Source organism: Cherax quadricarinatus, chromosome 29 (genome assembly GCF_038502225.1).
Source record: "Cherax quadricarinatus isolate ZL_2023a chromosome 29, ASM3850222v1, whole genome shotgun sequence".
NCBI classification, from domain to species: Eukaryota; Metazoa; Arthropoda; class Malacostraca; order Decapoda; family Parastacidae; genus Cherax; species Cherax quadricarinatus.
Window position 1 is genome coordinate 7250171 of NC_091320.1, and position 144179 is coordinate 7394349.

Genomic DNA, 144179 nt, shown 5'->3' on the forward strand with positions numbered 1-144179 from the left:
GTGTGATAGAGAGAGAGATATATAGAGAGAGAGTGTGTGTGTGATAGAGAAAGAGAAGTTCACAACAAGGACCTTCAGAACCTTGTTTTTAATTTTCTTGATACTCGGGCGGAAATTTCCTGGAAGGAAGGAGCGCTGGTGCGACCAGTCAGCAGTCACCATAATTCTGAAAATCTCAGAACAGGTGAAGACATAAAGACCTCCACACATTCCAGTCAGCTCCGGAATGCTCATAAACTTTGGCTAATCTTCTTAATGACCATTCAATAGACTTTTACTATGCTTTAAAACGTAAAGATATTAAATGATTTCCAGTTTTTTAATTCTTTTTTAAAAAATGAATTCATAGTCTTTTACTACGTTTTAATATATATTTATGTTCGTTTTAGTTTGTAAAACGCTTTAATTCAAGTTTTCTACCATTTTTCACGTATTTGAAATCGTTTTACTGTGCTTTTAAAAGTATACTAATGGTTATTGATTAGCAATAATGTTCTGATTTACTGCTGCCAGAAATACTGACTCATATGTTTCACTAACAATGCCAACACGAGTCTGAATGTAGATTTTAAAATTGTGATGTAAATTGAGTTTGAAGAAAAAAAACGTGTTAAATATTTTTTTTTATCCTAGTTGGATTGATGGGAACTTATTTCTGTCTCACTAACATGTAAGATGGCAGGTAAATCTTTCGAACTTCTATTAACATTGGGTATAAATTTATTTTTAATTTCCAGTATTTTCTGATAGTTCTAATGCCTGAAAACTTCCCATTCATGTATGGTAGAGTTATTATTGAAAGAATTAAGAGTAAGACAGAGAATAGGATAGCAGATGAAAAAGGAGGCTTTAGGAAAGGTAGGGGGTGTGTGGACGAGGTGTTTACAGTGAAACATATAAGTGAACAGTATTTAGATAAGGCTAAAGAGGTCTTTGTGGCATTTATGGATTTGGAAAAGGCGTATGACAGGGTGGATAGGGAGGCAATGTGGCAGATGTTGCAAGTGTATGGTGTAGGAGGTAGGTTACTGAAAGCAGTGAAGAGTTTTTACGAGGATAGTGAGGCTCAAGTTAGAGTATGTAGGAAAGAGGGAAATTATTTCCCAGTAAAAGTAGGCCTTAGACAAGGATGTGTGATGTCACCGTGGTTGTTTAATATATTTATAGATGGGGTTGTAAGAGAAGTAAATGCGAGGGTCTTGACAAGAGGCGTGGAGTTAAAAGATAAAGAATCACACACAAAGTGGGAGTTGTCACAGCTGCTCTTTGCTGATGACACTGTGCTCTTGGGAGATTCTGAAGAGAAGTTGCAGAGATTGGTGGATGAATTTGGTAGGGTGTGCAAAAGAAGAAAATTAAAGGTGAATACAGGAAAGAGTAAGGTTATGAGGATAACAAAAAGATTAGGTGATGAAAGATTGAATATCAGATTGGAGGGAGAGTGTATGGAGGAGGTGAATGTATTCAGATATTTGGGAGTGGACGTGTCAGCGGATGGGTCTATGAAAGATGAGGTGAATCATAGAATTGATGAGGGAAAAAGAGTGAGTGGTGCACTTAGGAGTCTGTGGAGACAAAGAACTTTGTCCTTGGAGGCAAAGAGGGGAATGTATGAGAGTATAGTTTTACCAACGCTCTTATATGGGTGTGAAGCATGGGTGATGAATGTTGCAGCGAGGAGAAGGCTGGAGGCAGTGGAGATGTCATGTCTGAGAGCAATGTGTGGTGTGAATATAATGCAGAGAATTCGTAGTTTGGAAGTTAGGAGGAGGTGCGGGATTACCAAAACTGTTGTCCAGAGGGCTGAGGAAGGGTTGTTGAGGTGGTTCGGACATGTAGAGAGAATGGAGCGAAACAGAATGACTTCAAGAGTGTATCAGTCTGTAGTGGAAGGAAGGCGGGGTAGGGGTCGGCCTAGGAAAGGTTGGAGAGAGGGGGTAAAGGAGGTTTTGTGTGCGAGGGGCTTGGACTTCCAGCAGGTATGCGTGAGCGTGTTTGATAGGAGTGAATGGAGACAAATGGTTTTTAATACTTGACGTGCTGTTGGAGTGTGAGCAAAGTAACATTTATGAAGGGGTTCAGGGAAACCGGCAGGCCGGACTTGAGTCCTGGATATGGGAAGTACAGTGCCTGCACTCTGAAGGAGGGGTGTTAATGTTGCAGTTTAAAAACTGTAGTGTAAAGCACCCTTCTGGCAAGACAGTGATGGAGTGAATGATGGTGAAAGTTTTTCTTTTTCGGGCCACCCTGCCTTGGTGGGAATCGGCCAGTGTGATAAAAAAAAAAAAAAATATTAATCACTTACGCAGTAGGAGAAACGTTTCAGAAAAGGTACATAGTTATTGCACATGTGTCTTACTTATCAACCTGAATATGTCCTTGATACACAAATAACCCGTACACGGAAGAGAGGAGCTTACGACGACTTTGTAAATGGTTCAAGTCGGACCGAAACGTGGTTGTAAGCTCCTCTCTTCTACGAGCGGGTTATTTCTGTATTGTTCCAGTCACGGTATTGTGCCCTTTTTGTTATGTATGTCTTTCATGTTCATTCTGAAAACTTGGCAAGGTAATTTGAGGTAACAAGGAATCTGGACTGAAACTTCCGAGTTCTGTTGCAGTATTATGTAATAGTATTATGCAGGATACTGGAATGTTGTATATAATGTAAGGGGTTTGTAAAAATGTTCCTTGAAAATAGTGTCAGCGCTTAAGTGGACGCTAATTGAACAGCTAGTGGGACGTAAATTAGATGTGAACGTTGGGTGAGACTAGTGTCTGATAGCAGCTGGAAAGGTGAGATGGAGCTACCGTGGAGTTAAGCACATGGGACTATTTGGTTATAATTCTCAGGCCATAGGTTGGTTTTCGGTTTATATTTTTGCCCCCATGGGCCGTGGTATGGGCCTGGCTCTGTTATTTGAGTGGAGACGGTGTGTTCAGGTAAGACTCTGAAATAACAGCACATGTAACAAGAGGCTAGGAGAAGGTGTTATGACGATCCACTGGTATCTAGCCTAATGGTTATTTTTTTCTGTTATATCCATAATTTACTACTAGAGGTGTACTAGTGTAAGATGTGAAATGTGGTGAAAGAAGATTTTGTCTTGTATATATTGTTACTGATAATATATATTTTTATGAAGATGAGTTTACATGACCTTGCAGGTACTCAACCCTAAAGTATTGAATACTCGTTTAATATTTTGTGTAGTTTACGAAGTTTAAAGTGGCTTATTTTTATGTAACTTTACATGTTCCCCAGGACAAGATATTTTTACCCCCTCTCCTCCATGTCGATTTCCTAACAAATGTTTGTCGATAACGTTGAAGGAGAAGCTGGAAATTTGTGTATTAAATGTAATATAGGTAAACCCGAAGATCTAGTACACAAATTACGTTATTTAAAAAAATTAATGAATTAGTAAATCATAAAAAAAGTATTTGTTTCACTTAGAAGTTAAATATTAAAAAGCTTAATTTCCAAATGTCTGTATTTCAATATGAAAATATTACGGTTATTTTAATGTTATTAATTTATTTTCTAGCTGTAAACCTAAGAAAAAAAAACATTGTGAATACCCGCTAAATTTAAGTTTAATTTGTATACAAAAAATATTTTGTTAGCCTATTGTTGTCATATTAACTTGTTAGTTTTTACATATTACGATTTTTAAATAATCTGCAGCTTCTGTTTTCTGCTCGTGACACAATTAAATGCACTGATGGTGGCTTATTTGCTATATGTTATTTTTTTTTTTATTATTAAATTTCCGAGTCAAGAAACTATAACATTTATGTTTCGTGATCAGCAATTTAAATTTTATTTTTATGCATTTTATTATTTTTATAACCTGACCTTCAGTAGGTCGTGTAGCAACCTGACCTTCAGTAGGTCGTGTAGCAACCTGACCTTCAGTAGGTCGTGGAGCAACCTGACCTTCAGTAGGTCGTGGAGCAACCTGACCTTCAGTAGGTCGTGGAGCAACCTGACCTTCAGTAGGTCGTGTAGCAACCTGACCTTCAGTAGGTCGTGGAGCAACCTGACCTTCAGTAGGTCGTGGAGCAACCTGACCTTCAGTAGGTCGTGTAGCAACCTGACCTTCAGTAGGTCGTGGAGCAACCTGACCTTCAGTAGGTCGTGGAGCAACCTGACCTTCAGTAGGTCGTGTAGCAACCTGACCTTCAGTAGGTCGTGTAGCAACCTGACCTTCAGTAGGTCGTGTAGCAACCTGACCTTCAGTAGGTCGTGTAGCAACCTGACCTTCAGTACGTCGTGTAGCAACCTGACCTTCAGTAGAGCAACCTGTCAGTAGGTCGTGTAGCAACCTGACCTTCAGTAGGTCGTGGAGCAACCTGACCTTCAGTAGGTCGTGTAGCAACCTGACCTTCAGTAGGTTGTGTAGCAACCTGACCTTCAGTAGGTCGTGGAGCAACCTGACCTTCAGTAGGTCGTGGAGCAACCTGACCTTCAGTAGGTCGTGTAGCAACCTGACCTTCAGTAGGTCGTGGAGCAAAATGACCTTCAGTAGGTCGTGTAGCAACCTGACCTTCAGTAGGTCGTGTAGCAACCTGACCTTCAGTAGCAACCTGTCAGTAGGTCGTGAGAGCAACCTGACCCTCAGACGGTCGTGGAGCAACCTGACCGTCAGTAGGTCGTGGATCAACCTGACCTTCAGTAGGTCGTGTAGCAACCTGACCTTCAGTAGGCCGTGGAGCAACCTGACCTTCAGTAGCTCGTGGAGCAACCTGACCTTCAGTAGGTCGTGTAGCAACCTCACCTTCAGTACGTCTTGTAGCAACCTGACCTTCAGTGTGAGCAACCTGACCTTCAGTAGGTCGTAGAGCAACCTGACCTTCAGTAGGTCGTGTAGCAACCTGACCTTAAGTAGGTCGTGGAGCAACCTGACCTTCAGTAGGTGGTGGAGCAACCTGACCTTCAGTAGGTCGTAGTGGAGCAACCTGACCTTCACTAGGTCGTGTAGCAACCTGACCTTCAGTAGGTCGTGGAGCAACCTGACCTTCAGTAGGTCGTGGAGCAACCTGACCTTCAGTAGGTCGTGTAGCAACCTGACCTTCAGTAGGTCGTGGAGCAACCTGACCTTCAGTAGGTCGTGTAGCAACCTGACCTTCAGTAGGTCGTGGAGCAACCTGACCTTCAGTAGGTCGTGGAGCAACCTGACCTTCAGTAGGTCGTGTAGCAACCTGACCTTCAGTAGGTCGTGTAGCAACCTGACCTTCAGTAGGTCGTGTAGCAACCTGACCTTCAGTAGGTCGTGTAGCAACCTGACCTTCAGTAGGTCGTGTAGCAACCTGACCTTCAGTAGGTCGTGTAGCAACCTGACCTTCAGTAGGTCGTGTAGCAACCTGACCTTCAGTAGGTCGTGTAGCAACCTGACCTTCAGTAGGACCTTCGTGGAGCAACCTGACCTTCAGTAGGTCGTGGAGCAACCTGACCTTCAGTAGGTCGTGGAGCAACCTGACCTTCAGTAGGTCGTGGAGCAACCTGACCTTCAGTAGGCCGTGGAGCAACCTGACCTTCAGTAGGTCGTGGAGCAACCTGACCTTCAGTAGGTCGTGGAGCAACCTGACCTTCAGTAGGTCGTGGAGCAACCTGACCTTCAGTAGGTCGTGTAGCAACCTGACCTTCAGTAGGTCGTGGAGCAACCTGACCTTCAGTAGGTCGTGTAGCAACCTGACCTTCAGTAGGTCGTGTAGCAACCTGACCTTCAGTAGGTCGTGGAGCAACCTGACCTTCAGTAGGTCGTGTAGCAACCTGACCTTCAGTAGGTCGTGTAGCAACCTGACCTTCAGTAGGTCGTGTAGCAACCTGACCTTCAGTAGGTCGTGGAGCAACCTGACCTTCAGTAGGTCGTGTAGCAACCTGACCTTCAGTAGGTCGTGTAGCAACCTGACCTTCAGTAGGTCGTGGAGCAACCTGACCTTCAGTAGGTCGTGTAGCAACCTGACCTTCAGTAGGTCGTGGAGCAACCTGACCTTCAGTAGGTCGTGGAGCAACCTGACCTTCAGTAGGTCGTGTAGCAACCTGACCTTCAGTAGGTCGTGTAGCAACCTGACCTTCAGTAGGTCGTGGAGCAACCTGACCTTCAGTAGGTCGTGGAGCAACCTGACATTCAGTAGGTCGTGTAGCAACCTGACCTTCAGTAGGTCGTGTAGCAACCTGACCTTCAGTAGGTCGTGTAGCAACCTGACCTTCAGTAGGTCGTGGAGCAACCTGACCTTCAGTAGGTTGTGGAGCAACATGACCTTCAGTAGGTCGTGTAGCAACATGACCTTCAGTAGGTCGTGTAGCAACCTGACCTTCATTAGGTCGCGTAGCAACCGGACCTTCAGTACGTCGTGTAGCAACCTGACCTTCATTAGGCCGTGTAGCAACCTGACCTTCAGTAGGTCGTGTAGCAACCTGACCTTCAGTAGGTCGTGTAGCAACCTGACCTTCAGTAGGTCGTGTAGCAACCTGACCTTCATTAGGTCGTGGAGCAACCTGACCTTCAGTAGGTCGTGGAGCAACCTGACCTTCATTAGATCGTGGAGCAACATTACTTTCAGTAGGTCGTGGAGGAACCTGACCTTCAGTAGGTCGTGTAGCAACCTGACCTTCAGTAGGTCGTGGAGCAACCTGACCTTCAGTAGGCCGTGTACGCCGTGGGTGTAGCAACCTGACCTTCAGTAGGTCGTGTAGCAACCTGACCTTCAGTAGGTCGTGGAGCAACCTGACCTTCAGTAGGTCGTGGAGCAACCTGACCTTCAGTAGGTCGTGTAGCAACCTGACCTTCAGTAGGTCGTGTAGCAACCTGACCTTCAGTAGGTCGTGTAGCAACCTGACCTTCAGTAGGCCGTGGAGCAACCGGACCTTCAGTAGGTCGTGCAACCTGACCTTCAGTAGCAACCTGACCTTCACTAGGTCGTGTAGCAACCTGACCTTCAGTAGGTCGTGGAGCAACCTGACCTTCAGTAGGTCGTGTAGCAACCTGACCTTCAGTAGGTCGTGTAGCAACCTGACCTTCAGTAGGTCGTGGAGCAACCTGACCTTCAGTAGGTCGTGTAGCAACCTGACCTTCAGTAGGTCGTGTAGCAACCTGACCTTCAGTAGGTCGTGTAGCAACCTGACCTTCAGTAGGTCGTGTAGCAACCTGACCTTCAGTAGGTCGTGTAGCAACCTGACCTTCAGTAGGTCGTGACCTTCAGTAGCAACCTGACCTTCAGTAGGTCGTGGAGCTACCTGACCTTCAGTAGGTCGTGGAGCAACCTGACCTTCAGTAGGTCGTGTAGCAACCTGACCTTCAGTAGGTCGTGGAGCAACCTGACCTTCAGTAGGTCGTGTAGCAACCTGACCTTCAGTAGGTCGTGGAGCAACCTGACCTTCAGTAGGTCGTGGAGCAACCTGACCTTCAGTAGGTCGTGGAGCAACCTGACCTTCAGTAGGTCGTGTAGCAACCTGACCTTCAGTAGGTCGTGTAGCAACCTGACCTTCAGTAGGTCGTGGAGCAACCTGACCTTCAGTAGGTCGTGTAGCAACCTGACCTTCAGTAGGTCGTGGAGCAACCTGACCTTCAGTAGGTCGTGGAGAAACCTGACCTTCAGTAGGTCGTGTAGCAACCTGACCTCGTGGAGCAACGTGACCTTCACTAGGACGTGTAGCAACCTGACCTTCAGTAGGTCGTGTAGCAACCTGACCTTCAGTAGGTCGTGTAGCAACCTGACCTTCAGTAGGTCGTGTAGCAACCTGACCTTCAGTAGGTCGTGTAGCAACCTGACCTTCAGTAGGTCGTGTAGCAACCTGACCTTCAGTAGGTCGTGGAGCAACCTGACCTTCAGTAGGTTGTGGAGCAACCTGACCTTCAGTAGGCAACCTGACCTTCGTGGAGCAACCTGACCTTCAGTAGGTTGTGGAGCAACCTGACCTTCAGTAGGTCGTGGAGCAACCTGACCTTCAGTAGGTCGTGTAGCAACCTGACCTTCAGTAGGTCGTGTAGCAACCTGACCTTCAGTAGGTCGTGTAGCAACCTGACCTTCAGTAGGTCGTGGAGCAACCTGACCTTCAGTAGGTCGTGTAGCAACCTGACCTTCAGTAGGTCGTGGAGCAACCTGACCTTCAGTAGGTCGTGGAGCAACCTGACATTCAGTAGGTCGTGTAGCAACCTGACCTTCAGTAGGTCGTGTAGCAACCTGACCTTCAGTACGTCGTGTAGCAACGTGACCTTCATTAGGCCTTTGAGCAACCTGACCTTCAGTACGTCGTTTAGCAACCTGACCTTCATTAGGCCTTTGAGCAACCTGACCTTCAGTAGGTCGTGTAGCAACCTGACCTTCATTAGGCCTTTGAGCAACCTGACCTTCAGTAGGTCGTGGAGCAACCTGACATTCAGTAGGTCGTGTAGCAACCTGACCTTCAGTAGGTCGTGTAGCAACCTGACCTTCAGTACGTCGTGTAGCAACCTGACCTTCATTAGGCCTTTGAGCAACCTGACCTTCAGTACGTCGTGTAGCAACCTGACCTTCATTAGGCCTTTGAGCAACCTGACCTTCAGTAGGTCGTGTAGCAACCTGACCTTCATTAGGCCTTTGAGCAACCTGACCTTCAGTAGGTCGTGTAGCAACCTGACCTTCAGTAGGTCGTGTAGCAACCTCACCCTCAGTAGGTCGTGTAGCAACCTCACCTTCAGTAGGTCGTGTAGCAACCTGACCCTCATTAGGTCGTGGAGCAACCTGACCTTCATTAGATCGTGGAGCAACATGAACTTCAGTAGGGCGTGGAGCAACCTGACCTTCAGTAGGTCGAGTAGCAACCTGACCTTCAGTAAGCCGTGTAGCAACCTGACCTTCAGTAGGTCGTGTAGCAACCTGACCTTCAGTAGGCCGTGTAGCAACCTGACCTTCAGTAGGTCGTGTAGCAACCTGACCTTCAGTAGGTCGTGTAGCAACCTGACCTTCAGTAGGTCGTGTAGCAACCTGACCTTCAGTACGTCGTGTAGCAACCTGACCTTCAGTAGGTCGTGTAGCAACCTGACCTTCAGTAGGTCGTGGAGCAACCTGACCTTCAGTAGGTCGTGGAGCAACCTGACCTTCAGTAGGTCGTGGAGCAACCTGACCTTCAGTAGGTCGTGGAGCAACCTGACCTTCAGTAGGTCGTGGAGCAACCTGACCTTCAGTAGGTCGTGGAGCAACCTGACCTTCAGTAGGTCGTGGAGCAACCTGACCTTCAGTAGGTCGTGGAGCAACCTGACCTTCAGTAGGCCGTGTAGCAACCTCACCTTCAGTAGGTCTAGCAACCTGACCTTCAGTAGGTCGTGGAGCAACCTGACCTTCAGTAGGTCGTGTAGCAACCTGACCTTCAGTACGTCGTGTAGCAACCTGACCTTCAGTAGGTCGTGTAGCAACCTGACCTTCAGTACGTCGTGTAGCAACCTGACCTTCAGTAGGTCTTGGAGCAACCTGACCTTCAGTAGGTCGTGGAGCAACCTGACCTTCAGTAAGTCGTGTAGCAACCTGACCTTCAGTAGGTTGTGTAGCAACCTGACCTTCAGTAGGTCGTGGAGCAACCTGACCTTCAGTAGGTCGTGTAGCAACATGACCTTTAGTAGGTTGTGTAGCAACCTGACCTTCAGTAGGCCGTGGAGCAACCTGACCTTCAGTAGGTTTTGTCGCAACCTGATCTTCAGTAGGTCGTGGAGCAACCTGACCTTCAGTAGGTCGTGGAGCAACCTGACCTTCAGTAGGTCGTGGAGCAACCTGACCTTCAGTAGGCCGTGGAGCAACCTGACCTTCAGTAGGCCGTGGAGCAACCTGACCTTCAATAGGTCGTGTAGCAACCTGACCTTCAGTAGGTCGTGGAGCAACCTGACCTTCAGTAGGTCGTGTAGCAACCTGACCTTCAGTAGGTCGTGGAGCAACCTGACCTTCAGTAGGTCGTGGAGCAACCTGACCTTCAGTAGGTCGTGTAGCAACCTGACCTTCAGTAGGTCGTGTAGCAACCTGACCTTCAGTAGGTCGTGTAGCAACCTGACCTTCAGTAGGTCGTGGAGCAACCTGACCTTCAGTAGGTCGTGGAGCAACCTGACCTTCAGTAGGTCGTGGAGCAACCTGACCTTCAGTAGGCCGTGGAGCAACCTGACCTTCAGTAGGTCGTGTAGCAACCTGACCTTCAGTAGGTCGTGGAGCAACCTGACCTTCAGTAGGTCGTGTAGCAACCTGACCTTCAGTAGGTCGTGTAGCAACCTGACCTTCAGTACGTCGTGTAGCAACCTGACCTTCAGTAGGTCGTGTAGCAACCTGACCTTCAGTAGGTCGTGGAGCAACCTGACCTTCAGTAGGTCGTGTAGCAACCTGACCTTCAGTAGGTCGTGTAGCAACCTGACCTTCAGTAGGTCGTGGAGCAACCTGACCTTCAGTAGGTCGTGTAGCAACCTGACCTTCAGTAGGTCGTGTAGCAGCCTGACCTTCAGTAGGTCGTGTAGCAACCTGACCTTCAGTAGGTCGTGGAGCAACCTGACCTTCAGTAGGTTGTGGAGCAACATGACCTTCAATAGGTCGTGTAGCAACATGACCTTCAGTAGGTCGTGTAGCAACCTGACCTTCATTAGGTCGTGTAGCAACCTGACCTTCAGTACGTCGTGTAGCAACCTGACCTTCATTAGGCCTTTGAGCAACCTGACCTTCAGTAGGTCGTGTAGCAACCTGACCTTCAGTATGTCGTGTAGCAACCTGACCTTCAGTAGGTCGTGTAGCAACCTGACCTTCATTAGGTCGTGGAGCAACCTGACCTTCAGTAGGTCGTGGAGCAACCTGACCTTCATTAGATCGTGGAGCAACATGACTTTCAGTAGGTCGTGGAGCAACCTGACCTTCAGTAGGTCGTGTAGCAACCTGACCTTCAGTAGGTCGTGGAGCAACCTGACCTTCAGTAGGCCGTGGAGCAACCTGACCTTCAGTAGGTCGTGTAGCAACCTGACCTTCAGTAGGTCGTGTAGCAACCTGACCTTCAGTAGGTCGTGGAGCAACCTGACCTTCAGTAGGTCGTGTAGCAACCTGACCTTCAGTAGGTCGTGTAGCAACCTGACCTTCAGTAGGTCGTGTAGCAACCTGACCTTCAGTAGGTCGTGGAGCAACCTGACCTTCAGTAGGTCGTGGAGCAACCTGACCTTCAGTAGGTCGTGTAGCAACCTGACCTTCAGTAGGTCGTGTAGCAACCTGACCTTCAGTAGGTCGTGGAGCAACCTGACCTTCAGTAGTTCGTGGAGCAACCTGACCTTCAGTAGGTCGTGTAGCAACCTGACATTCAGTAGGTCGTGGAGCAACCTGACTTTCAGTAGGTCGTGGAGCAACCTGACATTCAGTAGGTCGTGTAGCAACCTGACCTTCAGTAGGTCGTGTAGCAACCTGACCTTCAGTAGGTCGTGGAGCAACCTGACCTTCAGTAGGTCGTGGAGCAACCTGACATTCAGTAGGTCGTGTAGCAACCTGACCTTCAGTAGGTCGTGTAGCAACCTGACCTTCAGTAGGTCGTGTAGCAACCTGACCTTCAGTAGGTCGTGGAGCAACCTGACCTTCAGTAGGTTGTGGAGCAACATGACCTTCAGTAGGTCGTGTAGCAACATGACCTTCAGTAGGTCGTGTAGCAACCTCACCTTCATTAGGTCGTGTAGCAACCTGACCTTCAGTACGTCGTGTAGCAACCTGACCTTCATTAGGCCGTGTAGCAACCTGACCTTCAGTAGGTCGTGTAGCAACCTGACCTTCAGTAGGTCGTGTAGCAACCTCACCTTCAGTAGGTCGTGTAGCAACCTCACCTTCAGTAGGTCCTGTAGCAACCTGACCCTCATTAGGTCGTGGAGCAACCTTCAGTAGGTCGTGGAGCAACCTGACCTTCATTAGATCGTGGAGCAACATGAACTTCAGTAGGGCGTGGAGCAACCTGACCTTCAGTAGGTCGTGTAGCAACCTGACCTTCAGTAGGTCGTGGAGCAACCTGACCTTCAGTAGGTCGTGTAGCAACCTGACCTTCAGTAGGTCGTGTAGCAACCTGACCTTCAGTAGGCCGTGTAGCAACCTGACCTTCAGTAGGCCGTGGAGCAACCTGACCTTCAGTAGGTCGTGTAGCAACCTGACCTTCAGTAGGTCGTGTAGCAACCTGACCTTCAGTAGGTCGTGTAGCAACCTGACCTTCAGTAAGCCGTGGAGCAACCTGACCTTCAGTAGGTTGTGGAGCAACCTGACCTTCAGTAGGCCGTGGAGCAACCTGACCTTCAGTAGCTCGTGGAGCAACCTGACCTTCAGTAGGTCGTGGAGCAACCTGACTTTCATTAGGTCTTGGAGCAACCTGACCTTCAGTAGGTCGTGTAGCAACCTCACCTTCAGTAGGTCCTGACCTTCATTAGGCCCTGTAGCAACCTGACCTTCAGTAGGTCGTGTAGCAACCTGACCTTCAGTAGGTCGTGTAGCAACCTGACCTTCAGTAGGTCGTGTAGCAACCTGACCTTCAGTAGGTCGTGTAGCAACCTGACCTTCAGTAGGTCGTGGAGCAACCTGACCTTCAGTAGGTCGTGTAGCAACCTGACCTTCAGTAGGTCGTGTAGCAACCTGACCTTCAGTAGGTCGTGTAGCAACCTGACCTTCAGTAGGTCGTTGAGCAACCTGACCTTCACTAGGTCGTGTAGCAACCTGACCTTCAGTAGGTCGTGGAGCAACCTGACCTTCAGTAGGTCGTGTAGCAACCTGACCTTCAGTAGGTCGTGTAGCAACCTGACCTTCAGTAGGTCGTGGAGCAACCTGACCTTCAGTAGGTCGTGGAGCAACCTGATCTTCAGTAGGTCGTGTAGCAACATGACTTTCAGTAGGTCGTGGAGCAACCTGACTTTCAGTAGGTCGTGTAGCAACCTGACCTTCAGTAGGTCGTGTAGCAACCTGACCTTCAGTAGGTCGTGGAGCAACCTGACCTTCAGTAGGTCGTGTAGCAACCTGACCTTCAGTAGGTCGTGTAGCAACCTGACCTTCAGTAGGTCGTGGAGCAACCTGACCTTCAGTAGGTCGTGGAGCAACCTGACCTTCAGTAGGTCGTGGAGCAACCTGACCTTCAGTAGGTCGTGTAGCAACCTGACCTTCAGTAGGTCGTGTAGCAACCTGACCTTCAGTAGGTCGTGTAGCAACCTGACCTTCAGTAGGCCGTGGAGCAACCTGACCTTCAGTAGGTCGTGTAGCAACCTGACCTTCAGTAGGTCGTGTAGCAACCTGACCTTCAGTAGGTCGTGTAGCAACCTGACCTTCAGTAGGCCGTGGAGCAACCTGACCTTCAGTAGGTCGTGGAGCAACCTGACCTTCAGTAGGTCGTGGAGCAACCTGACCTTCAGTAGGTCGTGGAGCAACCTGACCTTCAGTAGGTCGTGGAGCAACCTGACCTTCAGTAGGTCGTGGAGCAACCTGACCTTCAGTAGGTCGTGTAGCAACCTGACCTTCAGTAGGTCGTGTAGCAACCTGACCTTCAGTAGGTCGTGTAGCAACCTGACCTTCAGTAGCTCGTGGAGCAACCTGACCTTCAGTAGGTCGTGGAGCAACCTGACTTTCATTAGGTCTTGGAGCAACCTGACCTTCAGTAGGTCGTGTAGCAACCTCACCTTCAGTAGGTCGTGTAGCAACCTGACCTTCAGTAGGTCGTGTAGCAACCTGACCTTCAGTAGGTCGTGGAGCAACCTGACCTTCAGTAGGTCGTTTAGCAACCTGACCTTCGTAGGACCTTCAGTAGGTGAGCAACTTGACCTTCAGTAGGTCGTGTAGCAACCTGACCTTCAGTAGGTCGTGGAGCAACCTGACCTTCAGTAGGTCGTGGAGCAACCTGACATTCAGTAGGTCGTGTAGCAACCTGACCTTCAGTAGGTCGTGTAGCAACCTGACCTTCAGTACGTCGTGTAGCAACCTGACCTTCATTAGGCCTTTGAGCAACCTGACCTTCAGTACGTCGTGTAGCAACCTGACCTTCATTAGGCCTTTGAGCAACCTGACCTTCAGTAGGTCGTGTAGCAACAAGACCTACAGTAGGCCTGGGAGCAACCTGACCTTCAGTAGGTCGTGTAGCAACCTGACCTTCAGTAGGTCGTGTAGCAACCTGACCTTCAGTAGGTCGTGTAGCAACCTGACCTTCAGTAGGTCGTGTAGCAACCTGACCTTCAGTAGGTCGTGTAGCAACCTGACCTTCAGTATGTCGTGGAGCAACCTGACCTTCATTAGGTCTTGGAGCAACCTGACCTTCAGTAGGTCGTGGAGCAACCTGACCTTCAGTAGGTCGTGTAGCAACCTGATCTTCAGTAGGTCGTGTAGCAACCTGACCTTCAGTAGGCCGTGGAGCAACCTGACCTTCAGTAGGTCGTGTAGCAACCTGACCTTCAGTAGGTCGTGTAGCAACCTGACCTTCAGTAGGTCGTGTAGCAACCTGACCTTCAGTAGGCCGTGGAGCAACCTGACCTTCAGTAGGTCGTGTAGCAACCTGACCTTCAGTAGGTCGTGTAGCAACCTGACCTTCAGTAGGTCGTGTAGCAACCTGACCTTCAGTAGGTCGTGTAGCAACCTGACCTTCAGTAGGTCGTGTAGCAACCTGACCTTCAGTAGGTCGTGGAGCAACCTGACCTTCAGTAGGTCGTGTAGCAACCTGACCTTCAGTAGGTCGTGGAGCAACCTGACCTTCAGTAGGTCGTGGAGCAACCTGACCTTCAGTAGGTCGTGTAGCAACCTGACCTTCAGTAGGTCGTGGAGCAACCTGACCTTCAGTAGGTCGTGGAGCAACCTGACCTTCAGTAGGTCGTGTAGCAACCTGACCTTCAGTAGGTCGTGTAGCAACCTGACCTTCAGTAGGTCGTGGAGCAACCTGACCTTCAGTAGGTCGTGTAGCAACCTGACCTTCAGTAGGTCGTGTAGCAACCTGACCTTCAGTAGGTCGTGTAGCAACCTGACCTTCAGTAGGTCGTGGAGCAACCTGACCTTCAGTAGGTCGTGTAGCAACCTGACCTTCAGTAGGTCGTGTAGCAACCTGACCTTCAGTAGGTCGTGGAGCAACCTGACCTTCAGTAGGTCGTGGAGCAAGCAACCTGACCTTAAGTAGGTCGTGTAGCAACCTGACCTTCAGTCGGTCGTGTAGCAACCTGACCTTAAGTAGGTCGTGTAGCAACCTGACCTTCAGTAGGTCGTGTAGCAACCTGACCTTCAGTACGTCGTGTAGCAACCTGACCTTCAGTAGGTCGTGTAGCAACCTGACCTTCAGTAGGTCGTGTAGCAACCTGACCTTCAGTAGGTCGTGGAGCAACCTGACCTTCAGTAGGTCGTGGAGCAACCTGACCTTCAGTAGGTCGTGGAGCAACCTGACCTTCAGTAGGTCGTGGAGCAACCTGACCTTCAGTAGGTCGTGTAGCAACCTGACCTTCAGTACGTCGTGTAGCAACCTGACCTTCAGTAGGCCGTGTAGCAACCTGACCTTCAGTAGGTCGTGTAGCAACCTGACCTTCAGTAGGTCGTGTAGCAACCTGACCTTCAGTAGGTCGTGTAGCAACCTGACCTTCAGTAGGTCGTGGAGCAACCTGACCTTCAGTAGGTCGTGGAGCAACCTGACCTTCAGTAGGTCGTGGAGCAACCTGACCTTCAGTAGGTCGTGGAGCAACCTGACCTTCAGTAGGTCGTGTAGCAACCTGACCTTCAGTAGGTCGTGGAGCAACCTGACCTTCAGTAGGTCGTGTAGCAACCTGACCTTCAGTAGGTCGTGTAGCAACCTGACCTTCAGTAGGTCGTGTAGCAACCTGACCTTCAGTAGGTCGTGTAGCAACCTGACCTTCAGTAGGTCGTGTAGCAACCTGACCTTCAGTAGGTCGTGGAGCAACCTGACCTTCAGTAGGTCGTGTAGCAACCTGACCTTCAGTAGGTCGCCGTAGCAACCTGACCTTCAGTAGGTCGTGTAGCAACCTGACCTTCAGCAACCTGACCTTAGGTCGTCGGAGCAACCTGACCTTCAGTAGGTCGTATAGCAACCTGACCTTCAGTAGGTCGTGTAGCAACCTGACCTTCAGTAGGTCGTGTAGCAACCTGACCTTCAGTAGGTCGTGTAGCAACCTGACCTTCAGTAGGTCGTGTAGCAACCTGACCTTCAGTAGGTCGTGGAGCAACCTGACCTTCAGTAGGTCGTGTAGCAACCTGACCTTCAGTAGGTCGTGAGCAACCTGACCTTCAGTAGGTCGTGTAGCAACCTGACCTTCCGTGGAGCAACCTGACCTTCAGTAGGTCGTGTAGCAACCTGACCTTCAGTAGGTCGTGTAGCAACCTGACCTTCAGTAGGTCGTGTAGCAACCTGATTTTCAGTAGGTCGGGGAGCAACCTGACCTTCAGTAGGTCGTGTAGCAACCTGACCTTCAGTAGGACCTTCGTGTAGCAACCTGACCTTCAGTAGGTCGTGTAGCAACCTGACCTTCAGGTCGTGTAGCAACCTGACCTTCAGTAGGTCATGGAGCAACCTGACCTTCAGTAGGTCGTGTAGCAACCTGACCTTCAGTAGGTCGTGTAGCATCCTGACCTTCAGTAGGTCGTGTAGCAACCTGACCTTCAGTAGAGCAACCTGACCTTCAGTAGGTGTGGAGCAACCTGACCTTCAGTAGGTCGTGTAGCAACCTGACCTTCAGTAGGTCGTGGAGCAACCTGACCTTCAGTAGGTCGTGTAGCAACCTGACCTTCAGTAGGTCGTGTAGCAACCTGACCTTCAGTAGGTCGTGTAGCAACCTGACCTTCAGTAGGTCGTGTAGCAACCTGACCTTCAGTAGGTCGTGGAGCAACCTGACCTTCAGTAGGTCGTGTAGCAACCTGACCTTCAGTAGGTCGTGGAGCAACCTGACCTTCAGTAGGTCGTGTAGCAACCTGACCTTCAGTAGGTCGTGTAGCAACCTGACCTTCAGTAGGTCGTGTAGCAACCTGACCTTCAGTAGGTCGTGTAGCAACCTGACCTTCAGTAGGTCGTGGAGCAACCTGACCTTCAGTAGGTCGTGGAGCAACCTGACCTTCAGTAGGTCGTGTAGCAACCTGACCTTCAGTAGGTCGTGTAGCAACCTGACCTTCAGTAGGTCGTGTAGCAACCTGACCTTCAGTAGGTCGTGTAGCAACCTGACCTTCAGTAGGTCGTGGAGCAACCTGACCTTCAGTAGGTCGTGTAGCAACCTGACCTTCAGTAGGTCGTGTAGCAACCTGACCTTCAGTAGGTCGTGGAGCAACCTGACCTTCAGTAGGTCGTGTAGCAACCTGACCTTCAGTAGGTCGTGTAGCAACCTGACCTTCAGTAGGTCGTGGAGCAACCTGACCTTCAGTAGGTCGTGGAGCAACCTGACCTTCAGTAGGTCGTGTAGCAACCTGACCTTCAGTAGGTCGTGTAGCAACCTGACCTTCAGTAGGTCGTGTAGCAACCTGGCATTCAGTAGGTCGTGTAGCAACCTGACCTTTAGTAGGTCGTGTAGCAACCTGACCTTAAGTAGTAGCAACCTGACCTTCAGTAGGTCGTGTAGCAACCTGACCTTCAGTAGGTCGTGTAGCAGCCTGACCTTCAGTAGGTCGTGTAGCAACCTGACCTTCAGTAGGTCGAGGAGCAACCTGACCTTCAGTAGGTCGTGGAGCAACCTGACCTTCAGTAGGCCGTGGAGCAACCTGACCTTCAGTAGGTCGTGTAGCAACCTGACCTTCAGTAGGTCGTGTAGCAACCTGACCTTCAGTAGGCCGTGTAGCAACCTGACCTTCAGTAGGTTGTGTAGCAACCTGACCTTCAGTAGGTCGTGGAGCAACCTGACCTTCAGTAGGTCGTGGAGCAACCTGACCTTCAGTAGGCCGTGTAGCAACCTGACCTTCAGTAGGTCGTGTAGCAACCTGACCTTCAGTAGGTCGTGTAGCAACCTGACCTTCAGTAGGTCGTGTAGCAACCTGACCTTCAGTAGGTCGTGTAGCAACCTGACCTTCAGTAGGTCGTGTAGCAACCTGACCTTCAGTAGGTCGTGTAGCAACCTGACCTTAAGTAGGTCGTGTAGCAACCTGACCTTAAGTAGGTCGTGTAGCAACCTGACCTTAAGTAGGTCGTGTAGCAACCTGACCTTAAGTAGGTCGTGTAGCAACCTGACCTTAAGTAGGTCGTGTAGCAACCTGACCTTCAGTACGTCGTGTAGCAACCTGACCTTAAGTAGGTCGTGTAGCAACCTCACCTTCAACATTTGTCTTCCACTAAACTTTCGAAGTCATATTTATCTGGTATCCATTATGTTGCTCTTTCTTTATTTAATCAATTGCCTGTTTTTGTTCCTCTTGATATCCTTCCATGACCTTATATGTGTTTATCATAATTATTCCTTTTCCTCTTATCAGCCAGCGTACGTATCGTATTATAAATCTTAATTTTTTTCCTTAAGTTTGGTTGGTATATTGTAATTCTCTTTGTTTATTAAGCAAAATTTAGTTTTTAATTATGTTGTCTACATAGTTATTGCATATACCAATTTTTGGCTAACATATGCTGCTAGCAATTGCTTATGAAATTTTCCATCAGTAAATTTGATGGGAACTCATATTCTCTTCTTCCGTGATTTTCCCGTTCTTTTCCGCTCCTTACATATTTTTTTGTCTCTTCAGCGATTATGACCTTTTTTTTTTTACAAAATTAAATTATTTATTTTGGCTTGCTCCTGTCTACTATTTTAGTTTCTTCCTCTTTCCTTTCATTTGTAAATTCATATCTACTCAGCATGAATCTCTCATAAGCTTGTTGGATGGCAGCTTCCTATGTTGATTCCTCAGTAATTTCTTTTTATACGACTCCAGCACCTTCCATTAAACCATTTATTTCATCTGTTATGCATTCTGGAAATAAACTGTTCCGTTTCATATATACTACATATCTCTGTCTTGAATTTTTTTTTATATCTGTCTTTTGCAGTAGTTTCCACAAATTTTCTCCTGAAAACTTTCTTAAATCATTGTTTTCCATTTATATAATCTGGGAGAAATTAGAAACTTAATGGAATTTATATATACACACACACGCACACTATATATATATATATAAATATATAAATATATATACATATAAATATATAAATATATATACATATAAATATATAAATATATATACATATAAATTTTTTTATTTTATTATCACACCGGCCGATTCCCACCAAGGCAGGGTGGCCTGAAAAAGAAAAACTTTCACCATCATTCACTCCATCACTGTCTTGCCAGAAGGGTGCTTTACACTACAGTTTTTAAACTGCAACATTAACACCCCTCCTTCAGAGTGCAGGCACTGTACTTCCCATCTCCAGGACTCAAGTCCGGCCTGCCGGTTTCCCTGAATCCCTTCATAAATGTTACTTTGCTCACACTCCAACAGCACGTCAAGTATTAAAAACCATTTGTCTCCATTCACTCCTATCAAACACGCTCACGCATGCCTGCTGGAAGTCCAAGCCCCTCGCACACAAAACCTCCTTTACCCCCTCCCTCCAACCCTTCCTAGGCCGACCCCTACCCCGCCTTCCTTCCACTACAGACTGATACACTCTTGAAGTCATTCTGTTTCGCTCCATTCTCTCTACATGTCCGAACCACCTCAACAACCCTTCCTCAGCCCTCTGGACAACAGTTTTGGTAATCCCGCACCTCCTCCTAACTTCCAAACTACGAATTCTCTGCATTATATTCACACCACACATTGCCCTCAGACATGACATCTCCACTGCCTCCAGCCTTCTCCTCGCTGCAACATTCATCACCCACGCTTCACACCCATATAAGAGCGTTGGTAAAACTATACTCTCATACATTCCCCTCTTTGCCTCCAAGGACAAAGTTCTTTGTCTCCACAGACTCCTAAGTGCACCACTCACTCTTTTTCCCTCATCAATTCTATGATTCACCTCATCTTTCATAGACCCATCCGCTGACACGTCCACTCCCAAATATCTGAATACGTTCACCTCCTCCATACTCTCTCCCTCCAATCTGATATTCAATCTTTCATCACCTAATCTTTTTGTTATCCTCATAACCTTACTCTTTCCTGTATTCACCTTTAATTTTCGTCTTTTGCACACCCTACCAAATTCATCCACCAATCTCTGCAACTTCTCTTCAGAATCTCCCAAGAGCACAGTGTCATCAGCAAAGAGCAGCTGTGACAACTCCCACTTTGTGTGTGATTCTTTATCTTTTAACTCCACGCCTCTTGCCAAGACCCTCGCATTTACTTCTCTTACAACCCCATCTATAAATATATTAAACAACCACGGTGACATCACACATCCTTGTCTAAGGCCTACTTTTACTGGGAAAAAATTTCCCTCTTTCCTACATACTCTAACTTGAGCCTCACTATCCTCGTAAAAACTCTTCACTGCTTTCAGTAACCTACCTCCTACACCATACACTTGCAACATCTGCCACATTGCCCCCCTATCCACCCTGTCATACGCCTTTTCCAAATCCATAAATGCCACAAAGACCTCTTTAGCCTTATCTAAATACTGTTCACTTATATGTTTCACTGTAAACACCTGGTCCACACACCCCCTACCTTTCCTAAAATATATATATATATATATATATATATATATATATATATATATATATATATATATATATATATATATATATATATATATATATATATATATATATATATATATGTCGTGCCGAATAGGCAGATCTTGCGATCTTGGCTTAAATAGCAACGCTCATCTTGCCATATAGGACAAGTGAAAATTTGTGTATGCAATAATTTCGCCAAAATCATTCTTAACCTAACGAATAAAATATTTCACTGTGTTTGTTTAGTATTAAATTATTGTAAACAAATCTAAAATATATTTATTTGGGTTAGGCTAAAATAAATTGCTCTTGCTATAATAAGATTAGGTAAGTTTTTTAAGATTCTTTTGGTGCAAAATTAAAAATTTTTACATTAACATTAATGAAAAAAATATATTTTTAAACGTATAAGAGGAAATTTCAGAAAGGACTTAATTTTAAATGAGTTCTTGCTAAGTGACCAGTTTTACATATTCGGCACGACATATATATATATATATATATATATATATATATATATATATATATATATATATATATATATATATATATATATATATATATATATATATATATATATATATAATGTGAGTAGTCACGAAAGCGCTTGGAATTTCTCTACAGAGTTGTTGTTTTGCATATATATATATATATATATATATATATATATATATATATATATATATATATATATATATATATATATATATATATATATATATATATATATATATACGATATACGTAAGTATATTACAACGTTTCCTCGATTTCGGAAATAGTGTTGGAAGTGCTGATTCGAGCGAATTATATACATAACACTTACTTTAGATGAATGAGACATCTGTACAACACTTGGGTATGTTTATTGTGGAAACGTTTCGCCAGACAGTGGCTTCTCAGTCCGGTACAGAGAAAATGTCGGATGACCAGGAGTTTAAGGTAATCAGTCCCTCAGCGTTGAGTCGATGTGATCACTCAACGGACTGATCAATCCAAGGACTGATCACATCGATTCCATACCCAGGGACTGATTACTTCAAACTCCTTCTGATCTTCCACCAATCTTCTCTGTACTTCACTGAGGAAGACCCTGCTTGTAGAAATGTTTCCACAAAGAAAGGATTCCCAAGTGTTGCACAAGTTTCTCATTCATCAACTCGTCGGTTCTCTGAACCATTTATCTTCAACTCTCTCTTTGTTCCATACTATACTTTAATTCAGCTTCTCTACGGTTTAAAGCATAGTTGTAGCCCCCATGAAAAATTTGTGCGTTATTTTCTGTGGTGTGTGTGCGTATTTGTGTTTCTTAATGCGTATGTTGACGTACCAAGACGTTCCTTCCAGGTAAATTGTGTTCCAGCCGTTACACTGAGTATAGAATATCCCATAATTTCTTCGTTTTGGTGACTGTTTCCTCTTGGTTATTTTCTTCATTGTGGTAGATGCTCTTCTTTCTCTGGTTTAACAGTCTGGAAAGGTTACTGGAAACATTTGTAGGGAGAAAAATTGATGAAACTCTCACTTCTTTGTTCCCTTTCTGTGACTGATGTTCATTTTGCGTGCTCCATTTTTCCATGTATTGGATTGAGTGAACGTTTGCGAGAACGTATGGGCTTGCATTTGCGTGTGTGTGCGTGTGCGTGCTTAACAGTTCCCAGCTACCCTACGCACTTGCTAATAGTCTCTTGCCCTGATAAATTAGTTACCGATTGTCAAGGGCAATTGTCGATAGACACTTGCCCTCTTGTTGGCGCACGCGCGCGGCGTGTGTGTGTGTGTATATTCATCTTTATGTACTCACCTCTATGTAGCTACAGGGGTCGAATCTCAGCTACTAGCAGTGCCTCATCGCTGGTCTCAACTAGGTTCACTCTCTTCTGGCTTTGAGAGTCTTATCGTACCTCATCTTTAACCTTTGTATAGATCCTGTCCCCTAATACTTCATTCTCCAGGTAATTCCACTTCCCCTGACTACTCTAAGGCTGAAGAAATACTTCTTAGCGTTCCTGTGGCTCATCTGGGGTTTCAACTACCAGCTGCGCCCTCGTGTTCCTGTTTCCCATTTTTCAAACAGTCTGGTCCTATTAACCCTATTAATTCCTCTCAATATTTTGTATATAATATCAAACTAGCCCTTTTGTTCGTCATTGTTATCAGGCTGCGTTCCCTTATTAACCTCTCCTCATAGGACATACCTCTTAGCTTCGGGACGAGTCTCGTTGCAAACCTCTGCACTTTGTCCAATTTCTTGATATGCTTAAGTGTGGGTTCTCACTGGTGCTGCATAATCCAATATGCTCCTGACGTACACTGTATACAGTGCCTTGAATGATTCCGTACTTAAATATCTAAAAACTAGTTTTAGATTTGCAATAGGTGCATTTCCTTCTGCAGCCTCAAGCAACGTGGCAGGCTACGAGTTTGTTACATTTTATTCGGCGTATTTCACACTCCCATATAGGCTGCCTCCCAACCAGCGAACAGTCAGTACCTTAGTTCATTGGACCATCACAGACCAGCCCGCCAAAGCTGAAGCAACGTCGTTCGGTTGACTGCGGTGCACTCTCTCTGGCTTCTGCCTCTTCCATCTTTTCTCACCGTATGGTACACTTAATATTCCACCTCTGTGCATAGTGTACATACGTGTACATGTATATATCTGGCAAATTATATCTGGGGAAGGAAATATAAGTCATATATTATTGCTGAGCTTATTTTCACCACTTTGAAACCCATTTCGACCAGGTCAGAGGTCATACTTTATCTGTGTTCGTTATAAGCAATATGCTCAGCACAATACTCATCCCAAGGTCCTTGTAGCCATTGATCCTCGAACCTGTACTCCCTTTACGACCTTCTTTGATCATCCTCAAATTTCATAACTTTACCCATTCCGGGGTTCATCTCCAGTAGCCCCTTGCCAGATTAGACCTGTAACCTGTTCAGATCCATTTGTAGTCTTTCATGATTCACGATTGCTTGTATCCTCATTAGTTTCGTATCATCTGCGAACAGGGATACCTTTAACTTTATCCATTCTGTAATGTCATTCTCATATACATAAACATTAATACAGGCTCTAGCACAGAGCCTTGTGAAACTCCAAACGTCATATACACTAAATTCTGACACCCCTTCTTAGATAATCACTTGTTTCCTGTCATATATGCCTTTATCCATTGTAATGCTCTCCCTGTTTTTCCTGCCTTCTCCTTTAGCTTTCATTCCAGTCGTGCGTGTATACTCACCTAGTTTTACTCACCTAGTTGTGGTTGCAGGGGCCGAGTCACTGCTTCTAGCCTCGCCTCTTCACTGGTTGCTACTAGGCCCACTCTCTTCCTGCTCCACGAGCTTCATCATACCTCTTCTTAAAGCTGTGTAGATCCTTCCTCCACTATATCACTTCCCAGACCCTTCCACTTTCTGACAACTCTGTGACTGAAGAAATACTTCCTAACATCCCTGTGATTCATCTGAGTCTTCAACTTCCAACTGGGACCCCCTTGTTGCTGTGTTCCATCTCTGGAACATTCTCTATCTCTGTCCACCTTTTCAATTCCTCTCAGAATTTTATGTCGTTATCACATCCACCCTATCTCTCTTGTCTTCCAGTGTAGTCATGTCGATTTCCCTTAACCTCTCCTCGTAGGACATAACCCTTAGCTCCGGGACTAGTCTTGTTTCAAACGTTTGCACTTTCTCTAATTTCCACACGTGCTTGGCTAGGTGTGGGTTCCAAACTGGTGCTGCATACTCCAATATAGGCCTGACATACACAGTATACAGGGTCCTGAACGATTCCTTATGGAGATGTCGGAATGCTATTCTTAGGTTTGCTAGGTGCCCTTATGCTGCAGCAGTTATTTGGTTAATGTGTGCCTCCAGAGACGTGCCCGGTGTTACACTCACCCCACAATCCTTTTCCTTGAGTGAGATTTGTAGTTTTGTAGATGAATGGTTCAGAGAACCGACATGTTGATAAATTAGACACATGTGCAACTCTTGGGTATCTTTATTGAGGAAACGTTTCGCCACACAGTGGCTTCATCAGTCCATACATAGGAGATACTAGTAGAAGAGGAGGAGAATGAGGTAATCAGTCCCTCAACCTTGAGTCGATGTGTTCAGTCCATCAATCTTGAGTAGAATGTCCATACATAGTTTCCCCTATGTATGGACTGATGAAGCCACTGTGTGGCGAAACGTTTCCTCAATAAAGATACCCAAGAGTTGCACATGTGTCTAATTTATCATCAGATTTGTAGTCTCTGGGCCCCTAGACTGTTCTCCGTCTATGGTCTTCTTTGCCCTTCCCCAATCTTCATGACTTTGCACTTGATGGGGTTGAACTCCAGAAGCCAGTTTCTGGACGAGGCCTGCAGCCTGTTCAGATCCCTTTGCGGCTCTGCCTGGTCCTCGTCAGGTTGAATTTTTCTCATCAACTTCACATCAACTGCAAACAAGGACACTTCTGAGTCTATTCCTTCTGTCATGTAGTTCATATGTACTAGAAACACCACTGGTCCTAGAACTGACCCCTGTGGAACCCCGCTTGTCATAGGCGCTCATTCTGACACTTCACCTCGTACCATGACTCACTAATGTCTTCCCGACAGGTATTCCCTGATCCACTGCAGTTCCTTTCCTGTTATACCTGCCTGGTCCTCCAGCTAATCTCTTGCGTAGAACTGTGTTAAAAGCCTTCTTACTGTCCAAGAAAATGCAACCTACCCACCCCTCTCTCTCTTGTCTTACTGTTGTCACCCTGTCAAAGAACTCCATTATGTTTGTGACAGGATTTCCCATCCCTGAAATCGTGTTGGTTCTAGTTGATAAGCTTATTCTTTTCTAGGTGTTCCACCACTCTTCTGATAATCTTCTCCATGACTTTGCATACTATACATGTCAGTTACACTGGTCTGTAGTTTAATGCTTCGTGTCTGTCTCTTTTTTTTTTAAATTAAGATTACATTTGCTGTCTTCCATACCTCAGGTAGTCGCCTTGTTTCGATAGATGTGTTGAAGATTGTTGTTAGTGGTACACATAGAGCCTCTGTTCCATCTCTCAGGACCCATGGAGAGATGTTATCTGGCCCCCTCGCCTTTGAGGTATCTAGCTCGCTTAGCAGCCTCGGTGTGTGTGTGTGTGTGTCACCCACGCTTCACACCCATATAAGAGCGTTGGTAAAACTATACTCTCATACATTCCCCTCTTTGCCTCCAAGGACAAAGTTCTTTGTCTCCACAGACTCCTAAGTGCACCACTCACTTATATATATATATATATCTATATCTATATATATATATATATATATATATATATATATATATATATATATATATATATATATATGTCGTGCCGAATATGTAAAATTGGTCAATTAACAAGAACTCATTTAAAATTAAGTCCTTTCTAAAAATTTCTCTTATACGTTTAAAGATATATTTTTTCAATTATGTTAATGTAAAAATTTTTAATTTTGCACCAAAAGAATCTTAGAAAACTTACCTAACCTTATTATAACAAGAACAATTTATTTTAGCCTAACCCAACTTAATATATTTTAGATTTGTTTACAGTAATTTAATACTTAACAAACACAGTGAAATGTATTTTTTTCGTTAGGTTCAGAATGATTTTGGCGAAATTATTGCATACACAAATTTTCACTTGTCCTATATGGCAAGATGAGCGTTGCTATTTAAGCCAAGATCGCAAGTTCTGCCTATTCGGCACGACATTATATATATATATATATATATATATATATATATATATATATATATATATATATATATATATATATATATATATATATATATATATATACATATATATATAAGTATTCATATCATTGATTCTGTTATTTTGAATCATAAGCAATATTTCTCACCTGCTTGGAAACATTTCATAGTCAACAATTTATCATTAATAATGTTTCTTACCTGAAACAATAACGATTCAGAGCTGTGCTGCAGACGTGCAGCAGCAGCAGCATTGATATGCAGCAGTAATGTAAACGCTACAATTATTCTGCCACTAATATACATACATAATTGTTATTAATTACAGTTTGTTTACTGATGCGTACAGCTACACCACTTTCCGCCTTTGTTGAGACTCTGACTCACGCGCACACACACACACACACACACACACACACACACACACACACACACACACACACACACACACACACACACACACACACACACACACACACACACACACACACACACACACACACACACGGTAATGATGTATTAAATAATGAGAGGAATTGACGCGGGAGACAGAGCTAGTATCTTATAGAGATGGGTCTCAGCAACAAGGGGACATAACTGGAAGTTAAAAACTCAGATGAGTTATAGGAATGTTAGGAAGTATTTCTTCAGTCATAGAACTGCCAGAAAGTGGACCAATCTGGAGAGTGAAGCAGAGGAGGCAGGATCCATAAGAAGAGATACGATATAGCTCATGTAGCAGGGAGAGAGTGGAACTAGTAGCGTCTAGCGGGGTGGGGCCAGGAGCTGAACTTCGGCCCCTGTAACCACATACAGATAAGTGCATGTAGGTGAGTACTCAAACACACACAAATGCACATACTCACACATTTACAGATACATACACCCCCCGTATCACACACACGCACATGCCCTAAAACGCACACAGACACATGCACAGAAATCTATACTCGACGAGAAGAAAACATTGAGTGATTGTCGGTGAAGAGACGTCAGAATGAGTATTCTGACGTGTGGAGTTTCACAAAGTTCCTTGTTCGCAGATCACGTGAAACAAATGTGGAAAATACAAGCAGACATGAGCCAGGAAAGGCTGCAAATAGATCTTGAGAGGCTGCAGGTCTGGCCTCACGAGTGGCCATTTAAGTTTAGTCCCATGAAATGCAAAGTTATGAAGTTTGCAAAAGGACAAAGAAGACCAAAGTCGGAGTACAGGCTTTGGGGTCAAAGGCTGCAAATCTCACTCAAGGAGAAAGACCTTAGGATAAGTATTGTAACAATTATATTCTCTGAGGCGCACATCAACCAAATAACTGCTGCAGCAAATGCTCGTCCGGACAATATGCGACTTGTTTTTAAACCTCTAAAAAATGAGTTATTTACGACATTATACTCAATGTACGTCAGGCCCATATTGGAGTATGAAGCACCATTATGGAACCTCCACCTTTAAAGATGGAGAAAATGAAAAGATTTTCAATGGGACTAGCCCCTGAGCTAAGGGGGTATGCCATATGAGGCGAGGTTAAGGGCGATCAGCCTGATGACACTGAAGGACAGGACTAGGGATGAAAGGAAAACATACAAAATAATAAGAGGAATTGATAGGGTGGACAGGAATAGATAGTTTGAGAGATGGGAAACAGGAACACGAAGACACAGCTGGAGACTGAAAACACAGATGATTCACAGGGATGTCAGGAAGTATTTCATCAGCCATAGATTATTATTATAATCAAAACTACGGGATAAACCACCAGTTCAATAGCCTTAGAGTAGTCAGGAATGTAACGATCTAAAGAATGAAGTAGTAGAGGCAGGATCTATACATAGCTTTAAGAAAAGGTACGACAAGTTGAGTATATATAGGTGAACACACACACACAAACTGGAACCATCTGGAGAGTGATATAGTGGAGGCAGGATCCATACATAGCTTTAAGAAGAGATAAGATAATCCTCATGGATTATTATTATAATCATGGGGGGGGGCGCTAAACCCTTAGGATTATACACCGCCTGTGGGGGGATGGAAGGCATTCAGGCTCAATTCAAGGAAATGGAGCACAGATCCAGTTCCCTAGATCAAGAGCCACTCACCAGCGTAAAGGAACCTCCCTTGAGGGGATAAAGTCATGGAGTTGGGGGAGAGAGATAGAGTGGACCTAGTAACGACCAGCGAAGAGGAGCCTATACCTGTGACTCGTCCCCTGTAACCAGAAATAGGTAAGTACACCACTGTTACAATATGCGACATTGATTAAATGAAAATATCTCTAGAGAATACTAACCTGTTTCTGGTTTCCTGACAGTTTGTTAGTGAGAATTCTAGTCCAGTCATCGTGCATATTATGTGGCTTATCAGTATCGCATTTAGATCACAACTGGACGAATACAAATCAACCAAGTAAAAATTGAGACCTTTAATAAAAAAAGGTGTCCGGTAACGTTCACAAAGTAAATTGAATAATTGAAGTTATAGTCTCCTATATAATTCCAGCAGCATAGTTTATTATACATATATATCATACTTATTCTGTACTTTACGTAACATTCATATGGTGCTATGGGCACTTTAGATAAGATGCTGCGCACTATATTCTTAATATGTACCATCTGGTATCGTTCTATGAGATGTTCTCTTAAGTGCACAAGTAATATTGGTATATAAGTGTATGCTCGGTTTGTGCTCGACTTAGAATGTGACTGACAAAAACAAATCTTTATATATCCTAGCTTCTGGATCATTGAGACAATCAGACAGCTTGATGGAACAATAGGACGACCAATTCGCTGAACAGCAGTAATGCTCGAAGCAGCAGTAAACAGCATAGCGTCAGGCAAGGAACAATGAGACCAAAACGACCATAACTGGAGACCATCAACAGATACTAAACAAATTGGCATAAAACTCCACTGTTACAGAAACTGAGTTCAAAAATTCTAAATTCCCGACTACGACAGAACATAGATGCCAGAACAAATGTAGATCAAGAGTTGAACTCGGGACCACAAATCTAGTGTCTCACACCTCTGAAAATGTCAAATAAGAATAAATCTAAATAACGCTCTGTGAACAGTTACACAGAGTTAATAGATGTATGTCCTAGCTCACTGATGCATACATACTCTACCAAAAATAGAGCCTAAATCACACAAGCTGAGGAGAAAAGTGTTCTCCCAGAAAGAACAGAGATGTTTCCTCTACGAGGAGCAGCGAGAGAAAGGTGGAGGCAGACCCTGCAGAGACAACGTCAGGTGACTCATACGAGCTTAATAATGTGGCGACAATTGTGAAACATACAGGCAGGTAGTTTGCAGTGTTAGCAGCCAGTCAGAACTCTCCTACAACAAACAAAGTGAGTGGTGTGGTTGCTACATCTTACTACATAATCTAAATGTATAAGTCAAATAACAATATAAAGCAAGAAATTAGATGAAAGGGAATTTTTACATAATATTAATGGTGTCCGTTTTTTCTGAAGACGCTACACCATCAACCCAAACACACACACACACACACACACACACACACACACACACACACACACACACACACACACACACACACACACACACACACACACATTTAGATTGACAGGTGTCTCTGTTTGCAGACAAAGTGAAGCTAATGCGAAGAACTCAAACGGATGAGTATCAGATAGGACTACAAAGGTATCCGGGCAGGCTGCAAACCTAGTCCAGAAAATGACTCCTGGAGATTAAGGTCAAAGAAGACCGCAAACTGCAAACCTCGCTCAAGGAAAAGGATCTTGGGGTCAGTATAATACCGAGCACATTTCCTGAGGTGCAAATCAACCAAATGACTGCTGCAGCATATGGGCACCTGGCAAACCTAAGAATAGTGTTTCGACACCTAAGGAATCAAGACTGTATACTGTGCACGTAAGGCCCGTATTAGAATAGGCAGCACCGGTATGGAACCCACACATGGTCAAACACGTCAAGAAATTAGAGACAGTGCAAAGATTTGGAACAGGACCCGACGACACTGGAGGAAAAGAGGCATACAGGGGACATGATAATGACATATAGAATACTGAGAGGAATTGACAAGGTGGACAGGGACAGGATGTTTCAGAGATGGGACAGAACAACAAGGGGTCAAAACTGGAAGTTGAAGGCTCAGATACGGTAGAGGGATGTCAGGAAGTGTATCTTTACTCACAGAGTTGTCAGGAAGCGGATAAATCTGGAAAGTGATGTAGTGGAGGCAGGAACCGTACACAGTTTTAAGATGAGGTTTGATAACGCACATGGAGCAGGGAGAGAGAGAGAGGACCTAGTAACGATCAGTGAAGAGGCGGGGCCAGGAGCTATGACTCGACCTCTGCAACCACAAAGAGTTGAGTACACACACACACACACACACACACACACACACACACACACACACACACACACACACACACACACACACACACACACACATACACACACACACAATCACAACACAATCTTCAACACATCCCTTGAAACTGGGCAACTACCTGAGAAATGGAAGACAGCTAATGTAGTCCCCATATTTAAGAAAGGAAACAGAAACGAGGCACTAAACTACAGACCTGTGTCTCTGACATGTATTGTGTGCAAAGTCATGGAGAAGATTATCAGGAGGAGAGTGGTCGAACACCTGGAAAGGAACAAGATTATAAATGAAAACCAGCATGGGTTCATGGAAGACAAATCTTGTATCACAAACCTCCTGGAGTTTTATGACAAGGTAACAGAAGTAAGACACGAGAGAGAGGGGTGGGTAGATTGCGTTTTCCTAGACTGCAGGAAGGCCTTTGACACAGTTCCCCACAAGAGATTAGTGCAGAAGCTGGAGGATCAGGCACACGTAAAAGGAAGGGCACTGCAATGGATAAGGGAATACCTGACAGGGAGGCAGCAACGAGTCATGGTACGTGAAGAAGTATCACAGTGGGCGCCTGTTACGAGCGGGGTCCCACAGGGGTCAGTTCTAAGACCAGTGCTATTTTTGATATATGTGAACGACATGATGGAAGGAATAGACTCTGAAGTGTCCCTGTTCGCAGATGACGTGAAGTTGATGAGAAGAATTAAATCGGACGAGGATGAGGCAGGACTGCAAAGAGACCTGGAGAGGCTGGACATGTGGTCCAGTAACTGGCTTCTCGAATTCAATCCAGCCAAATGCAAAGTCATGAAAATTGGGGAGGGGCAAAGAAGACCGCAGACAGAGTATAGGCTAGGTGGACAAAGACTACAGACCTCACTCAGGGAGAAGGACCTTGGGGTGACCATAACACCGAGCACATCACCGGAGGCACACATCAACCAAATAACCGCTGCAGCATACGGGCGCCTGGCAAACCTGAGAATAGCGTTCCGATACCTTAATAAGGAATCGTTCAAGACACTGTACACTGTGTATGTTAGGCCCATACTGGAGTATGCAGCACCAGTCTGGAACCCACACCTGGTCAAGCACGTCAAGAAGTTAGAGAAAGTACAAAGGTTTGCAACAAGGCTAGTCCCAGAGCTCAAGGGAATGTCGTACGAGGAAAGGTTAAGGGAAATCGGACTGACGACACTGGAGGACAGAAGGGTCAGGGGAGACATGATAACGACATACAAGATACTGCGGGGAATAGACAAGGTGGACAGAGATAGGATGTTCTAGAGAGGGGACACAGGGACAAGGGGTCACAACTGGAAGCTGAAGACTCAGACGAGTCACAGGGACGTTAGGAAGTATTTCTTCAGTCATAGAGTTGTCAGCAAGTGGAATAGCCTAGCAAGTGAAGTAGTGGAGGCAGGAACCATACATAGTTTTAAGAAGAGGTATGACAAAGCTCAGGAAGCAGAGAGAGAGAGGATCCAGTAGCGATCAGTGAAGAGGCGGGGCCAGGAGCTGAGTATCGACCCCTGCAACCACAATTAGGTGAGTACAATTAGTTGAGTACACACACACACACACACACACACACACACACACACACACACACACACACACACACACACACACACACACACACACACACACACACACATCTACCGCACATGAATTATATGCTGAACAAGTTCAATAAATTCAGAAAGACAACTGTTACGTAATGTTACTGGGAAGCTTTATTTCGGTAACAATGTTGCCTCGTGAGTTAACTGTTAAGCTGCTGGATGACGAGCATTATGTGTTCTCTAGCTCCTTTGTTATGGGTTTTGAAATCTCAGAATGCTTTGGTAAAATTAACCGAATTTTATATTATACACCTAAGGCAATGCACAGAAAAATAAACAGAAATAAATAACTCAGAGTTCCTCGTCTGATGGTCACCCCGGCACGTCATCCAGGCGGAAAAATAAAGATAAACAAAATCTGTGGGCCTTATCTCCTGTATTTTAACGTTCTTTGTGGTATCCCGTTTTTACCTCTCAAAAAAGTAATGGTTTTAAAATTTTGGGAGGTTTTCACTTAATTAAAATATGCATATGAACTGTTTATTTCGCCATTGGCAATGCTTCATTAAAAAAAATGAGTGGGGTAACATGGGTTTGAAGGCAGCGTTCCTACGAAATACTTATTTACTGTGTGAGGGAGGAGACTGGATTAGCATTCTTGTCAGAAGTAGCTGTATACACACAAAAAAATATGTTGTTTCATATTTCATTTTGTAGCGGTGAGAGGAGAGGGTGCTAGTATATAGGGAAGGTGTGTCCGTATATAGTCTGGTAGAGGGTGCCGGTATAGTATGATGAGGGAGGAAGGAGGTGCCACTGTATAGTCTGGGGAAGACGTACGACTATTTATTTTTGGGGAGAAATGCCGGTATTTTGTCTGGAAACAAAGAGAAAGAATTTAGTGGGAAGAGGGAGGGAGTGAAAGTAATCAGTCTGGAGAGTCTTGTTCTTTGGAGGGAATACAAGCATTTAATCTAATTCTCTTCGAAGTGAGACTCCTTGATACCAGCTTCTAATCCAAGTGGCTGGAGTTGCGTCCCCTTCCTTGTATCAAACCTGAATACCTAGGTTTTCTTCCAAGCTCATCATGACCCTTAGAACTTTTCCATGCATGTAATTATAATATTTTGTATAACTGCTAAATTATTCTAGAATTTAATCTGAGGAAGGAGTGAGTATTTATTCTAGAGAAGCGTTATCATTATTTAATCTGGGAAAGGTGCCAGTATTTAGTCTGGAGAGGGGGTGCCAGTATTTAATATGCGGAGGGGTTGCCAGTATTTAATATGCGGAGGGGTTGCCAGTACTTAATCTGAGGTAGTGCAGGTATTTATTCTGGGTGGGGGATGCTAGTAATTAATCTGGAGAGGGGATGCCAGAAGATAGTCCGGGGAGGGAGTGTCATTATTTTATCTTGTGAAGGGGTGCCAGTATTTAGTCAGGAGAGGTAGTGCCAGAATTTAGACCGGAATGGGGATGATCACGTCCGGTTTTCAAATGCCGAATTTATGCTCGTGTTATGGGTGAAAGTTAGTGAAGAATCTATCCTCTAAGCAGCAGTTGTGTGGTTATTTAGCTGTTAGAAATGCAACAACTGAATTACGGGTTTCATGCTATATAAGGAGTTATCTTTCATATGTAAGTTTCGGAATTATTTCAACTGTTAAAAAATATAAACGAGTTTCGGATTAAATTATCAATTAAAAATTTAACATTTTCTGAGATATATTCTCGCATCTTAACAAAAGATTGAGTGTTGCTCCAGCGTCCAGGGCTCCAGGCTCTCAGATGTTCAAAACAATTATAGAATTGTTTGGTTCACCAGCAAAGAAGAAAGAAACTGAGTATGTTTCACCTTCATCTTTTCCCTCGACCTTTGATTCGCCTCCAGCATCCTCCACATCAACGATGTCTTGACTTCCACTGACCTCTGTGTGACGCTTTATTTATCTCCGCCTCTATTACTGGAGCCTCTGAATAGTCTACAAAAAAAGCTGCGCCATCAAATTACTGCTGCAAGACAGCTGACGAAACTGGAAACAGATTGGTACAGGGGATACCAACATGCTCGATGTTGCGTGGCTGATTAATTAATTTTTTACAGTGCTGGAAGTAATACGTGTAGGGGAAAAATCAGGTTTGAAATGTGAAGTGTTCTACGTCAGTTTAATGAGAAAAAAGAATATTCTCGCAGATGAGCAGGTGCCAATTACAAATGATGAGATTGGATGATAAAACAGACCTAAAACGAGTAAACATCATTTACACAACGGTGTCCACTGTGCTGTGGTTTATTAAGATGAAGCTCAACATCTCTGTTTCAGTCTGGTAAACATCCATGGGTTAAGGTTCCGAAGTCCCTTCATCATGATGTGGACTCAGCCTCTGGAACCTTCAGTCCACTGGCGTCACTTTACAGTAACGACATCCAAGCATTTTCCAAGAAATGCTTGATACAGTTGTTGAGGTCTTCATGACAACTGGGACACAAAAGCTGTAGGTTTGTCTCAGTTGAAAAGTATTCAGTTAACAGTGAATTTATTTCTGCTCGCTATAAACGTAAAGAAAAAAATATGAATACTTCACTTCCTCCAAAAAGTCATTCAGATAAACGTGGTTTTGAAAGGTTGCTTGATGTTGTTTACATTAATCTGAACAATCTTGAAATTTAGGAAGTAGGAAAAAAGAACTTGACAGTGCTGACAACTGATGGTGCAGCTGCTAATATTGGTAGGAATTGTGCATTTTGGGTTAAGTTACAAACGTACTTACAGAGAAATATATTTTGTATATGTATCGTACTTGACAGGGGTCTGTTTTAGCATTGTCTGACGTAGAATTTTCAGTGATGACAATCAAGCACCGGAGATCACATCTCCAAGTTAAAGCTTCATACAACAAAGGTTCGGCAGTTACGAGTATCGAAGTAAATAAAATTGTTGATGAGTTTCCCCATCATTTAGAAGTTGGTTTTGTGTAATTCCTGATTAAGTTTTATGAATCGACATGGAAGAATTTACGATCCATAAAGAAACACTGGAACTATGTATGTACATCTTAGTACAGTACACGAAACGAGAAAGCATCGGCAAGAAGTTTATAAAAAATGCTGAAAGAATGTAATGGCCCAGAATATCTTGCAGCATTGATGCTAGATTTGCTTAGGTTGTTTAAATCCTTGATAAGGTGAGTCAAAAGTCCTGGGCAACTCTTTGTGTTATTGAAGTTGATTAAATAGCTGCTATTGCCTTTTTTCATGGAGTCGGATTCGAACCCAGGTGGAACGGAAGACAAACTTAAGGCATCAGAACAAGTGGTTGATTGAAAGTTCCACAATTTCCGAGCAATCAGAGGGACGCACATTGAGTGCCTCTGATGATACCCTATTCCACATGAAACTGAATGAAATCCTGCATCTGAAGCTACTAACTGTGAAAGATTATTACAATAAAGTTACATGTTATACCTGTTTGAAATCAGGGAGCGTTTTTGTGGGAACCCTGTATATTGTGGCATGCAAAGAGTAAGTTACACTTTATTCGGCGTATGTACTCACTTCCATATAGGCTGCATCCCAACCAGCAAACCGGGTGATAAGGGTTTAACGATCTTTAGGAGCCCCATCGTTAAATCAGTATCTTGGTTCATTAACCAATCACAGACGAGCCCGCCAAGTGCTGAGACGAAGCACGGGTCTCTCTCTCTGGCTTTTGTCTTTGCCTTTTGTCACCGTGTGGTACACTTATATTTCAACTCCTCTACACACACACACACACACACGCACATATATATATATATATATATATATATATATATATATATATATATATATATATATATATATATATATATATATATATATATATATATATATATAATTTCTTTTGCTGTTGTAGTTTTAAACTCTACAAATGTAATGATTTATTTGGAAAAAGTTTGAAGTAATTTCTTTTACATTTTTGCACTGCAAAAAATAATTAACACATGCACAAATAAACATCGGTGTTTTAGAGTCCTCTCATGTGTTTGTGACTAAAATTGTTTTAGTTTGTTACATATAAAACGTCGATCCTTTTGATTACAGAATTTGAATTTTGAAAGAATGAATTGTTCTAAATGAGACGAGATAGGGATAAAAATTCGCTGAAAAAACTCCTACAGGATACGATGTTATTTTCCCTATGGTGCTAAAGTGTTGGTAATAATTTTCTCTATGGTGCTAAAATGTTGGTAATAATTTTCTCTATGGTGCTAAAGTGTTGGTAATAATTTTCTCTATGGTGCTAAAATGTTGGTAATAATTTTCTCTATGGTACTAAAGTGTTGGTAATAATTTTCTCTATGATGCTAAAATGTTGGTAATAATTTTCTCTATGGTGCTAAAGTGTTGGTAATAATTTTCTCTATGGTACTAAAGTGTTGGTAATAATTTTCTCTATGGTGCTAAAATGTTGGTAATAATTTTCTCTATGGTGCTAAAGTGTTGGTAATAATTTTCTCTATGGTACTAAAGTGTTGGTAATAATTTTCTCTATGGTACTAAAGTATTGGTAATAATTTTCTCTATGGTACTAAAGTATTGGTAATAATTTTCTCTATGGTACTAAAGTATTGGTAATAATTTTCTCTATGGTACTAAAGTATTGGTAATAATTTTCTCTATGGTGCTAAAATGTTGGTAATAATTTTCTCTATGGTACTAAAGTGTTGGTAATAATTTTCTCTATGGTACTAAAGTATTGGTAATAATTTTCTCTATGGTACTAAAGTATTGGTAATAATTTTCTCTATGGTACTAAAGTATTGGTAATAATTTTCTCTATGGTGCTAAAGTGTTGGTAATAATTTTCTCTATGGTACTAAAGTGTTGGTAATAATTTTCTCTATGGTGCTAAAGTGTTGGTAATAATTTTCTCTATGGTGCTAAAGTGTTGGTAATAATTTTCTCTATGGTACTAAAGTATTGGTAATAATTTTCTCTATGGTACTAAAGTGTTGGTAATAATTTTCTCTATGGTGCTAAAGTGTTGGTAATAATTTTCTCTATGGTGCTAAAGTGTTGGTAATAATTTTCTCTATGGTGCTAAAGTGTTGGTAATAATTTTCTCTATGGTACTAAAGTGTTGGTAATAATTTTCTCTATGGTACTAAAGTGTTGGTAATAATTTTCTCTATGGTACTAAAGTGTTGGTAATAATTTTCTCTATGGTACTAAAGTGTAAGGACAAATAAAGTCTTGATCAAACAGCTTTCTTAAAGATGTTCATCTTATGCACTTCTTTCATTGTAAATTATGAAAGAAGGGCAAGAAATGAACACATTAAAAGCAGAATGTGACGAAATGCTTTGAAGATGACAAGAGAGACAAACAAAATGGCGCCACATTACAATGAACAAGAATAGTGAAATTCTAAGTAATAAGACTAAAGATAGAAAGTCAATGGCTCAAAATTTTTGAAGAGGAAGTAAATTAAGAATCATACAGAAGCTTCAAGAGCGTGTACGAGGTAAGGCAAATCTCAATATCCAACTAAAAACTACAAAGGGCAAACTGCACAAAAATAGTAGATTTAGATACATCAGAGAAATTATGGAATTAACAAACTGATTTTGATTCAATAAAAGCGAACATCCAAGTTATTATAAATCTGTTTAAACGAAAACAAGGATCTGCAGCTTTTCGTAAACTACTAAAATCCAAAACTGTGCAAACTATCAGACATCTGGAAATCAAGAAATGTGATCCTAGTGCTCATAAAAGGGGATATACAGGTAATACTAAACGCTAGCTAATATCTCGTGCAATATGAAGGAAGAATCTATGAAAAACTAGCAAAAACACAAGTGTAGAGCGTGTTTTATCACAGAGGAACACGGTTCTAAAGTGACACATCTTACAGAAATGTAAGTGACTCAGAGAATAGACAGAAAATAGAAGGAAGGGATGACTGTACATTGTGAGACTGCAACGAGGCCTTCGAGGTATTACGCAAATGAATATTTCATATATCCGAGAAAAAGCACTTTAATATGTTGTACAAGAATGATATACAATACCGACGAGATGAAAATTAGACACATGCAACATCTGGGCATTTTTAATGTAGACGTTACGCCATCCAATGGTTTTTATCAACATAAATTCTAGGACATAATCAGAAGATAGTAGAACTATATACAAAAGATAAAGTAATCAGTCCCTCAGCCTTGGAGTTGGTGTGAAGAATACTAGTCATGAAGAACCTGGAGCACAGGATAGAAGGCTGGCGCTTATATACTGGCGTCTGCTCCCCGTCCTGCTACTCGCCCCTTTCCACCTGATGCTAAGTATATAAGCGCCAGCCTTCTTGCTTTCGCTCCAGATGCTTCACGACTACGGTGCACTTCACATCAACTCCAAGGCTGAGTGACTGATTACCTCATCTTTTGTATATAGTTCTACTGTCTTCCAGTTATTGTCTACAATTTGTATTGATAAAGCCACTGGATGGCGAAACGTCTACAATAAAGATATCCAGATGTTGCATATGTGTGTAATTTTCATCATTTTAATAGGATTGGTAAAGAATGTTCAATTGCATACAAGTAATAAGAAATTAAGTCATAGTGAGAGGAAAACCAAGAGAACGATCGTACGTTACGAGTATCATTTTTCTGATGTGTCAACGACCTTCCAGGTTGCTAGAAATCATACATATCAAATAGAGAGAAAAACCCGTTAAGATGCTCGTCGAATGCTAAACTTGCAAAATTAATGACAATGAGTAACTTAAACAAAGCAACATGCAAGTTACTCTACACAACAACACATATGTATAATACGGTTATAATTATAACGTTAATTTTTAAAAGAGTGGACTGGTAAGCCAGCGGAAGGCCTCGGTCAGATGACCAGAAGCTCCAGCTGTGGGTCATCATATGAGTAAGATCCTCGTCAGGAAACACTTGTCCTGTTTCCTGACGAACCTAACCTAATCTAATCTGACGAACCTAACCTCACCTAACCTAACATGACGAACCTTGCCTAACTTAACCTAACCTAACCTGACGAACCTTACCTAACCTAACCTGACGAACCTTACCTAACCTAACCTGACGAACCTTACCTAACCTAACCTGACGAACTTAACCTGACGAACCTTACCTAACCTAATCTGACGAACCTTACCTAACCTAACCTGACGAACCTTACCTAACCTAACCTGACGAACCTTACCTAGCCTAACCTAACATGACGAACCTAACCTAACCTGACGAACCTTACCTAACCTAACCTAACATGACGAACCTAACCTAACATGACGAACCTTGCCTAACCTAACCTGACGAACCTTACTTAACCTAACCTAACATGACGAACCTAACCTAACCTGACGAACCTTCCCTAACCTAACCTAACATGACGAACCTAACCTAACATGACGAACCTTCCCTAACCTAACCTGACGAACCTTACTTAACCTAACCTAACATGACGAACCAAACCTAACCTTACGAACCTTGCCTAACCTAACGTATTCACAACATTCGTCTGAACAGTACAAGAATATGCAGCCCAAACAATTAAACATGTTCAAAAAAAATTTAAGTTGGATGCTTTGCAACACGAATTGTACCAGATACATAAACAAAACCAACAAACAGAACATGAACCTCAACTCACTACACTTGAAAAGTGTAGAAAAAAAAGGAACATGATCACAATACTCATGATAGTTTGAAAAATAAAATAAGTAAAAAAAAAAAATCTTTCCATCATGAACAAAAAAATATACAGAATTTACACTTGACCCATAAATAAAATATCATTAGGTGGGTGGGAAGGAAAGAAGAGACATAATAACTAAACAAGGCATGAAATCCTACGATAAAATAAGCAATGAAGATTTCCCGAGCCTCCGACAGGGACAACTAAAAGCCACAGTTATAAATTCAGGAAAAACGTAACTGAAAAGACAGGAGAAAATATTTCTAGTGGAATAGAGCGGTAGACTGTTGGAGAGGAATTCAAGAGGCGGCAGTGTGTGCTGCAACCACTCAAAATTTATTTATTTTTCGACAGACAAGAACACCACGAGCATTTCTCTGTTTCTCAAACTATAAAAGTCTCTCTCACGGAAGAAAAATAATTACACACAACCAGTAGAAACTGAAAAAGAGAATTAATAATCTGGAACAGGGAAGACAGCACAAGTGTTGCTCTGTGGTTATAAGCAGGTAATCATACACATAGCTACACTGACTATTATATTGCTGCCTGTAATGACCAACAATCATATTTAAAAATTGGAAAAGTTTTAACAGTAAGGGCGTCACAGCACACATCTCTGCTGCTGCCTCTTCCCCTATAATTTACCTTGTCCATAACTATCGCATTTGCTTTGACTCTTTCGTAAGGTGAAGTTTAAGGTCTTTCGTTAATTCATGGTGTAACTTAACAAATCTCTGAGGACAATTGTGCTGCCAAAGTCTGAACACAGCTCAGACTTCTACAACATAATTGTCTTAAAAGATTTGTTAAGTTATACCATGAATTAAGGAAGATCCTGGACTTCACCTTACGAAACGAACAGTAGTTATGGACAAGGTTGATTATAGGGGAAAAATGAACATATTATTAGAAGACGGGGGTACTTAGGTGCTCTTTAAAAATGTAGCTGTAATGTGAGAGACTAACTGCCTCGCTAGGTGTGGGGGAGGGAGAGTGTTGGAGCGTCATAAGTAAAGTATTGGGGGAGCGTGGAAAGGGAAGAGTGTTAGGGAAGTATTGGAATCGTAAATAAAGTATTGGGGGAGTGTGGGAGTTATGGGGAAGCGTTGGTCAGTGTTGAGGTGATAATTAAAGTGTCAGGGGAGTGTGGTGGTTATGTGAAAGCGTTGGGGAGTGGGGAGGGGAGCGGGGTGGGGAGGGGAGGGGAGGGGAGGGCAAACTGTCGGGGGAGTGAAGGGTCATGGGGAAAACTGGGGGAAATTTGGGGTATTAAGGGAATCATTGAGTGATGGAAGGGAGCTATCAAGAGGGAGTGATGGAGTAGTGGGGTTTTTAAGGCGTTATGGGGAGATCAGTGGGAGAGTAAGGGTGTGTAGGGGTTTCGCTGGGAGCGGGGTGGTTAGCGGGGTGGTTAGCGGGATGGTTAGCGGGGTGGTTAGCGGGATGGTTAGCGGGGTGGTTAGCGGGGTGGTTAGCTGGGTGGTTAGCAGGATGGTTAGCGGGGTGGTTAGCGGGGTGGTTAGCTGGGTGGTTAGCGGGGTGGTTAGCGGGATGGTTAGCGGGATGGTTAGCGGGGTGGTTAGCGGGGTGGTTAGCGGGGTGGTTAGCGGGGTGGTTAGCGGGGTGGTTAGCGGGTTGGTTAGCGGGATGGTTAGCGGGGTGGTTAGCGGGGTGGTTAGCGGGGTGGTTAGCGGGGTAGTTAGCGGGGTGGTTAGCGGGATGGTTAGCGGGATGGTTAGCGGGGTGGTTAGCGGGGTGGTTAGCGGGGTGGTTAGCGGGATGGTTAGCGGGATGGTTAGCGGGGTGGTTAGCGGGGTGGTTAGCGGGGTGGTTAGCGGGGTAGTTAGCGGGGTGGTTAGCGGGATGGTTAGCGGGATGGTTAGCGGGGTGGTTAGCGGGGTGGTTAGCGGGGTGGTTAGCGGGGTGGTTAGCGGGGTGGTTAGCGGGGTGGTTAGCGGGGTGATTAGCGGGGTGGTTAGCGGGGTGGTTAGCGGGGTGGTTAGCGGGGTGGTTAGCGGGTTGTTTAGCGGGTTGGTTAGCGGGGTGGTTAGCGGGGTGGTTAGCGGGGTGGTTAGCGGGGTGGTTAGCGGGGTGGTTAGCGGGGTGGTTAGCGGGGTGGTTAGCGGGGTGATTAGCGGGGGGGTTAGCGGGGTGGTTAGCGGGGTGGTTTGCGGGGTGGTTAGCGGGGTGATTAGCGGGGTGGTTAGCGGGGTGGTTAGCGGGGTGGTTAGCGGGGTGGTTAGCGGGATGGTTAGCGGGGTGGTTAGCGGGGTGGTTAGCGGGGTGGTTAGCGGGGTGGTTAGCGGGATGGTTATCGGGGTGGTTAGCGGGATGGTTAGCGGGATGGTTAGCGGGGTGGTTAGCGGGGTGGTTAGCGGGGTGGTTAGCGGGGTGGTTAGCGGGGTGGAGGGAGGATGTGAGGTAAATGCTGTCCGAGTAATGTAAGTTGGATGTGCAGTGAAAAGTACAAGAGGAATGGTAAAAATTACAAGAGCAGTGAAACGTACAAGAAGAGCAGTGAAAAGTACAAGAACAGTGAAAAGTACAAGAGCAGTGAAAAGTACAAAAAACTTAGTAAAAAGTACATGAGCAGTAAAAAAATAAATAATGAGAATCACAAGAACAGTGAAAAGTACAAAAAGAGTAGTGAAAAGTACAAGAGCAGTGAAAAGTACAAGAGCAGTGAAAAGTACAAAGAGAGAAGAGGAAAAATGGCAGACAAATTTGGAAAGGTTGCATTAATTAGCGGAAAATACTTTGCACCTAATCATGTTTGTTCCAATCGTTCTACAATCATGTTTGTTCCAATCGTTCTTCAGTCCTGTTTGTTCCAATCGTTCTTCAGTCATGTTTGTTCCAATCGTTCTTCAGTCATGTTTGTTCCAATCGTTCTACAATCATGTTTGTTCCAATCGTTCTACAATCATGTTTGTTCCAATCGTTCTTCAGTCATGTTTGTTCCAGTAGTTCTACAATCATGTTTGTTCCAATCGTTCTACAGTCGTGTTTATTCCAATCGTTCTACAGTCGTGTTTGTTCCAATCGTTCTACAATCATGTTTGTCAAATCGTTCTTCAGTCATGTTTGTTCCAATCGTTCTACAATCATGTTTGTTACAATCGTTCTACAGTCGTGTTTGTTCCAATCGTTCTTCAGTCATGTTTGTTCCAATCGTTCTACAGTCATGTTTGTTCCAATCGTTCTACAATCATGTTTGTTACAATCGTTCTACAGTCATGTTTGTTCCAATCGTTCTACAATCATGTTTTTTACAATCGTTCTACAGTCGTGTTTGTTCCAATCGTTCTACAATCATGTTTGTCAAATCGTTCTACAATCATGTTTGTTACAATCGTTCTACAGTCGTGTTTGTTCCAATCGTTCTACGGTCATGTTCGTTCCAATCGTTCTACAATCATGTTTGTCAAATCGTTCTACGGTCATGTTTGTTCCAATCGTTCTACAATCATATTTGTTCCAATCGTTCTACAATCATGTTTGTTCCAATCGTTCTACAATCATGTCTGTTCCAATCGTTCTACAATCATATTTGTTCCAATCGTTCTACAATCAGGTTTGTTCCATTCGCTCTACAATCATGTTTGTATCAATCGTTCTACAATCATGTTTGTCCCAATCGTTCTACAATCATGTTTGTATCACTCGTTCTACAATCATGTTTGCGCTAATCGTTCTACAATCATGTTTGTTCCAATCGTTCTACAGTCATGTTTGCTCCAATCGTTCTACAATCATGTTTGCTCTAATCGTTCTACAATCATGTTTGCTCTAATCGTTCTACAATCATGTTTGTTCCAATCGTTCTACAGTCATGTTTGCTCCAATCGTTCTACAATCATGTTTGCTCCAATCGTTCTTCAATCATGTTTGCTCTAATCGTTCTACAATCATGTTTGCTCTAATCGTTCTACAATCATGTTTGTTCCAATCGTTCTACAGTCATGTTTGCTCCAATCGTTCTACAATCGTGTTTGCTCCAATCGTTCTACAATCATGTTTGCTCTAATCGTTCTATAATCATGTTTGCTCTAATCGTTCTACAATCATGTTTGTTCCAATCGTTCTACAGTCATGTTTGCTCCAATCGTTCTACAATCATGTTTGCTCCAATCGTTCTACAATCATGTTTGCTCTAATCGTTCTACAATCATGTTTGCTCTAATCGTTCTACAATCATGTTTGCTCCAATTGTTCTACAACCAGGCAGGATCAACCCACTATACAATTAGGATCATTCCACCCACCCTACAATGAAGATGATTTAACCCACCATACAATCAAGCTGGTTTAACTCACCCTACAATCAAGCTGTTTTAATGCACCCTACAATCAAGTTGGTTTAACCCACTCTACAATCAAGCTGGTTCAACCCAACCTACAATTAAGGTTATTCAGTCTGTCCTACAATCAAGACTGCCTAACCCTCCCTAGAGTCAAGCTTGTTTAACCCACCTTGCAATGAAGCTGGTTTAACCTAACGTAAAATCAATCTTGATCATTCTACTGTTAAATCAAGCTTCTTCAACCCACCCTGTAATCAGTTTGTTGTAACCCACCCTACGTTCAAGCTTGTTCAATCCACTCTACAATCAAGATTGCTTAATCAATCCTACAATCAATCCTACAATTGATCAGTCTGCTCAACAATCATTTTTTTTCAACCCAGCCTGCAGAAAAGCTTATTATATCATTCTAAAATCAAGCTTTTTATTAATTCTCTATCTACAGTCGTGTGATTAGTTATTCGTCCAAGTTGGACTGAAACGTTGTAACAAGTTTCGGTCAGCTATGTGCAGCTTTTTATGCATTGTTCCAGTCACAGTATTATGTCTAGTTATTTTTTATCTGTTGTCAAGCTTGTTGAATCTGTCCAGCAAGCATGACTGTTAAACCAGTGTTATAATCAAGCTTGTTTACCCCGTCCAACAATCTAGAATGCTGTAGTTGTGGAAGGTGAAGGAAGAAAAGAAATTCGAATCATCATCCACACCCTTCCTCATACATCCACCTCTTCATACACACACCTCTTCACATTCCCACTACTTCAGACACCCACCTCTTTACACACACACACACACACACACACACACACACACCACCACCAGCAAGTGCTGGACACAGTGCACACAACCGAGGAAGAAGTGAAGAGGCTTCTGAGTGAGCTAGATACCTCAAAAGGCAATGGGGCCAGATAACATCTCCCCATGGGTATTGAGAGAGGGAGCAGAGGCGCTATGTGTACCCCTAACAACAATATTCAATACATCTATCGAAACAGGGAGATTGCCTGAGTCATGGAAGACAGCAAATGTAGTCCCGATCTTTAAAAAAGGAGACAGACATGAAGCATTAAACTACAGACCAGTGTCACTGACATGTATAGTATGCAAAATCATGGAGAAGATTATCAGGAAAAGAGTGGTGGAACACCTAGAAAGGAACGATCTCATCAACAGCAGCCAACATGGTTTCAGGGACGGGAAATCCTGTGTCACAAACCTACTGGAGTTCTATGACATGGTGACAGCAGTAAGACAAGAGAGAGAGGGGTGGGTGGATTGCATTTTCTTGGACTGCAAGAAGGCGTTTGACACAGTTCCACACAAGAGATTGGTGCAAAACTGGAGGACCAAGCAGGGATAACAGGGAAGGCACTACAATGGATCAGGGAATACTTGTTAGGAAGACAGCAGCGAGTCATGGTACGTGGCGAGGTGTCAGAGTGGGAACCTGTGACCAGCGGGGTCCCGCAGGGGTCAGTCCTAGGACCAGTGCTGTTTCTGGTATTTGTGAACGACATGACGGAAGGAATAGACTCTGAGGTGTCCCTGTTTGCAGATGACGTGAAGTTGATGAGAAGAATTCACTCGATCGAAGACCAGGCAGAACTACAAAGGGATCTGGACAGGCTGCAGACCTGGTCCAGCAATTGGCTCCTGGAGTTCAATCCCACCAAGTGCAAAGTCATGAAGATTGGGGAAGGGCAAAGAAGGCCGCAGACGGAGTACAGTCTAGGTGGTCAGAGACTACAAACCTCACTCAAGGAAAAAGATCTTGGGGTGAGTATAACACCAGGCACATCTCCTGAAGCGCACATCAACCAAATAACTGCTGCAGCATATGGGCGCCTAGCAAACCTCAGAACAGCATTCCGACATCTTAATAAGGAATCATTCAGGACCCTGTACACCGTGTACGTTAGGCCCATATTGGAGTATGCGGCACCAGTTTGGAACCCACACCTAGCCAAGCACGTGAAGAAACTAGAGAAAGTGCAAAGGTTTGCAACAAGACTAGTCCCAGAGCTAAGAGGTATGTCCTACGAGGAGAGGTTAAGGGAAATCAACCTGACGACACTGGAGGACAGGAGAGATAGGGGGGACATGATAACGACATACAAAATACTGAGAGGAATTGACAAGGTGGACAAAGACAGGATGTTCCAGAGATTGGACACAGTAACAAGGGGACACAGTTGGAAGCTGAAGACACAGATGAATCACAGGGATGTTAGGAAGTATTTCTTCAACCACAGAGTAGTCAGTAAGTGGAATAGTTTGGGAAGCGATGTAGTGGAGGCAGGATCCATACATAGCTTTAAGCAGAGGTATGATAAAGCTCACGGCTCAGGGAGAGTGACCTAGTAGCGATCAGTGAAGAGGCGGGGCCAGGAGCTCGGACTCGACCCCCGAAACCTCAACTAGGTGAGTACAACTAGGTGAGTACACACACACACATACACACACACATACACACACACACACACACACACACACACACACATACACACACATACATACATAAACACATACACAAACACACACACACACACACACACACACACACACACACACACACACACACATATACACACACACACCACACACACACACACCACACACACACACACACACCACACACACACACACACACACACCACACATACCCCACACACCCACACACCACACACACACACACCACACACACACACCACACACACACACACACACCACATACCCCACACACACACACACCACACACACCACACACACACACCACACACACACACACACACACCACATACCCCACACACACCACACACACACACACCACACACACACACCACACACACGCACCACACACACACCACACACGCACACACCACACACACACACGCACACACACAGGCACATACACACGCATATACACACACGCACCCCCACACACCCTCCACCACTTGACACAAACACTTGACACAAACACGTACCCCCCCTCCCCTAACCACCCCTCCCCCTTCCCTAACCACCTCACCTTAACCACCTACACCTCCCCCAAACCACCTAACCCCTCCCCACACCGTCTAACCCCCCCAACTACCTCCCTCCCTCCAATAACCATCCTCCCCCTCCCCCATAACCATCCATCCCCTCTCTCCCCCAAACCATCTAACCCCCTCCCCCACAACCATCCATCCCCTCTCCTAACCATCTATTCCCCTCCCCCTAACCAGGATGAGGACAAGGGGCTCCAAGGACGAATCTGGGAGGGAGGAATGGGAGGTAGAGCTCAAAAAAAGGGAGGAAGACTGGGGAAGGAGACTAGATGAGCTGGAAAGGAAGATGGAAGAGAGGTTAGCAGCAGAATGCAGAAGGTGGAAGCAACAGGCCACAGCAGCAGAAATCAAGAGAGAGAGATTAGAAGAGGAGCTGAGACATCTGAAACAGCACAGAGACAAAGATATTACAGAAGTAGCATCGGCAATGGCTACATCAAACACAGACAACAGGTCTGAAGGAAGCATGGAAACTAAACTGTATGCAGAGGTCCTGTCAAACCCACATGGGGCCAAAACAAAAACAGGGAGCACACTAGGACAGAATGAGAGGTTGGAAGACATTGAAGGAACTAGGACATGTGCAAGGACCTTACCAGATACCTGTGGGGGCCAGGAGCAGGTGAGCAGGAAGGATAAACCAAGAAGCATAGGGGCCATAACTAGGGAAGGGACTGAAGGAAGGAACACTCCACGGGAAGGAACTAAAACACATCAGAGGATGCAATGGGAGTCACAGTGGGAGGTGGAAAGGGAAAGATCCGTGTTTGTCTATGGGCTAGACGAAGCTAAAGGGGAAACTTATGATGAAAGAAAGCAGGAGGAGAAAAAAGCGATTGAAGATATCATGAAGGTGATAGGCGAGGGGGACATGACCCAGGTGGCAAATTTTCGGAGAATTGGGTGGTTCACAAAGAAAAGGAATCGGCCTCTCAAAGTAATTTTCAAGGCAGAATCAACCCGAACCATGATCCTGCAGGAGAAAGCACGGCTGAGAGGCAAGCAGGAGTTCCGGAGTGTGTACCTCGATTGAGACAGAACACAGGACGAAAGGAAGACAATGAAAGAGAGAGTTCAAAAACGAAAGGAGAAATGGGAGGAAATGAAAAAGGAGAGCAGAATAATCCAGGATCAAATGGAAGGACAAGCACACCCCCCAGAAACACCTGCAGAAGGACTCCAGCCACGACACCCCCAAGGCAACTGAACAATCCAAACCAACCATCACACACCGATCCCTCTGTTTCCACCCCCCGCACCACAGTTACAGTATTAGAACAGAAGTTGAAGGTTTGGTATACAAATGCAGATGGATTAACGAATAAACATGAGGAATGGCAAGAAAGAATCAATGAGAAGTCCCCAGACATCATAGCAGTTACAGAAAAAAAACTCATGGAGACAATAACAGATGCAATCTTCCCACCAGGATACCAGATCATGAGGAAAGATAGAAGGGGCAGGGGGGGAGGTGGGGTTGCTCTGCTCGTAAAAAACAGATGGAAATTCGAGAAAATGGAAGGAATAGATGAGACGGGAGAAAGAGACTACATAGCAGGTACACTTCAGTCTGGGGAACACAAAGTGGTAATTACAGTGATGTATAATCCACCACAGAACTGCAGGAGGCCAAGAGAGGAATATGAAGAGAGCAACAGAGCAATGGTGGACACACTTGCTGAGGTGGCAAGAAGAGCTCACTCCAGCAGAGGAAAGTTGCTGGTTATGGGGGATTTCAACCACAGGGAGATTGACTGGGAAAACCTGGAGCCACATGGGGGTCCCGAAACATGGAGAGCCAGGATGTTGGACGTGGTGCTGGAAAACCTCATGCACCAACATGTTAAGGACACTACCAGAGTGAGAGGGGAGGATGAACCAGCAAGATTGGACCTTGTTTTCACCCTGGGCAGCTCAGATATTGAGGACATCAAGTATGAGAGTCCCCTAGGAGCTAGCGACCACGTGGTTCTGTGCTTTGAATACATAGTAGAGCTGCAAGTGGAGAGAATAACAGGAGTTGAATGGGAAAAGCCTGACTATAAAAGAGGGGACTACATAGGGTTGAAGAACTTCCTGCGGGAGGTCCAGTGGGACAGAGAACTGGCAGGAAAACCAGTAAATGAAATGATTGAATATGTAACAACAAAATGCAAGGAGGCAGTGGAAAGGTTTATTCCAAAGGGCAACAGTAACAACGGGAAGACCAGAACGATCCCTGGTTTACCCGACGGTGTAAGGAGGCAAAAACAAAGTGCAATAGAGAATGGAAAAAGTACAGAAGGCAGAGAACACACGAAAATAGGGAGATCAGTCGCAGAGCCAGGAATGAGTACGCACAGGTAAGGAGGGAGGCCCAGCGATAGTATGAAAATGACATAGCATCGAGAATCAAGACTGACCCGAAACTGTTGTATAGCCACATCAGGAGGAAGACAACAGTCAAAGACCAGGTGATCAGATTAAGGACAGAAGGTGGAGAACTCACAAGAAATGATCAGGAGGTATGTGAGGAGCTGAACAGGAGATTTAAGGAAGTTTTTACAGTAGAGACAGGAAGGGCTGTGGGAAGACAGCACAGAAGGGAACATCAAGAGGGAATATACCAACAAGTGTTGGATGACATACGAACAACTGAGGAGGAGGTGAAGAAGCTCTTAAGTGACCTTGACACCTCAAAGGCGATGGGACTGGACAACATCTCCCCATGGGTCCTTAGAGAAGGAGCAGAGATGCTGTGCGTGCCTCTAACCACAATCTTCAACACATCCCTTGAAACTGGGCAACTACCTGAGAAATGGAAGACAGCTAATGTAGTCCCCATATTTAAGAAAGGAAACAGAAACGAGGCACTAAACTACAGACCTGTGTGTCTGACATGTATTGTGTGCAAAGTCATGGAGAAGATTATCAGGAGGAGAGTGGTCGAACACCTGGAAAGGAACAAGATTATAAATGAAAACCAGCATGGGTCCATGGAAGGCAAATCTTGTATCACAAACCTCCTGGAGTTTTATGACAAGGTAACAGAAGTAAGACACGAGAGAGAGGGGTGGGTAGATTGCGTTTTCCTAGACTGCAGGAAGGCCTTTGACACAGTTCCCCACAAGAGATTAGTGCAGAAGCTGGAGGATCAGGCGCACGTAAAAGGGAGGGCACTGCAATGGATAAGGGAATACCTGACAGGGAGGCAGCAACGAATCATGGTACGTGAAGAGGTATCACAGTGGGCGCCTGTTACGAGCGGGGTCCCACAGGGGTCAGTTCTAGGACCAGTGCTATTTTTGATATATGTGAACGACATGATGGAAGGAATAGACTCTGAAGTGTCCCTGTTCGCAGATGACGTGAAGTTGATGAGAAGAATTAAATCGGACGAGGATGAGGCAGGACTGCAAAGAGACCTGGACAGGCTGGACATGTGGTCCAGCAACTGGCTTCTCGAATTCAATCCAGCCAAATGCAAAGTCATGAAGATTGGGGAGGGGCAAAGAAGACCGCAGACAGAGTATAGGCTAGGTGGACAAAGACTACAGACCTCACTCAGGGAGAAAGACCTTGGGGTGTCCATAACACCGAGCACATCACCGGAGGCACACATCAACCAAATAACCGCTGCAGCATACGGGCGCCTGGCAAACCTGAGAATAGCGTTCCGATACCTTAATAAGGAATCGTTCAAGACACTGTACACTGTGTATGTTAGGCCCATACTGGAGTATGCAGCACCAGTCTGGAACCCACACCTGGTCAAGCACGTCAAGAAGTTAGAGAAAGTACAAAGGTTTGCAACAAGGCTAGTCCCAGAGCTCAAGGGAATGTCGTACGAGGAAAGGTTAAGGGAAATCGGACTGACGACACTGGAGGACAGAAGGGTCAGGGGAGACATGATAACGACATACAAGATACTGCGGGGACTAGACAAGGTGGACAGAGATAGGATGTTCCAGAGAGGGGACACAGGGACAAGGGGTCACAACTGGAAGCTGAAGACTCAGACGAGTCACAGGGACGTTAGGAAGTATTTCTTCAGTCATAGAGTTGTCAGCAAGTGGAATAGCCTAGCAAGTGAAGTAGTGGAGGCAGGAACCATACATAGTTTTAAGAAGAGGTATGACAAAGCTCAGGAAGCAGAGAGAGAGAGGATCCAGTAGCGATCAGTGAAGAGGCGGGGCCAGGAGCTGAGTCTCGACCCCTGCAACCACAATAGGTGAGTACACACACACACATACACAATACTTCACATATACCCACCTCTTCACATACCAACCTCTTCACATATCCACCTCTTTACATTCTTACTTTTTCATACATGTGCCTCTCCTCATACCTACCTCTTCAAACTTCAACCTCTTCAAACTATATCGTCTTCAAACTTTAACCTCTTCGAACTTCAACCTCTTCACGCATCCACTTTATCCCACTCACTTTTATCTCACCTATCTCCTCGTTTTTACAAGTTTTATTCAATAAACTCACTAATTTTTTTTTTCACTCTTATCCACCGACCTCCGTCTCTCCCGTATACCTGCCTTACCCTCCCTCCTATCTACCAGCCTCCTTCCGTTCCATCCAAGAACCATCTCCTTTCCCACCCCTATCCCTCACACGTATGCCATCATTCCTACATCTCGATGCACCTCTCCTTATTGTATCCCACATCAGTGGTATCTTACTGCATCTTCCTTTGCGTACACGTCGTCACCTACAACTTATTCTTGTATCAGGAGCGATAATCGTGCAAATTGGGAAGTTTTCTCATCATTCTGGGTCACCTCGTTGTTAGAAATCTCACAACCTTATATATAATTTGCTTATTGGTGGTTAAATATACGTTTTAATAGATTTATGTAATATGACACCAAATATAACCTGACCTAACCTAACTAATCTAATATCAAGCAAATGGCATTTCTATGTTTAGAGGTGTGTTAAGAAACTGACGATATGATACCACACCACTGTCTAACCTCATCACTCCAAAAGAACTATCTCCGCTACCTTACCTCATATAGAACCACTGCTTAACTTAACCAGCTTAAATAACTGCTTCCACTGTCTTAACCCATCAGGAACTAATGCCAGACTTCATTACCTCCACCCAATCATCACCAAAGTCTCTACCCATTAGGCATATTGTCTAAACCATCCAACGGTCCCCCCTACTTTAAAACAAATATGACGGCCCTATATATATATATATATATATATATATATATATATATATATATATATATATATATATATATATATATATATATATATATATATATACATATTTATTTATGTCGTGCCGAATAGGCAGAACTTGCGATCTTGGCTTAAATAGCAACGCTCATCTTGCCATATAAAACAAGCGAAAATTTGTGTATGCAATAATTTCGCCAAAATCATTCTGAACCTAACGAAAAAAAAAAAAATTTCACTGCGTTTGTTTAGTATTAAATTACTGTAAACAAATCTAAAATATATTTAGTTGGGTTAGGCTAAAATAAATTGTTCTTGTTATAATAAGGTTAGGTAAGTTTTCTAAGATTCTTTTGGAGCAAAATTAAAAAAATTTACATTAACATTTATGAAAAAAATATATCTTTCAACGTATAAAAGAAAATTTCAGAAAGGACTTAATTTTAAACGAGTTCTTGGTAATTGACCAGTTTTACATATTCGGCACGACATATATATATATATATATATATATATATATATATATATATATATATATATATATATATATATATATATATATATATGGATATATTTATGTCGTGCCGAATATGTAAAACTGGTCAATTACCAAGAACTCATTTAAAATAAAGTCTTTTCTAAAATTTTCTCTTTTACGTTTAAAGATATATTTTTTTCATTAATACTGATGTAAAAAATTATAATTTTGCACCAAAAGAGTCTTAGAAAACTTACCTAACCTTATTAAAACAAGAACAATTTATTTTAGCCTAACCCAACTAAATATATTTTATATAAGTTTACAATAATTTAATAATAAACAAACACAACGAAATATATTTTTCTCGTTAGATTCAGAATGATTTTGGCGAAATTATTGCATACACAAATTTTCGCTTGTCTTATATGGCAAGATGAGCGTTGCTATTTAAGCCAAGATCGCAAGTTCTGCCTATTCGGCACGACATAAATAAATATGTATATATATATATATATATATATATATATATATATATATATATATATATATATATATATATATATATATAATGTATATATATATAATGTATATATATATATATATATATATATATATATATATATATATATATATATATATATATATATATATATATATATATATATATAAAAGATTTTCTGTCATCAATGGTTCCATCTTGAACTTCTTTCATCATTACATCTACTAACTTCTCCTTCTACTAATGCATCTACCCCTTCTAGTCACCTTGTGAAGCTGTTGTTAAAGGTATCTTGAACGCTAATCAAAAGTCATGGTAAATAGATGTGGACTTGATTGGATAATGGATGGTTGGACAGTTCAAGCGACTGAAAGGGAAGCTGTCATTTGCTAGGCGATACACCAACTACATCCTCGTCCCGACGTACCCTACAGCAATATTCTCAACTGTAGTTAGAAAAAACGTTTCTTCAGTGGGGAGAAATTACAAACTACTGCTGTTTAGAGAAGAAAAGTTAATGAAGATATTCACAGTAGACAGAGGCAGTGGCTTCTGCCGTTCACGAGACTGGCTCCTGTGGGGGGATGAAAGCGATGGATTCAAAAAGACGTCGCTTTTTGAGTAGTTAAAAATGTCTGCTCCAGAGTCTCAGGATGGGTGTCTCAGGAAGTTGCAGCCATTCCGCTACAGTGCTTCCTAATGTGTGAGAAACATCCTTGCAAAGAAGAACTGCCAAAAGCTGAATACGGAACTCGAACCCTGAAAGGCAACACACTTAACAGAGGGGTAAAGTTACTAGTGCAATCTTACAAGAAACAGCACATTTACAGAGGGAACAGCACTGCAAATTTAGAGTCAATATATCAACGGTTAAATTGTATATTCTGCGAGAATTAACTCCAAAGTCCTCAAAGGAAACATTAGCAATTTCATCTTATGCATCAGAGAAGTCGAGAACAGAGTCTGTCACGCAAAGTATAGAAGTTCCTACCAGGAAGGCTGTTGTCTGTCATGTCAGAAGTATGTACAGGAATGCCATAAGTATCTGTCGTCTGTTTATGCAGTCTCAATGCGTGTTTCTCTCTAGTGCAACTTCTGCTTGAAAATTATCAACATTTTTCATACTTCAGGTGAGTTTTGATGTCCCCACAAGCTATATCTATAACTTTATATCTGTTTCTATAAAGTTTTCTGAGGACACGGTATTGATCAATTAGTTTAGGGAAGAATTTGTACATTCAAGGCTCTTATTTATGCAGAGGAACACAGCAAAGCCGACATCTTCGTGTTTACTATAAACGAGTCATAACTAAAGGTGAATATGAAGGGCGATGGGATGAAGGGAGTCAAACTTCTGGAAAGCTTGTAATATATTGTGAGCATCCGAAACAGCTACGAATGGCGAGGCAGATATCTATAGTGGACACATAAGTTTGCAAAATAATATCATTTCGCTAAGAATATAACCTGACAGGCAAACACCCTTGCCTGTTTAAAACTGAGGAATCGGTCGGTGTTCTAAGAGCAGTGGCTCCATGCACTGCTTTCAGTTGCACAGTTTCGATCACAGTCAGGAGACGACTAAGGTACACATTTCTGATAATGCCTACCCGAGGTTTGGGACATGGCAGGCGATGCTATTGTAAGAACAGTGGTTGTAAAAAAAATCGTCTGACAAGAAAACAGAAGGGGAACGTCATAAAAAAAGATGTATGGCCAGAATAAAGCGCCCACGCTCCCTGTTCAACCTGCCAACAGGAGCTACGCAGGGGTAAGGCGTAGAAATGAGAATTAAGGAGAAGAGGAAAATGATCCCTGTCATTGAGATCAGGTACCACATACCAGTCAGAGACGAAGAGCCAATGGAGAGATCTATACATGAAGGAGAACGAGTGCGAGAATCAAAATGAGTTGGGGTGCCAGTATATAGAACATGAAGAAGAGAAAAATACCTCTAACTGGTCCCCATGAGAGTCAGTGATACCTTCCCAAGAAGAAATTATGAGCATTAAAAGGAGGGGCAAAGGTAAGGAAGAAATTAGAAAATGGACTGCAGAGATAAGTAATGGGCGAAATTGCACGTGGTCCGAAGTATAATGAAGCGAAGTATAAACGGAAATCCCAGAATAAGGAATATCACTGTGCACAAAAAGTACACTCTCGTTAACTGAGTCATCGGGAACAGGATCAAGTGACTGCAATAAAGTATATTCGGAGATATGAAAGTGAACAGTGAAACGTAATTTAGATTCTAGTAAACAGAAATAATTAGGGAAAAACAGCGAGGTCAACACTTCAAGCTCCCCCAATATCACATGTATCATTTGAAATTCCATTGCAGTAAAGCCATTATCAGAAGAAAAAAATAAGGCGAGGGTATCAGGAAGCGTGTGGTGGCTATGGACTCGGGTGGTCAGTAAAGTCAATGTGTAGTGGTAGTGGAAGGGTAGAAATAAGTGATGTGTAGGTAACCCTTAAAGAAAGATGTTAGTCAGTAAACATGTGAAACGAGTAGCGGAGAGTGAGAATTTGAAGGTAAAGTAGTCGATTGATATTCATCACAGGTTTTATATCCTCAATAAAAAGCGATATGGCTTCTAGAGCTGATGAAAACAAGGAAGTATTAGGAAGCATGAGGCAAGAAGCAGATGGAGCAAAAGGCAGAGAAATATTGCCAGCTGTCAAAATTAGAGGAAAGAGACAGACAGAGGAGAGGAATGTACTGGTAGGGAGAAATCTGGGTAGAGACAGGAAAGTAGTGGTAGTAAGTGGGGGTGGATGGATGCACACAACTGTCACAAACGTAGGAGGCAAGGGCGAAGACACAAAACGTAGGAAGCAAGGGAGAAGACACAGAACATAGGAGGCAAGGGCGAAGACACAGAACGTAGGAGGCAAGGGAGAAGACACAGAACATAGGAGGCAAGGGGGAAGACACAGAATGTAGGAGGCAAGGGGAAAGACACAGAACATAGGAGGCAAGGGGAAAGACACAGAACGTAGGAGGCAAGGGAGAAGACACAGAACATAGGAGGCAAGGGGGAAGACACAGAATGTAGGAGGCAAGGGGAAAGACACAGAACATAGGAGGCAAGGGGGAAGACACAGAACGTAGGAGGCAAGGGAGAAGACACAGAACATAGGAGGCAAGGGGGAAGACACAGAATGTAGGAGGCAAGGGAGAAGACACAGAACATAGGAGGCAAGGGCGAAGACACAGAACGTAGGAGGCAAGGGAGAAGACACAGAACATAGGAGGCAAGGGGGAAGACACAGAATGTAGGAGGCAAGGGGAAAGACACAGAACATAGGAGGCAAGGGGGAAGACACAGAACGTAGGAGGCAAGGGAGAAGACACAGAACATAGGAGGCAAGGGGGAAGACACAGAATGTAGGAGGCAAGGGAGAAGACACAGAACATAGGAGGCAAGGGCGAAGACACAGAACGTAGGAGGCAAGGGAGAAGACACAGAACATAGGAGGCAAGGGGGAAGACACAGAACGTAGGAGGCAAGGGAGAAGACACAGAACATAGGAGGCAAGGGGGAAGACACAGAATGTAGGAGGCAAGGGGAAAGACACAGAACATAGGAGGCAAGGGGGAAGACACAGAGCATAGGAGACAAGGGGGAAGACATAGAACGTAGGAGGCAAGGGGGAAGACACAGAGCGTAGGAGACAAGGGGGAAGACATAGAACGTAGGAGGCAAGGGGAAAACACAGAACGAGGGAAAGGAAGAGCATGATGTTGGAAGGAAGTTTTGAAGATCAGAGGAGTTTTGATTTTTAGTGTTTCAGGGAACAAATGAGGGCCTAGGCATGGAAGGCTGAGTGGAAGGAAAAAATTGAAACAGAAAAAGAATAGAAAGAATGGGAGAAGGCGATAAGGTGAGAACGTCAGAGGAGGACTGAATGAAGGATGAATATAAGAGTGAGATTCATCAGAGACCAGACTGCGCCGAGCCGCTCTGGAGCAGAAGAACTGTGGAAATTTTATGACTCACGAAATCGTAATGACACGATTGCAAACAAACCATACCCCGGCCGGGATTGAACCAGCTGGTCTAGTGGCTAACGCGACGGGCTGGAGTTTTGAGACTTTCTGACCGCGGGTTCAATCCCGGCCGGGGTATGGTTTGTGGAAATTTTCCTTGGAGTTGAGTCAATGCCATAGCATCTGGGAAATTGAAACAGTAACTAGACAATTCTCACAAAGTGGAACAGGACGCCTCTCTATGAGATACACATAAGTTAGATGAATGTGTCCGATGTGAAGATGAGAGAGTGTTGTCTCCCGATCTCGGTATCGATGACAAGTAAGAAGGACAGAAACCCAAACTTGGTTTGACAGAATGTAATTTATTATGAGTCACATCAACCCAACGTTGTTTCCAACGGTTGCGAAGGTGGGTAGGGATTACAGCAGAATAGTCAGAGAATGGAATTCCTCTATATCAAACTGGTAAGTCATGCAGTGCAGATCGCGCAGCAAAGTCTACCTGCTCATTGCCCTGAACATCAAGATGACTAGGGACCCAATAGACAACGATTTCTTCATTTTTGCTAGTAATACGACGTAGTCAAAGATGTATACGAAGAACTAGGGGATGAGGTGAATCAATTTTTTTAATAAAGGAGTCTGAGACGATTACAGATTTTGCAGTAGGCATGGATGCAATACGGATAACTGCAATGATAATGGCATACAATTCAGCTGTAAAAATGCTAGCCGAGTTTAATAAATGACCTCGCACCACACTGCCAGGAAAAAATACTGGAAACCTAACACCATCAGAGGATTTAGAACCATCAGTGTACACTGCAACGGCATGAGAATGAGATCGGAAATGATTAGGAAAAAAAGAGCGAGAAGGAACTGTAGGGATTTGGGCTTTCATACACGGCAATGGGGAAGAATAGCCACTACTGTCGGAACTTCCCATGGAGAAAGTGAAAAGTTAGATGCTAGATGAACATACAAATGGGGCAACTGAGGGGAAGACAAGAACGACTGGAGACGAAGAGAAAAGGGACAGAGTAAACAGCGGCGGTGAACAAATGATGGACTTATGCTAACATTCGTTATTATCCTGTATGTAGAAGGGCCGTGAAGGTCATGAGAGCGGACAAAATAGAGGAGGCAATGAGCATCACGACGATCGTTCAAGGATGGGACATTTGCTTCTTCGAGGCTCTAGACTGGTGAGGAGCGAAAAGCACCTAGACAAACGTAATCCCTGATGATGTATGGGATCGAGTTTAGAAAGAGTTGCAGGAGAGACCGCAGAATATATCTGGTCTCAATAATTTAACTTTGATAAAATTAGAGCTGAATGCAGTCGAAGGAGGGTTCGACGATCAGCCCCCATGAAAGATGAGCGAGGGTTTCAAGGAGGTTCAGCCGGCTATTGCAAGTTGCTTTCAGGGAGGTAATGTGAGGTTTCCAAGACAACCAGCGATCAAACAGTAGGCCGAGAAATCTGACCCTATCACATTCAGGAATTCGTGAGCCATACAGGTACACTGGTGTATCAGGGACGATTGAACGTCTGGTGAAAGTAATTGTTTGTGTTTTAGCACTAGAAAATTTAAACCCATGAGTAGTGACCCAATGGGAAACACTGTTGACAGCATTCTGAAATGAGGCTGTTACTAGGCAACAGTCAGCGCATGCACAAGCTATAGCGAAATCATCAACACAGAGTGATGGCCAAATATAAGATGGGAGAACAGATGTTAGATCATTTATAGCAAGAAGAAAAAGGGTGGTGCTAAGGACACATCCCTGAGGAACACCTTCAGCTTAGACAAAGTGCGGGAAAAGCAAATTATTAACCCGAACAGATTGTCCATTGTCTCGGAGACCTAAGGAGTGAGCCTGGGCCAAGATGTTATACCTCCAAGTAGTGTCATATGTCTTTTCATGATAAAAAAAAAGACTGCTATAAGGGAGTGGTTACTAGCAAAGACATTACGGACATAGGTATCTAAACGGAATAAGGGTTCAGTAGTAGAGCGGCCCTTACGAAAGCCATATTGACGGGGGGAAGAGACTGTTGCGAGTCTCTAAATACCACATCAAACGTCTATTTATCAGACGTTCCATCACCTTGCAAACTGCATTGGTAACAGCAATGGGACGATAGTGTGAGGTTGGCGTCACTAATTTTGGGAAATTGCTCATTCAGAGAAACAACCCCTGCATCATCTTTGTCCAAAGCTTTGACAAAGCATTTTAATGAGGTCTAGCTTGATGTGTAAAGGCAGAAAATGTCCTTTGGACCAATTAATAGCCTGTGTTGAACGCTTTTTACGCTTGCTTCATATGATTCTCGAGTTAACAACGTAAGTGGAATGCAGTTCTGCTTTGTATTTCGACTGTCTCTCAGGCATAGAAAACAGCAGTGCTTTGTAGCTCTACCAAGTATTCCCAGCAACAAACCTACTACTTCTTGGTCACCACGGATTTTCCACCCAAATTTTTCATATTAAATCAGGGTATATTGTCCTCATCGCTCTCGGGCCATGTGAACCTGCTGTGTAGACGCTCCTGAATCAGCTGGTTTTTTGCGCAGTTTTCCTGTTTTTGAGCAATCAAAATGGCGGATCGACATGGTCGCCGTGTGAATACAGTCCTTGTTGAATTGGTTCGTGGCACGCTTACCGGTTCAACTATGCAGGTGTTACTTCCAACGATCATCGGTGAAGTATATGGCATACCGAATGAGGAATTATATGGCATAGCACTCAGCGGAGTTCCTAGAATTTTCATCACGCTTAAGGATGCAGGATACTACTCCAGCATCGTTAACGAATATCATGAGAAGAGGATGGCCGTGAACACTGCAGTGGAGGTATGCCTTCATGATGTTTCAAGCTACGTGACGTGAGGAATGTGCCGTTTGAAGCAACGGAGCATGATGTGGTAATGGTTTTCCGAAATTATGGAAAGATCCACACAACGGAATTGGGAGTGTGGAAAGATGGACCATATGTGGGGTTGCCTGAAGGTTCTTTTACACTGAAGATGACTTTACGGTAGCCGATTCCTTCATATGTACAATTGGACGACTTCAGAACCCAGGTCTTCGTGTATTATGCAGGACAGAGGAAGACTTGCAAATTGTGTGGGTCTTTTGATCACATGGCGGCCCAATGCCACAAAAAGGCAGGACGGAGGGAGCACATATCATCGCCGGCAATTCAACAGCAAGGCACAGCCGTGTCGAAGGCAGGTGCAGTCGCACGACAGGCACCTAACAGTTGGAGTGCGGAGGTCGACAAGGCAGAGGAAATGGACGCATGTGTCACGTTACCTGTTGGTACAGAACCTGTACAAGCGTCGAAGAGAAAGATGACGGGTGTGCAGAGCAACAGAGTGGATTGCTGGAGGAGGTTTTAAACTCCTTTCTAAGTGAGGTGGAGGGCACTCTGGAGGAAACGAGGAAGGGCCGCACGTCGGAGACATCACACGATGCTTTAGTGCCTGGGGAGACCTTGTGCACTAATGGAACGGTGCACACAGTTGTGGCAGAGGTGCACAGAGAGGGAATGGAAGATGAGGAAGTGTGTGGTGAAGGAGATTCTTGCAAGCGAACGGCTGGAACATCGGAGATGGACGACGTCCTAATTCCAGGGCAGAGGTCGGGGAAAAAGTCGTGGAAAAAAGAGATGAGCCACGCGGTGAGTGGGGGGAAAGGTAAGGAGGAGATGAACAGTTCAAAGGACAGTGGGGGGTTGGGGGTTTGGTCAGGCAAGGTGCCAAACGAGGAACTATCCAACAGTCTGGTATTGTGGGACACCTACCAAGGTGGATAGGAAAACCGCCACTATTACAGTAATTTCAAGGTTGTGACGATTAATGTAAATGGTTTGAGGGCTGAAGTGAAAAGAGTGTGGGTGGAATGGTTCTTAAGGAGGTATGACATAGATGTTTGTTTTATACAAGAGCATAATTATAAGGTTGGTTGTAAATTGTTGCTGAAAGGATATCAGTTGTATGTAAGTGGGTCTATGAGATTGAAAGGCGGTGTGGCAGTGGCTGTAAAGGAAAACAGTCCCTTACGTATCCTGCGGAGGGAGGGGGGAGGGTGGTGAGGGTGGACGAGGAGTGGGGAGAGACTAGAGTTTGTTTTATAGGGGTTTATATGCCAGCGGAGGACACTGTTAAAGAGTATTTCGTACGAGAAGTTTTGATGTATCACTTCAGGGGTTTGCCTTTAGTCACTGTCATTTGGGGGGGGGATGTGGAGCCAAGGGGGGCGGGGTGTGTGTTAGGTGTGCTACGCAATGTTTTGCAGGATGTGGGGGGTTAGGGATGATGGGGGGGAGGGTTGAATGGCGAATAGAGTTTACGTTTGTCAGGAGGGGTTATTCCGCACGATTAGATAGGATCTATACAACGGACGCGGTTGGTGAGATGGGAGTGAGAACTCTGGACGTGGGGTTTTCTGACCATAGGGCAGTTAGAACATAAGAACATAAAAAAGGAGGATCACTGCAGCAGGCCTGTTGGCCCATACTCGGCAGGTCCTTTACAATTCATCCCACTAACAAAACATTTGCCCAACCCAATTTTCAATGCTCCCCAAGAAATAAGGTCTGATAACTCTATCCACTCATTTGCAAGTCCCACTCAAATCCAACCCCTCCCATTCATATATTTATCCAACCTAAATTTGAAGCAGATCTGGATTGGGAGGGCATGATTAGGATACAATTAGGTTTTTCGAAGTTGAATGCAAGACTTGTGAAGAGTGAGGAGGTGAGTGTGGAGTGTGGCGAAATTTGTGGGGTACTAGGGATAGGGAGTCGAGTCTTCTGGAATGGTGGGAAGGTAGGGCCAAACCAGGTATAACGAGTTTTTATAAACGGAAGGGATGGGAGGAGGCGAGGTGGAGGTATGGTTTACAAAATTATTTAGAGTATCAGCTAAATGAGTGTTATGAGGAGGGGGAGGGAAGGCAGTACGGAAACATAGTGCAGCTTAGAGATAGGTTGGCAGAGATACATAATGAAAGATTTGATGAGATAAGGGTAAGGGCGGGAATGGAGGCAGTGCTGTGGGGGTATAATCCTTCGGGTAGTGTTTTGCAAAGTTTTAGGACTAGGCAAAAAGAGTCAACTATTTTAAACTTAGAGGTCAGTGAGGAATTGGGAGGATATTATAAGAGGCAAAGGCTAAATACCAGAGAGGGAATGAGTAATTATGCTGATTATTGGTTTCAAAAAAAGTGGAAGAAGGGGAAAGTAGGGAATGATTTTTGGGAAGTGTGGGGGGGGGACATGATTTAAGGACGTGTGGGGAGGAGATGGCTGGGATGGACGGAGTGATTCGTATGGACGAAGTGGAAGAGGCAGTGTTCAACTTAAGTACTGGAAAGGCTCTGGGAATAGATGGGATTTCGAATGATTTTTATAGGGGTCAATGGAATCATATTAAGGACTGTCTAGTAAAAGTAATGAATTGTATGTTAAGGGAGGGAAAGTTAGGAATGACACAGAGGACAGGTGTGGTTGTGTTGGTAAGGAAAAAGCAGGAGGGAAGAACACTGAGTGCGTACAGGGCTATATCGTTAATGTGTACAGACTATAAGATTTTTGCCAAGATACTGGGAAGTAGAATGAAGAAGGTCGTAGGTGGGGTACTACATAAGGGACAGATGGTGATTCCGGGACGAAGCACGAGAAATGGGCATGGGCGCATTAGGGAATTTTTGAAGGGTTGTAATGGAGGTGGAAATATAAACACAAATGCAGTATAATGTGATCCTTTATTGACAACGTTTCACCCACGCAGTGGGCTTTTTCAAGTCACACACGGATCTACCTGGGGTTGGAAGGTACGGGAGTATTTATAGTTCAGAACGTTGAGGTCAGGTGAAGATTGCTGCATCAGATGATCTACCGGGTGGGGTTATAGAGTCTTGGGTAGCTAGGCGGGGATATTGGACAAGTTGTGAGTAGACCTTCTGCAGTGTTCTATATTCTTATGTGAAATAGCGATGAAGAAGTTTCTTGGCGAGTGGTTCAGCTATGTTATAGAAGCCATTGTTCTGGTTGAAATTGTTGGTTATAGAGATAAACGATGATTCCAGGATTCTTCTGTATTGAGTGTTGTCTTCTGTGGCTATAAGTCTTGAGTTTCTGTAGTTAATTAAATGGTTGTGTGAATTGCGATGTTGTACACAGGCATTCCTTGTATCGTCAGTCCTGCTTGCATATTGGTGTTCTGAAATACGTGTTTGGAGGTCTCTTGATGTTTCGCCCACATACAATTTGTTGCAGTCATTATATGTGGGCGAAACATCAAGAGACCTCCAAACACGTATTTCAGAACACCAATATGCAAGCAGGACTGACGATACAAGGAATGCCTGTGTACAACATCGCAATTCACACAACCATTTAATTAACTACAGAAACTCAAGACTTATAGCCACAGAAGACAACACTCAATACAGAAGAATCCTGGAATCATCGTTTATCTCTATAACCAACAATTTCAACCAGAACAATGGCTTCTATAACATAGCTGAACCACTCGCCAAGAAACTTCTTCATCGCTATCCCACATAAGAACATAGAACACTGCAGAAGGTCTACTCACAACTTGTCCAATATCCCCGCCTAGCTACCCAAGACTCTATAACCCCACCCGGTAGATCATCTGATGCAGCAATCTTCACCTGACCTCAACGTTCTGAACTATAAATACTCCCGTACCTTCCAACCCCAGGTAGATCCGTGTGTGACTTGAAAAAGCCCACTGCGTGGGTGAAACGTTGTCAATAAAGGATCACATTATACTGCATTTGTGTTTATATTTCCATTGTGTCGGTATTTTATACCATTTATTTCCATTGTAATGGAGGTGGTATTTTAGGTATTGATTGGGAGAATGCATATGATTGTGTGACTAGGGATTTTTGGGGGGCTAGTTTGAGACGTCTGGGTTTCGGTGACGGAGTAGTAAAGTGGGTTGATATCCTGTATTCTGAGGCGGTGGTAAAGGTGCAAATAAATGGTAGGTTGGGTAGGATTGTGGAAATGGAGAAAGGTCTGAGAAAAGGGTGTCCTTTGTCTCAAATTTTATTGGCTTGCATACAGCACCCGTTTTATGAAATAGTTGAGGGGGGGGGTTAAATGGGGAGGAGGCGGGATTCAATGAGGTGGTAAGATATGCCGATAATACAACTGTACTGATCACTGGTGTGGAAGGATTGAGAACGATAGGAAGGGTATTGGAGATGTTCGGGAGGGCGTCAGGAATGCGTGTAAACAGAGCAAAATCATGCTTACTAGAAATAGGTTCTTGGGTGGGGGTGGATTGGGGTTGGAGTTTGGGTGGGAAGTGGCAGACCAGCTGAAAATTTGTGGAATTATATATATGGCTGATGAGCAGGAGGCTCTACGAGTGAACTCTGAGTTGATGGGAGAAAAGGTAGAACAGGATACGGAGCCTAAGGGCAGGGGATGTTACCTTACTACAAAGGGCGATTGTCATCAATACATTGGTCTATAGTAAAGTGTGGAGTGTTGCTGTAGTGTATCCTTTAGGGGTGCAGGAGGTAAATGAGATACAGAGGCGGGCGTTACGTTATGTTGAGGGTTTTGGGAGGGCGTGGCTCAGTAAAGAGGTGGTAATGTCAAACATACGTAGAGGAGGAGTGGGACTTTTGGCGCTGGAGTCGAGAATAAAGGCACTGTATGTAAAACAGAGGTTTGTGAGGGAGAGGGGGTTGAGAGGGGTAAGAGTTGGAAGGGTGATGGAAGATGCGCGAAGGTGGTGGTGTGGAAAGAGCTTACGTGAATGTGAGAATATACTAAGATTGTTGTTAGTTGTTGGAGAGGCAACAAAACTTAGGGTCGGACGGTTGGTGGAGATGAGTGGGAAAGCGGAAACCATGCAGGGGGTATCGGTGTACCCCTTGTATGACTGGGAAAAAATATGGAATGTTTTCAGAAAGCTTAGGTTGATGCCGAGGGTGAGAGAGTTAGTTTATAGATTTATAATGGGAATTTTAGCTTCAAAGACTGCATTGCGTATAATAGGATTGGTAAGGGAAGCGACCTGTGATCATTGTAATGAACCAGAAACAGCATTTCACGCCGTTTATTTTTGTGAAGAGTTGGGGGGGTTAGGTTGTGGTTGGCAAGAGTTTTCAGATTGTTGGGTGTGAGTACAGTAGAGATTCTGCGAGCCCTAACTTTTGAGATACGAGGAGTCTCTGAGGACGTGAGACGGGCTATTATGTACGTAGTGGCGGATTTCCTGTTTTTTTTCTTGGGGAATGAGGGACACGGGGGAGGGGATTAGAATTAGGGCACTTGCGGCAGGTATATATCGAGCGGTCTGCAGGAATAAACTCATTTATGGGGAACAGTGGAAAGCACTTTTTCCGGAGTCATACCGCAAAATTAGTCAATGGACTCATTATTTTGGCGAACTAATTATATGTAAGGGACTGTTTTCTCTTTAAGAGAGATCACTTTAGTTTTTTTTTGGAGGGGGGAGAGTTGGATGTAAGGTTTTCGAGAGAAATTGTGTGGGTTGGAAGGGCATGTAAAATGTGGTTGTGTTTGTCATGTATGTTGCGAGAAGGTTTGTGAAGCCGTTTTTATATCACTTCACGCTTTGGAATATAATACTCACAAAAGTTGTAGAATAATGATTTCTCCATTTTTCGGTGACCAAATTTTGGAAATATTCCAAATACTTTGGGAGTTATGTGGGAGTAAAGGGCAGATTTTTTTTGCAATATTCCAGGAACTAACAAACTTTATTTTTTGTGAAATAAAGATAAGTTTATTTAGAGAAAAGGACTCAACGATAATTAGTATAAGCATTGTTCTCTCGGCACCAAGTGTCAAAACAACCTTATGTAGTCCCATATAAGAGAAAGTTTGGCCACAAGGGCATTTTCAATAAATCAGTCATTTCTCAGTTATTGTTTGAGGTATATTTTTGATAAATATTTTCTACAATGAGTGAAACGACTTTGTCTTGTGTACCAAAACTGGAGAAAATCGGACAGTAAACAACGGAGTTACAGATTTTGCCCTACTGCCCCCTTAAAGGAGAGTTCATGTAAAGTATCAGGTCTAAAGATGGGTTACAGAAAGTGTTTTGGAATGTAGGATTATACCAACTATATTGAGTTCATGTAGGGTGTACCCACTAGTTATTTTTGCGTACTTCAGAGTATATATTAAGAAAAAGTGTTGGTTTTAAGAAATTTTTTTTTCACATAATGTGTCTCACCTAATTATAATTTCCACAGTGTCATGTGACACTTCGTTACATATCTAGGTCAGTAATGTTCAATCTGGTATTCATACCGTCATGGTTTCGTCCTGTGTAATGTAAGCCTTTAGTGGCATGATTACAGTTGGGCACCTTTGTGTGGTAGAGTTTTAGGGGATGGTCAGGGTAGGTGTTTAAAGGGGAACTTGTATTTGATAATTAAATGTAATACAAGGGGGTTGTGTTCGATGGTTTATAGGAAACTGTGTATTATATGTCTGTAAGGGTTTTTGTCTAAGTGAAATGTTAACTCACGTATTGGAATCCATGTTTGCATGGTATTTATAGCCTTTGAGCGTTGATAGTTGGTATGTTCTTTTGTCGTTTTGTTTTATGTGTTGTAAATTATGTATTTGAAAAGATATGATACAGGTCCGGAATATCCGCTCATTTAGTAGTTATCATGGTGGGGGGAATAGGGGTTTTATGAGTAATTAATGCAGGTCTTTAGAATCTGTTGTTAGTGGTAGGAGGACCTTTTGGGACACAGAGCACTTATCTCCATTTCAGGTATTGTGTTTTATATTTTATTGTTTGGATACCTGTTTGTTAAGGCGGATGTTTTTCTATTTTAATTTTTATATCTTGTGACGTTTTGAATAAAATATAAAAAAGTATAGTGATGTGGCACCAACACTGTTAAAAAGTATTGTAATGATTGAAAGATTTTTACTGATTGACAAACATCGTAAACCTTTTGGACACTAACAGCACAACTCCTTCGTGGGTTGCTGTGACTAAGGTAGGGTAATGCACTTGTGAAAGTGTATATGGATGATGTTAAGGCATTTGTAGGTTAGTATGCAGGTACTAACATGGTTTGGTATGAAGTGTCTTATAATAACATGATACTGCATAAATTTGCTTAATGGTAGTGTTTTCATATCATGTATCTGTATATCGGGGAAAAGTGTTTTGAGTGAGTGTTAACAGAGTGTAGGGGTTTAGTGTTCTTGGGATTGGTGTGGTATAAATTATGTTGCCATTGTAAATTGTGAAAGTTTTGACATTGGTCCTTTTATTGGACAACATTTTTATGCTAGTGTGCATTTATGTATTGTGTAAGTTTTTAAATAAAATATAAAAAAAATATCAGGGCGAGATCTTTATTTTTTTTTCAATGGTGCATGTTTCTTTCAAGTCTCTAGCGAGACCTAAAGGCAGATTTGGTAGATTGTTGCCATTATGAAGACTGCCTTCAGACTTGTTTTGATGGAATCAGTAAACGAACCTTACACTGCAGAATCACTGTTACTCAAAGCATCACAAAAGTAACATACTGATTCTTCTAATTTAAATAAGTTTTTAGGTTTTCTGTCCTTTTTTTTTTTTTTGAGAAAACGTATTCTTTTATCTGGGAGTATTAAATCTCACTGGCGAAATTTTGAACCAAGTAACTCTGACTGTTCCTTGAATACAAACAAATTTTATTTCTTTGCAAGATTACATTGAGATTATGAAATTAAAATGAGTTACAGTGCAAAGAGACACTATCATGCCATGGCATTATGAGCAGACTTAATTTAATGGCGTACAGACTACTTATTACTGAAGAAATTGATCATAGTTTGGTTAAGTTGTACATCTTTTTTATTTATAATAGACAGTAATTTTACTCTAATTGCAATAGTTTCAATAATAAATTTTGAAGTTATATTATGGGAATATAACAGTGTGAGCTGTTGAAAGTAGTTTACATTATGAGAATGCTACAATTGGGTGTAAGACAGTATTGATTTGGGTAGGTATTTATACTACATACTACAATGTATTATTAATAATGTATGAACTTTGGGCGTCTAGTTTTAAGATTTAGGTAATTGGGAGATTTTTTGGTAAAGTTAAATATTGAGCAGTGAGTATTTAGTTTAGGGTAAGTAGGTAGTTTTTTGTGAAGAGCCTTAAATTGGTGTTCACAAGATCGTTAACAAGAACGTTAATGTCACTTTAAGTCGTAAATGTAGTTCCTATTTGTTGACTTCAGCCGATTCAAATTCTGACGAAGTTAGTAGCTCCTTCATCGTCCAAGGAAAATATATCTTTATATAATGGTGGTATTGTAACAGATATATTCCCTCAATGTTCTACCTGTCTGATTGCAGAAGGAATATCAAAATACGTTATTTTTTGATGAAAATCCGAACATTTGTGATCCATGAATAGCAATCCATGGTGTGATCCTTCGGTTTCCATCGGGACTGCAAATGGGATACATGATTTTCTCCCAACAAACCCACTCTTGTAAGGTACTGGAGTAAGTCACGCAACAGTTATCAGGTGCCCAACTTGTTCTAATATCTGATATTGTCATAAAAAAAAGTAGTGAATATCTGCTGCTTTCACAAGAGGAGTGATGTTTCGCCTCTGCTTTGTCAAAATAACACGGCCGCATATTTTAAAAAAAATATTAATATCGTTTAAGCAAGGAAGAGATCACTGTAGACCTATAACTTCTCAGATGAAAGTACTACAGTGTGAAAAAAAAAGAAAACATCCTATACATCAGTGGTAAAACAATCTTATCAATCTATAAATATCAAATAAAACTGTAAATCATCCATAACATGACCAAGCACTTAGTAAACAAAAAATTAGCTGTAGAAATAACGGGTGAGGATGATGCTCTATTTCACATGAACTGTATGTGTGTATTCACCTATATGTACTCACCTATATGTGGTTGCAGGGGTCGAGTCATAGCTCCTGGCCCCGCCTCTTCACTGGTCGATACTAATTCACTCTCTCCCTGCTCCATGATATTTGTCATACCTCTTCTTAAAGCTATTTATGGAACTTGCTTCCACTACTTCACTATCCAGATTATTCCAGTTCCTCACAACTCTAAGACTAAAGAAATACTTCCTAACATCCCTATGACTCATCTGGGTTTTCAGTTTCCAATTGTGTCCCCGTGTTTCTGTATCCCATCTCTGAAACATTCGATCCTTGTCCACGTTGTCAATGCCTCTTAGTATTTTATACGTTGTTATCATGTCCCCTCTATCCCTCCTATCCTCTAGTGCAGTGGTTCCCGAACTTTTTCAGCTTGTTACCCAATTTAACATGCCACATAAAGCATGTTACCCCTTTCACAAAATGTTGTTATTATTGATATATATGTATAAACGTGAACGTATACAGCCTCGCATACTCTGCTAATCCTAGCAAAACCATTGAAAACGTAAGAACCACACATACATTATATATAAAATTAATAATAGCTACAAATTCACAGTAACAGTGGGTAAATACTAACTATATACTGCACAGGGCAGTACACATACATACCAGCTTATGTCTACCTCGGCTGATGCTCACAGATAAACTGACAGTGTGAAATAGAGGCAGCCTCAGGAAGTGAGTGACGTGTACTGGACAGGTCGATCTGGGCTACTGAGTGACTTTTGTCCTGAAGCATACTTGTCAAAATACTTTTGGGTTTCCACACACTTAGCTATATATTTCTTCTTTTTTAATACTGTATATTAGTTTTTGATGTTTATTGTTATTTGGTTTAACTTTATTACTTACTTATAATAGGTTTACTTTACAACTTTATATACTAAGACAAAGTTAACAATAATCCTCATACCGGGTACCGCATTGTTTTCTTGATTTTCAGAATTCATAACTTTTTTTCTGTCACCCCTCCATTACCCCCCAAAAATGGTTAAATTACCCCCAGGGGGTAATTTACCCCCAGTTTGGGAACCACTGCTCTAGTGTCATCAGGTTGAGTTCCCTTAACCTCTCATAAGACATACCCCTCAGTTCCGGGACTAATCATGTTGCAAATTTTTGCACTTTCTCCAATTTGTTGACGTGTTTGACTAAGTGAGGGTTCCATACTGGTGCTGCATATTCCAGTATAGGCCTTACGTACACTGTGTACAATGTCCTGAATGACTCCTTACTCAGATGTCTAAACGCCAATCTCAGGTTTGCCAATCTCCCATATGCTGCAGCAGTTATTTGATTGACGTGTGCCTCAGGGGACATGTTCGTTATGATGCTTACCCCAAGATCCTTTTCTTTAACTGACGTTTGCAGCTGTTGGTTTCCTAACCTTTACTCCGTCTGCGATCTTCTGTGTCCTTCCCCAATCTTCATGACCTTACACTTACTGGGGTTAAACTCCAGGAGCCATTTGTCGGACCATACTTGTAGTTTGTCCAGATCCTCTTGTAATCTTAACTGATCCTCTCCCACTTGTACTCTCCTCATCAGTTTCACATCATCAGCGAACAGTGACACTTCTGAATCTATTCCTTCCACCATGTCATTCACGTATACAAGAAACAGCACCGGGCCTAGGACTGGCCCTTGTGGAACCCCACTCGACAAATTCGCCCACTCCGACACTTCAGCACGTACCAACACACGTTGTTTCCTTCCTGTCAGGTATTCCCTGATCCATTGCAGTACTTTCCCCTTTATTCCTGCCTGCTCCTCTAATTTTTGCACCAGTTTCTTGTGTGGTACTGTGTCAAAAGCCTTCTTGCAATCTAAGAAGATGCAATCTACCCTTCTCTCTCTCTCATGTCTTACTTCTGTTACCTTATCGTAGAACTCAAATAAATTTCTAACACAGGATTTCCCATCTCTGAAGCCGTGCTGACTGTCATGTATGAGCCCAATCTTTTCAATGTGTTCCACTACTTTTCTCTTGATAATCTTTTCCATGACTTTACATACTATACAAGTCAGTGACATTGGTCTGTAGTTTAATGCTACCTGTCTGTCCCCTTTCTTAAAAATTGGAACTACATGTGCTGTCTTCCACGCCTCAGGCAACTGCCCTGTTTCGATAGATTTACTGAGGATTGCTGCTAATGGCACACACAGTTCCTCTGCTCCCTCTCTCAGTATCCATGGAGATATGTTATCTGGGCCCACCGCCTTTGAGGTATCGAGTTCGTCTAGAAGTTTCTTCACCTCTACCTTGGTTATGTGTATTGTGTCCAGCGCCTGCTGGTGCACCCTACCTCCACAGTTTGCTGGAATCATTCCTGACTCTATTGTGAATACTTCTCTAAATCTTTTTAGTTCATCACATACTTCTTGGTCACTCTTCGTCAGCTCCCCTCCTTCTTTCCTCAGCCTGATTACCTGGTCCTTGACTGTTGTTTTTCTCTTAATGTGACTGTATAACAACTTTGGTTCAGATTGGCTTTTGATGCTATGTCGTTCTCGTATTGCCTCTGGGCCTCTCTCCTTATCCCTGCATATTCGTTTCTGGTTCTTCGTGCTCAGCTCCTTGTTTTCTTGAGTCCTTTGCCTTCTATACCTTTTCCATGCTCTTGCACACTTGGCTTTGGCCTCTTTACACCTCCAATTAAACCATGGGCTGACTCTGGTCTTACCATTTTTTCTGTTGCCCTTTGGTATGAACCTTTCCTCTCCCTCCCTGCACTTATTGGTTACTATTTCCATCATTTCATTTACTGTCTTTCCATCTAGTTCTCTTTCCCACTGCACTTCATGCAGGAAACTTCTCATTCCTATGTAGTCCCTTTTTTTGAAGTTTGGTTTCTCTCTTTGTTCTCGTGCTACTGCATTCTCCACTGTTAACTCAACAAGATATTCAAAACTCAGGACATCATGATCACTAGCGCCAAGGGATCTTTCATGGGGGATATCCCTTATGTCTGAACTATTCAAGGTGAATATGAGATCCAGCCTTGCTGCAACATCCTCTCCTCTCTCTCTGGTTGTATCCCTAACATGTTGTTGCATGAAGTTCTCCAATACAGTCTCCAACATCTTAGCCCTCCATGTTTCTGGTCCCCCATGTGGCTCTAGGTTTTCCCAGTCAATCTCTTTATGATTGAAATCCCCCATTATAAGCAATTTTGTCCTACCCATATGAGCCCTCCTGGCCACCAGCTAGTGTATCCACCATTGCCCTATTGCACATATCATACTCTTCTCTTGTTCTCCTGCTGTTAAGTGGTGGGTTATACATCACTGCTATCATCACCTTTGGACCACCAGTCTGAAGTGTTCCTACAATGAAGTCGTCTGTTTCCCTTCTTTACATTCCTCCCATCTCCTCAAAACTCCACTGTTTTTTTTATGAGCAATGCTACTCCTCCCCCTCCTCTGTTCTCTCTGTCTTTCCTCATAATCTGATATCCAGGTGGAAAAATTGCATCTGTTATCATCCCTGTAAGTTTTGTCTCTGTTAGTGCTATAATGTCAGGTGATGCATCAATGATGCATTCTTGCCACTCTTCACTCTTATTTGTTATTCCATCTGCATTGGTGTACCATACCTTTAGCTTCCTTTCCATTACTGTATTTTGGGAGATGGAAGAGGAAGGTGCAGGCTGGGAGCGTGGGAGGCAGGGCACAATATTATGGGAGGCTGCTGTGACTGTGACTGAGTTTTCCTGTCTGTCGTTGCCTGTCCTGTCTCTCTTTCCTTCCACTGGTTCTGTCTTGCTCTCACTTTCAGTTGTTCCCTTTCCTTTCGTGTTCTGTCTCGATTGAGGAACACTTTTTGATAATCTGGAGAGTCCTTTAACAGTGGTTTCTGTTGTAGTATCCTGTTCCGTACCACATCTTTCTTGAATGTCAGTCTGATTGGTCGATTTTTTTTTCCTTCGAATACCCCCCAACTTTGTGAAAATTTTCTGCCTGAGACATGTCCCTCTCTCCTGTTATTGCAATGATCTTCTTAATCTCTGTTTTCTCCCAATGCTTTCTTTCATCATAGGTCTGCCCTTCAGCCTCCTGAAGCCCATGAATAATTATTGATCTCTCCTTCTCCTCTTCCCATTTCTTTTCCCTCTGTATCTCTGGATCTGATTTAAGCATCTCCTTTGCTGTTCCCCTAATCATCTCCCAGACACCATGATGGCCTGATATTACTGCTGCAAAAGACTGCTTAGATCCATCCCCTCCTTCAGCCCCCTCGCTGCCTGCTGACGTTCTCATTTCAGTCATTTTGCTCCTTTCGGACCTCATCTTTAGATCCTGCTTCAGCACATCCATTTCTTTCTCCAATCTCTGTATCTTTGCCTCAGCTACTACAGCTCGCGATTCCCACTTCTTGCTCTCTGCAGATATTTGTTCTAACATGTTATTGCAAAGCTCGTTTAACCTTTTCTCCCATTGTTGTTCCATTTTGTTCTTGAGCCGTTCTACCCATTCTTCCTTTTCCGACCAGTCATCATCGGTTCCCTTGCCTTTACGTCCTCCCTTTTGAGAGCCCATTTTGTTTTTATCCTGTTGGGATGTTCTAGCTGCTTCAGCTTATCGTAAAAATGTGTATGTGTGGAGGGGGGATTTATGAGCTAATGTGTTTGGTTAGGTTAGTGTGTGTGTGTGTGTGTGTGTGTGTGTGTGTGTGTGTGTGTGTGTGTGTGTGTGTGTGTGTGTGTGAGGGGTGTGGATGTGTATGTGGGTGTGTATGTGGGTGTGTATGTGGGTGTGTATGTGGGTGTGTATGTGGGTGTGTATGTGGGTGTGTATGTGGGTGTGTACATGTGTGCGTGTGCACACTAGGCTACGCTACTCTTTTGAAGATTATAAAATTTGTTCACAATCAATTCCTTATTAATATATACTATATAATATTTACTGTGTACACTTGTGTTTGTGTGTGTGTGTGTGTTTACTAGCTTGTCGTTCTTTGAAAAAGAGGGGGGGTCACGTTAACACTGTGTTATTGTTCTTGGTTCACCGGTACTCTTCCGGCCCGGATCTTTGCACACTAGGCTACGTTACATTTTTGAAGGCTATAGGATTGTTTTTTCTCACACAATTCCTTATTAATATATACTAATGTTTATTATAATAATAATAATTACTGTTGAACACATGCGTTTGTATGTACGTACTTGTTTACTAGCTTGTCGCTGTCAGAAAAACGGGGGGGGGGGTCACTAGGCTACACAACTCTTCTGAAGATATTTAGATAATTTACTAAACATTATCAGGGTTACCTCTATCTATCTCCTGGCACCGAAAGTTAGGGAGAGAATGATGGTATAGCATACAACCAGCAGGGCGAGACACTGAGACTTTAGACACTAACCAAAATTAACCACACATAGGCAAGTGATGTCGTCTGCACAACAATGGAGGTTCCTGCTGGTCGGCTGCTATCAACTCCTTCACTTTTGTAACTCCTTCAGGAACTTTATCATGCATTCAAGTTTTTATTTTATTTTTCTTTTAAGACTTGGTATTCACTCTTTTTTCTTTAGTACAGTATTATGGTTATAACTAATCTGATGATATTAACTACATTCACAACACCAACAGCTGGGGATTGACTAATTTTTTTCTTACTTTCAGTATTTACTTAATCACTCGTTTATGACATCACTACACTGCTGTTATAACCAACCAATATATGTATTTGTTAATATTTCAGATCACACCGTTAACCCAATTAACTGTTTGGATATTTTGTGTCAACACTGCAGCCAGCAGCCTGATCAGCTGACTGCTACCCTCCCTCACTCACCATTCATTCAAATTTAAACTGTAAAATTCTTGATCTTATCACATTATTCGCACTCTTGAAAGCTATTACACTCTTGTAGGTATGTTCACTGATTCACTCACGTACGATGACCGCTAATAATATCTTAGGACAGCCACTAGAACGCTAAATCCTGGGAGCACTATTTAGCGATACTGCTTCACGTGTGTGTGTGTGTGTGTGTGTGTGTGTGTGTGTCCGGTTGCTACTGGGCCCTCTCTCTCCCCGCTCCATGAGCTTTATCAAACCTCGTCTTAAAACTGTGTATGGTTCCTGCCTCCACTACGTCATTTTCTAGGCTATTCCACTGCCTTACAACTCTATGACTGAAGAAATACTTCCTAATATCTCTCTGACTCATTTGTGTCTTCAACTTCCAATTGTGGCCTCTTGTTTCTGTGTCCCCTCCCTGGAACATCCTGTCTTTGTCCACCTTGTCTATTCCACGCAGTATTTTGTATGTCGTTATCATGTCTCCCCTGACCCTCCTGTCCTCCAGTGTCGTCAGGCCGATTTCCCTTAATCTTTCTTCATAGGACATTCCCCTTAGCTCTGGAACTAACCTTGTCGCAAACCTTTGTACTTTCTCTAGTTTCTTGACGTGCCTTATCAAGTCCGGGTTCCAAACAGGTGCTGCATACTCCAGTATGGGCCTGACATACACGGTGTACAGTGTCTTGAACAATTCCTTACTAAGGTATCGGAATGCTGTTCTCAGGTTTGCCAGGCGCCCATATGCTGCAGCAGTTATCTGGTTGATGTGTGCTTCCGGAGACATGCTCGGTGTCATACTCACCCCAAGATCTTTCTCCTTGAGTGAGGTTTGCAGTCTTTGGCCACCTAGCCTATACTCTGTCTGTGGTCTTCTGTGCCCTTCCCCTATCTTCATGACTTTGCATTTGGCAGGATTAAATTCGAGAAGCCATTTGCTGGACCAGGTGTCCAGTCTGTCCAGGTCTCTTTGAAGTCCTGCCTGGTCCTCATCAGATTTAATTCTCCTCATTAACTTCACATCATCTGCAAACAGGGACACTTCTGAGTCTAACCCTTCCATCATGTCGTTCACATATACCAAAAATAGCACTGGTCCTAGGACCGACCCCTGTGGGACCCCGCTCGTCACAGGTGCCCACTGTGATACATCATTACGTACCATGACTCGTTGTTGTCTCCCTGTCAGGTATTCTCTGATCCATTGCAGTGCCCTTCCTGTTATATGCGCCTGATGCTCTAGCTTCTGCACTAATCTCTTGTGAGGAACTGTGTCAAAGGCCTTCTTGCAGTCCAAGAAGATGCAATCAACCCACCCCTCTCTCTCGTGTCTTACTTCTGTTATTTTATCATAAAACTCCAGAAGGTTTGTGACACAGGATTTGCCTTCCATGAATCCGTGCTGGTTGGCATTTATACTCTTGTTCCGTTCCAGGTGCTCCACCACTCTCCTCCTGATAATCTTCTCCATAATTTTGCATACTATACACGTCAATGACACAGGTCTATAGTTTAGTGCCTCTTTTCTGTCTCCTTTTTTAAAAATGGGAACTACATTTGTGTGTGTGTGTGTGTGTGTGTGTGTGTGTGTGTGTGTGTGTGTGTGTGTGTGTGTGTGTGTGTGTGTGTGTAAGAAAAACTAAATTCAGGCTTGAATTCAGAGCCACAACATTAGTTAGAAACACGATTTTAAACGTGTACTAAAACCTGTGTTGACCAGTATCATTCAAGGTACGAGACCAACGAGCGTTCTTACCCGAAAGAGATTTGCGAACATTGAGAGAAAATCCATATATGATTTTTATAAATCTTGAATAGGTACGGGAAAATATTTTTGAAATGAGGTAGTGTATGTACAACGGCTAAGGCCTCTAACTCCGTCACATTTTAGTTTTTTTCAGTTGTGGAAAGAACTCTCCTAGCATAAACTAGTAGCTGTTTCTTGCTGATAGATTCTAGAGACAACACTTCACCAGTTGATAAAGACACATACTGGACGCTTTGTTTAAGGTAACGTTACGCCTGCTCAGCAGACTTCTCATTTCTGGTAGAATGTTCCAGGTGGTAAGAAGATATGTAGTAACTGAGTTAGGTGTTAATAGAAAAGTAAAGCAAGAACAGAGGAGCAATGCAATCGATCTACTGGTGGTCGCTGGGTAAAACGCGAGTTCAGTGTCTCACGAAATCGTAATAACACGATTGCAAACAAACCACGGAACGGGCGGGGATTCAACCCATGGCTAGTGAGTACTAAAACTCTAGCACTAGAGTTTTAAGAATCATTTGCCATGAGTTCAGTCCTCGCCCGTTCCGTGGTTTGTTAGTTTAAGTTTTAATAACATACACATAACCCGCACATAGGAGAATGAAACTTATGAGGACGTTTCGGACCGACCATTAACTAATAGTCCAAGCCGGACCGAAACATCGTCCCAAGTATCATCCTCCAATGTTCGTGTTATTGACGCATTGTTCCACTCAAGGTGTTGTGTCTTTTTATTCACTGCAATAACATATTGACTAGTGCGTAGTGAAGTAAGTGGTGCGTGGTTTACGATGGTATACTTTGTTGTCCTACTATTTAGGTTAGGGATTAGACCATTCAGAAGCTTCACTGGTTATGTGTTGGTTGTAGTGGTGAGCTTAATATCATAACCTTTTCATTTATATTTGTATCCATTTATGATCAGTGCTTAGTGTTAGAGTTTCTGTGGTGGACGTAGGAGCTGCCCAGTTTATTGGTGAGGCTGGAGGATTTATGTTCGTTGATAATAGTGCTTAGATTCATAGCACTTTCTCCTATGGTATAAACCTTGGTAATAAATACCGACAAGTTGGTTTAGAAAGACACGTAAGCAAACACTATAACATATTTTATTAGAAAACGGTTCGGTCCTGGGACCGAAAGTGATCAAGGTCCCAGGACCGAAACGTTTTCTAATAAAATATGTTATAGTGTTTGCTTACGTGTCTTTCTAAACCAGTTTCTCCTATGTACAGAGTGTTAAAAGCTTCGCAAGGAATTTCGTAAATACTATCATCCGCTCTCTGGTTATGGGTGCTGCTGCATTTGTGCCTAACAATGTCGTGAATAATGGCGAAGATTGTCGCAATATTTTTGTGATGGAAGCGATTTTTGTTCTTCGTTTACAACTTAAAGTAAAATATGAAGCTTATTGTAGTTTCCTGAAGATATTTATGATTATTTTACACTCTTTCAGAAAACTGGGGCTAAAAATTATATATGAATGAAAGGAGAAACCAAGTATCACGATGTGATCTATAGTGTGTCAGGTCTTTCCTAAAAGTTTGCGGTAAACTTAGAAAGAGCTGTGTACCGAGTTTCTGTGGATGAGGACGTCGGCATTTTTCCGTTTACCTCAATATAGATTCAGTTGTCCCGCAGTTGAAGGTTGTGAAATGCTGCAGGAATGGCTACCTGGATATCGTCCGCATATCATTCAAATTATGTTGCTCATTATCAAGTGGTGGAAGCGATCCATTTCAGCCGCCTCCATTAAGAGGCTTCTAAAAATAGTGGGTAATGGTGAACCCTTAGTCATTTCACATGATTGTGATCTGTGTCATTATTAAAGGTAAAGCAGTTAAACTTGGTACACAGCTCAAATAATTCTGCGAAATCTATGCGTAGAAGAATTTGGAAATCAACAACTATTTCTCGAAACAACACACTTATTCCCTATCAGTAGGCGCCTCAGTGGCGCCTCAGTAGCGCCTCAGTAAATAGGGACTCCACGTCCACACTAGCTAGCCTCATGTCTACAACACTGGTCTGCTGGAGTCCTAAGGTTAAATTACTAGAATCATTTAGATGCAAACTACTAATGGAACCTAGAAGTTTTGATAAGGATATGGCAAGTGTTTATGCTTACTTTTTAGCTGTCTCTCCAGTGACAGAAATAAAAGGCCTTAATGGGATATAAAGCTTGTGTTTTTTCAGGAGATCGACAACAGTAAAGTCTAACAATATTCCAAATCATGCAAGCAAATTTTGCATTAGATGGTATAAGAAATTTTAATATCTTCCCTTTTTTTAACGTTCATGAATCTGCCTGGATTTACACAAGAAGCTTAAAGATAATCTAGTCATTTATTTTTGTAAATTGAGGTATATGTAGTATCTTCATAAAATAGATTTAGTTTTGACAGATGTAATGGTATTTTGATCAGTAGCTAATCGCTTAGGGCGAGTGGATATCTTCGGGAAAACAATGATGTGGTAGGCACGGCTGGGGGAGGGGGTAGTGGGGGTGTCGGCTGGGGGAGGGGTTAGTGGGGGTGTCGGCTGGGGGAGGGGGTAGTGGGGGTGCCGGCTGGGGGAGGCGGTTGTGGGGGGTGACGGATGGGGGAGGTGGTAGTGAGGTTGGCGGCTGGGGGAGGGGTTAATGGAGGTGACGGCTGGGGGAGGGGGTCTACCTGGAGGGCATTCCGGGGATTACGCCCCCGCGGCCCGGTCCACAACCAGGTCTACCGGTGGATCAGGGCCTGATCAACGAGGCTGTTACTGCTGGCCGCACGCAATCCGTCGTACGAACCACAGCCCGGCTGATCCGGCACCGTCTTTAGGTATCTGTCCAGCTCTCTCTTGAAGACAACCAGGGGTCTACCCGTAATGCCCCTTATTGCTGGTGGGAGGCTGTTGAACAGTCTTGGGCCCCGGTCACTTATTGTGTTTTCTCTTAGTGTACCAGTGGTGCCCCTACTTTTCACTGGGGGTATGTTGCATCACCTGCCAAGTCTTTTGCTTACGTATGGAGTGATTGCTGTGTGCATATTAGGGACCAGTCTCTCCAGAATCTTCCAGGTGTAGATTATGATATATCTCTCTCGCCTGCGCTCTAATGAGTACAAGTCAAGTGCTTCCAGGCACTCCCAGTAGTTAAGGTGTTTGATGGAACTTATACGTGCAGTAAAGGTTCTCTGTACATTCTCTAGCTCTGCAATTTCACCTGCCTTGAATGGGGATGTTAATGTACAGCAGTATTCCAGCCTAGAAAGAATAAGTGATTTAAAAAGGATCATCATTGATTTAGCATCTCTTGTCTTGAATGTTCTCATTATCCATCCTATCAGTTTCCTAGCAGATGTGATAGTGGCATTGTTGTGGTCCTTGAAGGTGAGATCTTCGGACATTACCACACCCAGGTCCTTCACATTAATTTTCTGCTCTAGTATGTGATTGGAGTTTGTAGTATACTCAGTTCTAGTTATTATTTCCTCCAGTTTTCCATAACAGAGTAGTTGGAATTTGTCTTCATTGAACATCATATTGTTCTCTGTTGCCCATTGGAAAACTTGGTTTATATCTTCTTGGAGCTTTGCCGTGTCCTCAATGGATGACACTCTCATGTAGATCCTAGTATCGTCTGCAAAAGATGGTACAGTGCTGTGGTTTACATCTCTGTCTATGTCTGATATGAGAATAAGGAACAGGATAGGTGCAAGTACTGTGCCTTGTGGGACAGAGCTCTTCAGTATGGCAGCATCTGATTCAACTCTGTTTACCACTACTCTTTGTGTGCGATTGGTTAGAAAGTTGAAGATCTGCCTACTTTGCCTGTTATCCCTTTAGCACGCATTTTATGTGCTATTACACCATGGTCGCACTTGTCAAAGGCTTTTGCAAAGTCTGTGTATACTACATCCTCATTCTGTTTGTTTTCCAGTGCATCCAGGACCATATCGTAGTGGTCAAGCAGTAGCGAAAGCCAGGAGCGACCCGCCCTGAAACCATGCTGCCCTGGGTTGTGCAATATTTGGGAGTCCAGGTGGTTTGCTATCCTGCTTCTTAGAACTCGTTCAATAGTTCTTAGCTACTGCTTTGTTGCCACCTTTATGGAGTGGGGCCATATCTGTTGTTTTTAGTGACTGGAATCTCGCCTGTGTCTAAGCTCCTTCTCCATAGCATACTTAGAGCCCGTGAGAGGGGTTTCTTGCAGTTTTTAATGAACACCAAGTTCCACGAGTCTGGGCCTGGGGCTGAGTGCATGGGCATGTCGTCGATGGCTTTCTCAAAGTCTAGTGGAGTTAAGGTTATGTCATAAATCTGGCCTACATTGGCAGGGTTTTGAGGCTCATTCATGAAAAAAATTGTTTGGATCGTCTATCTTTAAACTGGTTAGTGGCTCGCTGAACACTGAGTCATACTGCAATTTCAGTATCTCGCTCATTTCTTTGTTGTCGTCAGTGTAGGATCCGTCTTGTCTGAGCAGGGGCCCTATACTAGAAGTGGTTATTGACTTGTTTTTGGCATATGAAAAGAAGTACTTCGAATTTCTTTCAATTTCATTAATCGCTTTTAGCTCCTCTTGTCTCTCCTGGATCCTGTATGAGTCCTTTAACTTCAGCTCAATATTTTCCACTTCTCTGGTTAGCACTTCCTTTCGTGTATCAGATAATCTGGCATTCTTGAGGAGCTCAATGATTCTTTGTCTTCTCCTGTAGAGAGAGCATCTCTCTCTCTCCAGTTTACTTCTTCTTTTCTTTTGTCTTATAGGAATATACCTTGAACATACTTCAGCTACCAAGAGGGTGATCTTTTCGAGGTATTGGTTAGGGTCCATGTAATTTAAGATATCCTCCCATCATGTTTCATTTAGGGCATAGTTTACCTGATCCCAGATAACGTTCTTGTTGTTGAAGTTGAATTTGGTAAAGGTACCCTCATAACTGTATGCATCTTGCCGATCAGGACTCCTGTGCATGCAAGTCTGGACTTCGATTAGATTGTGATCAGAATTTGTTGTTTTTGATATTGTTATATTCCTTACCAGGTCCTCATTATTTGTGAAAACAAGGTCCAGTGTGTTCTCCAGTCTTGTTGGCTCCACTAACTGCTGACTTAGGGTGTGTTTGTCACAGAAATTCAGCAGCTCCTGTGTGACCTTTCATCTGAGCTACCTCCAGGGATTATTTCTCCTACGACATTATTTTCTATATTCTTCCATTTTGTGTCTTAGATTGAAATCACCAAGCAGCAAGATGTTTGGGGATGGGGCTGGAAAGTTATTCAGACAGGAGTAGATTTTCGACGGTTGTTCTTTGAACTGTTGGGAAGTTGCATCCGGTGGCTTGTATACAAGTACAATGACTAAGTTTTGGTTCTCGATTTTTATTGTCAGAACTTCAACTACATCATTTGTGGTGTTCAGTATCTCTGTGCAAATGAATAACTCTTTGACATACAGGCCAACCCCCCCTTGTTGCCTGTTCTTTCTGTCACATCTGAAAAGGTTGTATCCAGGTATCCATATTTCACTGTCGAAGTAATCTTTTGCGTGGGACTCTGTGAAGGCTGCAAACAGTGCATTTGGCTCCCCTAGAAGTCCACTAATGAAAGGTATTTTGTTGTTTGTGGATGGTTTAAGGCCCTGTATATTAGCAAATATAAATGAGGTTGTGTTGCATGCTTGTTGGGGGGATTTTGTTGTTGGCATCAGTAGCTGTGGTGAGCACGGAGGTGCCACTGGCTGTGCCTCCAGTCCAACAAGGCTCCAAGGTGGTGGACTATTTTGGTTATTTCTTTCCATTTTCTTTCTTCGTTTCCTACCACTAAAAAATCACTTGGGGTGTTGTCATAGCTACTATAGTTACTATGATGTGTTGTATGGGGTGTGTGCCACTTGGTCCCTTTTAGATGATATGCAGTGCTACTGGTATTGTAACATTGTTTTTCAAGGACTGAAGACTGACACATCTCAGGGTGGAAGTATTTGCAAGAGGTAGAACGACACACTCCCTTAGACAGGAGGTCACGGCATTTTTTGGGATGCTCAAAGTTGCATGCCCCATTCGTTTTCTCTGATATTCCGTGTTTACAGATGCCCCAAACATAGTATTTGCACCATTTTGTTTTTCGCTGGGTACAATTCGTGTTGGATGTATTCTTAATCTGTGCTGGCTCTAGAGCTGCACTACAGTCCTCCATAGCCAATCCAGAGACACCACCATCTGTTGTCATGGCACCAACATTTTTCCTGGGAGGGGACTCCCCGACTACATCTGTGCTAGAGGCTATGACTGTGATGGCTGCAGAAGAGTCTACCCCAGAGGAGGGCTCCTCTACTACATCTGTACTAAGGGCTATGGCGTTGGTGGCTGTGGAGGAGTCTTTAACTGAATACGGATTTTCACAATGGCTGGGGGCTGGTTTGGGTCAGCCCTAAGGCTCGGGACTGAACTAGCTGTTGTTTTAGTTTCCTGTGTTTTTTCCAGTGCATATCTGCTTGTTTTTGGGTCAGTTGTTGTAGACTGGGCATTCTGTGTGTTAGACTTTACTCCTCTTCTATCTTCCCATGCTCTATATATTCCAGGTAGACTATTCAGTAGTTTCTCATTTTTTTCGTGTTTATTGTTTATTAACCTCCTGAGTACTTTCCTGATATCTGTCCATAGTTCCACATCCCTGTTGCAGATCCAGAAAAACCTATCTAGAGAGATGTCATTTTTTGTTGCAGTGTTTATTCTTGCACAGGTAACATGATGTTTTGAAAAACAAAGGTTGCATGTGATTCTAGATTTTTTCCCAAGAGCCTTTTCACATGTCCCACAGGTATACTGCCATCCTTCCAGTATCCTATATGCTACTGGGTACCACAAGGACCTGATCTTCACTTTACCTTTCAGCTCTGCACTCAGGTGTGGGTGTTATAGGTCAATGCATGGGTATGTGTGATGTAATTAGTATGGAGACTTATTACACATTAAAAAACTTATGTTGTATAACATCATATATCATACATCCTACAGCATCTGATTCCTGTCATGATCACTGCTATTCATCTTATCCTGGGCTTCACTTTACCTTTCAGCTCTGCACTCAGGTGTGGTGTTATGTGGTCAGTGCATGGATATGTGGGATGTAATTAGTATGGAGACTTATTAAAAGAAACTTATGATGTATGACATCATATATTATACATCCCACAGCATCTTATTTCTGTCATGGTCACTGCTGTTTATCTTGTCCTGGGCAGTTATATGTAGTGGTGGTGGCTGGGTTTCGGTGATGAAAGGTAGTTCGGTGGTCAGGGGTATGGGTGCCAGGGGGGTGGGGACCATCCCCGCTGGTTGGGGTGCCGGAGGGGGAGGGTGGCGAGAGGATTTGGTGGTGGTTTATCCTTTTCCACTATCTAATCACTGCATGTTCACTGTTTCCCTGCACATCGATCCACTATCTCTTATTTTATTGCTTCTACTATGGCTTAATACTCATCCAGTTTGTATCCCCACGTCTCCACTTTGCTTGGTTTGGTGATAGGTGGGTCCGTGGTATGGATGCCAGCAGGGGGGGAACCTCCCCCTGGTTGGAGTACGAAGGGGCGGGGAGAAAGGTGGGGGGATCAGTGGGGTGACCGTAAAGTTGCGCAGTTTGTTCCCATATAATTTCACTATAGCTTACACTAGCACTCGGATTTAAAAGGATTTAAAAGGATTACTCTCATCCACAATTCAGTACACTATATCACTGCCTATTCAAATCCTTTTTCCTCGTTATAACACCTGTACGATAGTTTACATTTCTCTGTCGCCTCTGGCAATAATTTTTCCTGGTGGTGGTTGACCCATATATATATTCCATATATTATACACTATGTACTGGGTATTTGACAGATTGCTGTAATCCACAATTTCAGATCACTATATCACTGAACATCAGTACCTCACCATTCACTATATTACTTATATGGTATGAGGAACAATCCTTCAGTATAAAACACTACCCACTGTATGGGGAGGGGGTAGTGGGGGTGACGGCTGGGGGAGTGGGTAGTGGGGGTGACGGCTGGGGGAGGGAGTAGTGGAGGTGACGGCTGGGGGAGGGGGTAGTGGAGGTGACGGCTGGGGGAGTGGGTAGTGGGGGTGACGGCTGGGGGAGGGAGTAGTGGAGGTGACGGCTGGGGGAGGGGGTAGTGGAGGTGACGGCTGGGGGAGGGAGTAGTGGAGGTGACGGCTGGGGGAGGGGGTAGTGGAGGTGACGGCTGGGGGAGGGGGTAGTGGGGGTGACGGCTGGGGGAGTGGGTAGTGGGGGTGACGGCTGGGGGAGTGGGTAGTGGGGGTGACGGCTGGGGGAGGGAGTAGTGGAGGTGACGGCTGGGGGAGTGGGTAGTGGGGGTGACGGCTGGGGGAGGGAGTAGTGGAGGTGACGGCTGGGGGAGTGGGTAGTGGGGGTGACGGCTGGGGGAGGGGGTAGTGACGGCAGGGGGAGGGGGTAGTGGAGGCGACGGCTGGGGGAGGGGGTAGTGGAGGTGACGGCTGGGGGAGGGGGTAGTGGAGGTGACGGCTGGGGGTGGGGGTTGTGGCGGTGACGGCTGGGGGAGGGGGTAGAGGTGACGGCTGGGGGAGTGGGTAGTGGGGGTGACGGCTGGGGGAGGGAGTAGTGGAGGTGACGGCTGGGGGAGGGAGTAGTGGAGGTGACGGCTGGGGGAGGGAGTAGTGGAGGTGACGGCTGGGGGAGGGGGTAGTGGAGGTGACGGCTGGGGGAGGGGGGTAGTGGGGGTGACGGCTGGGGGAGGGGGTAGTGGAGGTGACGGCTGGGGGAGGGGGTAGTGGAGGTGACGGCTGGGGGAGGGGGTAGTGGAGGTGACGGCTGGGGGAGGGGGTAGTGGGGGTGACGGCTGGGGGAGGGGGTAGTGGGGGTGACGGCTGGGGGAGTGGGTAGTGGGGGTGACGGCTGGGGGAGGGAGTAGTGGAGGTGACGGCTGGGGGAGTGGGTAGTGGGGGTGACGGCTGGGGGAGGGAGTAGTGGAGGTGACGGCTGGGGGAGTGGGTAGTGGGGGTGACGGCTGGAGGAGTGTGTAGTGGGGGTGACGGCAGGGGGAGTAGTGGAGGCGACGGCTGGGGGAGGGGGTAGTGGAGGTGACGGCTGGGGGAGGGGGTAGTGGAGGTGACGGCTGGGGGTAGTGGAGGTGACGGCTGGGGGAGGGGGTAGAGGTGACGGCTGGGGGAGTGGGTAGTGGGGGTGACGGCTGGTGGAGGGAGTAGTGGAGGTGACGGCTGGGGGAGTGGGTAGTGGGGGTGACGGCTGGAGGAGTGGGTAGTGGGGGTGACGGCAGGGGGAGGGGGTAGTGGAGGCGACGGCTGGGGGAGGGGGTAGTGGAGGTGACGGCTGGGGGAGGGGGTAGTGGAGGTGACGGCTGGGGGAGGGGGGTCGTGGAGGTGACGGCTGGGGGAGGGGGTAGAGGTGACGGCTGGGGGAGTGGGTAGTGGGGGTGACGGCTGGGGGAGGGAGTAGTGGAGGTGACGGCTGGGGGAGGGAGTAGTGGAGGTGACGGCTGGGGGAGGGAGTAGTGGAGGTGACGGCTGGGGGAGGGAGTAGTGGAGGTGACGGCTGGGGGAGGGGGTAGTGGAGGTGACGGCTGGGGGAGGGGGTAGTGGGGGTGACGGCTGGGGGAGGGGGTAGTGGAGGTGACGGCTGGGGGAGGGGGTAGTGGAGGTGACGGCTGGGGGAGGGGGTAGTGGGGGTGACGAGTCTGTAGGAAATTTTATACCTAGGATGAGTGCTTCGTTTTTTTTTTTTTTTTTTTTTTTGTGAGAGAGGGGACGGCTTTTGATGAGAAATTATTGATGACCTGTGGCCTGCCAGTGCCTTTTCACTGGCTATTCTGGTAGAGGCATGGGAGCTTTAGGTACAAACGGAGTTTCTTACGTACATTGGCTAAAGTGACCCTGGTTGATGAGAAATAGGGTAGTTGATTAGAAATAGGGTAGTTGATGAGAAATAGGGTAGTTGATTTGAAATAGGGTAGTTGATGAGTGGAACAGTCTACCTAGTTGGGTTATTGAGGCTGGGACTTTGGGTAGTTTCAAATTTAGGTTGGATAAGTACATGAGTGGGAGGGGTTGGATTTGAGTGGGACTTGCACATCAGAGCTTATTTCTTGGGTAGCATTGAAAATTGGGTTGGTCAAATGTTTGTTAGTGGGATGAATTGTAAAGGACCTGCCTAGTATGGGCCAGCAGGCCTGCTGCAGTGTTCCTCCTTTCTTATGTTCTTATGGTTCGAATGTGTTCTGTGCTGTGATCCATGACACTTCGTAATAAAGTGCCTGAAACTTTCTTTAAAGCTTTCGTCTAGATTTTCTGCACTCTCTATGGGTAGCTTTAGGTAGATGTCGTTTTGATAAGGACCTGCCTCGTATGGGCCAGTAGGCCTTCTGCAGTGTTCCTACATTCTTATGTTCTTATGTTCTTATATGTGGCAGATTTCGAAGAAATGTCTCTTGGAGGAAGTCAGATTAGCATGTTTGGATCGAGAAACAATCTTTCGCTTTGACAATCATGAAAGAAAACGTGCTAATATACCCAGGATCTTCTCAAGTTTAACAAAATGCGACCAAATGCCCGGAGAAATTACGATCAAAATCGTTCAAGTGTACCATGAGTGTATAACTTGGAAAGTTGACGAACGTCAGTGTAATGAGTTGGTTGAAAGCTATAAATAAAACTTGAGTGAAGGCTACAATATTCTATGGAACTGATAATGATCTGAAGGGGTCGAAACACTGTCAATTCCTTGTGTTTTTGTTGATAGAATTACCGACACTATGTTCAGCAAAAGGACACAAGTGCAACTAATGTGACATTATATTGTGGCAACGTTTCGCTCTCCAGGAACTTTGTCAAGCCGTTACAAACAATACATGGACACAGAGGGGTATGTATAAGCTAAGAGTGAGGTGTAAGGCACAATATCCTTGTAGTAGTAGTAGTAGTTATAATACTACTACATATTGTAATGCTACCACATGTATTACTACGATTAGTACACAAGTTAAAAAGGTTATTAAAGTTTATTGCATGCGTGGCATCAAAATAGGTGAGGCAAATATTTCTGTTAGTGGGTTGGATTTGAGAAGGTCTGTCTCTGTGTTCTTCCTCTTTTATGTTATTATGTAGCATCAGCAGCAACAACTATGTGATGGCAGGATTTATTGTTCTGAGGAGGATTCTTGCTAATACTTTAGTGATGATGAAGCTGCCTTTATTTTGCTTACATGTGATAGAAATGGCGATTAATGAAGATTCGAGGCATTTACGTCTGTGGAAATTAGGTTTTTTGATCACTAGTCGGGCGTTGTTGAATTTCGTGAGGTGACTGGCGGAATTCCGGTGTTGTACACAAGCGTTGTTCAAGTTGTCGTTCCTACATGCATTAATTTGCTAGTTCCTTGCTTTGCCTGTCGAGAAAAATTTTCCAGAATCCTTTAGGCAGGTCTAGCGTCGAAAAATACGGCACTCTCTCCTGATATTCTGAACTAGATGCTTAAGCACAGGTGACAGGAATAGATCCAGGATAGTTTTAACATTAAGTTACCTGTTTTCAATCGTAGAAAGGTAGGTCCTTTCTTGGGCAAAAGACTTTGAGGAGCATTTCGTGGGTAATTTGAATCCTTGTTCGTTGAGTATCTTCACAAGACTTCCTCGTCGAAGACATATTACGAATGCAGTAAATAGTATGCACAGTATGCAGACTGATATGGTGATAGATAAGTGAGGTTAGTTTCATACCTTCACTGTCTAGTGCAGCTGCATATCAAGTTTTGTTGACGACTTAAAGGTCGAGCAGCTTCGTCTGAGTTGTCTGTCAATCCTAGGTCACCTTCCACCAGTACCAATTGTTGGATAATTCAGAAAAGAATTCCTCCAGAAGAACTACACCTACAAGTTGACTACGACTACTTCTTTCACAGAGAAAGGAAAAGGGATGAGATCTACAAGCGAGGTGCTTTGCTTCTGCAGGGACTATGTCCTCTGAACATTCTTGACAGAGAAAGGAAAAGGGATGAGATCTACAAGCGAGGTGCTTTGCTTCTGCAGGGACTATGTCCTCTGAGCATTCTTGACAAGGATACAAAAGTGACCATTGCGTAAAGTGTGCCATGATATGTCTTTGAACACGCTATTGACAGTGCACACGTTGCTGACGAAGAGGACGTGATCTGCTTCAAAATCATTTTTCACTGACATAGTAACGGGTGTGAGTTAACTAAGAAAGAGAGGTCATTCTTAATACAAGATGAAACCGTAATGACAGTAATTGTGACCAGATCCAAATATTTACTAGCAGAGTGGCTTCTGTGTGCAGTGGGATGGAAAGTGTAATGACTCTGACCAGACTGCAATCTAGAGAGTTGGTTTGAGTTGTTGAACTGTTGTTCCAATCGCTCTTGTGGCATGCGCCGAGTATAGCAGTTTTGGGGGCCCACCACTGTATTTATTGTTCATTTCAACCCACCAATCAGGTCCAGTCAGGTTAGAGCGCTCTTCTCTAGCCAAAGGGAGGGAGGGCAGACTTTCGCGAACTCTAGTCTAATCCTCTCGTTGTTTTGAGTAGTTCTTTCTTGTATCATCATTATAATGCTAAATGAATATCATACCGTCGTAAATATTGTAAATACATGGTGAAGGAACACATAAGTAAAGAAATATACCCCTGCTGTGTTTGCCTTGCCCTTGTCTTATACCTTGTTGATCGCCATATTACTGACTCTGTTTATCGCCTAGTTCTACAAGCCTTGAATTGCTACTTGTGCTCATGGAAGTCACACAGTGATGAGAATCCTCCAATATACCCACCACCACTACCACCTCCACCTCAACCACCACCACAACCATCTCACCCACCGTAACCATCATGCCTGCTACCACTACCACCATGCCTGTCACAATCACCAAAATAACCAAAACACCCACCGCCACCACATCACTGATCTCCACAACACCGACCACCACCACACCAACCACAACCTAAAGAGAGAAGTGGAGCGAGTACCTTACTATCATGAGCACAGGTTTAGTCTGGTGGCCTGTGAACCTGTTTGTAACTGTGTTAGCACGATATAACTAGTGTAGGAACGCGCAAAAGACTGCAAAGAGTGCTTAATATATTTCCATCACCAAAAATGAGTAGAATTATGTAGACTATTACAGGGAATATGTACAGTTAGGCAATTTGCAAACAAGAAACATGGTGAGAACCATGTACGACCAGACTTGGAGGTAAGTCATGCTATACTCTTAAATTCCTCGTTTGATGGTCAGAAGGGCATGTCTATATGTAAGGCACTCTACACGTAACAAAAGAGTTCTAACAGCAAGTGCTGGCATCCTTCCAATGGGTAATCACCATGGCAGTACGTAGTGCAAAACACAAAGTGCCACTTTAATGTCAAGCGTGAACCTGAAAGTGAGACAGCAAACAGTAGGGCTAGCTTAGGTCCTACATACTTGTGAATGGGAGCGATGAGTTCCCTCACTAAAAAACTTTAGCGAGGGAACTTTATATATATATATATATATATATATATATATATATATATATATATATATATATATATATATATATATGTATATATATATATATATATATATATATATATATATATATATATATATATATATATATATATATATATATATATATATAGTATATATAATAAAAATATTCAAACAGCTCCGGGGAGAACCTTGAGTTTTCCCTGAGGTACGTTTATTGTCTTCTCTGAGGATGGGGGTCCCCATTCCAGCTATAGAGGTGGCACTTCCCTATATATATATATATATATACAGTCGATCCTCAACTAACGGCGGCATTAAGTAACGGCAATTTCGTCTAACGGCACTTTTTGCCGTAGAAAAAATGCCTTAACCAACGGCGAAAAACTTAACCAACGACGTTCGTCCGGAACCTGTCGATGTGCGCCCTGTCACTCCAAGAGTCAGTCTGCCATTGTTTACAAGCTGTTGCGGTCGGTTTTCACGTGTGCCTCCCATACATTTTGGATTATTCCACTGTTTCTAGTGCTTGTAACCGCTAAATAAGCCACCATGGACCCCATGAAAGCTTCTCGAGCCAGCCCTTTGGTAAAGGATGTGAGAAACACGACAGAATTCAAGAAAAAGTTTGTAGAAAAATACGAAAGTTGTGGTGGTAGAGGGTGGTAGTGATGGTGGAAGAGGGTGGTAGTGGTTGTGATGGTGGTAGAGAGTGGTAGTGATGGTGGAAGAGAGTGGCAGTGATGGTGGTAGAGGGTGGTAGTGGTTGTGATGGTGGTAGAGGGTGGTAGTGATGGTGGTAGAGGGTGGTAGTGGTTGTGATGGTGGTAGAGGGTGGTAATGATGGTGGAAGAGGGTGGTAGTGGTTGTGATGGTGGTAGAGGGTGGTACTGGTTGTGATGGTGGTAGAGGGTGGTACTGGTTGTGACGGTGGTAGAGGGTGGTAGTGATGGTGGTAGAGGGTGGTACTGGTTGTGATGGTGGTAGAGGGTGGTAGTGATGGTGGTAGAGGGTAGTACTGGTTATGATGGTGGTAGAGGGTGGTAGTGGTTGTGATGGTGGTAGAGGGTGGTAGTGATGGTGGTAGAGGGTGGTAGTGATGGTGGTAGAGGGTGGTTCAGTGATTGTGATGGTGGTAGAGGGTGGTAGTGATGGTGGTAGAGGGTGGTAGTGGTTGTGATGGTGGTAGAGAGTGGTAGTGATGGTGGTAGAAGGTGGTAGTGATTGTGATGGTGGTAGAGGGCGGTAGTGATGGTGGTAGAGGGTGGTACTGGTTATGATGGTGGTAGAGGGTGGTAGTAATGGTGGTAGAGGGTGGTACTGGTCGTGTTGGTGGTAGAGGGTGGTAGTGATGGTGGTAGAGGGTGGTAGTGGTTGTGATGGTGGTAGAGGGTGGTACTGGTTGTGATGGTGGTAGAGGGTGGTACTGGTTGTGACGGTGGTAGAGGGTGGTAGTGATGGTGGTAGAGGGTGGTACTGGTTGTGATGGTGGTAGAGGGTGGTAGTGATGGTGGTAGAGGGTAGTACTGGTTATGATGGTGGTAGAGGGTGGTAGTGATGGTGGTAGAGGGTGGTACTGGTCATGATGGTGGTAGAGGGTCGTAGTGGTTGTGATGGTGGTAGAGGGTGGTAGTGATGGTGGTAGAGGGTGGTAGTGATGGTGGTAGAGGGTGGTACTGGTCGTGATGGTGGTAGAGGGTGGTAGTGATGGTGGTAGAGGGTGGTAGGGATGGTGGTAGAGGGTGGTAGTGATGGTGGTAGAGGGTGGTAGTGATGGTGGTAGAGGGTGGTACTGGTCGTGGTAGAGGGTGGTACTGGTCGTGGTGATAGAGGGTGGTAGTGATGGTGGTAGAGGGTGGTAGTGATGGTGGTAGAGGGTGGTAGTGATGGTGGTAGAGGGTGGTAGTGATGGTGGTAGAGGGTGGTAGTGATGGTGGTAGAGGGTGGTACTGATGGTGGTAGAGGGTGGTAGTGATGGTGGTAGAGGGTGGTACTGATGGTGGTAGAGGGTGGTAGAGGGTGGTAGTGATGGTGGTAGTGATGGTGGTAGAGGGTGGTAGTGATGGTGATAGAGGGTGGTACTGGTCGTGGTAGAGGGTGGTACTGGTCGTGATGGTGGCAGAGGGTGGTTGTGATGGTGGTAGAGGGTGGTAGTGATGGTGGTAGAGGGTGGTAGTGATGGTGGTAGAGAATGGTAGTGATGGTGATAGAGGGTGGTACTGGTCGTGGTAGAGGGTGGTACTGGTCGTGATGGTGGCAGAGGGTGGTTGTGATGGTGGTAGAGGGTGGTAGTGATGGTGGTAGAGGGTGGTACTGATGGTGGTAGAGGGTGGTTCAGTGATTCTCAAGCTCGTCCTAGTGGCATTAAAAAACCAAGAAGGGAGGTAACCCCACCAAAGGACTTGGTACCTGAAGTCTTTATGGAAGGGGATTCTCCTTCCAAGCAACAGACAATGCTGAATCTCTCCTGCTGCTGGCACATCACTCATCAACAACTCCACAATAAAGGTAAGTGGCATTTATTTATTGTTTATTTTGCATGTCCCATTCCTTTCTATATAAGGAAATGTATATTTCATGTAAAAAAAAAAAATCAGACTTTGGGATGTTAGTAACGGATTAATTCTGTTTCAATTATTTCTTATGGGGAAAATTAACTCGACCAACGGCAAGCCCTCTGGAACGGGTTAATGCTGTTGGCTGAGGATGCACTATAGGGGCTAGTATATATATATATATGGGATACGGCCGGTTTGTTATATATATATATATATATATATATATATATATATATATATATATATATATATATATATATATATATAAATATATATAAATATATATCAATGAAATCACGAAACAAGTGATTTTAAATCATTTACCAAACTGCGGCAGACCAGGACTCAACCCTACGAACCGTATACCACCTCCTGAGACAGCACAATGTACGCATCGCCTTACCACTTGAGCCAGCGATCCTACAAGAATCACGCATGCAGCTGAGCTACATGTTTTTCTCGTAATCCGAGGACACTCGTGGCAGTGGTATCTCGAGGATTAATTTCAGCCTCCTCCTGTTTGAATACCCACCTCAACAAGCAGTTTATATACAACAAGAAGGCATATAAGGGAAAGACTACACTTCGGTCACGTCGCAACACCCGACTCTGTGAAACACAACTGATTCTCTACCCAAGTATTAAGATTTTTTACATGTCTAGTGTATCATTAAATTCTTCCCAAACTTTATTAATTATAAATGAATCCAATTTATATAAACTAAAAGAAATATTCAAAATATTTTCAAAACTGATTTTTATGAAACATGATTCCATTATATTCGTGTCAACCATGAACTTACCTGATGGTTAAAATATCTTACATGAATAAACAGAGCATTAGAATCTTGTCCACAATTTTTTTTAATTAACACATCGGCCGTTTCCCACCAAGGTAAGGTGGCCCAAAAAAGAAAAATTTCACCATCATTTACTCCATCACTGACTTGTCAAAGGCGAGCTTACACTACAGTTATAAAACTGCAACATTAACACCCTTCTTTCAGAGATCAGGCACTGTACTTCCATTCTCCAGGACTCAAGTCCGGCCTGCCGGTTTCCCTGAATCCATTCATAAATATTATCCTGCTCACACTCCAACAGCACGTCATGTCCTAAAAACTATTTGTCTCCATTCACTTCTAACACTCTCAAGCATGCTTGCTGGAAGTCCAAGCCCCTCGCTGACAGAAAACATTCTTTACCCCCTCCTTCCAACCTTTCTATAGGCCGACCTCTACCCCTGCCTTCCCTCCATTACAGACTTATACGCTCTCGAAGTCATTCTATTTTGTTCCATCTTCTCTCCATGTCCAAACCACCTCAACAACGCCTCCTCAGCTCTCGGATAATAGTTTTGGTAATCCCAAACCTCCTCGTAACTTCCAAACTACGAATTCTCTGCATTATATTTAAACCACACATTACCTTCAGGCACAACATCTCCACTGCCTCCAGCCTTCTCCTTGTTGCAACATTCACTACCCATGCTTCACACCTATATAAGAGCGTTGGTATAACTATACTCTCATACATTCCCCTCTTTGCTATCATGGACAAAGTTCTTTGTCCATGGGATGAACGCATGGATAATGAGCTTCGAAGGTGTCTCCAAACCAAGCCGCCTCTAAGGCAGTTGCCCCTACATGGTCTTCTAAAAAAAAAATAAACTATCTCTGGCCCAGCTGACACGAGATGATTAACATAATCAATTGCACTAACTCCACGAAATTCGAGACAACAGCTACCTTGTACCACTTGATGAATATTTTAAATTGTACATGAACAAAGTCCACATGGGACTGATCCAATTGACTCGTGCTCAATTTAATCCCTACCTGTATTTGTATTTGGTGGACATACAGTGATAAGGTCTAGCACAGCTGCTTCCACAAAGTTGTAATTAGTGAAACCTTCATCACTCAAACCAGCTGTAAATTTGTGTGCTTTGCCATATAATGCTGTGTAACCAGTGTTGCCCAATGCTCGAGTAGCCATCACAAAGCATGAGCCTGATTTTCGAAAGATGTGAAAAACTGCTCAGGCACAGAATCATAACACTGAGGTACTAGCGACACAAATTTCTCAACACAAACTGTCGTCAATAGTACGCCGAAACTGTCTCCTCACCTGCTCTCTATCGGATTCATTACTGGAGATGGCACACTGCTCCCTGGAGCAGTGTACCTTCGTCAAGAGTTTAACCAACTGAAGTGCTAACGAAGCAGACTGACTCCCGAGACAAACTCGATTCACCACCTGTTTTCCCAGGTGGATAGTTGTCCTGTTGTTCTGGAGTTTTTGTTCCCCCCCAACCCCATTATGAATAAGAAATCGAAGTGGGGATCGACTATTAACAATTACCGTAGTTGTAGGATAATTTTGCAATGCCATATTGTTGCAGGTAGTAGGTAGTATAGGTAGTAGGTTGGTAGACAGCACCCACCCAGGGAAGTACTACCGTCCTGCCAGATGACTGTGAAACAGAAACCTGTAACTGTTTTGAATGATGGTAGGATTGCTGGTTTCTTTTTCTGTCTCATAAACACGCTAGATAACAGGGATATCTTGCTACTCCTACTTACACTTTGGTCACACTTCACAGACACGCACATGCATATATATATATACATACATCTAGGTTTTTCTCCTTTTTCTAAATAGCTCTTGTTCTTTATTTCTTCTATTGTCCATGGGGAAGTGGAAAAGAATCTTTCCTCCGTAAACCATGCGTGTCGTATGAGGCGACTAAAATGCTGGGAGCAATGGGCTAGTAACCCCTTCTCCTGTAGACATTTACTAAAAAAGAGAAGAAGAAAAACTTTATAAAACTGGGATGCTTAAATGTGCGTGGATGTAGTGCGGATGACAAGAAACAGATGATTGCTGATGTTATGAATGAAAAGAAGTTGGATGTCCTGGCCCTAAGCGAAACAAAGCTGAAGGGGGTAGGGGAGTTTCGGTGGGGGGAAATAAATGGGATTAAATCTGGAGTATCTGAGAGAGTTAGAGCAAAGGAAGGGGTAGCAGTAATGTTGAAGGATCAGTTATGGAAGGAGAAAAGAGAATATGAATGTGTAAATTCAAGAATTATGTGAATTAAAGTAAAGGTTGGATGCGACAAGTGGGTCATAAAAAGCGTGTATGCACCTGGAGAAGAGAGGAATTTAGAGGAGAGAGAGAGATTTTGGGAGATGTTAAGTGAATGTATAGGAGCCTTTGAACCAAGTGAGAGAGTAATTGTGGTAGGGGACCTGAATGCTGAAGTAGGAGAAACTTTTAGAGAGGGTGTGGTAGGTAAGTTTGGGGTGCCAGGTGTAAATGAAAATGGGAGCCCTTTGATTGAACTTTGTATAGAAAGGGGTTTAGTTATAGGTAATACATATTTTAAGAAAAAGAGGATAAATAAGTATACACGATATGATGTAGGGCGAAATGACAGTAGTTTGTTGGATTATGTATTGGTAGATAAAAGACTGTTGAGTAGACTTCAGGATGTACATGTTTATAGAAGGGCCACAGATATATCAGATCACTTTCTAGTTGTAGCTACACTGAGAGTAAAAGGTAGATGGGATACAAGAAGAATAGAAGCATCAGGGAAGAGAGAGGTGAAGGTTTATAAACTAAAAGAGGAGGCAGTTAGGGTAAGATATAAACAGCTATTGGAGGATAGATGGGCTAATGAGAGCATAGGCAATGGGGTCGAAGAGGTATGGGGTAGGTTTAAAAATGTAGTGTTAGAGTGTTTAGCAGAAGTTTGTGGTTACAGGAAGGTGGGTGCGGGAGGGAAGAGGAGTGATTGGTGGAATGATGATGTAAAGAGAGTAGTAAGGGAGAAAAAGTTAGCATATGAGAAGTTTTTACAAAGTAGAAGTGATGCAAGGAGGGAAGAGTATATGGAGAAAAAGAGAGAGGTTAAGAGAGTGGTGAAGCAATGTAAAAAGAGAGCAAATGAGAGAGTGGGTGAGATGTTATCAACAAATTTTGTTGAAAATAAGAAAAAAGTTTTGGAGTGAGATTAACAAGTTAAGGAAGCCTAGAGAACAAATGGATTTGTCAGTTAAAAGTAGGAGAGGAGAGTTATTAAATGGAGAGTTAGAGGTATTGGGAAGATGGAGGGAATATTTTGAGGAATTGTTAAATGTTGATGAAGATAGGGAAGCTGTGATTTCGTGTATAGGGCAAGGAGGAATAACATCTTGTAGGAGTGAGGAAGAGCCAGTTGTGAGTGTGGGGGAAGTTCGTGAGGCAGTAGGTAAAATGAAAGGGGGTAAGGCAGCCGGGATTGATGGGATAAAGATAGAAATTTTAAAAGCAGGTGGGGATATAGTTTTGGAGTGGTTGGTGCAATTATTTAATAAATGTATGGAAGAGGGTAAGGTACCTAGGGATTGGCAGAGAGCATGCATAGTTCCTTTGTATAAAGGCAAAGGGGACAAAAGAGAGTGCAAAAATTATAGGGGGATAAGTTTGTTGAGTATACCTGGTAAAGTGTATGGTAGAGTTACTATTGAAAGAATTAAGAGTAAGACGGAGAATAGGATAGCAGATGAACAAGGAGGCTTTAAGAAAGGTAGGGGTGTGTGGACCAGGTGTTTACAGGGAAACACTTAAGTGAACAGTATTTAGATAAGGCTAAAGAGGTCTTTCTTGCATTTATGGATTTGGAAAAGGCGTATGACGGGGTGGATAGGGGGGCAATGTGGCAGATGTTGCAGGTGTATGGTGTAGGAGGTAGGTTACTGAAAGCAGTGAAGAGTTTTTACGAGGATAGTGAGGCTCAAGTTAGAGTATGTAGGAAAGAGGGAAATTATTTCCCAGTAAAAGTAGGCCTTAGACAAGGATGTGTGATGTCACCGTGGTTGTTTAATATATTTATAGATGGGGTTGTAAGAGAAGTAAATGCGAGGGTCTTGGCAAGAGGCGTGGAGTTAAAAGATAAAGAATCACACATAAAGTGGGAGTTGTCACAGTTGCTCTTTGCTGATAACACTGTGCTCTTGGGAGATTCTGAAGAGAAGTTGCAGAGATTGGTGGATGAATTTGGTAGGGTATGCAAAAGAAGAAAATTAAAAGTGAATACAGGAAAGAGTAAGGTTATGAGGATAAAAAGATTAGGTGATGAAAGATTGGATATCAGATTGAAGGGAGAGAGTATGGAGGAGGTGAATGTATTCAGATATTTGGGAGTGGACGTGTCAGCGGATGGGTCTATGATAGATGAGGTGAATCATAGAATTGATGAGGGGAAAAGGGTGAGTGGTGCACTTAGGAGTCTGTGGAGACAAAGAACTTTGTCCTTGGAGGCAAAGAGGGGAATGTATGAGAGTATAGTTTTACCAACGCTCTTATATGGGTGTGAAGCATGGGTGATGAATGTTGCAGCGAGGAGAAGGCTGGAGGCAGTGGAGATGTCATGTCTGAGGGCAATGTGTGGTGTGAATATAATGCAGAGAATTCGTAGTTTTGAAGTTAGGAGGAGGTGCGGGATTACCAAAACTGTTGTCCAGAGGGCTGAGGAAGGGTTGTTGAGGTGGTTCGGACATGTAGAGAGAATGGAGCGAAACAGAATGACTTCAAGAGTGTATCAGTCTGTAGTGGAAGGAAGGCGGGGTAGGGGTCGGCCTAGGAAAGGTTGGAGGGAGGGGGTAAAGGAGGTTTTGTGTGCGAGGGGCTTGGACTTCCAGCAGGCATGCGTGAGCGTGTTTGATAGGAGTGAATGGAGACAAATGGTTTTTAATACTTGACGTGCTGTTGGAGTGTGAGCAAAGTAACATTTATGAAGGGGTTCAGGGAAACCGGCAGGCCGGACTTGAGTCCTGGAGATGGGAAGTACAGTGCCTGCACTCTGAAGGAGGGGTGTTAATGTTGCAGTTTAAAAACTGTAGTGTAAAGCACCCTTCTGGCAAGACAGTGATGGAGTGAATGATGGTGAAAGTTTTTCTTTTTCGGGCCACCCTGCCTTGGTGGGAATCGGCCAGTGTGATAATAAAAATAATAAAAAATATTATTGCAGATACATTCACAAAGCTGTGCAACAGTAAGAGTTGATACTTTATGTCAATAGAACGAGCACTTCACCAGCAGGATTGTAAAATAGTATGGACAAGTTTTACAAGGTATACACAATGACTAAATCCTTAACAAGTGTTGGTGGTATAACCCATTAATTAGCATTATAACCAAAACACTAACTTTGCAATATGCTCGGCACAGAAAATGGCTTGTAACAACAGCACTCAACAACTTAGCAGGCTTGCAGCACAACAAAGTAGGCAGACTCGTACAGTCAATGTAATAATTGCTTCAGGACAGGCATCCCTTATTAGGGACACAGGTGTACTCTGACTACTACTACACCACCACCACCACCACCACCACCACCACCACCACCACCACCACTATTATTACACCGACCACCACCAGTAATACTTCTACACAACATGCTCCATTCTCATTATGTATATTACACCCCCCACTACCACTACAAACACTACCCTCACCCCCACTACAACAACCACAAAACCAGCACCACTACTATTACACCTACCATTACCTCACCCATGCTCATACTACCATAATACTAATTACAGCCTTTGTACCGACCACCACATTCCCAGCCACAAGGAATTTAAACTCCACTGTTAATAACACACCACCACCACCACAACCACAATTCATTACACCCACCACCACCACCCACTAAACCGACTTCCACCAATAAGTACACCCAACACTATCACCTATTCACTACACCCACCACCACCACTCACTACACTCACCACCACCACTAACTACACCCACTACACCCACCACCACCACTACTCACTACACCCAATGCCACCACTCACTACACGCACCATCACCACTACTCACTTCACCCACTACCACCACCACGGTTCACTACACTCACTACCACCAATCACTAAACCTACTATCACCACCACTCACTACACCCACCACCACCACTCACTACACCGACCAACTCCACTCAGTCCACCCATCACCCACACCACTCTCTACACCCACCACCACCACCATCTACTACACATATCACCATCACTCAATACACCCTCCACCACCAATCACTACACCCATCACCACCACCACCATTCACTACATCCACCACCACCACTCACTACACCGACCAGCACCATCACCACCACTCACCACTTCCACCACCGCCACTGCTCACTACACCCATCACCACCACTACTCACTACACTCACCACCACCACTCACTACACCCACCAACACCACTCAGTCCACCCACCACAACCACCACTCTCTACACCCACCACCACCACCACCACCATTTACTGCACATATCACCACCACTCACTACACCCATTACCGCCACCCCCACTCACTACACCCACCAGCACCATCACCACCACTCAGCATTCTCACCTCCACCATTCACTACACCCACCATCACCACTCACCACACCCACCATCACTCACCACACCAACCACCGTTCACTACACTCACCACCACCGTTCACTACACTCACCACCACCGTTCACCACACCCACCATCACCACTCACCACACCCACCACCACCACCTTCCTACTTGTAACTGGCGCTACTAACCTCCACCATCGCTACTGGTCTCCTCTCACCACAATCACTACCACCCTCCACAACTATTATCAATATTATCCTCTGCACCCCATCCTCTACCCTCACCGTCACCGCCGCCACCCCCATCACCCTCTCTTTTCATTACCACCAACACTACCCTCTCCATCACTACCACCACCTTCTCTTTCCATCATCCCCACCACCCTCTCTCTCCAATACCACCAACACTACCCTCTCCATCACTACCTCCACCTTCTCTTTCCATCATCCCCACCACCCTCTCTCTCCATCATCACCAACACTACCCTCTCCACCACTACCCCCCGTCCTCTCTTTCCATCACCCCCACCACCCTCTCTCTCCATCACCACCAACACTACCCTCTCCATCACCACCCTTTCAAAATCACTTCCTCTTCCCTCCCTTCTATTATCCTCCACCACATCCATTAATCTTCTTTCGCTTCTACTTTCATTACCACTACCAACACGACCATCATCACCACCACCACCACCACCTCCATCACCACCCCCACCATCACCCCTCCATCATTACAACCATCATCACCACCACTACCATCACTAACACCACAGCCACTACCACCACCACCCCCCACCACCATCTAGATACTAACATCACCGCCAGCCTCCTGACGTCACCATCACGACATCTTCCTGGCACCAACACCATCACCACTAGCATCTTCAGGACACTATCACCACCAGCAGCTTCAAGACACCACTGTCACTACCAGCATCAAGACACCACTATCACCACCAGCATCTCCTATCACACCACTTTCACCACCAGCCAAACGACACCACTGTCATCACATCCCCTCAACGTCACCACCACTCCGACTCATACACAGGACGGATGAGCAGACTAAGACATACAATGACTTGAACAATGGAACAAAGCTCTGGAAATAAGACAGATGCCACAAAGTTGGAAGACAGTGAACTACCTCATAATCTTCAGACAGAGAGACTGCCAGGAACAACTGACCAGTATCCTCTCTTTTGAAGCAACTGGACGTAGCAGTGAAAATGAACTGATTAATTACAGACACCAGCACTGCTTTGAGGATGGAAAGTCTAGTCACCAGATTTTGCTAGAGATCTATGATGGATTATTATCAACACAGATATACTCTTGTGACCTGTACACCTGTTCGTAGAACGATTAACCAATGAATGAGAAATGAGAAAATGTCAGCAGTGAGTAAATACTTATACATTTCCTTTACCAGCATGCAGGTATATGTACAATGTTTATATATTGTGTACATAGTGAGTTTGCGAGCAAGACACACAGAGAGAAGTCTGTGCGACATGACTTGAGGTAAGTCTGCCAATGTTGATCCACGAGTCTCCGACATCGCATCACAACTTGGGCGGGTTTCCTTATGATTGACTGGGTTGAACCCGGCTGTTTATTAAAACAGTGAAGCCCCTGGCTGCTATACCCTTAAACTGTTGGTTCGCTGGTCGGTAGGGCGTGACTATATAGTTTTGTGAAATACACCGAATAAACTGTAATGTATTCTTAGCATACCCCACGGAGTAACATAGATACAACAGGAAAAAGAGAGTGGTGGACTATATTGCCATACTCTGCAAGAACAACCTGACGTTGTCGGGTAATGACAGTCGCGATACTCGCCAGGAAGGTTCAGTCCCAGAAAAGTGGTTTGAAAATCCATTAACACAACTGCATTAAAAACATACTCTACAAAATATGTATTTGTCTTTGTATCACACTAGAAACTGGGCCAGAAACATGTGTAGGAGGTAGCAATAACAGGAAGGAAACTTCCAGTGATGAGTAGTGAACACATTGCGTTATCAGTGAAAGGTTTTATCCTAGGTAAGTGTGGCATGCTAAGAGTACGCTGCATTTTATTTACCATATGTCATGCCCTCCTGACCAGCGAATCATAAGCTGTGAATGTAGTGAGTGAGGGTTCCCCTCATTACGCTAGTACCTTAGTTCAACCCAGCCAATGACAAACATGATTCCCAAGTTGTAAAGTGATGTTGGAAACTTCTGAATCAACCTTGGCAGATTTACCTCCAAGTCTGGTCGAAGGCAGTTCTTATCATTTCTCTTGCTTGCAAATTGGTTTTCTGTACATATTTCTGTAAATACTGTATATATATTTACATGGTGTCTGGTGAAGGAAATACATAGAAGCATTTACTCACTACTGTTGTTTTGCTCGTTCCTCATTTGTGCTTTGGTTATCATACTACAACCAGGTGTGCAGGCCACAAGACTACATCTGTGTTCGTAATAGTAAGGTACTCCGCTTCTCTTTCTCATTCTCGTATCTGACTCAAATCACTCAATAGAACATAAACTGAATGAGAGAGACATGGAAGTGATAATGTCAGATCTCACATTCAAGAAGCACAATGATGTTATTATTGCAGCTACAAGGAAAATTGTACATCGAATAAGTAGATCTTTCAGAACAAGACATGTCAAACCTTTGACGATACTCTTCAGATCACATGATCTATCTCTCTAAGCTGGAAATTTGCTGTTTACTAACAGCAGGAAAATGTACAGATATTCTTTACATCTCGTATAAATTCAGCTGGAAACACTTACAGACCCTAGATCTAGCTTTACTCCTTTGAATGTAGGCGAGAAAGATACATCTTATCTCCCTGACACACCCCACCGTCACCAAACTACATGAGAACCGCCTATTCCCTTGTATCATACACACATAAAAAGCAACCTAGACCTCCCCTCGATATCTGTGATTCCCCACAATTCACACTTACACTCACCCAGTTGTCTATAAACATAAAAATACGTAATACAACTATTACCTAATGAATCTTAACTAGTCATAAGTTTCCCTGTGATACTCCATTATAGGAGCTTCAATAGAAACTATGTATTGTACCAAAAGAAAACTATTCACATTGCTAAATTTACGAACTGTAATGTAGTTACTTAGCCTTAACACCAATATACTCCTTAATCTGTACAAATATAGAGTTGTGAGTTAATCTTAGTCTGCCCGAAATGCCTAGTCATGCTAGGTGTGATAGTGGCCCACTCTGTAATATGTCTGCCCGAAATGCCTAGTCATGCTAGGTGTGATAGTGGCCCACTCTGTAATATGTCTGCCCGAAATGCCTAGTCATGCTAGGTGTGATAGTGGCCCTCTCTGTAATATGCAAACCACACAATATCCTATAATAATATGTAAACCCCACATTGTAAACTTTATAGAGAATAAACTTGATTTGATTCCATATAATCTAGACTAGACACCTTCGCTCTGAAATTATTACTCACGAGCGATCAGTACTCTGAGAGAAAATTCACTGTTTATGGATCAGGACTCCTCAACACCTTCTCTTCGTGCATAAGGGGAATTACCAACACCCCCCTCACAGCTGTCTTCAAGACGGAACTCAACTGATTACATATAACGGCTCCTGACCAACCGGGTTGTGGTGCGTTCTTAGGACTGCGGACGATGGGAAATAACAGCTTGATCAATGAGGTTAGGAACCAGGAGACCTGGTCAGGTACTGAGCCCTGGGAGAGGTGACATATCTATAATCGACTACAGATAAACTTTAGGATTAGCAAATTAAACAGTTAATATTTATGATAAAGGTGAAGAATGAATAATAATATTTATTTTACTGATTCATTTAACAAATGAAATAGTAATTAATAACGAAAATAGTATTTAATCGATTTTAAAATATTTCAATGAAACTAATCTAGAATTTTGAGGAAAATGAACAGTAACTTTGGTGAAAATATCTGGCTTCTTCCCAAGATTTTGCAATAATTCTTTATCAAATTATAGTAGGCAAAGTTTTGCAATCTTCCTTGATTGACCTTGAGAATTTCTGGAGAAAGTTTAAATTCGTTTCAAAGCAGAGAAGTTGCGCTTCACAGATGCAGTTGTTGTGGGAACCATTAAAATTAATTAACCAACGCTACTTACTTCACTCTAAGACTCTTCCAAACTCTTTAATTTTGTAAAGCTCTTTGTGGGATAGTTTCATCTTGGAATTCTTCTGACATGTTTCTAACAAGGTAAATACCTGGATAATTATTAGTCCCTCATGGTACAGTGGTTGACGTATTGGCTTTCCACGAGTTTGAACTTAATCTGTTCTGTAAGTTAGAACGAATTCGATGTTGTGTTGTTATTTATATTTGTTCACTGAAATCACGACTATGAGTTGTTTACATGGCATAAGAATTCCATAATTATAGTATAACTTAAGTAGTTTAATAAAACTGAAGCCTCTGAGAAAGTTTACAGTTAAGCACCAAGTCTTTCTGAATTGATATTATTTTTTCAAACATTGACAGTATCTGCGGACTACAGTTTTAATTCACAGAGATTGATTTAAATATAATCTAGAAATTCCGACTGACCTGTATAGATGCTGTAAAATTTCCTTTTCTAAACCCACAGATTGATAATACCAAACTTGCTCAGCTATTAAAACTTTGGAGTCCAGTCCCTGGACCAATTATGTACTTCTGTAATCTTTTGACTACCGCCCACAGGATGGGTATGGGGTGCATAATAAGTATATTAAACTAACTAACTTCAATACCCACCGTCTCAACTCCAAACTCACGTCTAGACCTTAAAATTGATGTGAACATATAGTTCTTGAATATTGATTAGTAAAAGAATTTCAAGTCAGTATCACTGACAGTATTTAATTTTGGGACTGTTTAATAGTTTTAATTCAAGAAGTTTCTTGTGTATTAGATATAAATAACAGTGGTTCAATTACTTTGTGAAGAGCATAAGTGAAGAACATATGACTTACTTACCAAGGTATTATCTTGGTTATACATCCTAACGCCTGTTGTGTGAGACTTAAGTTCACACCAGGAGGGGAACATAAATTATTGCAGTACACGCGATGGTCAACATCACCGCCTCCAGTATTACCTTCATTATCACCCTTCTTATGACCAGTTTACAATGTATCTGCACCCTTTCATATACATGGTATATTCACTCATTTGTTGGTCCCTAATTTTTGCCGATACCCTCAACGTCGGCCTCGATGACCCACGATCAAATTCTGTCACACTCGCCACTTAATGATCACGTTCCTTATTTTTCGATTACATCAACTTATAATTAGACATATTTCCAGGTGTGCAACACATTTTCCTTATTGGAATATTGATTTCCTCTAAATTACAACAGTTTTTCCTTGACTCTTTACAGTAATTAAGGAAAATATAGGTAACATAGGTTTTCATGAGCCTTAACACTTTTCAAAACAGTCGCACTAAAGATACTCACCTACACAATTTCATATAAACATCATTATTATTCCATTCAATTCCAACACACAAATTACAGGAAAATTATCAAAATTTTCCACAAAGGCATCACTATCGCTGGAATTATAACTTAATATTTTGGTTATTGTAGCGACGTGCACTTGATGGGTCACCATTTTCTATTTGTGTTTCAATTAGTGTTGTTGTATTTTATAATTTGTTAAATTTTGCAATCAGACGTCAGTCTAACATAATCAAACCTGATCTAGCTTAATCTAAATAAAGTATATAGCAAAAATTTCGTAAAATATGTTGTAGGAAATCTGCATTTGCTTTGAACAGAATATTGGGAGTGATTGGAAAAAAAATATAGAAGCAATTGAGTTTCTTAGAAATATACCTTAATGTGCACTCAGTTTAACGGTGAAAAGTCCTCAAGTGTCCCAGATGTGGGGCGAAAAACATGATTTTCCAAGATGGCTGCCATCTAGACTCTCGGCCAAAAATAATTCCTATTTTCTTTGTTACATGGAATATGTCTGTTGATGTTTATATTTAACTTTTTAGACACGATAATTTAACAGAACCTTGAAGAGTACAATAGGACTCACCATTATCAACATCAATATTTTTTGTGTGCAAAGAAAAAATATGTATAAATTGGTTGTGAATTTGGTTTTCATTACTAGATGATTATTTAAAACAACTTGCAATACAGCGTAGAATGAATAGATATTGTCTACCTCTGCCGTAAAAAAATATCTGAAGCTCAGTACAATAGCCAAACGAAAGAAAGATAGTTGAAAGGGCAGATGACAGTAATGGATGCAAACTTATCCTTGTTTTGAGACACCCAACTTCGACGTGAACTATGATTACGCTGTCGGAAGTGTCAGATTCTTCAAAGGAATTCAGTCGAAATGTTCTGTATCGTCGTGATGTTCATTAAGCTGAAATGAAAGAACTGATGGAATCATCTGTGGTATGAGCAAATGTATGGAAAAACCGAATGAAGGTGAAAAATCCTGGTTCAGGATGATGGTGATCTCTAGTTTTTTTTTTAATGACACATCGGCCGTTTCCCACCAAGGCAGGGTGACCCGAAAAAGAAAAAAAACTTTCATCATCATTCACTCCATCACTGTCTTGCCAGAGGCGCACTTACACTACAGTTATAAAACTGCAACATTAACACCCCTCCTTCAGAGTGCAGACACTGTACTTCCCATCTCCAGGACTCAAGTCCGGCCTGCCGGTTTCCGAATCCCTTCATAAATATTACCTTGCTCACACTCCAACAGCACGTCAAGTCCTAAAAACCATTTGTCTCTATTTGCTCCTATCTAGCACGCTCACGCATGCTTCCCTCCACTACAGATTTATACATAATAGTACTTAACTAATGTCAAGCACCATTATGCCAGTCAAGTAGATTTTAATTCAATTAAATGTATCTCTCTCTCTGAAAAAAAAAAAAACAAACAGGGACAGCCCTTTCAGATCAGTCAATAATTAAAAGCAGAATTTATTCCTGAACCTGCGTGATCACATCCCTGTAAAAGTTAAGTCAATTTTTTCTTTCCTGAGTCAGTGACGCTGATGAACTGCTGCTTACAAGTAGAGGGAAAACACCAACAAATAAAGTCAGGCCTCCACTTCTGCAAGAACATGATCACAATAACAGAACATATAAAAAGATACTTTTCGTGCCGTCTTAGACACTTCATAATATTCTAAGATTCTGATCTAACCGAAAGTGATAGGTTCCCGGCGTCTCTCTCATGACTGCTGAATACTCTACTAGAAGTAACTGACCGACGTCGCAATGCACCCCAAACAATTTGTAACATCATTGTTAGGGATTTGATATAACTCTATTATTAAAAGTATTTGAATTAGGAAAAATATAGCTTTAATAAACCAAAAGGTTAATTATGAAATATCTATAAGGCACAACTTTAATAATAAAAATAAAATTAAAATAACAGATATAATCAGGATACTACTTATTCCAAAGCCTGAAGAGCTAACAAAGTTGTATACTAGCCTATAGTGTGGCGGTGGTGGAGCCACGTAGGGTTGAGACAGGTGAGATTCATCTCCTGGAAGGTAAGCAGGACAGGTGAGATTCATCTCCTGGAAGGTAAGCAGGACAGGTGAGATTCATCTCCTGGAAGGTAAGCAGGACAGGTGAGATTCATCTCCTGGAAGGTAAGCAGGACAGGTGAGATTCATCTAATGGAAGGTAAGCAGGACAATAGCTTGTTTGTGTCATTAGATGGTGAACAGCTGATGGAGGTGCCCAGGTGATCACAACTCTGTTGGCACGTTGACAGATATCCTCCACACAGAGGAAGTATTAATTGCTCCGAACACAGCAGCAGCTCTCTGAGAGTGTTGGAGGTGGGGAGACGCCTCTTGTAAAATTATATACAAAAATGCTCATCATATGGACATATTCCCTTACAATCGCTTTTAATTGTTGTATTCTTGTATGTTAATACGATGATTGAATCTTAAGAATTAATTCATGATTAAGAAATTAAGAAACTTATACCTTTTCCTTCCCAGGAATAGGCATATGATTTGCCAGGAAATCTCATCAACTTCCCAGGAAAAGGTGTATGATTTGCCACAACTTATCAGCTTCATAGGAACAAGTGTATGATTTACCAGATCCCATTGTCTTTCCAGGAAGAGGGTTATGATCTGCCAATAGATCTATACTACCCATGCCCCAGCAACATGTATATGATCTGCAAAGGAATTTTATCAACTCCTTAGAACAGGTATATGATGTGCCAGATTTCATCAACTTCTTGTATGACAATGCTCATATCGATTTTCATCTCTTAACAAATTTAGAATTCTGCAAAAAAATGCAAAAGCCTCTTATTTTTTTCCTGAAAGTCGCTCGTATGTTGGTGTAGGTCACCTGCTAAACAGCATCTCCTGGCCTTCTGAATTAAATGCCTGTCCTTGCTCTCTCATTTGTGACAAATATGTGATTCAGTTTGTCAACAGCAATGGGACAACTAAATGCACTGACGTGCTCTGTAAGTACTGCAGTGATACTGTGTTAGCCGAAGGTACCGAACAAGAGTGCTATGCTACTCAGGACTCATTATGACACGGTTACATACTCATTTCATTCCAAGGGAAAGATGGGCTGGTACTGCATGCAGCCAAGACCAAGCAAATGCTTACTACCTCATTTACACCACTGCCATTCCAGATATCATTCCAGCAGGACATACTGTTGTATGCATCAGTGGATGGGTGGTGAAGTAAATGCGACTGAGACTAGCAACTACAGAATGGTATGCTGTAGCATCTCATCTATTCTTACGTACCGTCAGTGGTAAAACATGTAGTAAAAGATACAAGTATCACAAAGTAAGCTTATTTTGCACACCTGTGCAGTCATCCTGGTTCAGACAAGGATGACTGCACAGGTGTACAAAATAAGCACTGACACACCTCTTCCAGTTGATTTGAAATGAAGAGTTTAAAATCTTTCATGTAGAATCACAACTGCATAAATTTATTATCCTGAAAATTTATACTTCCATATATTTAAAAAAGTTAGCAAATCTCTGTATTGTATTATGTTGTTTCTATATATAATTATATGGATTTTGTAATGAACTGTGGTTTGTATTAACCGCAGAGTATGTGAGCAATACAAAATTAAACATTATATTATTATCACTATTCTTCTTTATGTAATATCTGTCCAGTAAATAACTAACTGGAACGTTTTATTGTGATTGCATTCTGCTTATTTTATTCCATAAGTATGACAACACTTTTTATGATTACACCAAGAGTAGTGCATGTCACGCCATGACTGATGTGCTGATATGCCCTGATACATGAAATTCAAAATATTTTATTTTCATGTTAAAAAGGGCACTTATTATTATTTCTGAGCTTGTTTAATTGAATTCACAATGTTTCAAAACATACCATTAACACTACAAACGTCTTTTTTCAACAAATTGTTAAAAGCCGAGTGTTAAAAATTCATCTATATTTGTAAATAGAAATATTACTATGATGGATTTATGTTGAGAAAATATATTATTGCATTTCTGAAGATTTATTGTCTTATTCTCACAATGATTGTAGATACCAAGAACATCATTGTAATCCAAATAATAAATGAGATATGAAAAATTGTTTAGTAAAGCGTCCAGACAGCGGCCATCTTAAAAAATTTTGAAAAAAATTATTTGTCACAGCCGGAACTCCTGGGAACTTTTTGCCATTGATCTCGGTGGACATCTTAGTAAATCCAAAGAAAAAGTTAACTTTCAGTATTTTCCTTTTTTTTTTGATGATGATCCCTAATGCTTTCTTCCACGACAGAAAGAGTTTCTTTCTGCCTGGTAGAAAGACTACTTGTGGACCAGTTAAACTCGGCGGCCTGAGTGAAGATTTTAAGTATCCGTCACAGGAAGTGAAAAGGAGAGGAGATATAATAACGAAACTTAAAATACAGCAAAAACAAGATGTCAAGGAGGGAAATTACACTGCCAGATGACCCACAGTGATCTTAGTAAACATTTCTCAGTGACAGCGTGTTAAAAATGTTACCACTAAAACACGACATTGTAACTGTTACTCTCGTAATGATTATATTGGCAAGTCTTACTCTTTTATTAATCAATACCAACGAGAGAGAGAGAGAGAGAGAGAGAGAGAGAGCTAATGAATGAGAATTAAAGATAACATATTGCCACAATTATCACAGCCTAACCACAAATGTCCCACAAACGTACTGTACTATATTACACATGTTCGACTGCTTTACGTGTCGCGTATATCTTTGTTAATAATAATGAATTTGCAAATTTAAATACCCTATAATTCACCAGTAATCCCAGTTGAGCACTGATCACCGGTATCAGCCTACTATAACTGCGATTCAGCGGCATTAATAGCTCATGGCTGATCAACAGTTCGCAAAAAAAAAAAAAAATTACATCGAGGCAAATCATTACGTGGTTTACCCTGGCTGCTGGACTCCTGCAGTAACTAGTCAAAATCCAGGTGTTAATCTCTGCAGTTTGGTCTTGGAACTATCCAAATAGAGTCAGGATCTCCATTATTACCCTCTGTCGACAGCATAAACGCATGTAAATTATCCTATACCGAGCGTTGATAACTCAGGATTAGGTGATTCAGCGAGGATATTCACTGACTATGATATATATTTGGCTTATTGTCTTCACCTTTACAAATTTAGAAGCCTTATCAACGACCCTAAATTATTTAGTTTATTAAATTTAAATTCTGTGATTTGCACGTGAGTCATTAACGCTTAACTTGCCCCCACAAACAAATACTGTATATCCAAACACAGAGCTTAAAGTGAACTTTCAGGGTATATACACAGATAACCTTATCCATATCATGTATATATATATATATATATATATATATATATATATATATATATATATATATATATATATATATATATATATATATATATATATATATATATATATATATATGTCGTGCCGAATAGGCAGAACTTGCGATCTTGGCTTAAATAGCAACACTCATCTTGCCATATAGGACAAGTGAAAATTTGTGTATGCAATAATTTTGCCAAAATCATTCTGAACCTAACGAAAAAAATATATTTGATTGTGTTAGTTTAGTACTAAATTATTGTAAACGTATTTAAAATATATTTAGTTGGGTTAAGCTAAAATAAATTGCTCTTGCTATAATAAGGTTAGGTAAGTTTTCTAAGATTCTTTTGGTGGAAAATTAAAAATTTTTACATTAACATTAATGAAAAATATATCTTTAATCATATAAGAGAAAATTTAAGAAATGACTTAATTTTAAATGAGTTCTTGCTAACTGACCAGTTTTACATATTCGGCACGACATATATATATATATAAATATATATATATATAATATATATATATATATATATATATAATATATAATATATATATATATATATATATATATATATATAGTGAGGCTCAAGTTAGAGTATGTAGGAAAGAGGGAAATTTTTTCCCAGTAAAAGTAGGCCTTAGACAAGGATGTGTGATGTCACCGTGGTTGTTTAATATATTTATAGATGGGGTTGTAAGAGAAGTAAATGCGAGGGTCTTGGCAAGAGGCGTGGAGTTAAAAGATAAAGAATCACACACAAAGTGGGAGTTGTCACAGCTGCTCTTTGCTGATGACACTGTGCTCTTGGGAGATTCTGAAGAGAAGTTGCAGAGATTGGTGGATGAATTTGGTAGGGTGTGCAAAAGAAGAAAATTAAAGGTGAATACAGGAAAGAGTAAGGTTATGAGGATAACAAAAAGATTAGGTGATGAAAGATTGAATATCAGATTGGAGGGAGAGAGTATGGAGGAGGTGAACGTATTCAGATATTTGGGAGTGGACGTGTCAGCGGATGGGTCTATGAAAGATGAGGTGAATCATAGAATTGATGAGGGAAAAAGAGTGAGTGGTGCACTTAGGAGTCTGTGGAGACAAAGAACTTTGTCCTTGGAGGCAAAGAGGGGAATGTATGAGAGTATAGTTTTACCAACGCTCTTATATGGGTGTGAAGCGTGGGTGATGAATGTTGCAGCGAGGAGAAGGCTGGAGGCAGTGGAGATGTCATGTCTGAGGGCAATGTGTGGTGTGAATATAATGCAGAGAATTAGTAGTTTGGAAGTTAGGAGGAGGTGCGGGATTACCAAAACTGTTGTCCAGAGGGCTGAGGAAGGGTTGTTGAGGTGGTTCGGACATGTAGAGAGAATGGAGCGAAACAGAATGACTTCAAGAGTGTATCAGTCTGTAGTGGAAGGAAGGCGGGGTAGGGGTCGGCCTAGGAAGGGTTGGAGGGAGGGGGTAAAGGAGGTTTTGTGTGTGAGGGGCTTGGACTTCCAGCAGGCATGCGTGAGCGTGTTTGATAGGAGTGAATGGAGACAAATGGTTTTTAATACTTGACGTGCTGTTGGAGTGTGAGCAAAGTAACATTTATGAAGGGATTCAGGGAAACCGGCAGGCCGGACTTGAGTTCTGGAGATGGGAAGTACAGTGCCTGCACTCTGAAGGAGGGGTGTTAATGTTGCAGTTTAAAAACTGTAGTGTAAAGCACCCTTCTGGCAAGACAGTGATGGAGTGAATGATGGTGAAAGTTTTTCTTTTTCGGGCCACCCTGCCTTGGTGGGAATCGGCCGGTGTGATAATAAAAAAAAAATATATATATATATATATATATATATTGTAGATTATATATATATATATATATATATATATATATATATATATATATATATATATATGTCGTGCCGAATAGGCAGAACTTGCGATCTTGGCTTAAATAGCAACGCTCATCTTGCCATATAGGACAAGTGAAAATTTGTGTATGCAATAATTTCGCCAAAATTATTCTGAACCTAACGAAAAAAATATATTTCACTGTGTTTGTTTAGTATTAAATTACTGTAAACAAATCTAAAATATATTTAGTTGGGTTAGGCTAAAATAAATTGCTCTTATTATAACAAGGTTAGGTAAGTTTTCTAAGTTTCTTTTGGTGCAAAATTAAAAAAAAATACATCAACATAAATGAAAAATATATATCTTTAAACGTATTGGAAAAAATTTTGGAAAGGACTAAATTTTAAATGAGTTCTTGCTAATTCACCAGTTTTACATATTCGGCACGACATGTATATATATATATATATATATATATATATATATATATATATATATATATATATATATATATATATATATATATATATATATATATATATATATATATATGTCGTGCCGAATAGGCAGAACTTGCGATCTTGGCTTAAATAGCAACGCTCATCTTGCCATATAGGACAAGTGAAAATTTGTGTATGCAATAATTTCGCCAAAATCATTCTGAACCTAACGAAAAAATTATATTTCACTGTGTTTGTTTAGTATTAAATTATTGTAAACAAATCTAAAATATAATTTGTTGGGTTAGGCTAAAATAAATTGAGCTTGTTATAATAAGGTTAGGTAAGTTTTCTAAGTTCCTTTTTGGTGCAAAATTCTAAATTTTTACATCAACATTAATGAAAAAAATATATCTTTAAACGTATAAGAGAAAATTTTAGAAAGGACTTAATTTTAAATGAGTTATTGCTAAATGACCAGTTTTACATATTCGGTACGACATTATATATATATATATATATATATATATATATATATATATATATATATATATATATATATATATATATATAGATATATATATATATATATATAGGATGGGGTCCACCTCTGGTGTAAATTGTGGGACCCATAGCCTCGGAGAAGTGGATAAAAAGGCTTCAAGGAAGAATATTTGGATTTCTTCCTGAAGCCATTTGAATATTCCACTTCCCCTACCACCCCATCTTTTAAACTATTTTTTTTTTACCAATAGGAATATTTTATTACATAATATGGCACAGAAGATTTAAGAGATACATTGTTGATATAAAGGTGGCATATACGGTACATGTTGTTACGTGTGTATCACCGATTATAAGGCGAAAATCTCATCCAGCTCCTCAGAGCTGGGGCGCGTGCCCAAAATGCAGCATGCATTACCCCTTTGAACAGCCGCACTGAGCCGCTGGAACAGAAAACTAGCTGCCCTGGGATCCCTAGTTACCCTGATGAGTCTTTTTCCCAGCTCCTTAAGGAAATTAGATGCACTCTTTCCCCATGAGCCAAGGGTCTCTGAGCCTATGGGAACAAACATATAATGATGGGCAAGTTCTCCATATTTTCTAGACTTTTGGGACTCCCTAAAGCTGGCAGCTGCCCCTCCTTCCTCCCTGGTGTATTGGAGATAGGTATCAGCCAAGGTAGATGCACATGTATAGTCCCACACCACCTGCTTCCCATCTGTCCAGGCTTGAAGGGTGATACCATCTGGACGCTTCTGGCTGCCATCAGATCTGCATAGTTGGGGTGGCTCCCTTACTGCTGGGCATCCAGCTGTTGTGAGGCTCCTCTTGATAATGTTATTAACCTCCTCATGTCTTGCAATCTTTCCCTCGGATTTACGGCACACAAGACCATGGTACCCGAATCGGTCTGCTGCTTCACTGCCACAAATACACCTGTGTTCGGCGAGAATAGGGGCGGCAAGTCGAAGGGCAACACCGATGCGGATGGTCTGTGGGTCGAGGCGTGTGCCAAGGCTGGAGTTGGGAACAGCCAACAGAAAGTCCCCAGCATGAGGGGCTCTCACTGCCAGCAGGCGGGCTCTATCCTTCCCTGACACACTCTGAAGCATCGTTGAGGCTATATTTTCCACTATTGGACCATCCCAGTGCGATTGTTTGTAGTTGTTGGGGGGAGCAGGTCTGGTTTCTGAGCCCGTTAGATTATCCCAGATCATTGCTCCGTCAAGGAATTTTTGGTCCTGGGCTCCAATCTTGTCCCTAAGATGTTCAGGGAGAATCGCTGCTACAAGCTCTCTGGATGCAATACACGAGGACAGAAAAGCAGGTAACGCAATCTGTGATGACTTGCGGACACCAATGCCTCCTAGTCTGACTGGAAGTGTAGCTTGGTTCCACTGCCCGTCTTCTAGAGTAAGGTTAAGTACTTTCGTAAAAATCTGCCTCAGAATACTGTCATATTCGTGCAGTATAGGGTTATCATATGAAGGTGCACATCTTAGGAAATATGTCAACCTGGGCAGACTCAAGCACTTTGTGAGAAGGTACAAGGCATCGTGGGTGTCCAGATTGCCTATTCGTTGTTCCATTCTCCTTAACTCTTCCAATTTCTTCCTGAGAATTGTGTCAATGGCATTGCTTCCCAGAGGTGCTCCTAGCAAGACACTATTTGTGGGGGCAATGACTGCTGCTCCTGGTAGTTTTGATCTCACTGCATTTATCACTTGTTGACTGACTGAGATGATTTCACATTTGGATGGATTCAGGATGAGACCCATTTCCTGTCCCCGTGTCATTACCTGTGTAAGGTCATGTAGGAGGGACTCCTTTGTACCTGCTAGTGTGCCATCATCTAGGAACCAGATGTTTAGCTCGCTGGTCAGTCTGACTGTGATTTCCCTAACTGCAATACAGAAGAGAAATGGTGCAAGAGGATCTCCTTGTTGGACACCCTCCGATGATGTGATTTCATGCTCTCCAAAGAGAAGCATTGATTCCTTGCTATACCCAGCTGAAACAAAAGGGAAGAGACCAGGGAAATGTTCTTGTACTGCTGCTAATACCACGTCTCTTTTCAGGAGATTGAACGCATTCTTGAAATCTAATTTTACCACTGCATTGTCCTCAGGCAGGTTGTTGATATATGCCCTTGTTGCATGAACCGCTGCTTCACTTCCTTGAGAGACCCCAAAGCCAAGCTGGTTTGGTTGAAGCATCATGGCTGCCTGTGCACGAATACTTCGGACAGCAGCTTTGGATACGAGGCGGCGTAAGGTGTTGCCTACTGCAATTGGCCGAATTCCTCCATCCTTCTTTTTAAGTGCACAAAGTGTTGCACCAAAAAAGAAAGGTCTAATTTCATCAGGAATCAGACCAGCCAAGGAATTGTTGACGAACCTTGTGATCTCTGAAAGCAGTGTCTCTGCAATTTCCCCAATAACTGGATTAACCATTTCCTTTAAATGCTGTGGCCTTATTCCAGTGTAACCCCCAGCAGAGCCAGATGGGAACGACATTATTGCTTTGTAAATGTCTGAGTCTTCCACAATCAATGGTTCCATAGTGGGGACAGAGGTGTTGGAACTGTTGGTGCCACTGGTTTCCCTGGCAGGGTGCTTTCCTCTAAGTGCTTCAGCCGTGTCAGCATCCCTGGGAGCAACTGTATCTTCACTGGTAATAATTCTGATTGCCCCCACTGTGTTGCCCTCTTCAATTTTCTTGCTCACCTGGACTCTGACTTTTTCACTGTCAGTAGAGTGAGTGGGGGTTCTGCCTCTCCCTTTTTTGTGTTGACGGGGAAGGTGAATGAGGTTATCAACTCTAGGAAAATCTCTTAAGGATTTAATTATCATTGATGCTAGCCTCTTTCCCCTTCTTTCCGGCACAGCTAAGCAGACATTGCCAAAAAGTAGCAAGTTGTGCCATGCCTTGATGGTTGGTGGAGCATTTAAGATAGTGGAACCATCGTTTACTTTTTTCAGGAGGTCTGTAAGTTTTCCAGCTGCGTGTGGACGGGCTGCTTTGGGAATATGTGTGAGTGTCCTCGTACCTGTTGCTTTGATTGCTTCCAAGAGATTGTCTGATGAGATAAAATCTGTTGGAGTGGGTTCAGGTGCCTGAGGTGGCTCTGGATCATCACTTTCCACAGGAGGACATCCTGAACCAGGGCAACTACCGTGTTTGCGGAGGAAACCATTAGAGTTGAGACAACGAAGCTGTAAGCATGACCGACACTTGCCTCTCCTAGTATTGCCAGCCGTGCCATTTCCCTGGCTGCTTGCTTCCTCCTGGTTGGCATCCATCTGCTAGACTAGACAATAGGAGTGGAATATGACATGCTGGGTGGGTATGGTGCGTGGAAGGTAGTGAACTTGACCGTGGTGGCCTGGTGGAGTTTGAGGGGCCGGGAGGGGAAGGGGAAAACTTCCCTTGGGAATTAGGTGGGGGAGGCGCAGGTTGAGTGGGGTTATCCCGGGGAGTACAATACACATGGACTTGCACACTATATATTGTTCACACTGTCTTACAATACACATTACTTTATTTGTTTCCCATGTACGCTATGAACAATGTGGGTATGGACACTGCTGAACCAATGTGTTTACTCACCATCTAGTTACACATCCCACCTCTTCCACCCACCCCCGTGACGTGGGGGTGGATGCACTGACTGGTCACTCCCTCGTTAACATTAATTTCACATTGTTTTTCCATAACATAAGCCTTTAAAAAGTCCATGCATCGACACAATCATTTCCACGTTAACTGGAAGCATGGTGCATGGTGCTGGATATAGATGTTTTTATAAGAGCTTTTCGAGGTTTGTATGTACGATAATCTTGGCCGGTACTCATAAACAGTGTAGGCCTTGTACTCCCCCACACCTCCACTGGCCGTCTCCCTCACTACCACCACCACTCACCAACATTCACAAACTGCACAACATTTCCACAATTTACCTTGAAACGGTGCTTTGAAATGTCTTCTCGCTTCACTGGAATCTTCCCAGAGTATTCACAATAAGTCCTGTTGAGTCTTAACCTGGTCAGCCTCGTTGATCCGGACTTATAATTGAAAATCCCGCAGCTAGCCCGCCACACGTCTTGCCACACGTCTTGTGTGTATATTATATAAATATATATATATATATATATATATATATATATATATATATATATATATATATATATATATATATATATATTATAGTTTTGGAAATTAGGAGGAGGTGCGGGATTACCAAAACTATTATCCAGGTTGTCGAGGTAGTTCGGATATGTAGAGAGGGTGGAACAAAATGACTTCGAGAGCGTATAACTCTGTAGTGGAGGGAAAGCGGGGTAGAGGTCGGCCTAGGAAAGGTTGGAGGGAGGGGGTAAATGTTTTGTGTGCGAGGGGCTTGGACTTGCAGAAAGCATGCGCGAGCGTGTTAGATAGGAACAAATGGTTTTTAGGGCTTGACGTGCTGTTGGAGTGTGAGCAGGGTAATATTTATGAAGGGATTCAGGGAAACCGGCAGGCCGGACTTGAGTCATGGAGATGGGAAGTACAGCGTCTGCACTCTGAACGAAGGGTATTAATGTTGCAGTTTTATAACTGTAGTGTAAGCGCACCTCTGGCAAGACAGTGATGGAGTGAATGATGGTGATTTTTTTTCTTTTCCGGGCCACCCTGCCTTGGTGGGTGGTAAACGCCAAGATCATATGTCTGATCTAACTATATTTTAACTAGCATTTTGAAAGGCGAAATCGAAGAACTTCTTTCTTGAGGCGGAGATGTTAGGAGTCAGCATGACCACTTCCTTCATGAGAGGTGTGACCTCGTGCTGGTGCAGGGCTTTTGTTCCAAAGATTGGAACTGAAATCTCATTACCTCAGACCTTATCAAATCTTACCTCAAAACAGATGACCTTTGTCCAGGAACTGTACTGACCTCTCCAGGTCACATGAGAGTAATATAAATATTATTGCTACTGGTGCTACTATTACTACTACTGCTAATGCTGCTACTATTACTACTACTGCCACTACTACTACTAGTAATATTATTGCTACAACTATTACTACTGCTGCTAGTACTACTACTATTTCTACTGTTACTATTACTACTACTACTACTGCTGCTACTGCTACTTCTGCTACTACTACTACTATTGCTACTACTACTACTGCTACTACCGTTACTGCTACTACTACTACTCCTTATGCTAGTACTACTATTGCTAATACTGCTGCCACTGCTAACACCTCTTCTACTACTACTACTACTACTACCGTTACAACTACTACTACCGTTACAACTACTACTACCGTTACAACTGCTACTACAGCTGTTGGTACTACTACTCCAGATGCTACTACTACTACTACTAATAATAACAATAATAATAATAATAATAATAATAATAATAATATTAAAAATAATAATAATAATAATAATTATTATTATTATTATTATTATTATTATTATTATTATTATTATTATTATTATACAGATATCTGTGTAGAAAACTTTAATAGAGAATATTTAATTTTACAAATGTTTATAATAATATTTTATCAGAAGAGAAAATAAAAGTCTATACAAGTATCTATGACTGCAATTCAACATATTTTATTAACATTTCGTAGGAGACTGCGACTTTTCTATTATTTGTGTGCATTGTTGAGTCTAACAATGAATTAAAAAAGAACAAATGTAAATAATATATTTGCTAAAAAAGTTATCTTGTTACAACTGAAGATAACTACCTCGTTACTACGGACAACTGCGTTATATAGACACTATAATAATAACTACTGTAACTTGTTATTACTTACCATAACTGAGATATTTATACAAATGATAATTATTTTCATACAAATTATAACTATCTTGTGGCTGCTAAGAGTTATCTTGAAACTAAATAAGATAATTATTAGTTTGGTAATTAACGATGAGAGCGTATAAATATTAACGACTCTGAAGATGAACCCAGATTAACTCGAAATAAACAACTGTAAATGAATAAACAGAACGATGAACGGGAAGTTCGAACCGAGATCCATGATAAGATAGGTCAACGTTCTACCGCTTAGGCTACACGACTTCTAAAAGGAAAGTCGAACAGAAATCAGGTCCATATATCTGCTTATTCCCCCGAAAATTGTTTACCTACTTAATCAATGGCTAGTCAGAGAGTTCTAGCTCAGGTACTTGTTACTGATGCAGCCCTGGTACTTGTTACTGCTGCAGCACTGGTACTTGTTACTGATGCAGCCCTGGTACTTGTTACTGATGCAGCCCTGGTACTTGTTACTGCTGCAGCCCTGGTACTTGTTACTGATGCAGCCCTGGTACTTGTTACTGATGCAGCCCTGGTACTTGTTACTGATGCAGCCCTGGTACTTTATACTGATGCAGCCCCGGTACTTGTTACTGATGCAGCCCTGGTACTTTATACTGATGCAGCCCCGGTACTTGTTACTGATGCAGCCCCGGTACTTGTTACTGATGCAGCCCTGGTACTTGTTACTGATGCAGCCCCGGTACTTGTTACTGATGCATCCCTGGTACTTGTTACTGATGCACTCAAGGTACTTGCTACTGATGTAGCCCAGGTACTTGCTACTGATGCAGCCCTGGTACTTGTTACTGATGCAGCCCTGGTACTTTCTACTGATGCAGCCCCGGTACTTTTTACTGATGCAGCCCTTGTACTTGTTACTGATGCAGCCCTGGTACTTGTTACTGATGCAGCCCTGGTACTTTCTACTGATGCAGCCCCGGTACTTTCTACTGATGCAGCCCTGGTACTTGCTACTGATGCAGCCCTGGTACTTGTTACTGATGCAGCCCTGGTACTTTCTACTGATGCAGCCCCGTTCTTATTACTGATGCAGCCCTGGTACTTGTTACTGATACAGCCCTGGTAATTATTTATGATGCAGCCCCGGTACTTGCTACTGATGCAGCCCTGGTACTTGTTACTGATGCAGCCCCGGTACTTGTTACTGATGCAGCCCTGGTACTTGTTACTGATACAGTAGTGGTACTTTCTTCTGATGGAGCCCCGGTACTTGTTACTGATGCAGCCCCGGTAATTGTTACTGATGCAGCCCTGGTACTTGTTACTGATGCAGCCCTGGTACTTTCTACTGATGCAGCCCCGGTACTTGTTACTGATGCAGCCCTGGTACTTTCTACTGATGCAGCCCTGGTACTTTCTACTGATGCAGCCCCGGTACTTGTTACTGATGCAGCCCCGGTACTTGTTACTGATGCAGCCCTGGTACTTGTTACTGATGCAGCCCTGGTACTTGTTACTGATGCAGCCCTGGTACTTGTTACTGATGCAGCCCTGGTACTTGTTTCTGATGCATTCCTGGTACTTGTTACTGATGTATCCCTGGTACTTGTTACTGATGCATCCCTGGTACTTGTTACTGATGCATCCCTGGTACTTGTTACTGATGCACCCAAGGTACTTGCTACTGATGCAGCCCAGGTACTTGCTACTGATGCAGCCCTGGTACTTGTTACTGATGCAGCCCTGGTACTTTCTACTGATGCAGCCCCGGTACTTTCTACTGATGCAGCCCTGGTACTTGCTACTGATGCAGCCCTGGTACTTGTTACTGATGCAGCCCTGGTACTTTCTACTGATGCAGCCCTTGTACTTGCTACTGATGCAGCCCTGGTACTTGTTACTGATGCAGCCCTGGTACTTTCTACTGATGCAGCCCCGGTACTTTCTACTGATGCAGCCCTAGTACTTGCTATTGATGCAGCCCTGGTACTTGTTACTGATGCAGCCCTGGTACTTTCTACTGATGCAGCCCCGTTCTTGTTACTGATGCAGCCCTGGTACTTGTTACTGATACAGCCCTGGTACTTGTTTATGATGCAGCCCCGGTACTTGCTACTGATGCAGCCCTGGTACTTGTTACTGATGCAGCCCCGGTACTTGTTACTGATGCAGCCCTGGTACTTGTTACTGATACAGTAGTGGTACTTTCTACTGATGGAGCCCCGGTACTTGTTACTGATGCAGCCCCGGTACTTGTTACTGATGCAGCCCCGGTACTTGTTACTGATGCAGCCCTGGTACTTGTTACTGATGCAGCCCTGATACTTTCTACTGATGCAGCCCCGGTACTTGTTACTGATGCAGCCCTGGTACTTGTTACTGATGCAGCCCTTGTACTTTCTACTGATGCAGCCCCGATACTTGTTACTGATGCAGCCCCGGTACTTGTTACTGATGCAGCCCTGGTACTTGTTATTGATGCAGCCCTGGTACTTTCTACTGATGCAGCCCTGGTACTTGCTACTGATGCAGCCCTGGTACTTTCTACTGATGCAGCTTCGGTACTTGTTACTGATGCAGCCCCGGTACTTGTTACTGATGCAGCCCTGGTACTTGTTACTGATGCAGCCCCGGTACTTGTTGCTGATGCAGCCCCGGTACTTGTTACTGATGCAGCCCTGGTACTTGTTACTGATGCAGCCCTGGTACTTTCTACTGATACAGCCCCGGTACTTGCTACTGATGCAGCCCTGGTACTTGTTACTGATGCAGCCCTGGTACTTTCTACTGATGCAGCCCTGGTACTTTCTACTGATGCAGCCCCGGTACTTGTTACTGATGCAGCCCCGGTACTTGTTACTGATGCAGCCCTGGTACTTGTTACTGATGCAGCCCTGGTACTTGTTACTGATGCAGCCCTGGTACTTGTTACTGATGCAGCCCTGGTACTTGTTTCTGATGCATTCCTGGTACTTGTTACTGATGCATCCCTGGTATTTGTTACTGATGCATCCCTGGTACTTGTTACTGATGCATCCCTGGTACTTGTTGCTGATGCAGCCCTGGTACTTGTTACTGATGCAGCCCCGGTACTTGTTACTGATGCAGCACAGGTACTTGCTACTGATGCAGCCTTGGTGCTTGTTACTGATGCAGCCCAGGTACTTGCTACTGATGCAGCCCTGGTGCTTGTTACTGACGCTCCCAAGGTACTTGCTACTGATGCAGCCCAGGTACTTGCTACTGATGCAGCCCAGGTACTTGCTACTGATGCAGCCCTGGTACTTGTTACTGATGCAGCCCTGGCACTTTCTACTGATGCAGCCCCGGTACTTTCTACTGATGCAGCCCTTGTACTTGCTACTGATGCAGCCCTGGTACTTGTTACTGATGTAGCCCTGGTACTTTCTACTGATGCAGCCCCGGTACTTTCTACTGATGCAGCCCTGGTACTTGCTACTGATGCAGCCCTGGTACTTGTTACTGATGCAGCCCTGGTACTTTCTGCTGATGCAGCCCCGTTCTTGTTACTGATGCAGCCCTGGTACTTGTTACTGATACAGCCCTGGTACTTGTTTATGATGCAGCCCCGGTACTTGCTACTGATGCAGACCTGGTACTTTCTACTGATGCAGCCCCGGTACTTGTTACTGATGCAGCCCCGGTACTTGTTACTGATGCAGCCCTGGTACTTGTTACTGATGCAGCCCTGGTACTTTCTACTGATGCAGCCCTGGTACTTTCTACTGATGCAGCCCCGGTACTTGCTACTGATGCAGCCCTGGTACTTTCTACTGATGCAGCCCCGGTACTTGTTACTGATGCAGCCCCGGTACTTGTTACTGATGCAACCCTGGTACTTGCTACTGATGCAGCCCTGGTACTTGTTACTGATGCAGCCCTGGTACTTTCTACTGATGCAGCCCCGGTACTTGCTACTGATGCAGCCCCGGTACTTGTTACTGATGCAGCCCTGGTACTTTCTACTGATGCAGCCCCGGTACTTGTTACTGATGCACCCCTGGTACTTGTTACTGATGCAGCCCTAGTATTTGTTACTGATGCAACCCTGGTACTTGTTACTGATGCAGCCCCGGTACTTGTTACTGATGCAGCCCTGGTACTTGTTACTGATGCACCCAAGGTACTTGTTACTGATGCAGCCCTGGTACTTGTTACTGATGCAGCCCTGGTACTTGTGACTGATGCAACCCAGGTACTTGTTACTGATGCAGCCTAGGTACTTGTTACTGATGCAGCCCAGGTACTTGTTGCTGATGCAGCCCTGGTACTTATTACTGTTGCAGCCCCGGTACTTGTAACTGATGCAGCCCAGGTACTTGCTACTGATACAGTCCTCGTGCTTGTTACTTATACAGCCCAGGTACTTGCTACTGATGCAGCCCTGGTACTTGTTTATGATGCAGCCCCGGTACTTGCTACTGTTGCAGACCTGGTACTTTCTACTGATGCAGCCCCGGTACTTGTTACTGATGCAGCCCCGGTACTTGTTACTGATGCAGCCCTGGTACTTGTTACTGATGCAGCCCTGGTACTTTCTACTGATGCAGCCCTGGTACTTTCTACTGATGCAGCCCCGGTACTTGCTACTGATGCAGCCCTGGTACTTTCTACTGATGCAGCCCCGGTACTTGTTACTGATGCAGCCCCGGTACTTGTTACTGATGCAACCCTGGTACTTGCTACTGATGCAGCCCTGGTACTTGTTACTGATGCAGCCCTGGTACTTTCTACTGATGCAGCCCCGGTACTTGCTACTGATGCAGCCCCGGTACTTGTTACTGATGCAGCCCTGGTACTTTCTACTGATGCAGCCCCGGTACTTGTTACTGATGCACCCCTGGTACTTGTTACTGATGCAGCCCTAGTACTTGTTACTGATGCAACCCTGGTACTTGTTACTGATGCAGCCCCGGTACTTGTTACTGATGCAGCCCTGGTACTTGTTACTGATGCACCCAAGGTACTTGTTACTGATGCAGCCCTGGTACTTGTTACTGATGCAGCCCTGGTACTTGTGACTGATGCAACCCAGGTACTTGTTACTGATGCAGCCTAGGTACTTGTTACTGATGCAGCCCAGGTACTTGTTGCTGATGCAGCCCTGGTACTTATTACTGTTGCAGCCCCGGTACTTGTAACTGATGCAGCCCAGGTACTTGCTACTGATACAGTCCTCGTGCTTGTTACTTATACAGCCCAGGTACTTGCTACTGATGCAGCCCTGGTACTTGTTACTGATGCACCCAAGGTACTTGCTACTGATGCAGCCCAGGTACTTGCTACTGATGCAGCCCAGGTACTTGCTACTGATGCAGCCCTGGCACTTGTTACTGATGCAGCCCTGGTACTTTTTACTGATGCAGCTTCGGTACTTTCTACTGATGCAGCCCTGGCACTTGCTACTGATGCAGCCCTGGTACTTGTTACTGATGCAGCCCTGGTACTTTCTACTGATGCAGCCCTGGTACTTGTTACTGCTGATGCCCCGGTACTTGTTACTGATGCAGCCCTGGTACTTGTTACTGCTGCACCCAAGGTACTTGTTACTGATGCAGCCCTGGTACTTGTTACTGATGCAGCCCTGGTACTTGTTACTGATGTAACCCAGGTACTTGTTACTGATGCAGCCTAGGTACTTGTTGCTGATGCAGCTCTGGTACTTATTACTGTTGCAGCCCCGGTACCTGTTACTGATGCAGCCCAGGTACTTGCTACTGATACAGCCCTGGTGCTTGTTACTGATACAGCCTAGGTACTTGCTACTGATGTAGCTCCGGTATTTTCTACTGATGCAGCCCCGTTCTTGTTACTGATGCAGCCCCGATACTTGTTACTGATGCAGCCCTGGTACTTTCTACTGATGCAGCCCTGGTACTTGTTACTGATGCAGCTCTTGTACTTTCTACTGATGCAGCCCCGGTACTTCCTACTGATGCAGCCCTGGTACTTGTTACTGATACAGCCCTGGTACTTGTTAATGATGCAGCCCCGGAACTTGTTACTTATGCAGCCCTGGTACTTGTTACTGATGCAGCCCTGGTACTTTCTACAGATGCAGCCCCGGTACTTGTTACTGATGCAGCCCTGGTACTTTCTACTGATGCAGCCCCGGTACTTTCTACTGATGCAGCCCCGTTCTTGTTACTGATGCAGCCCCGGTACTTGTTACTTATGCAGCCCGGGTACTTTCTACTGATGCAGCTCTGGTACTTGTTACTTATGCAGCCCTTGTACTTTGTACTGATGCAGCCCCGGTACTTTCTACTGATGCAGCCCTGGTACTTGTTACTGATACAGCCCTGGTACTTGTTAATGATGCAGCCCCGGTACTTGTTACTGATGCAGCCCTGGTACTTGTTACTGATGCAGCCCCGTTACTTGTTACTGATGCAGCCCTGGTACTTGCTACTGATGCAGCCCTGGTACTTTCTGCAGATGCAGCCCCGGTACTTGTTACTGATGCAGCCCTGGTACTTGTTACTGATGCAGCTCTGGTACTTTCTATTGATGCAGCCCCGGTACTTGTTACTGATGCAGCCCCGGCACTTGTTACTGATGCAGCCCTGGTACTTGTTACTGATGCAGCCCTGGTACTTTCTACTGATGCAGCCCTGGTACTTTCTACTGATGCAGCTCCGGTACTTGCTACTGATGCAGCCCTGGTACTTTCTATTGATGCAGCCCCTGTACTTGTTACTGATGCAGCCCTGGTACTTGTTACTGATGCAGCCCCGGTACTTGTTGCTGATGCAGCCCCGGTACTTGTTACTGATGCAGCCCCGGTACTTGTTACTGATGCAGCCCTGGTACTTTCTACTGATGCAGCCTTGGTACTTGTTACTGATGCAGCCCTGGTACTTTCTACTGATGCAGCCCCGGTACTTGTTACTGATGCAACCCTGGTAATTGCTACTGATGCAGCCCTGGTACTTGTTACTGATGCAGCCCTGGTACTTTCTACTAATGTAGCCCCGGTACTTGTTACTGATGCAGCCCAGGTACTTGTTACTGATGCAGCCCTGGTACTTGCTACTGATGCAGCCCCGGTACTTGTTGCTGATGCAGCCCCGGTACTTGTTACTGATGCAGCTCTGGTACTTTCTACTGATGCAGCCTTGGTACTTGTTACTGGTGCAGCCCTGGTACTTTCTACTGATGCAGCCCCGGTACTTGTTACTGATGCAGCCTCGGTACTTGTTACTGATGCAGCCCTGGTACTTGTTACTGATGAAGCCCTGGTACTTGTTACTGATGCAGCCCTGGTACTTGTTACTTATGCAGCCCTGGTACTTGTTACTGATACAGCCTCGGTACTTGTTACTGATGCAGCCCTGGTACTTGTTGCTGATGCAGCCCTGGTACTTGTTACTGATGCAGCCCTGGTACTTGTTACTGATGCAGCCCTGGTCCTTGTTACTGATGCAGCCCTGGTACTTTCTACTGATGGAGCCCTGGTACTTGTTACTGATGCAGCCCTGGTACTTGTTACTGATGCAGCCCTGGTACTTGTTACTGATGCAGCCCCGGTACTTGTTACTGATGCAGCCCTGGTATTTGTTACTGATGCAGACCCGGTACTTGTTACTGATGCAGCCCTGGTACTTGTTACTGATGCAGCCCTGGTACTTTCTGCTGATGCAGCCCCGGTACTTTCTACTGATGCAGCCCTGGTACTTGCTACTGATGCAGCCTTGGTACTTGTTACTGATGCAGCCCTGGTACTTTCTACTGATGCAACCCCTGTACTTTCTACTGATAAAGCCCTGGTACTTGCTACTGATGCAGCCCTGGTACTTGTTACTGATGCAGCCCTGGTACTTTCTACTGATGCAGCCCCGGTACTTTCTACTGATAAAGCCCTAGTACTTGCTACTGATGCAGCCGTGGTACTTGTTACTGATGCAGCCCTGGTACTTTCTACTGATGCAGCCCCGGTACTTTCTACAAATGCAGCCCCGGTACTTTCTACTGATGCAGCCCCGGTACTTGTTACTGATGCAGCCCTGGTACTTTCTACTGATGCAGCCCTGGTACTTATTACTGATGCAGCCCTGGTACTTGTTACTGATGCAGCCCTGGTACTTGTTACTGATGCAGCCCCGGTACTTGTTACTGATGCAGCCCTGGTATTTGTTACTGATGCAGACCCGGTACTTGTTACTGATGCAGCCCCGGTACTTGCTACTGATGCAGCCCTGGTACTTGCTACTGATGCAGCCCCGGTACTTGTTACTGATGCAGCCCTGGTACTTGTTACTGATGCAGCCCTGGTACTTGTTACTGATGCAGCCTCGGTACTTGTTACTGATGCAGCCCCGGTACTTGCTACTGATGCAGCCCTGGTACTTGCTACTGATGCAGCCCCGGTACTTGCTACTGATGCAGCCCTGGTACTTGCTACTGATGCAGCCCCGGTACTTTCTACTGGTGCAGCCCCGGTACTTGCTACTAATGGAGCCTCGGTACTTGCTACTGATGCAGCCCTTGTACTTTCTACTGATGGAGGCCCGGTACTTGCTACTAAAGCAGCCCTGGTACTTGCTGCTGATGCAGCCCTGGTACTTTCTGCAGATGCAGCCCCGGTACTTGCTACTATGGTGCCCCGGTACTTGCTACTGATGCAGCCCCGGTACTTTCTACTGATGCCGCCCCGGTACTTGCTACTGATGCAGCCCTGGTACTTGCTACTGATGCAGCCCCGGTACTTTCTACTGATGCAGCCCCGGTACTTGCTACTGATGCAGCCCCGGTACTTGCTACTGATGCAGCCCCGGTACTTGCTACTGATGCAGCCCCGGTACTTTCTACTGATGCAGCCCCGGTATATGCTACTGATGCAGCCCCGGTACTTTCTACTGATGCAGCCCCGGTACTTGCTTCTGATGCAGCCCCGGTACTTGTTACTGATGCAGCCCCGGTACTTGCTACTGATGCAGCCCTGGTACTTGCTACTGATGCAGCCCCGGTACTTTCTACTGCTGCAGCCCCGGTACTTGCTACTGATGCAGCCCCGGTACTTGCTACTGATGCAGCCCCGGTACTTGCTACTGATGCAGCCCCGGTACTTGCTACTGATGCAGCCCCGGTACTTACTACTGATGCAGCCCCGGTACTTGCTACTGATGCAGCCCCGGTACTTACTACTGATGCAGCCCCGGTACTTACTACTGATGCAGCCCCGGTACTTGCTACTGATGCAGCCCCGGTACTTGCTACTAATGGAGCCTCAGCCTGCGGAGTTGGGATGAGAGCTTTTAGAGAATTTTCACATATTTTCCAGTGCTCACAAAGGTACAGTTTAATGTTGAAAATGTTTATTCTTCACGTATGTTTATCGATACTAGTTGGCAAAGATCTACGTCCAAAATGGCTGATGAGTATACATTCAGCCTACTTAAATCATGTGATTCGAAGAATCTTAGTGTACACTTAGGGAGACGAGGTTTTTGGTTTATGTTCCTTAAAAGAGACGAGGTTTTTGTGGAGGAGCGCTGAGAAATTCACCTCTCTAGGTGTATAGCTATTGAGATATGTGCACACTTCGGTATATATACGCTGAAAAATACCTGTTTCTAGGTGTATAGGCGCTGAAATATACACTTATCTAAGTATATAGACGCTGATAGATACACACATTTAAGTTTATAGGTGCTGATAGATACTCACGTCTAAGTGTATATGGGCTGATAGATAAACACATTTAAGTATATAGTCGTTGATAGATACACACGTCTAAGTATATAGGCGCTGAAATATACACCCATCTAAGTATATACGCGCTGATAGATACACACATTTAAGTTTATAGGTGCTGATAGATACACACGTCTAAGTATATAGTCCCTGATAGATACACACACTTCTCGTTGTATATTCAATTTAGCTATTTTTATGTAATGGCCAGTATTCACATATAACCCGCACACCGGAGAGAGAGGCTTATGACGACATTTCGGTCTGGTGTGGACCACTGACTAGCCACACTAGTCAGTGGTCCAAGTCAGACCCAAACATCGTCATCAGCTTCTCGTATATGCGGGTTATTTGTGTACTCTGCCTTTTCGTTTCTTACAATGGTCTTATTATAATTCATTCATTGATGTCAAAAATTTGCCCACTTCATGTGAACTATCTTTAATGATATCCAAAATTTGCCCACTTCATGTGAACTATCTTTAATGATATCTAAAATTTGCTCACGTTATGTAAACTATCTTTAATGATATCCAAAATTTGCCCACGTTATGTAAACTATCTTTAATGATATCCAAAATTTGCCCACTTCATGTGAACTATCTTTAATAATATCTAAAATTTGCTCACGTTATGTAAACTATCTTTAATGATATCCAAAATTTGCCCACTTCATGTGAACTATCTTTAATGATATCCAAAATTTGCCCACTTCATGTGAACTATCTTTAATGATATCCAAAATTTGCCCACTTCATGTGAACTATCTTTAATGATATCCAAAATTTGCCCACTTCATGTGAACTATCTTTAATGATATCCAAAATTTGCCCAAGTCATGTAAACTATCTTTAAAAATATATCGGAACACAACGATCATAACCACAACTTTTTCACTATTAAAATATAAAAATCATAACAAATATATATGATGAATATTAAGCTGAAAAAAATCCTCTCTATTTCAGTATTTTATTTTATGTTTATATTTTAGGGAAGTATATTGTGTGGTAGTGAATTGTATGGAAGTGTATTGCATGGTAGTGTATTGTATAATAATGTATTGCATGGTAGCAGTTGCATGATAGTGTATTGTATGGAAGATATTGAATGGTAGTGTATTGTATGGTAGCGTGTTGCATGATAGTGTACTGTATTGTAGGGTGTTGCATGAGAGTGTATTGTATGAAAGTGTATTAAATAACAGTGTATTGTACAGAAGTAGTGTATTGCATGGAAGCTTACTGCATGATGTAATGCATGGGATTGTGTTGTACGGAAGTGTATTGCATGGTAGTGCATAACATGGTAATGCATTGCATGGTAGTGAATTGTATGGTAGCATTTGGAAGATAGTGTATTGTATAGTAGTGTATTTCATGGTAAGGTTGTGCATTGTCGTATATTGAATGTTAGTATACTGTTTGACAGAATGTTAAGTGGTAGTGTATTGTAAACTCTGTTATATGGAAGTGTATTTCTTGGTTGTGTGTTGAATTATAGTGTATTGTATGGAAGTGTATTCCATGGTAGTGTGTTGTATAGAAGTGTATTCCATGGTAGTGTGTTGTATGAAAGTGTATTCCACGGTAGTGTGTTGTATGAAAGTGTATTCCACGGACGTGTGTTGTATGGAAGTGTATTCCATGGTAGTGTGTTGTATGGAAGTGTATTTCATGGTAGTGTATTGTATGGAAGTGTATTCCATGGTAGTGTGTTGTATGAAAGTGTATTCCACGGTAGTGTGTTGTAGGGAAGTGTATTCCATGGTAGTGTGTTGTATGGAAGTGTATTTCATGGTAGTGTATTGTATGGAAGTGTATTCCATAGTAGTGTGTTGTAGGGAAGTGTATTCCTTAGTAGTGTGTTGTATCGAAGTATATTGTATGGCAATGTATTGCACGATAAGGTCTTGAATGGTAGTGTATTGTATGGAAGTGTTTCATAGTCGAGATAAGGTAATTACACCCTCATAATTACCTACCACACCTTTGGAGCTGCACCATTTCGTCAGCAGTGACATCTCATTTCCATATTCCACCAAAGATTGACCATCATGAAGCTTCACTCCCATAAACTTCTGCCAATACCTCTCTGGCACTATCTGATATGTCAACAAAGCTATATCCTTCATTTTCTCATAATCTGAAAGTTCATGCTTATCTAGAGAACTAACTGCTTGAAACCCTTTACCAATTAACTGTGTTGAAGCTAATGTTGCCCATTCACTATCTGGCCACTTCTGTGATCCAGCAGTTTTCTTGAATATCGTGAAAAGTTATATGGATCTTTCTTCAAAAATTTGGGAATAAGCTTTACAGCTTCATCCAATTTAAAAGCTTCTACACCTTTACCTATTCCCTGCTTATAAACAAATTGTAAACGAATTGTCTCTCTCTTTCTTTAGCTCTAATGATTTCTAACTTCTTTTCCTCCTGGATCGTTGCATGCTCAATCCTTCTCAGGTCGTTTTCCTCTTTAATTAGGGCTAATTTTAAAATTAAAATTTCTTCTTTATTTCTCTCATTATTAGTAATGGGCTTCGATCCAGGATCTTCTCCAAGACCCCTGTAACCACTAGAACCTCTACTGCTTACAGACACTTTGGAAATTAGCAGTAAAAGATACCTTCTTATTATTACAACAGAAATTAATAAAGTCAGATATTAAACCACAATAAAGCAATACATAAAAGATTACACAAAATCTTATACTGACAGATAATTACTGTCATTAAATAACTCCCTAAAAAATCATCAGATTTATACACACAAAATTACTTCTGAAAAAGGTAAATTATTATTTGCTGTAATTGTTTTACAATAAATCCTTCCTTGGGTCATCCCTATCTGGAAAATAAATTCCAGGTGTTATAAGTTAAAAATAAGCATTAACTTTCCAGGTTTCAAAACTGAATTATGACATTAAATTTGATAATTCTCTCGGACTTGGTTCCCACGTTTCGTAAATCTGCTGGGCACCAAGGCGTTAAAGCTTTTTCAAGGGGCATATGCTAAATATTAAAAACTACACCACACTGGGGGCAAAGCTTGTTATTTCACGTATACACTAAACAGATTGTTAACCAGGAAGGACAGATAAACTCAGATGTATAAACATATTCACTATATTATCATTAACACTGTATTCATAACATAAAACTTGTCTACATAAATTTTCTTATGTTACCAAAGACTCACTAGTAAACTGCTACAAGTTATTTAAAGTTAGGCCATATGAAAACAGTGGATTTCCACGACTCCGCCCTTCTGCCGGCCTTTAGCCTACAGGAAAAAACGCTATTATTTCTGTACTCTCCAAATCTTAAAACAAACCCCACATAAATTACCGGGGTCATAATCGTACCATAAGAGTACAGACAAAATCTCCAAAAAACAACCTATGGCCTCAACCTTACACCAAATATCATACACTACTTAACCAAACTCCATGACATTATCTTCCAGCAACTGCTCTTACGTTATTGCCTTACACAACTCTCTCAGTGGCCTGAGCTTAAAACTGGCCATGTCTATAACGTCCATTTGCTGTTTAATCCACGTCCACTGACACTTTTTTTATGGAGAGTTTTTTTTTCTTTTTGAACCGCACTATACATGAATCATTACTACACTTTTGTATTTTACAACAATGCAATATCCTGCATAATAACAAATTTGCGCATTCTCTGGTAACGTAATCAGCAGTCAGGCACTGGTACGATTGTCTTTCCTCTCTGGAATTCAATCCCTATAACTTCGTGTCCCTAGTACCCTGTTCATGTCTTGACAGATCACACTCCATTCTAGAGTTCTAATACCCTGTTCATGTCTCGACAAATCACACTCCATTCTAGAGTTCAAGCCAACCTTTGAACACCTCCCAGGCAAATCGACTGTAGTTGCAGACGCCTTATCTCAGTAGTAACAGATCCTCCAATCATTGTAGAGGATGTAAAGAATATCCGAAGAACAGATCTTATGTAGTCTGATGTCATTCAGTTTCTTCTGCAGGAAGATCGAATACTCTATGTGAAACAATCAGCACCTATCAGTGAGTTTTTTTTTATGAATCAAGAGTTACTGTATCGCATAGCCAATCTGGGTACTCCTAGCAGAAGAGTACATAAGTTAATAATTCCGTAGTCACCAGTGAATGTAGACCTGTAGCTAGTTCATGATGTGGCAGGTGTTGCACACCTTGGTACAGATCGTTATGCGAAACAAGCCAGATTGAAATACTTCTGGCATTGCATGACAAGTGATATTTCTGAATATGTTAAGAAATGTAGTGTTTGTATGTAACACAAAACTGATCCAAGTGATTCCCACTATTAGTAAACCCTGGGAAGAGTACCACTAGTAGACTGTTTCACCAGATGCTGTGAGTTAGTACCAACAGCAGATAAGACTGCCAACACAGTAGCCAAAGTGTTTAAGGAATGTATGATCTTCAGTCATACTACTCCTAAGTCCCTCATAACAGATAATAGAAGGGAATTCTGCAATGAGATTAGTTATGTACTTTGTACAAGATCTCTAAGTCAACTATTGCTGCTTATCATCCTGCCAGGAATGGTTTAGCCGAAAGAACCAATTAGAAGGTGATCGGTATCTCGATAGCAACTATTAATTCCATCAATGCAACCTGGGATGAAGTCACATTTGACGTACGATGTGCTATAAATTCTGCGTACAGTGCCTCTATAGTAGATACTCCACACTAAGCATTGTATGGTGTAGACAAGCGTTTACCGTATTAGCTGTTAAATTCTACTTTGAAACCAAACGTAGCGACTTGTACCAGCTTAGTTCAATGTGTCTTCAGAAGAATCGGAGAAACTCTACATTAGCCAACAGCAGAACTTACAAGAGTTACTAACACTCGAGCAAAGCCAACCAAAATTAAAGTAGGCTCAAGAGTTATGCTAGCTAATTTCAATGAAACATCTGCAGTGTCAAAGCAGTGTCAATACAAAGACTCGTATTTCGATCATGTGAAGCTAGTATCTGATGATGTTGATTAGATTCCTGATGCTCAGACAAGTGAGTTGGACTCTGATGATCCTCCTAACCCAGTACCTTCTACCTCTAACAACCTGACTGACGAACAACTTGAATGTCGTTATTCACTACGTACACGACAAGTGAAGAAGAATCCTCAAGTTTCAGCTCTTAATACTAATGTTAATCCTCCTCAGTCACAGTGTGTGTTAACCGTTGCCCAGAATTTGAAACCCCTAGAGGTGCTGACCACTCTAGCAAAGTTGGGGATAAATGTAAATAACTTGTATAGATCATTAGTATAGTCTAATCAATACTCAACTGTGTGTAGTAAGCCTCACAGCATATTACTCTATTTGTGGATAAATTTTTCTTTTAAAAGTGTTCACATTCTTTCCGAATTCTGAGATTTAACAGCAAAAAACTTGAGTGCAACAAAGTTTGTCATTTCTGTTAAACACATTCTTCTTTGTAAATAAGTTTCCTCAGAATCTATAGATCATATGAATAATGATTGATCTCATATGTTCTCGTTTAATCTTGTTTGTTCTCATGATTCACTCTGATCTGTAATGCATTATATTTTATGTCCTATTTTTTGTTGCACAGTGTTTTCTTACATTATATAGAATAAGCCCAGAGCCTGAATTGTCTGCTGTCTACCTCATGAATTAGATTTTTATAGCTGTATGTGGAGGACACCAGACACTAGCCTCGCCGAGCTGCCAACAGTGTAATGCTTAAATATATACGTTCTAGCAACATTTATAGGCAGGCTCCCTAGCTAAACCCTAAGTCACATGACCCCTTCACATATAAGCTGTCCCTCACAAACCTCTCCCTCAGACATAGCAAGTGGGAAGACACGACAAGCTGGGCTCTTCTACGAATTAAAAAATAACACCTGAAAACGGTCTACAGTTGTTGCCTTTGCTACCATTCCTCCTTCCAGGAACCCTCCTAACACCAGTATTAGAAGGATGTACTTAATTAAGTGGCCACTGAGTGCATGTTGTATAGTTCATACACTACAGACTTAAGAGTTTAACTCATGTTTCTACATGATACATGGAAGCTTATTGCATGGTGTGTAGTATGGTATTGCACGGTGTGTAGCATGTGAAAAATATCGGTATTTTCCAGAATCCATTGTGCCCACCCCGCAGGTGGGGGAAATGTAGGGAAGGATTGCAACGCCTAAAAGGGTGTCAGTTTTGTATACAGAATTGACTAAGTAGCCTCGTATTCCTAGACTAATTATACACTACAATCACTACATTACTACTACATTTATTTAGGTTAAGTTGGAGATAGTTATTAGTTTACTGTAATAGTATACGTCCCATACATTAAACAATAGACCGTAGGCACCCTTCAGTCCACTAGTTTGAGTGTACACGGAGGTAGGCTGAGACAACAGCAGTTGGTTACATTTCAGTAGTGAGACATTATTAAGGTATATAGACAGACTGCTTATAAATGACTATAATTTTTAAAGGGGTGGACCGGTAAGCCAGCGGAAGGCCTCGGTCAGATGACCAAAAGCTCCAAAGGCGGGTCATCATCTGACTAAGACCCGCGTCAGGAAACATTTGTCATGTTTCCTGACGAACCTTACCTAACCTAACCTAGTAGTGAGACAGTGTACCTTCCCCTCTGGGTCCTTGCATGGTAAAACAGTCGTCACACCACGAACACCTCAGGTAAGGGTCTCATTAGCTAAAATAGGCAGTTATGTGACTCAACAGGTATTTCTCAGGTGATTCCCGGCCTTCTACCTCTGCATATATATTAGAGATCTTGAATGTTCATCTGTATTTTGAATACCCATGCAGGAATTGGCCACCCACAACTTGAGATTACCATCATCAGCTGCCATACACTGCATAATGTGAGGAATAAGGTCAGTACCCAGTTGACTGAAGTACCCCCAGAAGTGCAGCAGCAGGCTTATGGCTGTGTTCACTGCTGAAACGAGGGACCATTAACCCAACTTAGCTATGATCTCCCAGTCACTGCCTAATTCTCCACAGATTTGATCCTTCGAACCGGATGAAGAGGAGATTTGGTCATCTCTGCACCGGAAGTAGCATTGCTATGGTCCACAGAACCTGTAGCCTCCTAGCTAGGCTCCCACATACCCACTAGGCCTAATTAGCACTCACGCCTACTGTAACATTACCATGTGGCAATTTGTTCTTAGCTGTTTACCGCTATACACACATATAGATGCTCTACTGAGCACTTTGTGCCGTGGGAATTACATATCCTACATTATGTTGCCAGTAACAGACATACAGTTGACTAAATTGTTGCCACCACGACTGTTGCACACAATTCCAAGATGGCAATTCCAAGAGGCAAAGAGCCATACCCTCGCATTTCAAGAACTTGAAGCCTTACTGATGGGTTCAGTAGATAGTGCTGAACTGGTTGATGTTCAGGATAGATATGCTGAAAGGGAAAAACACGTATTAGAGGTTACCTCTCCCTACAGAAGGGTACTCAGACAAAGGGAAAGCACAGGTCTGATGGCCTCCAACACACTATTACAGAAGCGATCAAGCTATATCTCTCGGCCGCAGATACTACCAAGATTTCCTGAAATACAATTACCTACTTGTGACGAGTTCATGACAGTGCATGCCCCCAAATGGCAGGTCACTGCTGACAACTGTCAACCAATGGGGTGGGGTTCCTCACTTATCTTCCAGCCCACATACCGTGACTGAGACTGGTTCTCTGTATCGGATTAGCACAAAAAAGGAGCCTCCTACTGTCATTGGCATAGTTGGCAGTTATAACACATTTGGGCCACCTCTCGGGACGGGGAAAGTGACCGCGGAGAAAGTGATCGCGAGGGAAGTGACATTGATGCAAGTGTCCCATCGGGACCTACCAACCTCTTTCTCGACACCTCGCAACCAGTTGGTCTGTCCATGGTTTACAGCCTGAGCGTATATCAGGACAAGACCAGACCCACACCTCATGACAGCAGACACAGTCTGCTTAAAAACAGCTATTGAGCCTGAGTTAAACACTGATGGGTCCAAGTACCCCACACTAGACATGCCCCTAACAGCCACCTCTCGTCCCTACACATACATCCCTGCAAGGGCAGGGAGACCCTGAGTAATTTGAACCCACAGAATATTGGATGAGACAAGTACAGAAATAGTGCAGCTCAGCTGACTTCGATTTCCTGAAGAGAGGAAGTCAGCCAGCCAGAAGACCAGATTTAAGCCAGACTGATACCCACAGGAGAGTGTCACACGGAACAGTACAAGATACTCTATGCCATATGCATTAGTTCTACTGGGTACCACAGGGTTCGGAGTGTCATCAACTAGTTAAGGCATTGTCTGCCACATCGGCATACCCACAGACGTCTTTCGCATAATCCAGACACCGAGATTCATTCATTCAAACACGGGAGACAGGCCAGCACCTTTGACGTTCCCGATCCCCACTGTACACTACGGAAGAAACGTCGCTGTGTGGACCCCACCAACTATCCAGGGCTACTTACACGGGGACTGCCCATCGAGGGATGGACCCCATGAGTCACCAGGCGATCCCGACAGAGCCTTCGATAGCTCAGGGACGCCGCAGGGCGCTGTAGCCCATGACCTTGTTTGACTATGTCAAACACCCTCCCCCCCTTCAACCTGAGTGTGGAATATATCGGTATTTTCCAGAATCCGTTATGCCCTTCCCCCAGGTGGGGAAATGTAGGGAAAGGGGGAGGCGCATAGAGGGGTGTCAATTCTGTATATAATTAATTACTAAGAAGTAGCCCCGTACTCCTAGGCTAATTATACACTACAATCACTGCATTACTACTACATATATTTAAGCTAAGTTAGAGATAGTTGTTAGCTTACTGTAGTATTATACGTCCCATACATTAAACAATAGGCCGTAGGCACCCTTCAGCCCACTAGTTTGAGTGTACACGGAGGTAGGCTGAAACGACATCGGTTAGTCACATTTCAGCAGTAAGATAGGGTACCCTTTCCTCTGGGTCCCTGCGCGGTGAAACAGTCATCACACCACGATCACCGCAGGTAAGGGTCTCATTAGCTGAACCAGGCAGTTGTGTGACTTACCAGGTATTTATCAGGTGATTAACAGCCTTCTACCTCTGCGTAAGTATTAGAGACCTTGAATGCTCATCTTACTCTGTATGCCCGTGCGAGGATTGGCCACCCACAACCTGAGATTACCATCATCAGCTGCCATACACTGTCTAATGTGAGGAATAAGGTCGGTACCCTATTGCCTGAAGTACCCCTTGAAGTGGAGCGGCAGGCTTCAGGCTGGGTTCACGGCTGAAACGAGGGACCACTAACCCGACTCAGCTATGATCCCACAAACACTGCTTAATTCCCTACAATGGTAGTGTATCGCATCGTACTGTGTTGCATGGTTATGTATTGTATGGCAGTGTGTTGCATGACGTGTGTTGCACGTAACGTATTGCACAGTGCAGTTTTGCACTGCACTGAATTGTAAGGTGGGTTGTGTAATGGTATTGCATGATAGGTGTTGCTTGGTAGCATACTTCATGGTAGTGTTTTGCATGGTAGTGTTCCGTGATAGGTTATTTCATGGCTTGTTGCAAGGTGGTGTGTTGCATGATAGTATATTGCATGATGGTGTATTGAAGGGCAGTATATTATAAAGTAGTATGTTGCATGGTAGTATGTTGCATGAGAGTGTGTTTCATAGTAGTGTATTGCATGGTAGTGGGTTGCATGAGTGTGTTACATTGTACTGTTGCCATGATAATGTGTTGCAGGCTCGTCCCTCGACCCAGTAGTGAGTGATCTGGCAGAAGGTATAGTCACTTGTCTACCCCTCGGCTATGTTGGATCGTCTGACCATAAGGCTGTTTTTTTTACGACACAGTAAACCCCAACAAAACGAGATGAGGAACCGGCACGTACAACTTGTCCTTAGGAAAGAGTAAACTGGCCAGTCCTTTGCTCTGAGCTCGCCACCTCCGATTGGAATGCTTTTCCCTAAGTAATGTTGACAACCAAGTGAATGCCTTCACTGGACACATCCTTAATCCACAACAAGGACACATCCCTCACCGGCAGTATATGACAAAGCCTACAGATCAGCCTTCGTTAGAGAGAGGCTGCTACTGTTAAGTACGAGATTTGGCGAAGGTATAAGAGACATCCCACTACCTATAACAGGAACTTGCGCTGGCAAGCCTGTAGTCATATTGGAGAAGATCAAAAAACATTCTGTTACATGATAGTGTGTTGCATGAGAATGTGTTACATGGTAGTGTGTTGCATGAGTGTTACATGGTAGTGTGTTGTACGAGTGTGTGTTACATGGTACTGGGTTAATTGATAGTGTGTTGCATGAGTCTGTGTTTTATTGTAGTGTCTTGTGTAAGAGTGTGTTACATGATAGTGTGTTGTATGAGTGTGTGTTGCATGGTAGTGTGTTGCATGAGAGTGTGTTACGTGGTAAAATGTTGTATGAGTGTTACATCATAGTGTGTTGCATGAGAGTGGGTTACGTGGTAAAGTGTTGTATGAGAGTGTGTTACATGGTTCTGTGTTGCATGAGAGTGGGTTACGTGGTAAAGTGTTGTATGAGAGTGTGTTACATGGTAGCGTGTTGCATGAGAGTGTGTCACGTGGTAAAGTGTTGTATGAGAGTGTGTTACATGGTAGCGTGTTGCACGAGAGTGTGTCACGTGGTAAAGTGTTGTATGAGAGTGTGTTGCATGGTAGTGTGTTGCATGAGAGTGTGTCACGTGGTAAAGTGTTGTATGAGAGTGTGTTGCATGGTAGTGTGTTGCATGAGAGTGTGTCACGTGGTAAAGTGTTGTGTGAGAGTGTGTTGCATGGTAGTGTGTTGCATGAGAGTGTGTCACGTGGTAAAGTGTTGTATGAGAGTGTGTTACATGGTAGTGTGTTGCATGAGAGTGTGTCACGTGGTAAAGTGTTGTATGAGAGTGTGTTACATGGTAGTGTGTTGCATGAGAGTGTGTCACGTGGTAAAGTGTTGTATGAGAGTGTGTTACATGGTAGCGTGTTGCATGAGAGTGTGTCACGTGGTAAAGTGTTGTATGAGAGTGTGTTACATGGTAGCGTGTTGCACGAGAGTGTGTCACGTGGTAAAGTGTTGTATGAGAGTGTGTTGCATGGTAGTGTGTTGCATGAGAGTGTGTCACGTGGTAAAGTGTTGTATGAGAGTGTGTTGCATGGTAGTGTGTTGCATGAGAGTGTGTCACGTGGTAAAGTGTTGTATGAGAGTGTGTTACATGGTAGCGTATTGCATGAGAGTGTGTCACGTGGTAAAGTGTTGTATGAGAGTGTGTTACATGGTAGCGTGTTGCACGAGAGTGTGTCACGTGGTAAAGTGTTGTATGAGAGTGTGTTACATGGTAGCGTGTTGCACGAGAGTGTGTCACGTGGTAAAGTGTTGTATGAGAGTGTGTTACATGGTAGCGTGTTGCACGAGAGTGTGTCACGTGGTAAAGTGTTGTATGAGAGTGTGTTACATGGTAGCGTATTGCATGAGAATGTTTCGTTATGTGTAGCACGGTAATGTGTTACTTGAGTGTGAGTTATATGGTAATGCGTTACATGGTATTGTGTTACCTAGTAGTGTGCTTCATGGTAGGACAAATTATCAGCCAAAACACCAATAACTTTTTATGAACTAAGTAATTACCATGTTGAAGACTAACTGCATATCATTGAAGAGTGAATGATCACCTTTAGTCACATTAACCCACTGATTATTGAAAGCAATGAAAGAAATTAATGAAAGTCTATATATTGAACCAAGAAAATACATTAAACTAGTTTAAGTTGTTGAAAACATAGCACTGAAGAGGTAACCAAAATGTTTATATATATATTATATATATATATATATATATATATATATATATATATATATATATATATATATATATATATATATATATATATATATATATATATATATATATATATATATATATATATGTCGTGCCGAATATGTAAAACTGGTCAATTAGCAAGAACTCATTTAACATTAAGTCCTTTCTAAAATTTTCTCTTATACGTTTAAAGATATATTTTTTTCATTAATGTTAATGTAAAAATTTTTAATTTTGCTCCAAAAGAATCTTAGAAAACTTACCTAACCTTATTATAACAAGAACAATTTATTTTAGCCTAACCCAACTAAATATATTTTAGATTTGTTTACAATAAATTAATACTAAACAGAGTGAAATATATTTTTTTTCGTTAGCTTCAGTATGATTTTGGCGAAATTATTGCATACACAAATTTTCGGTTGTCCTATATGGCAAGATGAGCGTTGCTATTTAAGCCAAGATTGCAAGTTCTGTCTATTCGGCACGACATACATACATACATACATATATATATATATATATATATATATATATATATATATATATATATATATATATATATATATATATATATATATATATATACAAACACTGATCTCTGGCTGAAGGAGACTCGAACCTACGAACCTTGGAACAAGGTACGCAGTGCTTTACCAATCTACCCAATCTACCATTCTTGTACAATCTGTCAGGCACTGCAACATCGTGGAATCTTGATTCTGAGGACATGTACATAATCTTCACGACTACGACAACTACAACTACAACTAACCCATCTCTTTGGGTAGGACCTACTGCCACTGGGGAATCCCGCCTACCAGTGACTATGCCCTTGTCTGCTACCCGTCCCATTTCCACCTGACGTTACTATATAAGCGTCAGGCGCCTTGCTTCTGCTTCAGTATTTCCACGACTATGGTGCTCTTCGCACCTACTGCTAGGTTGAGGGACTGATTACCTCATTTTCTGTATATAGTTCTCCTGTCTTCAAGTTATGTCCTGGAATTTGTATTGATAAAGCCACTGGATGGCGAAACGTCTACAATAAAGATACCCAGATGTTGCACATGTGTCTCAGTTTCACCAATCTACCCACACTGGACCAATACCTTGGAGTCCAGCTTGCGCTAGACTTTGATCCAAGGCAGCCAGCTTTCTCTATTCTTTCACAGTGGTTGTTTTGCATATTCTGAAATCACCTGAAATAACCCAACCTAGTCAGGTCAAATCATATCCACTTAAGGAAGGAGCACGGCGTCAGACGCACTAACAGAAACCAGTCAGGTCCAACTCACACCTACCCACACCCACTCATGTATTTATGTAACCTATTTTTAAGACTACTTAACGTTTTAGAGTATTTGACGGTATTCGGGAGTTTGTTCCATTCATCCCAACTCTCTTACCAAACCAGTGCTTTCCTATATCCTTCCTGAATCTGAATTTTTCCGACTTAAAACCATTGCTGGGAGTCCTATCTTAGATAGATATTTTAGCACACTATTTACATTCCGTTTATTTATTCCTGTTTTCCATTTATTCACCTCAATCATATCCCCCCTAATTCTACGCCTTTCTAGAGAGTGCAGATTCAGGGCCTCTGTCTATCCTCATAGGGAAAATTTCTGATACATGGGATCAACTTTATCGTCTTTCTTTGTATGTTTTCCAGTGCATTTATAACCATTCTGTAATACAGTGATCAAAACTGTGCAGCGTAAAGTAAATGGGACCCTAACCGAAGATATATAGAACTAAAGAACAACCTGAGGACTCCTATTATTTATAATTATTGATATAAAGCCAGGGGTTCTGATAGCTTTATTGCGAACACTTAGGCACTGTTGCCTAGGTTTTAAATTACTGCTAACCAGAACTAAATCTTTTTCACAATCAGCAATATTAATATCTACATTGTTTAGTTTATATGTGGCATGGTTATTGTCCTCTCCAATGTTAAAAACTTTGCATTTGTCTATATTAAACTGCATCTGCCATTTCTCTGACCACTGCATCAGTCTATTCAATTCTTCCTGGAGTGCTCTAATGTCCTCGTCAGAATGAATTGGACGGCCTATTTTGGTGTCACCGGCAAACTTGCTTATGTCGCTGCTTATTCACTGTGGAACACTGCTCGTGATGCGCCCCCATTCTGATTTCTCCCCAATTATGCAAACTCTCTACTGCTTATCTGTCATCCACGCCTCTATCCAGGAAAAAATTTCTTCTATTCCGTGTGCAAACCCTGCCTACCGTGGTTTGTGAGTTTTCATATATTTTTTCAGGATTTCAGTACAGGAAAATAAATTTTCAAACATATGGATGATGGCGAAATCTGAAACCAATTTCAGTGTGTTTCTCTCTCCACCGTCGGGGAAGTATAAGGTATCTTTTTCTCGCATTCGAAGCTACGACGTAAAAGTTTTGGAGGTTAAGCCATTCCACAAGGCTGAGGATTTGTTTAATAACTTTGCTCACAGGGTACCTGCACATATAAATTGCTC